General features: G+C 38.1%; 3 protein-coding genes across 5 annotated transcripts; 1 reads left to right on the top strand and 2 right to left on the bottom strand.

The window, feature by feature from the left end:
- Positions 1 to 51,112: 51,112 nt before the first annotated feature.
- On the top strand, positions 51,113 to 72,380 carry LOC145777239 (ribosomal protein S6 kinase alpha-3-like). Its single transcript, XM_082588568.1, has 17 exons — positions 51,113 to 51,249; positions 53,781 to 53,819; positions 54,293 to 54,431; positions 54,726 to 54,863; positions 56,985 to 57,171; positions 61,459 to 61,639; positions 62,429 to 62,499; positions 62,905 to 62,988; positions 63,601 to 63,773; positions 65,294 to 65,451; positions 66,081 to 66,203; positions 66,386 to 66,472; positions 66,909 to 67,070; positions 67,627 to 67,788; positions 68,113 to 68,307; positions 68,677 to 68,840; positions 69,366 to 72,380. Exons 1-17 carry the CDS (start codon positions 51,181 to 51,183, stop codon positions 69,463 to 69,465), a joined length of 2,232 nt encoding a protein of 743 aa, XP_082444694.1. The 5' UTR covers positions 51,113 to 51,180; the 3' UTR covers positions 69,466 to 72,380.
- Positions 72,381 to 72,481: 101 nt separating this feature from the next.
- On the bottom strand, positions 72,482 to 112,406 carry LOC145777489 (uncharacterized). 3 transcript variants are annotated; one of them, XM_082588869.1, is made up of 20 exons: positions 112,311 to 112,406; positions 107,972 to 108,020; positions 107,414 to 107,523; positions 106,924 to 107,097; positions 100,684 to 100,962; positions 99,583 to 99,702; positions 99,135 to 99,248; positions 98,386 to 98,475; positions 98,126 to 98,176; positions 92,569 to 92,677; positions 92,206 to 92,231; positions 89,542 to 89,697; positions 88,741 to 88,894; positions 87,646 to 87,707; positions 86,835 to 86,952; positions 82,191 to 82,444; positions 81,919 to 82,053; positions 80,057 to 80,137; positions 78,289 to 78,414; positions 72,482 to 72,882 (listed from the first exon to the last, which is right to left on the bottom strand). In XM_082588869.1, exons 1-20 carry the CDS (start codon positions 112,363 to 112,365, stop codon positions 72,866 to 72,868), a joined length of 2,280 nt encoding a protein of 759 aa, XP_082444995.1. In that variant the 5' UTR covers positions 112,366 to 112,406; the 3' UTR covers positions 72,482 to 72,865. The 3 variants fall into 3 exon arrangements, with proteins under 3 accessions (XP_082444995.1, XP_082444996.1, XP_082444997.1); XM_082588870.1 differs by having other exon boundaries at positions 81,919 to 82,046; positions 82,241 to 82,444; XM_082588871.1 differs by lacking the exons at positions 92,206 to 92,231; positions 92,569 to 92,677.
- Positions 112,407 to 129,219: 16,813 nt separating this feature from the next.
- On the bottom strand, positions 129,220 to 136,655 carry LOC145777482 (uncharacterized). The gene is made up of 3 exons (XM_082588862.1): positions 136,650 to 136,655; positions 129,557 to 129,743; positions 129,220 to 129,332 (listed from the first exon to the last, which is right to left on the bottom strand). The coding sequence occupies exons 1-3, from the start codon at positions 136,653 to 136,655 to the stop codon at positions 129,220 to 129,222; spliced, it is 306 nt and encodes a 101-aa protein (XP_082444988.1).
- Positions 136,656 to 144,179: the final 7,524 nt, after the last annotated feature.

Below are 144,179 nucleotides of genomic sequence, written 5' to 3'. Positions count from 1 at the left end.
TTCATTCACTGACTTGAATTTCTTCACCCACACGTCTGAGACCTTTATGCCAGAAAATTCTAACTCGAAATCTCTGACAGCGACACTAGGGATGTGACGTAAGTTGTTTTTATCCACAACACACTCGTGGATGAGTAATCAAGTGCACTAACGCAACTTGCTAAAGCGTACTTTGAATGATTGCAGAAGATCAGATGGGAAGCTGACTAGCATAACTGTCGGAGATTAAAATATTGATTGGGATTACTTAATTGCTGTGTAGGCATCTTTAAATTCTTTCAACCTTTCAAGATGTAGCAGACGACCAATTTCAACATCTCCAACCTTTTTCAAATGCAAACACTGCTTGTTGTCGTCGTCGTATGAGCCTCTGGGGCCGAGGGTCTATCCTTTTACCACCCCGGATTCACGACAACCCCTGACTACACTGGAAGGCTACTAGAGAGCAGCCGGTCTTTAGCATAGCCGTAGGAGAGTAAAATATTTTTGGGGGAGGCGAACAGAATTTGCTTAAATTTTTGTAAATTTTCCCAAAATTTGGCTTTGCATATATATTTTCAAAAACGCAAAATTACTCAATTAGGCCTAGTATAAACTTTGGTAAAAAAAGATTAGCCGAAATTGTTACGAGGAAAATTTGAGCACAGTTAGTCAGAATAGTGTGAAACACATATTTGTTGCAACCTGGTTTTGTGTAACCTCGAAACTCTTTTTGTGGTTTTGTGTAACCATCGGAGATTGTCCGATGGTGTAGGACGCAGGCATCCTGTCACGACACACACGGCGTCATTTATGGCAGTTTCAATTTGATGACAGTGAACACTGGGACTCCAGACAGACTCCAGACAGGTGAACAGTATTCTGCTAGAGCGTGAACTGGTAGCGATGGTAGCGATGCGCAGGGTATCAATTCCGGCCCCCCTCTCAGCCTGAGCCGACCAGACGCCTTAGCAAAGCTGTGCGTGTTGAGATCTTTTTGCGTAGTGACTCCAAATGTTAACAGTAAGTGAGTGACCTGTCTAGGACTACCCCCAGATATTTAGGGTTTGGGCAGAAAGACAAGATTTTTCCATTGGTGTTGATCTTCAGCTTACGCTTCATTTCCCGCGCCGATTGTTTAAGTGGAAAGCTGTGGTTACTCTTTTGGTTTTGCCGAGCTTCAATCTCCATCTCTGGAGGTATGTCGAAAGTATCGACATGTCCTAGTTTAGAGTCTCTTCTACCCAGCAAACATCACAGTATTGAGCCAATACTGTATTTGTGTCGGCGTGTATCGGGTGTATCGGTAACGTTTGCACTGTATCGGGCCAATACCGGCAACGTACAATAATGTATCGGTAAAATGGTACAGTTTGTCTGATACAAAGCCTGTATCGGGCCGATACAATGTTGTAAGGGAAAAACTGTACCGTTTGTGTAAGGGCAATGCGGTATTGGCACAGTACAGTTTGGTAATGGCAAAACTGTACAGTTTATGTAAGGGCAATCAGGTATTGGCACAGTACAGTTTGGTAATGGCAAAACTGTACAGTTTGTGTAAGGGCAATCCGGTATTGGCACAGTACAGTTTGGTAATGGCAAAACTGTACAGTTTGTGTAAGGGCAATCCAGTATTGGCACAGTACAGTTTGGTAATGGCAAAACTGTACAGTTTATGTAAGGGCAATCCGGTATTGGCACAGTAGAATTTGGTAATGGCAAAACTGTACAGTTTGTGTAAAGGCAATCCGGTATTGGCACAGTACAGTTTGGTAATGGCAAAACTGTACAGTTTGTGTAAGGGCAATCCAGTATTGGCACAGTACAGTTTGGTAATGGCAAAACTGTACAGTTTGTGTAAGGGCAATCCGGTATTGGCACAGTACAGTTTGGTAATGGCAAAACTGTACAGTTTGTGTAAGGGCAATCCGGTATTTGCACAGTACAGTTTGGTAATGTCAAAACTGTACAGTTTGTGTAGGCTAAGGGCAATACGTATTGGCACAGTACAGTTTGTGTAATGGCAAAACTGTACAGTTTGTGTAAGGGCAATCCGGTAGCCTACTGGCACAGTACAGTTTGTGTAACGGCAAAAGTGTACAGTTTGTGTAAGGGTAGTCCGGTGTTGGCACAGTACTGTGTGGTAAAGGCAAACCTGTAGGCCTACAGTTTATAATGGCAATCCGGTGTTGCAATGGTACAGTACAGTTTGGTAAGGTGTTGGCACAGTACAGCCGATATTTGCACAGTACAGTTTGTTAAAGGCAACACTGTACACTGTAGCTACAGTTTGGTTGCAAATTATTGGGCTTGTTTTTGTGTTGATTTGGCTGTTTTGGGCTTGTTTTTTAGATTCACTTGCTTGTTTTCAAAAACCAACCTGGCATCACTGGTTTTCAGTTTACTACTAGGAAGCCACTTTAACAAGTCGAAATTCTGCCACTGAAATTGATTAGAATGCAACCGCCAACCAATCAGAACATGTTATAAGAGGCTACCGTCCAATTGTGATCCTTCTCGCACTCATCCAGAGAGTTAATGCTTGTTTTGAACTTTATTTGGTAATTACAGAAGAAAAAGAGCAATAGCAGTAGTGGGAATCGAACCCGCGTCAATGAAATGACTACTTTCTAGCCCTAACCTTAACCCCTAAGCCAACCAGCTGACAAAAAATCCATCACTTAATTTCCTTTTTATCATCTTCTTTTCGCCATTTTTTACGTCACTTAAACCGTAGCTTGTGATTGGTTGGCGGTTTCATTCTAATCAATTTCAGTGGCAGAATTTCGACTTGTTAAAATGGCTACCTTACTACTAACGGGAACACACTTCGCGTGCGAGTTAAGCCAGGTGGCTACTTTCGTGTGTGGTAGAGAGAGAGAGAAAGCAAACTTTTGAGAAAGCTTGCAATCGAGTTTAGCTGTTTGTCGTGTAATTTGCGTTGTATGCTACAGTAGAAACTCCTGCCGCGTTCCACGCATAATGCCTTTGGCCAACGCAACTGTTCAGTTGGCGCTCCCACTCTGTTTACTTGCTTGTTATGTTGAGGTGCGGTTCAGGTTGATAATTAATCTTATTGTCTGAAGTACTAAGCTTAATTCATTTGTTTATATTTATTTAGATGTTCCATTTAGTTTGTTAAAGCTAATATAAGCTTGCGTAATAGAGTATGTATTAGTTCACGACAATTTAACAAACTAATTGAAGATGGATAGCAAGTTTATAAAGCCCAGTTTGTTCAGCGCTGATCCCACCTCTAGTCAAGCTAGTAAAGAGTGGAAACATTGGCATCGAACATTCGCGAATTTTCTTGCAGCATTTCCAGCTGAACCAGAGATCAGTGATGACGATAAACTGCGATGTTTGATCGCCCACGTTGATAAGGATGTTTACGATTACATCAGTGAATGTAATACTTATGACCTTGCAATAAGAACTTTAGAAAGATTATAACTTACGTGAAACCAAATAATCTCATATTTGCCAGACATTTGCTAATGACGTGCAAACAACAGGCAGAACAGTCATTAGATGATTACGTATTAAACTTGAAGCGGCTATCTCGAGATTGCAATTAATGCGCCTTTCTACGACAAGTTTCATGTCGCACTTCTCACGCCATCACGACTGGACTGAATAGTAAAGGTTTTGATGCATGATTCTGTAAACATTACTTATTCTGAGACAATAAAATATCTGCTTTTACAGGTGCTGTTATGCGAACACCGAACTTGGATGGTGCCACTGAAAGTGCCATAGAAAAATGTATCAGAACTTGGATGCGAAATTTTAATGACCGCGAAGGGGGACGGAAAAAACGAACCATCGGTTGCTCATATGTTCAATAAATTTTCACATAAGAATTTTCTTGTTTCTGTTTGAACGTACTGGTTAGGGTTACTGATGCAGGCTTGGTGATGGCATTGTATATGCCTGTACATTTGTAGGTATTGGCATGGTGTAGGCGCAGGCATGGTATCTTTTACAGGTACAGGCAGATAAATGGCATTGCCCTGGCCTAGTATTGGCATCGTATAGTGATATTCGCTGAGTAATGGCATTGTACAGGCCAGAACGAGGGTGTAAGGTACAAATACCGGTTGGGTAATGGCATCGTGCCGGCAACTGTAGTAATACTGTATCGGCCCAGTATAGAACTTGTTTGCACTTTCTTACCGGGCCTGTATAGATTACTGTATCGTGCCAATAAAGGGACCCAATATAACACCGCATTGGCTCTATACCGGCCCAATTAGGGTATGTTAAAGGTACAAATACCGGTTGGGTAATGGCATCGTGCCGGCAACTGTAGTAATACTCCATCGGCCCAGTATAGAACTTGTTTGCACTTTCTTACCGGGCCTGTATAGATTACTGTATCGTGCCAATAAAGGGACCCGATATAACACCGCATTGGCCCTATACCGGCCCGATTAGGGTATGTTAGCTGGGTAATGCTTTCCAATCGTTCGACAGGTGGAGAATAGCCAAATCATTGGCATATGCGTACTTTGCGGATACCGTGTTTGACAGGTCGTGGATGCAGATGTTGAACAGAAGGAAAGCCATGACAGATCCCAGACGAAAGCCATTCTAAGGGGTCTTAACCCGGTTAGTTTACCACTTCCGGTAGTGAGGGTAAAGCTTCTGTTGAAAACGAGCTCCACGATCATGCAGACCATGCGCCTGTCCGGGAGCAGGCGGAACAGTTTGCAGATGAGGACTTGGCGCCATACCGTGTCGTAGGTGGCTGTGAGGTTAAGAAACACAGCACCAGCCTTCCTATTTGCCTCAAAGCAGTCTTCGAATATGTCTTGAGTCATGAGAGTGACTTGGTCTACAGTAGATAGAACTGCTGTGCGTCAGTAGATAGAAGAGTGTGCTGAACTGCCTGTAAGGTTGTTGACAGTACTTCATGCTATCCGGCTAAAGTGTGTGAAGTCGATAGTATTAAAAGTGTCTTTCCATCGCTCTAACCTTCGTGAATCCAGACGATCAAGCAGTCTTGTTGTAGCTAAGTTAGAGGCAGCTGGTGAGGCACGAAGATAAGAGCAGTATAACGTTTTTCTCTCTGAACCCCAGCACGGCGTGTAGTTCTTTCGGCGGCCGGAGGGTAGCTTGTTTTACTGCGGATTTAATGGTACGGCAGGTCTTTATAGGCCTCATCCAGGTTGGCGGTAGAAGGTGATGGTAGCTTTGCCGCGGTTTGGTTGATTATGAGGCTGTAGCAGTTACAATGGGCCTCTCGGAAGTTCCATCGCTTCAATGGGGCACTTGAGATGAGAGAGACAAGTTTAGGGGCAGTGATAAGCGAAGGTCAGTGTTGAGAACATGGGAACTTTTCCAGCACACGTCTGTCAAGAAAAGAGCTGCCTGTGTCAATGCTTGCAAAGGCTAGATCGGGATTTGTACCCGTTCCCCGGCGTTTGGACCAGAAACTGCCTGGAGTTTTCGGGTTGTAAAGAAGAGCGAGGTTGTTGCAGCCTAAGCAGCCAGGCTTTATCCGTCGCTGCTGGTGTAATTGTAATCCCAGTCGGTGTACTGGCAGTTGAAGTCGCCAGCGTAGATACTGGGTGAGGGTAATGCGAATATAGATGATGGGTTCAGGCGTGAAGATGGTGGCTTGTAGCCTATACATTGATGATGTTGTAATGTTCATTGTTCAATGATTACATAAACTTATTCTATTTCCTTATTGGCGGAGGAGTTTGCAAGCGTCCAGTTTAAGCTCTCATGGACAAACGTGGCAAAGCCATGGTTTAGGTAGACCCAGCTAGTGGGTAATGTGAAATTACTAGCTTGTCTGCAGAAGTGTAGTGGGTATCCTGAAGGAGGATGACGAGAGCTAGGTTCTTATGAGCGAGCTGATCGATCACATCGATCTTGCTGAATGTAATGCCTTTGGGTTTTCATGATAAACTGAGATATGAAATCAGTGCATTTTATCTCTTTTTAGTCTGGATTGTTGCTTGACCAATTGTAGCCTAAGAGCAAAAAATGGTGACATGTTTTGAGGTGGAGCCTATTTTATTGTAATTTTTTTTTTGGTCAGCATTTCTTTTGCACCCCCCAAAAATAACCTTGTCCTACACCTATGGCTCGAACATTAAACTATAGAAAACTATATATACAATATTGATTTGATTTAAATAAAAAGTACTAATCTATTCATGTTTACCAGCGAGTGCTTAGGCTGCTTTTTGCAAAACTAATCTATGCTAAATGAAAACCTGATGTAACTTAATGCTGTAGTTTTAATACATTTACGATTTAGACCAGATCAGTGGCCGAATGGTTTCGCTTTCAGCACTAGTGCTGGTATATCTGAGGTCGATTTCAGGTCGAGTCAAACTGAAGACTTTAAAAACGGTACAAATTGTGTTCTTGCTTGCATAGCGCATTAAGAATAAGTGGGGTAATAATGTGATAACATTGTCAACCTGATATAAAATTAAAAATGATCCCTATTGCTAAATGACCTTAGCTGTTGTAGAGCAACAATAGGCTAAATAAAACTATGACATTATTATTGTTATTTGAATCAGATCAGTGACCGAGTGTTTACTGCTTTCGGCTATAATACTGGTAGATTTGACATCGATTCCAGGTCGGGTCATAGTAAACACAGCGGTACCGATTGTGTTCTTTCTTTCTTGACGCTTTCTTGCAAAGACCGGAGACCTTCAGCTGGTAGACCTGAAATTGATTCCATATCAGGTCGGAGCAAACACTTTAAAAACGATTGGGTTTTTTCTGGCATAACGCAGTGAAGATGAGTCGGGTAATAAAGTGATGACATTTTAAATTTGATACCAAATTAAAAATGAGCCATGTCGCTACATGACTCTAGCGGCCTAGCAGTTGTTGGTAGACGACGATAAATAAAAACATGAGGTCATTGTGGTTTCGGTAAAACTTTTTAGTACTCAAGATTAACGATAGAAGAACTGCTACAAATTCTCGTTTTTGTAGTTCACGTAGACTATCATCATCGTAATGGAGCTTTGTGTTGTTATTCGCCTTTTGGTATAAGTTCCTAATTTGACTTAACAAAACTAGCAAACGCACGATATTTGATTAGATACAGGCTGTAGAAAGAGAAATTGATGCGATCCAGACTTAAAGTTGTTGTGGAACGGTAGTACAGTCAGTGAGTGACAAGCAGGGCCGGATTTACCAGTAGGCAGAGTAGGCAGTTGCCTAGGGCGCAAATTATTGGGGGAGGCAAAATGTACGAATATTATGGAATATATTACATTGATAATACTGTACGACGTACGTGAATATAATAATTCACAACAGATATATTCAGATATATAGCAATTAATAAATATGTTATCACATCACACACATTTATAAACAGTGCGGCAAGTCATGTATGGCAAGTCATCGCCCCTAGAGTACTTCACGCTTGATTGGTTTTCAACAATATGTGCTGCTTTGCGCTTCTTTTAGTTATCTGTCTCGCTTAGTATGGAGGACTAGGCTTTGTCTGTGCAATTTTTATTAATCTTTGTTCGGTTTGTTTCACTGTTAGTAAATTTGAACGGGCCTAGAAAAAATGTTTTTAGTCAATATTAGGTTGATGGAAAAGTTGCAGGCTATTTTGTGTAGCCTACTTGCCTTGATGGTTAAAGTATGTAAACAAGCCAAAAAGTAAGACTAGTAGCTTATACGAAAGAACTTTAGTTTCATGAAGTTTTATAAAAATGGCGGCATTGAGGACAAATGAGAACAAGTGCCTGTGTTGTATCGAAAAATTGAAAATTACCATCGAAAAATTTTTGTGGGGGCGGCACTTTTCTCATCTGCCTAGGGCAGCACTTAGGCTAAATCCGGCCCTGGTGACAAGAAGTGCAAATGATTTTGCAAAGCTGTTGAACATAGACGGCATCAGTACATTTGCAAAATGAGGCCGAGAAGAGCTTAGCTGTAGATCAAAGTCAGTAGCCTAAAATTGTTAATTGAAACTCAAGAGTTAGTTTTATTCTGCAGTTCTGCTAGATTGCACTATTCAAACTTTAAAAGATCGGTTTGATTTTTTGTCGCATCCAGGCTTACGCCCGGTGGTTGAGAATTTAGATTAAGTGGGCCAGAAAATGAGGAAGCCAATCTTCGTGTCCACCTTTAGCATAGGCTACTGTACATTTAAGTGTCCTGCCAAAGTAAGCCGTACGCTCTAGCATATTGAGAAAAAGACTAAACAATTTCATCACACTGGTCCCTGATCTTGTCTGTGTAGTGAATCCACTCTTACAAGATTAGAGGCCCACCAAATTAAAAAAACTCAAGGTATAAAGGTTATACGGATTAATCGCATGTGCATTGTGCAGTTTGTAAACCAAAGTCTACTGGCTCAGCTTTACGCAATTTTGAGACTTCAATACAAAGCAAACAACAGAAGCTGGTTTGTGTTTTAGCTTTTTATCCATCTTATCAGCATTGCCCTAAAACCTTTGTTTGAGGTTTGCTTGTGAAGAAGTGGAACTCGTGAGTGTGCAGGGAGTTAGTAATGGTTAAGAACCACTGGCTATGTAAAGGTGAAAAGTTCAAAGCAAAAATGTTAGGCCTACCTTTGCTGTAGTTGTGTCACGTATTTCGACGTCATTCATCCTTAACCAGGTCCTTTCACCTTGTTGGGGTTGGCTAGTCATTGCAAGAGCTGGGTTGATATATAACTAAGGTTTCAGGAACTCGTCCTTAGGCTATTTACATGACATCAAGTTTTCCTGCTGATATGAGATAACAATTCTTATGAAGTCATTTGGCCTATCGGTTTTGAAACTATTTTTTCTTGAGCCATATGGCATTGTTTATGATAGGACTCACAACAATATGACATCGTGTCCTTGCTGCTTGTCATCTTTTTTCCAATATCAGGCTTTCGATAAAAAGAAAATTATTAAGCCTTTGGATTAGCCCACATATTTATCAATATAGGCTAAAATTCATCATTTCTGAGATCAAAGCTAAAGAAAACAACTACAAACGAAGTACAGACTTATTCAAGGATAAAAACAGAAAGCAAGTAGGCTAATTTATCTATTGACTTGTCCCGGCTATCAGGCAAAAGAAAATATATCGCCAGCAAACAGTTTTCAAGAATATTATGCTGTACTTGGCCTAGACACCCACTTGTACAGACCTTCATCAAATATAGTCAGGTCTGATAAAGATCTGCGCCAAATTAATTTATGTTGAAAGACTTATTTCTATTTCTAATCCAACTAAATTGTTTGGATTAGAAATAGTTTTGACCGACAATACTAACCAGCATAGCCTTATCTATTTCTTATGAAAGCCGTCTTCGAGACATTTTCGCTATATATGAGTATGACTAGTATGGGCCTATCACTTGTTTGATTGCTAGGCTTACTGAAAATAATTGCAAATTTATGCAATCAATTTTAAAGAAATTTTAAAAAGCGTGCTTGTTTTTGAGTGGGTTATTTATGTTAGGTTAAGCCTAATCATTGTTTTAAATGTGTTGTCGTAATTTCTTGTCAGTATCTCAAGGATGGAGGAACCATTTTAAAAGTAAGTGGGCTCAAAGGCGTAGCAGTCAAAGTTAATCAAACTTCTGGGGGGCGAAGCCCCCCAGACCCCCCATAACATCGTTGCATTCTTAATACTTCAAATCGTTTATACATTGTGTTTTCATGATTGCCTTTTGTGCCAACCAGCGAAAAATTTCCGTTTTTAGGCCCGATTTGACCAAACAAATTACAAAATTGTTAAATTGCTCTATAGCACTCTACAAAATATGGCAATGTAGCCTACACACAAATAAAAAGGCAAAATACACACACAGTTATAGGCTAATACCAACCAGGGAGAAACAATCTGCAGCATTATACAGTAGGTCTTATACGTGCATGCACTGCATAATATGAAATGTTATCATTGTTTTAACCTTAGAGAACAATTAGATTGATTTACAGATTACTCCACCAATCACACGCAGCCAGCACACCCACAGTCCCACATGTGCTGCCCATCAACAGTTGGGCTCAACAGAAAAGTTTGAAGATTAGATCGTATCATTCACAGGCCAACAAACATTTTTTTTAAAAGGCAGCATGTGAGAGTCATTTTAGGGCATTTCGAGGCCCCTGATTCCGAAAATGCACTTGCTTTTTTCGAATTGGCTCTAGTTTTTGAGATAGCCTACAGCAAAAACATTTTTTTTTGCAATTTTGAGCCCCTATAGATTTAACGTCGTGTCGTTTATGACATAGACAAAACTGAAAGTAATCCCAGGCACATTTCGGAGTTTTATAAACGCTATTTGGAACCAATCGCATTGATTACAACCCAAACAAACGGCTATTTAACGTTTACTGGCCTAGTAACAATCAAAATACGACGTGAAGCATGCCTTAGGATACAATATTAAGAAGTAGAATATATAACTTGTGCTTTGCGTTAATATATTTGTTGACTTCAACAGTATCAGACTTACTAACTAAGCTACTAAGTAGGCTACAAACAACAAAATACATACAGTGTTTTGCTTAACAAACTAGACGAATAAGCAAAACAAAGCCATCGATGAACAAACGCAATTCTTTATTATGGTAGGCCTAAGTTACTATAGGCTACTGAGCAACACCCATCAAGGTACGAAGGCCATTTATATAACTCCAGAATGCAAAGTTGTGTTCTTCAGTAAAGTAGCTGCTTAAAATTTTATCCTTGTTTCGGAAGAACGTAATCATGGTTCGAAATTCAATTCCTGGTAGTTTCAAAAATTCGAAAAAACTAAGTGCATTTTTGGAATCAGGGGCCCTGAAATACTCTAAAATGACTCTCACCTTTTGTGCCAAAATTTTTTTGTTGGCCTGTGTAATCAAGCTATTGTGTATGAGTGAAGAGCTTTTTTTGGAACTCCTTCTCTAATTTGCCGATTTCGCTACCTTTTCAAAGAAATTTGGCTTTCAAAAGTGGGTGGGCCAGGCCCAACCAGAAAATAAAGTAGGTGGGCCCAGGCCCACGAGGCCCACGTGGTTCCTCCATCCCTAGTATAGATGCCTTCGTTTATTCGTAAGCAAACGTTTGCGCTACGAATGCAATAACAAAACTTTGGGCATCAAACACAAATATTTTTTTCTGTCAAAAACACTTGAATCATTTTTTTATTCTTTCAATCATTATTTTCGAGAAATTTTGACTGTTTTTAAAATATTGTGTTTAAATTGAAAGCTGCGTGTTTAAAAACAGTCTCACAAAGTTTCCCGAACAAAATATAGCCTACACCAGGGGTCACCAATCTTTTTTGTATGCAGGCCACTTTAGCAATAAGGAGAGCTGTGGCCGGCCGCACTAATAAAATTTTAGGTAGGTTGACTCTTATACTAGAAAAAAACGCATTTCGTACCCAGTATCCAGCGTTACATGTTGTTAATATTTATCTTAGATTACCGCAGCAACAAAATTAGTCGAACAACGCTACTGCCAGGTCAAACTCTGACAACACTTTTGACTTCTTTAACAATGCCTAATAAACGAGGCCACTTGTTTTGACAATACAAGTCTTCCTCTTTCTAAACAGTCAGACTCATGCAGTTTAGCAAACAAAAAGACCAGATTTATCTATTTATCAAATGACATCACAATGCCGTGCGTATATACGCGGTCGGCACAGGTAGTGTTTTAACAACATTTTGCAGTACTAAGCTGAATATTTTCGTATTTGAACCAGAAAAAGTCTTTAAATTTATATATAATATTTTGCCAATTTATTATAATTTGAGTTGGCACACCGACCTATTTTGCCAACAAAAACTTGCATAAACGGAACACTGCTCATGAAACACAATAACGGTGAAACGCACAATAGTGTTTATATGACATTTACAAACTTAAAATAAGCAACCCTATTCTCACAGACAATTTCGAAATTCGAAAACAGACGTTTTAATCAACCACTGGGTCAGTGTGGCTGGACATCGCATTGCAATAGCTTTAAGCGACCCCCACCTAGAACTACAATCTGATTGGTCGGTCTGTGGAATCGTATGCAAAGCGAAAATATGCTTCCCGGAAAGTATTTTTTGCCATCATGTTGTTTAACTCCTCAAGAAAAGTATTTTTGGTTATACTTGTACGCTGATACCTTCCCCGAGCCGCACATAACAGCGTGGTGGGCCGCATGCAGCCCGCGGGCCGCCAGTTGGTGATCCCTGGCCTACACGAATGGCTTACAATTGACGAATATTTGTGATCTTAGAAAGAGCATAATAGCCTATGTGGCCCCAGGAATCCAACCAAAGACCGACAAGAATTATGAATAAAAATTTCAGTTTTTTTAATCTACAGTCTTTTAAAGCCATCTTATTGGTACCTCATGTAACTGCAACAGAAAATGTTGGCTTACTTTTATGATCAGAATCAAAAACGAGGTGAGCTAAATCTAACAGAACCAATATTAAATCTAAATCATGCGCAAAAAACTACCAAAACAGAACAAAGACTGTCAAAACTTTGTGATGAGCATGATCCCAGAGAATCAAACCTTTCTTTGTTTGTGCGTTACTTAGTAGGCTATATCTCATACAGGGGCGCCAGAACGATTTTTGACTGGGGGGCAAGTTTACGAAAAAGGGGCACATTTGTTTACTAAAAGGCCAATTTTTTTTCAAGTTTTAAGATAAGATTTAGCGATAATACTAATCTATCAGCTCACTATGTATTGAGTAATGATAGCCTACAAGTGTCCGGTATACAAAGAAAGGCATCATGCTATGTTATAATGATGTAACCTACTGAAGTCTTAAAGCAGCCTGCGGCCATGGTTGCTAAGTAGTGCTTGAATGACCGCCGGTGCTACCTCCTCAATCGGCCAAGTTTGGCAGCCGGTCTCTTCTAGCCAATTATTTAATTTCGCAATAGAATGATCGTGGATTAACTGTCGAAAATATGTAGTATCAAAGGGTGACGCAAAATTAGGTCAGCGGGTCATAATCGCCACTGTTACATTGTGCGAGAATATTTGTTATTGATGAAATATATCCATCTGCGATCACCAGCTATAATTCTTGTTTGTAATTCCTGACGTTTATTTTAACAAAGTGTGAATCTGAAGTGCTAATTTACATCGGCTGGCAATATTGTCGTTTTTATGTCGATTCGATGTTGGAGGACATTGAATCGTTGTTAAAAAGGAGAACTCGGTTAATTGACATCCGAAGGGAAAACATTTTTTGATCATATTTTGCAAAAATTATGCTTCTTTTAGTAATGTCATTCACATCATTGAAATACTTATTTTATTACCTTGCCGTCATCGTCAACACATGTCGAACGTTGTTTTTCGTTGCTAAAAAGAATTCTAGGGGAGTGGCGAACTTCTTTAAAATCAGCCACATTGGAGACACTCGTGCGAGTGTCGTTAGATGGTCCCGCAGTACTGGATTACAATCCCGATAAAGCAGTTACTGCGTGGTGCAACGATTCTATTGTAGGACGTTGCCCAGGCCCAGACTTCAACAACGCTAAGTGATCACTTTAGCATTGTTGCAAGTTTAATTCTATTTACTTGTGCTATCGTAATTATTGTTTTGTATTTTGGCCTTCAAGCATGCAGATTTGGCCGCCGAGAAGGACCTTCCGGTAGGCCACGATGGCAACCGAAAAAAACTAGTTTTAAGGCCTGTAGGCTACTGTGTTGCAAAATTTTGTGTCGTAAATATTATTTTGTGGCAAAAATGAAAGATTATAATTAGGCTAAAAGCGAATAGCAGAAATAGTTATATTGCAAAATGTGCAGTAGCTTACATGACTTTAAAAGGGCACCATTGCCCCCCCTTTGCCTCCCCCTTCTGCAGAAAAATTGAGGGCAGGGGGGCATCCGCCCCTCCTGCCCCCCTGCTTCCGGCGCCCCTGATCTCATATTCTTTTCAGGAAATTTGTTTCAACGAAACTTTGGTGCTTCGTGATATTTTTCCTGTCTGCTGGCCTGCGACCTTGAAACGAATTCCAGTAGGCTAAGTGCATATTATGCTGGAGCTCGAAACTACAAAAAAGCCTATGACTGAAGGGTCACTTCAAACAAGTGCTTAATAGGCTTATATGATAAACTTTACAAGTGTTTTCAAAATCAAAAACATTTTTGAGTCATCAAGATTCTACATAATATCTGATCACTTTCTTTGCTTTCTTAACTGCATGTCCTAAGGTAGCCTATCTTCTGCGTTTTGCATTCACACTACAGGGAATCCATGAGTTGTTTTTCTGCCCAGGCGTCGTTATATTGAATTATCTCGCGGTAAATTAATCCCCAGAGAAGTTTGCTAACCTCAAACACGGGATAAGCAAATTACTTAAGATGGGTCACAAACCGTCAACCAATTTTTGTTGACTATGTAAAAGTGCTTTACTGTATTACTGTAGTGTTGTAATAATGCATATACGCTTGAAATGCAGCCAAGTGAGTATAATCACAAATGCATTTCAAGCGTTTAATGCATTTAGTGTATTGAGAATAAAAGCGAGAATGCAAATAGTTGAGGTAAATGTGGCAATACTTTTTGATTCTTAAAGTAGTTTTTTTTCTTCTTTTTTTTTCAAGAAAAGCAGAAATTTTCTGTTGCTTTTTTATGTCCTATTGCAGTTAATAGCTGGACGACCAGTGAAAGAAGGATTACAAGAGTAGTAACGTAATAAAACAGTCCCAGACGCCTTCGTCTCTCTGCTCAAATGTCGTATATTGTTTTACATGTCCGTGTGATTCGGCATTGACGTACATCGGTATGTCCACCAGACATTTGACCACGAGAGTACGGGAGCATCTGAACTTTAGAGACTTAAAGAAAAGTGCCATCAAGGACCATATCATGGATTGTTCTTTTTGCACAGATCAAAAATTCTCTGCTGACTCATTTAAAATTTTACGCAAAGGCAAATCCCAATTTGACACAAAAATTCAGGAAGCGTTGTTAATCAAACGCTACAATCCAAATCTAAACAAACAATTATTTGCCAGTGGCGCCTCCATTCTCCTCAATATTTATTAGCCTAGTTGTATCACGTACTCCGTGGTGCAAATTCGTTTGTAACTTAATCATGCAGTTGCCTTTTCTTAATGTAATTTTTCGTCTGTCTGTATGTTTTCCACTCCAGTGCTTTTAATCGTGCGTGTTTCTCGATGCTTTTAGTTAGTTACGGTAGTCACTGTCAAGAAGTGAAATTTATTGTAGTTTATAATTATTTACAGATTCCTGATGAGGACTTAAGTTAAGTCGAAAACGTTTGATATGTTGAACTATTTGTAAATATGTAATATACTGTTGTAATGCTCAACCCTGTGTTATTGTTGTGTCTTGCCTGTCTTTGGTATAAAAAAGCAAACTCTCTCCCGAAACTATATAATAAAACAAAGTACCGTAAAGCTTTGCTGGCATCAGACCAGCAGGCTATTTTTAAACTAAGCCATTGAGAACATCACAGTAATGCTTTGGAAATGATCAACATAGAAGAAGATCGCCAGTTCCTTCTTGCCCAGAGAGAAGAGGGGCGCCTAGGTTCCATGGTTGGCGTTGATATGGTTCTATGCAGGAGAGACGAGCGAGTGAGGAATAGAGCATTAAAGGAGAGAGAGCGAGTTGAGGCGGAAGCAGTTCGTGTTGCCGAATCTACTAATTTAACCATACTGGAATCCAGTGATTCAGAAATGGATACTCAGCAAGAAGATAATCTCAACAGGTCTGGAGATGGGCGTCATCCATCAGCTGGTGGATCGACGTGCTCCGAACAGCCTGGGTCCAGTGCTGCAAGCTGTCTGCTGAAATTTCGACAAGGTAAAATTGCTGTAGTAACCCCCGAGATAGCACCAGCATTGGACAGGACCAATACTACCTCGAGGAAGGCCGTTCATATTTTAAATGTACTGGCGGAGTCCAAGCAATTGCTCCATCCAACCGGTGATCTGATGATTAGCCCAAGTTCAATTCACAAAGCTCGCCAGATCTATCGCCAAAAGCTGTCCTACGAAATTTGGGAGGCTTTTGACCCTTGCATCCCACTGACCATACATTGGGATGGGAAGATCATGGGTGATTATGAGCAATACAATCACATCAAAGTAGACCGTTTGCTAATTTTAGTGTCTGGCAAAGACGTTACCAAACTTCTGACTGTACCAAAACTAGAATCGGGAAAATCAATCGTCGAAGCTGAAGCAGTGGTCTCCGAAATATATAGTTGGGGCATTGCGGGTCTTGTACGTGCAACGTGTTTCGACACAATCAGTGTCAACACTGGCTGGCAGAACGGAGTCTGTGTTTTGATCGAAGCTTCTCTCAAGAAACAACTCTTGAATTTAGCCTGTCGACATCACATGTCGGAGATTGTCCTTGAAAAAGTTTTTTCCCTGGTAGATGCTGTTTCTAAGTCCCCAGTCATCGACTTATTCGCTCGGTTCCGCGACTTCTGGCCAAAAAAAGATCAAGCAAACTTCAGCACATCTCTGGACGATCCTGCTGTTTCTGATCAGTTACAACCTGTCCGCGCAGAAATCCTGAAGTTAGCGGCCGACAAGCTGGATCTCAATCATCCTCGGGACGATTACGCCGAATTATTAGAACTCAGTATCATATTTCTCGGAGTGCCGAAAAGAGGTGTCAAATTCCATTACCCTGGTGCACTTCATCGAGCCAGATGGATGGCACGAGCGATATAGTCCCTTAAAATATGGCTGTTCAGGAAGCAATTCCAACTGGACCTTTGTACCACTGGCCGAAGACAGACGCAGCCCAAAATGTCCAGTCAATTGCTACGCATGTGCTTATTTATTGTGTTTACATAGGCCACTGGTACAGCTGTGATTCAGCCATACAGGCACCTCTCAACGACCTGAATTTTATGAAGAACTTAACAACGTATGCTGATGGAGAAGTATCTCAATTAGCCTTCAAGGCTTACTCCAGACACCTGTGGTACTTGTCGGAAGGTCTCATTGCCTTTGCACTGTTTAACAGCAGAGTCACTGATATTGATAAGAGGGAAGTGGTTCGTAGAATTGCAGTATGGCAAACAGTCATGGATCCGAAGATCCGCCAAACCAGGCCGTGGTACCTACCGATAATGCTGAGAGAAAACTGTCTGATTTCTGCACTACTGCAACTGAACGATTATTTACAATACTTGGTCTAGACAAAAGCTTCTTAACCCTTGATCCTAAATACTGGGCTGAAAATGAGGCATACCGAAGTGCCAAGGAAACAGTTTCTGCCCTGAGGATGACAAACGATTTGGCAGAACGAGGAGTGGCGCTTATGACAGAGTTCAATTCGACATTGACCAGAGATGAGTAGCAGAAACAGTACGTTCTGCAGGTGGTGGAGCATCATCGAAGAAAATTTTCCGTAGTTTAATGCGATGTTCTGAAGTGTTTGATATCTTTTGTTGGTTCATTGATTGGAACAGTAACTTACTTCTGCGGAATCGCTCTTGATTTAAAGTATGGGGCCGTTCAAATATCATATGTTGGTATTTGTGGCGATTCTGGACCGCTACACGGCTGACTGACACAATGTATTGCCCCCCCCCAATAAGCTTTCTAAATACGCCACTGCTTCTGATCATCTCGGCTATGGGTGAAACACGGCGTAAAGGTTGTTAGAGGAATAGTTGCTTTGTTGCTATATTTGCTTTGTTATCCTATAAACCAGTGAAGAGCAACGTGGTCCAGGTGGACCACAAGTGGTCCACAGAGAATTTTCGGTGGTCCACGGATAAAATAATTCAAGACACACACACTTTCGGTAAAGTTATTTCCATATTGTTATGGTATTGTACCAATGCTAAGTTATTAGCAATTTAACTCCGTATTCACTGTGCTTGTGACATATCATTGGCCCCCGAACAATATTATAAATATTATGTGTTTACGATTTGTTAATAATTCGGGCAAAATTGCAAAAAATTGGACAGAATTTTTTTTGATATTTTGTTGATTAATTAAAGTTACATTTCTTTTCAGCTTCTTGCTTTAAAAAACTAATCAAAACTGCATTTTATATTTTAAAAAATGCACTAATTGGCAAGAAATTCAACAATGTGAATAAAATATTTGCATTTCGCATAGTCATATCTTTGAATGACGACACAACTCAAGTATGAACTTTAAGCAATAAAAATAGGCCAAAATTGTTGCAAAAAAAATTTGGACTCAATCAGAACAGCTTGGAACACATATTTTGTTGCAGTCTAATTTTGTGTAACTCTCAAAACTCTTATATAGCCTAGTATAGGCCTTTAACTTTTAGGCATAAAAATTAACCAGTTCTTGTTGCAAGGAAAATTAGTCAAAACAGTGTGAGATACATTTTTCTACAACCTAATTTAGTGTGTGGTAACCCTCAAAAGTCATATAGTATACAAACTTTGGGAAAAAATTCTAGCCAAATTGTGAAGAAAATTTGGGCACAGTTAGTCAGAACAGTGTGGAACACATATTTGTTGCAACCTAGTTTTGTGTAGCCATCGAAACTCTTATAGTACGGTATAATAGTTGGGCGAAAAAACTAGCCAGTTATTGCTGCGAAGAAAAAAATTTGGGTATAATTAGTCAGAAGTTCAGAACACTGTGGGATACATTTTGCTGCAATCTAGTTTTGTGTATGGTAGGCCTAACTCTCGAAACTCATATAACGTATAGCCTATACTATTGTAATCAAGTGCTATGAGTAATCAAGTGCACTAACGCAACTTGCTAAAGCGTACTTTGAATGATTGCAGAAGATCAGATGGGAAGCTGACTAGCCTAACTGTCGGAGATTAAAATATTGATTGGGATTACTTAATTGCTGTGTAGGCATCTTTAAATTCTTTCAACCTTTCAAAATGTAGCAGACGACCAATTTCAACATCTCCAACCTTTTTCAAATGCAAACACTGCTTGTTGTCGTCGTCGTATGAGCCTCTGGGGCCGGGGGTCTATCCTTTTACCACCCCGGATTCACGACAACCCCTGACTACACTGGAAGGCTACTAGAGAGCAGCCGGTCTTTAGCATAGCCGTAGGAGAGTAAAACATTTTTGGGGGAGGCGAACAGAATTTGCTTAAATTTTTGTAAATTTTCCCAAAATTTGGCTTTGCATATATATTTTCAAAAACGCAAAATTACTCATAATCTCTGAGGTAGAGCAGTCTAATAACTCTACAGTAATCAACTTGGCCGTGTACGAAAACACAGTCAATAAAACGTAGTCTAAAACAGCAAAACAAGGCTGACTTAACTTTAACCCTATTCGAACCAAGCTATTTTTGGCATCTAATGGCTCGACGTGTGGACTTATTCCATCCACACTTTTATTTTCTAATAACTTTTGATATAAAAACGTTGCTTTTTTCGGAAAGTTAGGAAAAAATTATTGACAAACTGGTTAAAATTTTAAATGGACACACATTACCAGTTTTTTGCTATTGCTTTTTTGCTAAAAGTAGTCTTATTTTTAAATTTGTCTGACATCTCCGCCATAATCTCCTTGAAATCGCTAATCTCTTTGTTAAAGGCACGCACGGTCCAATCATACTTTCTTGGCATGACCATGGCCACCTTGAGATGCGGCCTGATTTGTCACATTTTGCAGATTTTGATTATAGCTACTGCGAGTGCTTGACTGACATTTTTTGAGATGTTTTTACTTTTTGCGGTTTCCTAATGACAAAAAACTTTTTTGTTGCCTTGGGGAAGCAGTAGCAAATGAAAAAAAGTAAGTTGAAAAACGCAAAATCAGACTGTTATTGAAAATTAACAGTCTGACTAAAATCTACAAAATCAAATTTTCTTTGTTTTTCAACATGTGAGGATGTTAAAACTTATTGTGTCATCTGGGAAAAAGAATAAAGAAAGCATAAAAGTCTAATTTTTAGAAAAATTTATTTAAACGTTCGCCCAAAGTTAGAAAAACTTGACAATTTCTGCAAAATGTGACAAATCAGGCCGTATCTTTAGGTGGCCATGGCATGACCTACTTTCCTCCGACAACTGCTTACGCAAAATTCAGTGATGGAATTAATCCCTCTTAATCCCTATTCAGTTTCACGCTGATTAATGTTTTACTAGTTTTGCAGACAATTTTGAGGGTAGGGTGTCAAAAACTGCTGATAACTAAAAAACTATACTACACAAAAATGTAATTTTATTACTAAACCAAAGAGGAATAATTTTTAGGAAAAGTCATAAAACTTCAGTTAATTTGAACCGGTAGCTTTTATGTAAGTTTTAAGTATGGACAGAACCCGTCCACCCGGCAGTCCGAATAGGGTTAATCTACATTCTTAGACCTGTCTGTGTCGCAATTAAATAAATCATTAATGTGAAACATTCTTGTGTGGCACAAAAAATATATATACGGTATTAAGCCTAACTGGGTTTAACTTTTTGTGGTCCAAGTAGATCCCTGGGATGCAAAATAAAATTATGTATGAGAAGGTGGGGCAGGACGGGACACTTAACTTTAATCGATGTTTTGCAGAATTTCTTTTTATCAATATCGATAACTTTGGTATCATGTTATTTCCATTGCACGCCGCTACCAACCAGCAAGATATAGAGACTCAGTCAGTAACGCATGACCTCAAAATTAACAAAAAAAATTGTCCCATCTTGCCCCACACCTAGGGCAGGACGGGACGCATATCCTATCTTGCCCCATTGTCACCAAAATTCATTACAGTATTGTTTATAAAGGGAATCAACTGTAAAACCACAAATCCACTCATAATATCTTGTAATTTCAAAAATGACTTGCATTTACAGCACACATAATGACATCAGGGCAAAATGACAGACTACTTTTTTCCATAAAAATCACGTACAAAATTGCCACGCCAATTATAAGCAGAACAGTTTTCGTGACACCATTTTTTGCACAAAGAATAACTATCTTAGGCTTTCAATACAGACAATTGTTTGATTGCTTGTTCAGTTGTGTTTATTCAAGTCAAAGATAGAATTTTGAGACAAAAAAGGTGGTCCTCCACTTGACCGTAAAGGTGGTCCTTTGGTCTGTAGAGGCTTTGACTTAGTTTAACGAGATAATAATATAATAACAATCAAGAGATAATAACATAATTATGTGACAACCATTTTATGTTCTACGGTCAAGCCACCTATTGCTAAAACGATAGCTGTTTTAACAAATGTTGGCTAGCTACAGCATGCTAAAACTGCTTCAACTTTACAATAAACAAAATCCATTTAACCTCTCCTCTACCATTTATAGTAGGTGTAGCCCCAATGGAGGGTGTGATGCAAAGCTTACTAATAGGTGCCTACCTCTCAAGTTACTAGTTAACTTAGCATTTGCACTAGCTAGTAGGCCTTGCCTACGTGACAAGTTGGGCTAACATATCATTGAAAATTGATATCTTCAGTGAGGCAAAACGGGACAGATGTCCAATCCTGCCCCAAGCAGCTCTGTCCCGTTTTGCTCCAATGACTGGCATTTTGAAATTTTCTATTTGTTTATTATATATGCAACTCACATCTAAAAAGTCAGATACCTTAAAAAGCACTTTTATTACTGTATCTCTAGACCACGTATCATCTTCCAGATTTTTCTGAAATCATACTAAAATGTGAAAAGTTTTGATAAGATTTCTTATAGCAACTAGCCTCTAATTAGTTATCTTGCTGCCACGACCATGTTTTTTCTCTGAACATCTCTTTTTTTGCAAGTCATTGAGAATCATGGTACCCTGTAGCATCTAAATGGGTAGAGGGTGTTAAAGCTAATACTTTTAAAAATATCCACGGTGTCCCGTCCTGCGCCACGTCCCGTCTTGCCCCAACTTCCCCTAATATGGTCCAAAAATAAAATGACATTCTATTTATTTATCAAACCGGTAACATTATTCAATCCATGCTACTTCACATCCTACAATCTGAATGTTTTGCTTGGAGACCCAGGGCCTATGAGAGGGGGGTACTGAGGGTACGGCGTACCTTTGAGGGCCCAGGCCTGTGATTGTTGGGAGGCCCGAAATTGTGATTTTATACTTTACGCGAAAAAATGATGATTAAAACCACTCTATACGACTAAATTCAAGCATAAATGTTGTTATCCTTTAGTCCTGGGGGACCCGTAATGTAGCAAAAGGGCCCGGAAAAGTAATTGAGTGCATTGCGCGCAAATTAGGGGCCCAAAGTGGTGATTTAATGCTTTACGTCCAAAAATGTTCCGTTTTAAAGCACCCAAAATTAAATCGTAAAAGTTGGTTTTTCTCCTGTTCGGGGGGGGGGAGGACATAGGGAAGCAAAAGCAGGGTTGAGAAAAACCCGGGCTTTTTTTAAAAAGCTCGGGTGTTTTTGGGCTTTTTTGTGTTTTTTAAAAATTATTTGAAAAAGGTAGTTTCACGCTTATTTCACTTCAAAATGAATTTCGGAGTTGGAGCAAGAGCCGGAGTCAATACTTTTGGAGCAGGAACGGAACCGAGTCAAAAAAAAGTAACTTCGTTCACCTCTGCTAGGCATGTGGTGAATACAAAAGTTAATGAAGAAAGCTTATTGGTCAGACGATTAATTTGATGATGTTTTGACAAGATGTTATGTTTGAGCCTTGGTAGAGAGCTTGACTTGTTGTACCAGATACATATAACACTCAGTAACGTTAGTGGATTTAACATTTTTTATTAAACACACAAAAAAAACAAGAAAAAACTACGGTACTATATCCAACGTTTTCGACACCAAATCATAGTGTGCTCATCAGGACTAATTATAGGCTAGATCTAAGAGAAATAAATGAATGAATTTGAAAATTTTGCATTAAAGCTGTAAGCTACAAGCGACACCTCTCAACAGCACCGGCATCAACAACTGACATACGAATTCAATGCAGGATAGCCTACGCAGATTGGCGAGGGACAGATCACACGATAGGCTATGTACAACACAAAACACTAAATAATAGTTTTATTGCAGCCTGATGCTGTTATTGCGCACAGATGACCAATTCTGCAGTAAAATGTTGTATGGTGTGCAATACGCCTGAGCAAAATCACGCGCTTTGCTAAAGAAAAAGGGGGCCCGGAGTGAGAGGGGGGCCCGGAATGACTCTTCGTACCCCTACTGAAAATGTCTCTTTTGATAATGGTTTGAATTTGGTCAAGTTTAGGTGGCCACCAGATGGAGCTAGTAGTATTTTGGGACTTGGTATTAACTTAGTTGGTTAGATCTATGCTTGTGCTTTTCAACGATAGCAAATCTGTTGAAATTGAGCAAGAAATGAATAAATGGGAGACAATTAATTATCGTGATACTTGTGGTACTATTTATAGATCCCCTCAATCACTTTGTGCTGTCAACTCTGATTTTCTGCAGACACTCCTTCTAACTATAAAAACAATATCAAAATCAAATGCACAATGTTTTATTATGGGCGATTTTAATTACAATCTATTAGACCATAACAACTGTCACACTAGTAACTAGCCTATGTTGATGCAATGTTTGAATTCAGCTTCCATCCATTGATAACTAAACCAACTAGAATTACTTCATCCAGTTCCACAGCTATTGATCACATATGGACAAATGTCTATAATGCCAAAACAAATGCTGGTATAATAGTTGACTGCATTGCTGACCATCTGCCTGTAATACAATGCTCTCAATTAGGTTTAATTCAAGAATTTTCCCACTTCAAAGAGAAAAGGTGCTTTAGTAACACAAACATCTGTAATTTTGTTAAAAGACTATCAGAGCTTAACACTAAAAATATAATGGAAGAAACTAACACTGATGCAGCTTACAATAGGTTTTTTAACAATTACTCCGAATTATTTAAAAATAGTTTTCCTGTCAAATCAGTAAAACACACGAAAACCCAATGTTGGTATGATGCTGAACTCTGTGAACTTCATAGAAAAAAACAACTTGCATATAAAAAGTACATTAGAAAATCATCTGAAATAAATAAATCCCGGTACAATGCTCTGAGAAACTTTTATGTTAGATCACTGAAACTCAAAAAGCAAGATCATTTCAAAATTGCTCTGTTAAAACACAAAAATGATCTTAAAAGCACCTGGAGTGTTTTAAATCAGCTATTAGGGAGAAGCAAGTGCAACAAATGGTCCCGTCTGGCTGCTGGAGATAAAATCTTAACTCACAACAAAGATAAAGCTGACTACTTTAATGAATATTTTTCTTCAATTGCCTCAAAGCTAGTTGATAAAATCCCAAACAAAACTTCACAATTTTCAGAATACCTTTCCAATCCTATTAGTAAATCAATTTTATTACAGCCCACCACCACTCTTGAAATTAAGCAAATTCTCTCTTCCTTTCAATCCAAACTAAGTTGTGGCATTGATGAAATACCAACAAAAATTATAAAAGCTTCCCCAGACAATATACTTACTGCACTTGCACATATATTTAACCTATCCTTAACCAATGGCAAATTCATATCATCATTCAAAACATCTAAAGTAATACCTGTATTTAAAAAAGGAAAACCAGAAGACTGCAGTAATTATCGACCTATCAGTTTATTACCATCAATTTCAAAAGTACTTGAGAAAATAATGTACAATAGAATATACAATTTTCTAGAAGGCAATGACTTCTTCTATGGTCAGCAGTTTGGTTTCAGACAAAATCACTCAACAAGTCATGCAGCATTACATCTCGTTGATAAAATTTCAAATGCAATTGAAAGAAAAGAAACAACACTAGGTATATTTTTGGACCTGTCCAAAGAATTTGATACTATCGATCACCACATTCTGCTAAACAAACTTTACTATTTTGGTATTAGGGGTATAGCCCATGACTGGTTCAGAAGTTACTTACAAAACAGATTTCAAGTTGTAGAAGTATCTCACTCAATGTCTGCTAAACAAGAAATATGTTATGGAGTACCACAAGGATCGATCCTTGGACCACTACTATTTTTAATCTATGTTAATGATTTTTCGAGATGTTTAGTACACTCTGAATCTATAATGTTTGCTGACGATACCAATTTATTCTTTTGCAGTAAAAATTATGACAAACTTTTCGAAATGGCGAATGAGGAAATGACAGGAGTAACAACTGGTTAGCAGCAAATAAGCTATCACTAAATGTAAAAAAAACCAAATATATGTTATTCAATAATACCAATAAACTTTCAAACCTCTCTTACACACTCTCTATATGCCATCAACCCATTGAACGTGTCAACACTATCAGTTTTCTGGGCATTCTGCTGAGTGAAGACTTGTCATGGAAACCCCATATGCTATCCTTACTGCAAAAACTTCGCAAAAACTTTGGAGTGATCTGCAAGGTTAAGTCCTACTTAAACACCAACAATCTGATTTGCCTTTACCATTCCTTAATCGAAAGCAATCTCCGGTATTGCATAAGTGTATGGCAGTGTTGTACGTTGACGCCGTCAATTTGACGGCGTCATTTGACGGCGTCAACTTTTTGTTGACGCTGAGGCTAGCGCCGTCAATTTATTTTTTAGTTGACGGAAGTGATAGCGCCGTCAACTATTTGGCCGATTTTAAGCGTCAAGCGCTATGCGTCATTTTTTGTTTTCATGGAAAATCTCGTTTCACAATCAGAGTTTCACGATGTATTTTGGCCATCGCGACTCATCCGAATTACCCGTTTTCGCGTTGGTTGGAATGGCTACCTGGAAAATACAAGCGGAAGAAGTTTGCCAAATGGTGATCACTCATATCGTGAGCAGTATCGAGAAGGAGGGATCAAAGAGATAAAGAGGAAAATCAACGAATGTCATCGCAGAGGTTGAAGATACATTATTTCAAGAGCTCTATACCCTTGAAAACAGCGATGTTGGTGCAGTGGACCTCGTTAAAAGATTTATATATGCTAAACCATCACAGCACGCTTGGAACAGTGATCCCTTTCCGAGTAAACGTTTTCAAGACTTGTTCTTGAAATACAACACACCAATACCATTCAGCGCTACTGTGGAACACATGTTTTCACTTGGAAAGGACATCATGCGTCCCAAACGCAGCAGATTGTCAGACAAACGTTTTGAAATGCTTGTGTTTCTACAAGTAAATAACTAATAAGCTAAGCAACTAATTACAATACCGTCTCAAAACATAAAACCTGCTCTTTATTTATAGCCATTGTTCGCCTAAACTTGGTTGCAATACTTCCGTTTTGTGAGACCCTGGCTAAAATAGCGATAGAAATTAGCGCTGACGCTAACGCCGTCAATTTCTTTAAAAGCTTACGCAATACTTTACGCCGTAAAGTTTTTAGGCAATTCGCGCTGACGCTAACGCCGTCAATTTATTTCATTGACGCGTACAACACTGGTGTATGGAAGCATGGTCATGTAACTGTTTTAAATAAACTTCAAAAGATTTGCAACAAATTTATAAAAATGATTGCAAAACATGAATCAAATCACTCTCAATCCCATAATTTTTTCACAATTGACGAACTATACACAATAGAAACTGCAAAATTTATGTTCAAACTCAAACACAATCACTTACCCCAATGCTTTAATTCTCTATTTCAACTTAATAACAATTTGCACTCAATATCAACCAGAAGCAACAATAACTTTTTCCTCCCCTACTTCTCCAAAAGACTGACTCAACATTCCATCCAGTTTAGTGGAGTTAAAGTGTGGAACAATCTCCCGAAAACCGTCACTGAAATTGAAACCTTTTCAATATTTTGCAGTAACCTGAAATAGCACTTGCGTTCTGAAAATCAACCTCTAACAACCTATGCTGTAACTCTTTAATTTTCTGACTGTATTATTGATTGTTACACCAAATCCTGTCATAGCATGCCTTTCCAAATGCACTTTTGTAAATTTATCCTACATATATTACTATATTATTATACATTAACATATCTTAATATACGTAGGCTATATCTTATCATATATTACACCCGAATAGTTAAGGATGATGATTACTATCTTTACTCTTCCATGAATAAGCTACTATACTGTATTGCATAATTTTATATTGCCAGATAAGAATATATCACTAAGTTACTACAAGCTTGCATCTAACTACCCCCTGATTATTATAAGCTATTATGTTTGTTCAGAGGATCGCTTGACTTTTCGTAAGATTATTGTTTAGATTGGTTTGGAAAAGATGCTTGAAACAGCTCAGACACTACATCCTTCATCGGCACTACCTAAGAATCTCCACCTCTCATTAGCGATACCAAAACACTCCATCCTTCACTGACGCTATAAAAGATGATTCAACTCTTATTGGCAATACGAAAAACACGCTGCTATATCATCATACTTCTTATGCTCTTACATGTGCTGGAAATTAATTTAAAAAACAAAGCTTTTTTAACTATTTTATCTTAATAATGAGCTGCCATATTGTGTATTTGTTCTGCATTCTATAAGCTACTTAATTTCGTTGCTGCGAACACTTTATTTCTGTATAAAACCTGTAAATAGTCCTTGTTTTGATAGTCCCTTATGTAATTACAATATGTGTGTGTGTATTAGTTTGTTTTTGTGATGTTGTTGGGTTCAGTCGTGTTCTCATTGCTTTAAGAATTGACGCTCCAGTTGTTTTAGGAACGAGGAGGCGACTGATTCTTAACTTATTCATCTACTTGTTTTAATGTATCAGGTTTGGTGGCCGTGCTTAACTATATTTATCGATGCATATACCGCAATATTAGATCCTTTTATGCACGTCTTAAACCATTATGGTTTTGCCACCTTTTCCTTTTGTTGGTTTTGTTACTGTATTTCTTTTTCACAATATCATTTCTTTTGTATTCTGACAAAAAAAAATAAATTGAATTGAATTGAATTGTGATCACGCAGGGCGTGAACTGGAAAACGATCGATTCGCCATTGAAATGCATTGGGCAAAAGCTTCGTTGGGGGGCTGTCTTCGAACAACGATTGCGCGCATATTCAATAAGATATAAAAATGAAAGTTAGCACTTCAATAAACAGTAACATGTTCTTCTAATTGGTTGTAGTTTAATGTTTTTATCATTGCAAATAAACTTTTGATAATGGTTTGAATTTGGTCAAGTTTAGGTGGCCACCAGATGAAGCTAGTAGTATTTTGGGACTTGGTATTAACTTAGTTAGTTAGATCTATGCTTGTGCTTTTCAACGATAGCAAATCTGTTGAACTTGAGCAAGACATGAATAAATGGGAGACAATTAATTATCGTGATCATGCAGGGCGTGAACTGGAAGACGATCGATTCGCCATTGAAATGCAATGGGCAAAAGCTTCGTTGGGGGGCTGTCTTCGAACAACGATTACGCGCATATTGAATAAGATATAAATATGAAAGTTAAACACTTCAATAAACAGTAACATGTTCTTTTAATTGGTTGTCATTTAATGTGTTTATCATTGCAAATAAACTTTTGATAATGATTTGAATTTGGTCAAGTTTAAGTGGCCACCAGATGGAGGTAGTAGTATTTTGGGACTTGGTATTAACTTAGTTGGTTAGATCTATGCTTGTGCTTTTCAACGATAGCAAATCTGTTGAAATTGAGCAAGAAGTGAATAAATGGGAGACAATTAATTATCGTGAACATGCAGGGCGTGAACTGGAAGACGATCGATTCGCCATTGAAATGCATTGGCCAAAAGCTTCGTTGGGGGGCTGTCTTCGAACAACGATTGCGCGCATATTGAATAAGATATAAAAATTAAAGTTAGCCCTTCAATAAACAGTAACATGTTCTTTTATTTGGTTGTCGTTTAATGTGTTTATCATTGCAAATAAACTTTGATAATGGTTTGAATTTGGTCAAGTTTAGGTGGCCACCAGATAGAGCTAGTAGTATTTTGGGACTTTGTATTAACTTAGTTGGTTAGATCCATGCTTGTGCTTTTCAACGATCGCAACAACAAATCAATAAATGGGAGACAATTTCCTTCTGGTGTGTTTTATTGCAATTTCACCCCGCTTTTCTTCCTTCATAATAGTCCATTCCAATGTGTGTGACGTCATCATTTTGTCTGGTTGACCAACAGGGCGTCTTGTGGAAGAGCACCGTTTTCTGTGGGCTGCTTTAGGGTATCGTAGTCTTTTCTCTAATTTGGGACACTGCACGACAAAGGGAACATTGGAAGAATTTACGAACTGAGCATCTAGTTCATCAAAGAACGCATCGGCTATGATACTGTAGTAGTAGTCTGCATCACTTACCAATACCAGGCTACTTGCTAGTGATCTGTAAGATAGAATAGGTCAGACTAGTTTAGTTTGTGTGTTGTTGGTATGTAGCTCTTGTGTTAACTCATATACGGTACAAATATTTTTTAAATAAATTTTTAAGCACTTGCTATGTAGGCTATTTAGTTAGACTATCGTCACTTCTGGAACGAAGAAGCTTCAAGATCAAGCGGCGCTGGTTCGACTCTCGGGGTGTGCGCTTGAGCAACGCACGTTAAGGACTGCTCTCCATTCAGCGGCACCTAGTGGATGGAATAGTTCCCCGGCAACAAGACTTCAACAATCGGAAACTTCACTCTGTCAATCTCGGTGACCCAGCCTGCGTCAGCGATTCAAAGCCTCTACAAGTATGCAAAACCGCCAGGATTAAGCTCTGCAAGAAGCTTTCCCAGTTTGAGGATAAAGATTCAATCAATCGTATTGCATGATGCAGGTACCCCCCTCACGGAACCCAAATTTAAATTGGCGATAACTTTGTCAATTCTTGACCGATTTGTCTCAGACTTATTTTTTCGGCAGTGGCTATTTGACCGGCTCCGGTCTTTGAATCTGAAACACTATTTGACCGGTCATGACGTATTCTTATTTCTTTTTCTCTTTTAAAGCAAAAGATGAGAGGAGAAGAAAAAAGTGCCTATTTAATTTCTAAATTCAACAATTTTATTCAACTGAGTCCGTGTGGCGTGCGATTTTTCTCGGGCTGGTGTTCGCGAGTGAATGAGTTCGATACTATCCCGAAGCGTTTTTATTTTTTAATTAAATTTTGACCTAAAGTGAACTCAATCGTTAGGCTGCTGCATTTTTCTGGTCAATTTTTAATTCGAGTAGCTTTTTTATGTCTTTTCAAATAGGCGGTGGCTATTTGACCGGTCATGACGTTACTATATAGGCACTTCTTTCTTTTTTTCTTTCAAAGCAAAAGACGAGAAGAGTGCCTATATAAGTTCTAAATTTGACAATTAAGTTCAACTAATTGGGTGGCGCGTAGGATACGTTTTGGGTTGGTGTTCCAGAGGGAATGAGTTCGATACTACACGAAAGCGTTTTTTTTTTTTTTAATTTTTAACTAAATTTTGACCCGAAGTTACTCAATCGTTAGGCTGCTGCATTTTTGTGATCAATTTTTAATTTCAGAAGCCTACAGCCCAATTTTTTATGTCTTTTCAACTATGAGTAATAAAGTCAGAGTTTTTTAATTCTCTTGAATTTGAGAATTTCTCTGGATAATTTTCCGTTCGTCATAAGAGTACGTATGTGACTGTGTTTGCCAAACGACGCAAAAATGTGATGCGTTGTTCGGCAAACATGGTCACATCCTCTTATGACGAACAAAAAATTAAAAAAAAAAAAAAACGCTTTCGCGTAGTATCAAACTCATTCCCTCTGGAACACCAACCCGAGACGTATCCTACGCGCCACCCAATCAGTTGAACATAATTGTCAAATTTAGAACTTATATAGGCACTCTTCTCGTCTTTTGCTTTGAAAGAGAAAAAGAAAGAAGTGTCTATATAGTGACGTCATGACCGGTCAAGTAGTGTTTCAGATTCAAAGACCAGCGCCGGTCAAATAGCCACTGCCTTTCAAATATAAGTGATATTTAATTGAATTGAAGTACCGTAATAAAGTTAGAGTATTTTTAATTTGCTAGAATTTAAGAATTTCTCTGAGTAAGTTTCCGTTCGTCGTAAGAGGATGTGACCGTGTTTGCCGAACGACGCATTACATTTTTGCTCTCAACAAGTTAGTTTGGTTTTGCTCTCAACAAGTAACTTTTTACAGCCACCAAACTAACTATTTGAAAAGACGTAAAAAAGCTACTCGAATTAAAAATTGACCACAAAAATGCAGCAGCCTAACGATTGAGTTCACTTTGGGTCAAAATTTAGTTAAAGAAAAAGCGCTTCGGGATGGTATCGAACTCGTTCACTCACGAACACCAGCCCGAGAAAAATCGCACACGCCACAGACTCAATTGAATAAAATTGTTCAATTTAGAACTTATACAGGCACTTTTTTCTTCTCTCATCTTTTGCTTTGAAAGAGAAAAAGAATAGGCTACGTCATGACTGGTCAAATATTGTTTCAGATTCAAAGACCGTAGCCGGTCGAATAGCCACTGCCTAGTTTTTCAGAATCGTGGTGAAAAGTTCTATAAGAATACCAATTTTTAATAAAATCTGAGAGGGTTTGTTAACTTTTGCCATTTTTCTGGGACGTTTGACATGGAATGACCCTGATGCTAGCCTAGTTCAGATTTTGTAACTTAAGGCAGGGTTCGATCTTAGCACTGGTCCTCTGGCCAATGTCTAGTGCATGTTCCCCGCGGACCAGTACGAATCGTTTCGCACTGGTCCGACTGTCCAGTGCGAAAATATTATCGTATTATGTCGTTTGATCGTTTAGAGTGCGTGGTTCTTGTTTGCGCTTCTCTTCAAACAACAAAACACGTGATCCGTGCGTTTTATTATTTATTTATTTGGTTCAGACCAGAAGATAGAGGTCCATAGAAACACGCCAGGTCGCCAGCACACACATACAAATAAAATAATAGAAAATCAAACAACAAGCATTGTACGGTTATAATGTTGTAAATACATTGAACGAACGAAACACTCAGAGGTCATTAACACTTTGATATATAGGAGTTAGAAGAGCTGCAACACCGATTTACAGTACAAAGCTAGCAATGCTCTTCCGTAGCAGGGCATAAAAAGTGTTCGCGTTGTGGTTTACTTGGATGTGACTAATGCTGCAAATTTTAGGCAATTTAAACAGAATTCTGAACGAGTTGTTATATGCAACTTTCAGACAATTAATAGCTGATATTGAATAATTACACCAAAGGGGAGAAGCATAAAATGCAGAACAGTAGGTGCGAAAAAGCACATTTTTTACAAGAACACTACATTTGTTGAATTTATATCTGAGCATGTTTGCTATGCAGTATGAAGATCTGGTTTGCCTTGCAATGTCATCATTATCACACAAGTTATTGGTAAGAATAACACCAAGGTATTTAACTCTTTCTACAAAAGAAACACTTTCTTTGCCAAGTCTGATTGTAGGCTGGAGTTTTCCCCTGAGTTGTTTAGTCAAAAACATCAATCCAACAGTCTTAGAACAATTAAACACAATATTATGCGTAGTTGCAAATGTATCACATTTGTCATTGAGTTTTTGCAGACCTTTGATACTGGAAGCTAAACAGCAAAGATCGTCAGCGAACATAAGATTATTTATACAATAATTACCAATACTGCAGCCAATTTCTAAGTTATTAAGCAATTTTGACAAATCGTTCATGTATACATTAAACAAGAAGGGACTAAGAACTCCTCCTTGCCTCACACCATTAGTGACTTGGAATATTGCTGAGAAGCAACCATCCCATCTAACAGACATGGTCTGCTGGGTGTACCAGTAGAAGAGTAGACGGACAAATACCATTGGAACATTACGTTGGATTAATTTCTCAAAAAGTATATAATGGCACACCCTATCAAATGCTTTGGATGCATCTAGGAATACCGAGAATACCGGGCTTCCATGTTGTACATACTGAGAAATGGCTTGTTTTAACAAGAATACACAGTTACACGCATATCAGTGCTGTGCTTGGACTTAAATCCAAATTGATTATCAGTGGTTTGCAAAAACGGTTCTATGTGGTACAGAATAAATTTTTCAAACAGTTTGGACATAATAGTTGCCATAGCAATGGGCCTACAGGGTGCGGCAAAAGTCCTTGGACAACTTAAAAATTGAATAATTCTTTTAAAAGTTAATGAAACAAGATAAAATTTTAACATGTATTAGAGAAGACAGTTTGCAACATATTTACAAAATTTCATTCAATATGACCTCCTCTTGCCTGAATAACAAGTTCAAGTCTCTTACGGAAACTCTTAGCAGCGTTACACAGGGTTTCCTTGGGTATTTTGAGCCACGCTTTTTCCAAGGAGTGTTTCAGAGCATCCACAGACCCATGAGACGAAGCACAAGCATTTGCCTCCAAAATTGACCAAACAGAAAAATCCATGGGGTTCAGATCTGGTGATGAGGGGGCCAAAGTTGCTTGCTCCAGAAACTTGGGAAATTGTCCTGACACCATTTCTGGGTTTTGTTTGACGTGTGTGATGGTGCTCCATCTTGCTGGAATGTGAATGGCCTCTCCTTGAAGTGTTTCTTGGCCTCTTGAAGTGCAGGAGTCAAAATCAACTCGATGTAAGAATTTGTGTTCACTGTTTCATCTGTGTCCATACCATCTTTCAGTTTGTTGAAGAGAATCTTCGCTCGAGTCAATCGTTTTTCTTTTTGCAGATCCGTGAGGTACTGGCAGGTTTGCATTTTGAGAGGCGACAACTTCAACTCAGTTTTAACAACTCTTGTCATGGTTTTTTTACTCACATCCATGTCATGAGCCATTCCCCTCATGGATCTCTTTGGGTTGCGCCTAACACGAGCTTTGGAGTGCTTCGTGGTCTTCCATTTCAAGGTCGATCTGCAGCATTTCCAAGTTCCTCAAATCTCTTCACAGTGTGATAAACTGTTGATCTGGGAGCTTTAGTCAGCTTTACAATCTCAGAGTTTGTCTTTCCAGCGCATTGGAGTTCAATAATGGCTTCACGAAAGATAAGGTTTATTACATTCCATATCGAACAATAGCAACGAGGTAAACAGATTAAAACCTACTTTAAATTAATTTACAAAATATGTCCAAGGACTTTTGCCGCACCCTGTATAATTAGAAACATCAGAAATATCACCTTTGTTACTTTTTACAATAGGGACAATAATAGTACTCATGCATGCATTAGGTACAAATCCATGGGAGATACACATGTTAAATAATAAGCTAACATAGAGATGAATTATGGGATGAGCATAAGAGAGGTGTTCTGCACAAATTTCATCAGTCCCTACTGATCGGTTGGGCGGTAATTTATGTAATAGAAGGTTAACAATGTCAACTGTACATTTAAATTTGCCATGGTTTTCGTAAGCCTTCTCATTTGCTATACTACTAGCTACAAAATGTTTTGCAGCTTTAGAGTTATCATTTGAGGAATTTAACAATGCACTGTACTGGTCTCCCCACATGTTAGCTATATTGGCACTGCCAGTTTCTCCGCCTACCGTGAGTGATAGGGATGTATGTTGTTTTGTATGCTTGATACACTTCCAGAAATCATTGGTAGGGCATCCAGCCACCATGTTTTTTGCTAACACATGATCAGCTTTGTGCTTTTCTTTCAGTCTTTTACAATGGCGTAGGACATGCTTAAATTGTCTTCTTGTAGTGGACATATGCGAGCAAATGGGGCCATGTCTGGTCTTGCCGTGATCCAGCCAAGTCAAGTATGCCTCACGAGCTGTGCTGTGTGCACTTCTCACCACTGAGTCATTCCATTATAATTCAACAGATTTTCTTCAAAAAGTCAACCCGCCCCTCTTGGAATTTTTTTGTTTTTAAATATGATGATGTGCATGAAATTCTGAATGCAACAAAAAAAAATTATGAAAATTGATCAACCGGTTCACTAGATATGCCATTTTGAAATTTGTTGATCACTTGGTGGTGCTGATGAGTTCTCAAACATAAAAATGTCATTTGTTGCGCCCCCTGAAGATAGCGAGGTGATCAAACATTCGATTTTACTATTTTTAAGGATGAGGATTCCAAAAATGCAAGTGTTTTCTGTGTATTACTATCACAAAAAAAGTTATAGCAACTTCTATTGTTTTTAGGTGGTCGCAAAAAGACACCCAAAAAGCCTTGTGGGAATCCACGTAGAGTGAAAAAATTTTTTTTGTAAGATAGTCAAAGATGTATTTTATTATATACAAAAAAGAAAAAAATTAGAGGTGTTTTTTTTTTTTTTAATATCATTTTAAAGTAAAGTATGGTTTTCACAGAATTTGTTCATTTCCAAGCCTTACATTGTTGCTCTTGTGTCATGTAATAATAGGCACATCAATGACATCATAATGGTTATTATTTCTTAACAATCAGCCTGTTAGTTGAGGTTCAAAATGGCTGCTCTTTTAAACCTGACTGCTTCTCTATTGTGTTTTCTGTCTGAGAACACCCTGTGTAGGTTAGTTAGTGGGTGTTGTGAGTAGAAGGTATTGAGATGGAGGATTGCACTGTTGGAAAAAAAAGTAGTAGTACTTATCATTTGAAATCAATATTTAATGATTCGATTATTTTTTTAGAAAGTAAGCAAAATGATGATTGCAAATTGTTGACATTGGTAGCTTTTCCTCTTTTTCAAGTTCAATCCCAGATCTCCATAGAACTAACTTTGTTTCAGTTTCAGAAAGGTCAGACAAAGCTCTGTAGCCGTCTTTACTGCTATACGGTACCATTTCAAATGACAAGTATATAATTATTACTACTTTTTTTTCCAACAGTGTAATCCTCCATCTCAATACCTTCTACTCACAACACCCACTAACTAACCTACACAGGGGGCTCTCAGACAGAAAACACAATAGAGAAGCAGTCAGGTTTAAAAGAGCAGCCATTTTGAACCTCAACTAACAGGCTGATTGTTAAAAAATAATAACCATTATGATGTCATTGGTGTGCCTATTATTACATGACAATAGCAACAATGTAAGGCTTGGAAATGGACAAATTCTGTGAAAAACCATACTTTACTTTAAAATGATATTAAATAAAAATAACAAAAAACCCCTCTAATTTTTTTCTTTTTTGCAATAAAAGACATCTTTGACTATCTTACAAAAAAATCTTTTTCCCTCTACGTGGATTCCCACAAGGCTTTTTGGGTGTCTTTTTGCGACCACCTAGAAACAATAGAAGTTGCTATAACTTTTTTTGTGATAGTAATACGCAGAAAACACTTGCATTTTTGGAATACTCATCCTTAAAAATAGTGAAATCGAATGTTTGATCACCTCTCTATCTTCAGGGGACGCAACAAATGACATTTTTATGTATGAGAACTCATTAGCACCACCAAGTGATCAACAAATTTCAAAATGGCATATCTAGTGAACCGGTTGATCAATTTTCATAATTTTTTTTTTTGTTGCATTCAGAATTTCATGCACATCAACATATTTAAAAACAAAAAAAATCCAAGAGGGTCGGGTTGCCTTCACTTGTTGAATTATAATGGAATGACCCCGCTGTGTTCCAACCGCATACAGAGAACCTTCTGTTGCTGCAAATACTGCGTTGGAATGAGTTATGGGAAGCACTGGCCAGGGCATGAACAATACCATTGTAAAAATTGTTAATTTCTTCTAAATGTGATGAATTGCAGCACATTAGGGCTCTTGCAGCAGGTTAAGCGTAAATATCGGTTAAGCGTATACCGCTTAAAAGAATAAGTCGGATAAAAGCATCAGGATTTGCTTCACATTTGCATACTTCATTCATTTAATCGTATAATTGTACCCATAAGCAAAAAGAGAATGTCTCTTTTTGTCTGCAATTTTCAAAGGCGAAATGAAGCAAAGGTGTGACAGACGCAAGCGATCAAAACAAAGACAAGTGTCTGTAATCCCAGGCCATAATCTTATGTGCTAGACATCGCACTGCAAACAACCAATTTTCGCACAGCTGGGTTTCATTAAAACAGAAGAGCAAACAAAAAGAATAATCACACTTCCTAATAAAGAAGTTTAAATGCTTTTGATGTCATCCGTCGGCGACTGGCCTTCCAAGGAATGGACGTCGACGAATTATTTCGGCTTGAGAGGGAAACATGTCCAAAAGTTATAAACCAGAAAACTTTGGAGAATTTTTTTTAAATTGCTGAATAAAAGTAGACTACTGTTGTGAAATGCAGTGCGTAATTTCATTTGTGCAGTTTCGTTCAATTGAAGAACACTGCAAATTAATTATTTTACCAGACAGCGCAAAAAACTTGAAAAAAAAATCTTTGCGATTTCAAAACAAACAATAAGTGTGAGCTGTGTTTTTCTACAATACCCCTATTTTTGTAGGCCACATTCCGTTCTCAAAACTACAAAGCTGGTAGGCTAAAAATAGCACGCTTGAATCAAAAACTTCAACGGCCAAAGTTCGCGTTGTGACGTCACAGAGATCGGTGAGATGAAAACAAGTCCGATTGCCGCAGTTTGCAGAAAAATGCATTGATCGCACAAGCTCTTCCCAGTCAGCAAAGCTGGTCTTTTTTACATTCTGCAGACAATACATACATTCTGCAGACAATTCAACGTCTGCAGACAATAAATCAATGTAAAAAGAACCAGTTTTGCTGGCTGGAACATACCACATAGTGTTATGTAACAGATAACTAGTAAACTCTTTAAAGTTTAACCAGAATTGTAAACAGTTGTAGCAAGTATCAGTTTGTAATGTGCGTTGCAGTCTAGTCAGCATAGACGTCTTCTCAACAATTACGCCATTCACCACGAACCTTTTTTTTAGCAAATTGGTTAAACGAATCAATCGTATAATCGTATCAAAACGTCTGGCAAATAGGTGATACGATTAACCGATTTCGTCTGTAGTTGGTTGAGAAGTTACTTGGGGCATAGGCGCTGTTTTCTTACGTAATTCACCCTTTTTAACAAGGGCTGACAACTCTGAGACCATACTTCTCAATTCTCCAAGTTGGGTGGCCACACCATTACAGGCTTCGAAATTCGTTTTTGCAGACGGCGGACAAACGTGTCCTGTCTGAGCAGCTATCTCGGCGGACAAATTAAGTCTCACGGCGGACACACCAGTTTTAGCGTCGATTGTCACAATTCGTCATGCTTAATCACTTTATCTTGATAATTCTTGACCATTTGAGAACTATAGCTACGGTTTAGAAGGATTTTTAAAATTTCAACGAAGTCACTCTGAAAGGCTTTCATCAGACCAATGACGTGCGCTTGAAGTCAAAGCGCCGTGTAGCTGGTCAATACGTCACATGACTGATTAACTTCCACCGAACTAGGTCGTGTGGCTTATTGCGTCACAATGCTCTGGGCACGAGTCGGAAAACTTCGACACTAACGCTACTATTTTCTGCTGTGCAAAGTTTCACTAGGATTTTTTTCTTTAGGTTTATTTTTGCGTGTCATGTGAGCGAAAGTGAATTTTCCCTGGGGCTTTTCTTTCTTACTGTACAGTAATACCAAAGCTTAACAAATTTTGTAACCAACCTTGCCTTACCAATATTAGTCGGAGATCAAAGCCAGACGTTGCGACGTAAGACTTGGACTAAGTTGCGCGTGATTAATGTTGGTACTCCCATCGATTCTTGGCAAAGAATTCACCTTTGTTACGCTGATTCAATGTCATCAATCGTTGAAGCAACGTTAAAAGTCGAAAGTTTTCTTGCTTGAATGGAAACTAAGGGATACGATACAGTATTCACATTTTCTAGATGCTTGCAAGATTGCGCGAGAAATTATATTCTTGCGACAATTGTTCGTGTTATGCAATGACGATTTGTATCGCTAGTTCCTGTGTTATTTCTCGGCGGACAAATATGACCGATATAGATGGTACTTCCCGCGGACATCACATGCTGTGACGGCGGACATGTCCGCCGTGAATTTCGAGGCCTGCCATTATCAGAGTCTTTTACAGCTCTGTATTGTTCAAAGTCTCTTGTCAAGGAAGATAAATTATGGAACCAGGCAGCAGCGTCAATGTTTTTAAGATCTGTCGGTGGGAAGTTTGTATTTGCTGTAACAAACATCAACTGAGGCCAGGAAGATTGGTCATCTCCACCAGCTTGATACACATGAAGTAACTCTAGGACATCCTTCACGTTCATTTCTGTCTTTCCATCGCCTTTTCTTTCAATATTTCTTTTCTTCGTACACGTGGATAGGTGAACAAATAGGCTGTCTTTAGCCTTCTTTATGTCCTTTTCCAAGTAAAAATCCGTCACAAGCTTTATGAGGACATCTTGTCGCAGAATGTCCATCCGGTTGTAGATGAACCACAGTATAGTGTCAACCACTATTTCCACCATTATGCATTAATAATATATCTTTATTCAAATAAACCTTACATACCTTGATTACAAATAGAATGTTTTAAACTGTTTAAACGTTTTAAACCGTTTAAACGTTTTAAACCGTAAGAAAAAGGCAATCGCAATATCACGCGTTAAATCGTAAGAAAAAAGCAATCGCAACATCACGTGACGATATTAAATCGTAAGAAAAAGGGTAATCGCAACAACACGTGAGCTCTGGTAGCCTAGTACAGTACCCTCAAGAGATTTGATGCATAAAAATGTTAAGATTGTGCTAGAGAGCATGTGAGTAATGAGGCATCAAATTAACTTAATACAAGGCTAGACAAACACACATCGGATTCCGATAATGACCCCGTCATCGGATTCAGAAATTGAAGAAGAGTCCCAAGTAGATTGAAGACTCAACGTAGATTAAATGTCTTGCCTAGATAAACTGTTGTTACTGTTATTGCCATTGTATATTTCCATGTTATTGCCACCATTCATTATTGTCGTTTTAAGGTGGCTTTCCCTGGGTTGGCCTTGTGCTTCCCACGACAATCTTGTTTTTATCAGTAAACGGGACGGACCAGTGCGATCTCGTGCGGACCAGTGCAAATGGTTAGCTACTGGTCCGGTTGGCCAGTGTGAAAAAAAGTTAAGGTCGAACCCTGCTTAAGGTCAGGGTCATTGAGGGGATAATTTCGGCCAATGAGATCCTTGGACACTAAATCAAACACTTCTGAGAAAAACGCATCATCTTCATAAAATATGTAGTAGTTTCTTCGTCCTCGGGCCCTTTAAACAGGTTACGGGTTCCTAAAATCATTTCGGACTTGGTTCAAAAGTACTGTTATCCCTGGACCACCTTGTTAACGCTACTGCTGCTTAAGGTTGTCTAATGTCCATCCTGTAATGTAGCTCAGCTTAGCTTAACTCCTCAGCTGCTTTAGTTTCACATACCATCAAACTGCACATGCCTTGACTTGAAAAAGAGTGACAGTGTGTATGTTTATTGTTTATATATATACTGAAAACATATATACTATGTTACTATGGTCTAGGCCAGAGGTGACGAACCTGCGGGCCGCATGCGGCCCGCAAAACAATTTCACAATCGCTCATGCATTGAAGACAAAAGACATCTCAAAGCTGTTTTATGGCTTCACTGGTACACCTTTCCTTTGCAGTTGAGAGTTTCCACATCGTCCGTTCGACCTAATATTGAACGCCTACTCGCCTAGTCAAGCAAAAAACTTTCCAAAAATCCCACTAAGCAAAAAAATTCAATGCTTCAATGTTATTTTTTAATATTTTATGCTTTAATGCTGCATTAGATAGCTTCAGTAGGGTGGGCCAAAAAAGGGGTTATTTTTAAGAATTTATACTACGAGGTTGTAAGTCACCTAAAAGTTGTGAATGGGTATCAGGAGCAAACCCATGATAAAATTTTTATTTTTTAATGACATCTTACGGTCAGACAGTCCGTTACCATAGCAACCGTTTCCAGCAAGACAACAAATTGGCTAAATTGGTGATTTTTCAGGCTGTGAATGACTGTCACGGCTCATTTTGGTACCAAAATATGCAGAAAAGACAGCTAAAGAGCATGGAACATATACACAATGTTTATAAAACAATTAATTTTACTTTTAAATACAAAAACATATTTTCTTCAAACTTATGGTCAATTATTGAACAAAATGAAAATTAGTTATCCCGAAATATACCAATGGAAATCAATTACTTCCAAGCAACATCAGTACACACTACACACTCATACAATAAACATTCATAATTTAAGCAGATGCCGAGACTTTTTTGTCACAACCTCAGATGACGTTGCCAGTCCATGCAGCTTCTCTCGGACACCCTTCACAACTCTGTATAGTGCCTGGAGCGGAGCTGCTGTTCAGATTTGGAGGTTTTATTTGTGTTCAAATCTGTGGCGAGTCCTAATGCCCACTTTGCTGCGTCATTGACAACACGGAGATTGGCCACAACTTTCTTGCCATGACGGTAGTTGTCGGAAATGGTCCATCGTGCAATAGGGAGCTTGACAAAGCTGGAGTCAGTGTTCAAGAGCTCAAACATGCTCTAAGAGTCATGTCCAATGAAGTCTTTGAGGGCTTTTGTGCCCAATTGATATGAGGCTGGCATCTACTGTTTTCTTTTCTGTGTACTGTCTGTCACGTCATGGTGCCTCAGTAATCAGCATAGCCTTTCTCATCGTCTGTTTGTCAGATGATGTTCGTTCCGAGAAGAGTGCCAAAGAGACCAACCTCGCTGCGAGATACCAGTACCACATATGGTTTTGTAGCTTCTGTCTGGCCAGAACAACAAAGGAGAGTAATTTGGCAGGCCACTTCATTGGGTCCTTGCTGATACTGGCCTCTGCCTTGAGGAGGTTCTTCATTAGTGCCAGGTCATTCGATGGTGCATCGGCAGCACTCGTGCACGTTAACCATGCTTTCGTGTAGAAGATTGCCAAGAATACAGCAAGACTGGTGAGTGGTGATGTTGAAGTGTCTCCTTGGTGCTGTTCTCGATCCATATCTGAAGGAAGGTGATGGTGTTATGTACTGCATAATAGCCTGTCAACTCTCTTTATGAAACAGTCACCTCGACCAATGTGTAGTTGTTGTGGTTCAATTAGCTCCAATTGTTCACCAGTTGCTTGAACAGCTGTTCATTGGATCATGTGGTTGGGCCATACACAATTGAGCAAGATGCCCCCCAATCAACTCGTGGATGTGGTGTCTACATGCCAGTTGCAGAAGACTTCAACCAAACTCTGCCTCCAGTCCAAAATGTTTGCCTCGTGTCTTCCCTTTTTTTGGCTCTGTATCTGTTGACCTATTCCTCTTACTCTTCCTTAATTTGTACTCTTCAATAACTTTAAAGATCATCTGCTCTATCGCTTGCCACAATTTAAGGGTAATACCAGTATTTGCTCACCAGTCCTGCAAATCTTTTGTTACAAGTATGGCAGTATCCAATGCACTAGACTGAATATGGCTGGATTGCTACAGTTGTTTATGATACCCAATACCCATGGTACTGAACAAGAACCTGTTCCCCTGTTTGGTGGACTGGATAAGGGCCAGTGAATCCATGGTTTCCTGGTAGAGCTTGACCGATATATTGTATCGGCTATTTTTCGCCGATAAACATCGGCCAACAAAAGCACACTCAAAACCAGTCATACATACCTTTAGTAGAAACACAAGTTGCTCAAACATGCTTGTAAAGAGTGCATTTAAACTCGCTCGGTTTAATTATGTGCAAGTGGTTGCACACAATCCATTTTGCATGCAGCACGTGGGTATGCTTTCGAATGTCTTGTTTTGTGCACGTGGTAGGATGCTCTTCTCGCTGCCTATTTAATTGGTGCTGCCTGGTTACAGTTCCCGCTCCAATTGCTGTATTTGTGCTTCTGTTTATCGGGCTAGTGGCGGTGACAATGGTCTTGGTGCGAATCCTAGAAGAAACTCCTGTCGTGTTGGACTGATTTACGGTGACAAAAAGTGTTTTCTTCTTGGCATGAATGCTGAGAAACAATGTTTTTTAACTACAATTTGAAACTGTTGAACTTTGATTATTGATTTGAACACAAAACAGTAAATTGCATTTGGTTGTTTCTGTTTTTTTTGTGATTAATGTTAAAAATGGTTTATCTATTGCAGCAACAAATGCATAAACTTTCGCGGACTGGTTTGTTGCTTAATAACTTTGGTAACAAATTTTTCGTAGTTGATGTATAATATTGTATATCATATCGATATCGGCCTGAAAAAGTGATATCGGTCAAGCTCTATTTCCTGGTACACTGAAGATGGGGGGACAGTGGGACACTTGTCAAAGAACCACAGCAAGGTCTTAGTTTTGGTATTCATGCCTTTAGAAGTGAGACCCAGCAATTAGAAAACAAATATGCCTAAAAAATTACAGAAAGTTTGAATTTTATACACAAAATCTGAAACAAAAATGACTTTTTTGCAAATATTTTTTATTAAATTGTATCACACCCACTGTCTAGTTGTCATATCATCTTTGGCTTTCAATTCTGCATCATTTGGTACCAGCAGCATCTCTGAGGGTCATTCAAAGCGTGATAAATCATTATTTTAGGCTTTTTATGTAGTTGTCGGTAATGGTTTCCACGGTAACAGACTGTCTTACCGTAAGACGTTAATTTTTTTTTATCAAATTTGCATTTTTGTGTTTCTGACAGTCACTCACAACTTTTAGGAAACTTACATTAAATTCTGAACAACTTGGTTTTTTTGGCCCAGCCTAAGCTTCAGCTGTATGATTCGCATGGACTTTTGTTTGTTGTTTGAAAAAGAAATTTCATTAACTGATTTGTTGTTTCAGAGCATAATGGTCGAAACATTTGGTCAACTTGAGCAAAAAGGATAGAGCCATAAAAAGAAGAAATCATACTCGTATGAAAGCAAACGCTTCGAAAATTAAACTGTCTTAATTATCAGTGCAAGTACTGTTGCTCTATCCTTTTTGCTCAAGTTGATTGTTTTTTTACTTTTTACTGTTGTATGTTTCGATTCTGCGTAAGATATTTTCAACTGTGTGGGTTTTATTACTTTCATCTGCAGTTTGTTTTCATGAATAATATCTTGAGTCGCTTCTAAAAGATTTCATAGTAGGTTGCGGTACGATTAAATAGTTGTGTGGCCCGATAACTCATGTGTAATTGACAAAGTGGCCCGCGACCGCAAAAAGGTTTGTCACCCCTGGTCTAGGCTCACATAACTTTTCAAATTGATTAAACTAATTCAAGGCTTGTTGATAGAGCTCGACCGATATCACTTGTTCAGGCCGATACCGATATTTATGAAATTTTTAGGCCGATACTGATATATATCGGCCGATATATATCAGCTACGAAAAGTTTGTTACCAATAAAGTTATTAAGCAACAAACCAGTCCAAGAATGTTTATGCATTAGTTGCTGTAATGGAAAAATCATTCTTAACACTAATCACAAAAAAACACCAAACAAAAAAGAAACAACCCAGGCCTCGAAATTCGTTTTTGCTGACGGCGGACAAACGTGTCCGGTCTGAATTCTTCGCCATTTAAGAGCTATGGCTACGGTTTGTAAGGCTTTTTAAAATTTCAGCAAAGGCTTTCATCAGACCAACGAGGTGCGCTTGGAGAGTCAAAGCGCCGTGTAGCTGCAATACGCCGCATAACTGATTAACTTCCACCGAACGAGATCGTGTGGCTTCTTGCGTCACAATGCTCTGGGCACGGGTCGGAAAACTTCTACAATGACGCTACTATTTTCTTCTGTGCAAATTTTCACTAGGATGTTTTCTTTGGGTTTATTTTTGCATGTTATGCGAGCGAAAGTTAATTTTCCCTGGGCCCTTTCTTTCTTACTGTAATACCAAAACTTGACAAATTTTGCTGCATCTTGCTGTGATAGCCTACTCGTATAATCTAATTTTGTAACGAATCTTGCCTTATCAATATCACTCGGAGATCAAAGCCAGACATTGTGACGTAAGACTTGAAATAAGTTGCGCGTGGTTAGTGTAGAAGTACACCGGTACTCCCGTCAATTCTTACTGAAAAATTCACTTTTGTTACACTGATTCAATGTGATCAATCGTTGAAGCAACGTAAAACTCGAAAGTTTTCCTTCTTGAATGGAAGCTAAGGGATACAGTATTAACATTTTGTAGATGCGCGCACTAGAATGGGCGGGAGATCATATTCTCGCATTAATTGTTCGTGCTATGCAAGCACGTTTGAGCAACTTGTGTTTCTTCTAAAGGCATGTATGGCTGGTTTTGAGTTTGCTTTTGCTGGCCGATGTTTATCGGCGAAAAATAGCCGATACAATATATCGGTCGAGCTCTACTTGTTGAAAAACTTGAAAAGTTTTTTGAAACTTTAGGCTATGATAAAGCTTTGGTAGAGAGTTTGCTTTTTTGAACCATAGACAAGCAAAACAAAGTAACCTTAGCGGGTTCAACACAATGTATTACACACAAAACAACATATGGATAATACAACATAGGGTCATTCCAGCCCAACTCAACCAACATTAATAAAAGTTCCATGGGCACCGTCTCAGATTTTGCTCAAAATTGCACCAAACGTACCTCTATGGGAGCAATGAAAAATCCCCAAGTTTCAGATGAAAATTCCAAGCAGCTTAGATTTTATGGCCGTTTAAACTTTACGGGCCTCACCCCTTTTTCGTAACAGTGGACCGCCGCGTTCATTTTCATTGGTTTTTGAAGGCACATATCTTCCTTTCTATGCATGCAATATGCCTGAAAATTGGTATTATGGGTAGTTCTGGGCTGCTCTTTCAGAATCTGCTGTCATAATTGGACTAGGGTGTGTTGATAAAAAGTTACAGGCATCTCTAAACTGGATTTTTGTTGGTCAAAATGTCAAAAATTTACATTTTGACCATCAGCTGTGAGTCCCCATCTTGGCCAACATCACCGAATTTGTGTAATTTAGGCAATAAGCATTGTGTAGAAGCAATAGAAGCAAAATGTCTTGATGCAAACAGGAAATAATGGTTTTAGAGGCTACTGAAAATGGTCCACCACTTAAAAAATACCCCTCGGGCCCCCTTTTCCGGGGAGGTAGATAACCATGTAGATGGTACCCCAGAGTGATGAAACTTTCACCACTTAAAGATACATGTCTTGGCTATGCCTGATATAAATTAGAACATCTCAACTCAACTCCTTCGTATATTACTCAGCTATTGAAAAGAAGCAGTTTTCCTGTACTCGGCCTGTACATTTTTAGGGTTATTCCATATCAAAACAGCCAATATGAAGATATCTTGTATATGGTACCTCTTAGATTTTGCTGAAAAGTTGTCATACTATGCCTAAGGCTACCAAACGAAAGAATCCTAGATCAATATCTCAAACGGTTCTCCTATGGCGGCTATTTGAATTTCGGGTGCTACCCTCATTTTTGACTTGGGGGGAGGGGGGTAGCTAATAGAAATTTCAGCCATTTTCAGAGCCCCATAACTTTTATTGTATTTGTGTTAGAAGACTAAAAATTGCTGTGATAGTTCATCATAAACTATACCACACAATTAAATAGTAAAAAACAACATCTCTTGATGCATAAGTGTTAGGTGGGTCATCAAAATCCTGCTTTTTTGCCCCGTATAAGTGTTTGTTTCAATTTTCAAATGCTTCTACTACCCAAACCAATCAAAACATTTCTCTAAAATCTACTTATTTGTAATATTGGGAAACTTTTCTTCTGCCAACTTGAATTTGAGAGTTGTGGTGCCATTAACAGAGATGTTATGGAGGTTTGAAAACCCTATCAGGCAAAAATGGCCCTTTTTTATCGCTATGTTTAGAGCCCCAAATGACCACGCGGGCATTTTATGGTCATGCTGAAAGTTATACCAGACAAACACATACATTTATTCTTTCATATTATGAAATAAAATCTTTGATTATCAAACTCCTTCACTATAAATTTTATGTCTTTGAAATGTAACATTTTGGTCATTTTTGGAAAATAATCTCAAGTCCGTAATGTAGGTCAGAGAAAATTCAACAATGATTTATCATGAAAACGGTGAAAATAATTAGGTACTATGCTTAGTGATCATAAACATTGGAATCCTGACACTGCTTATATACCATTAATTTATGTTCAAAATGATGCTTTCAACCCTTCTCACCGATGAAAAAGTACCCACCTGCTATCAATAAGCTATAATGTGGAGATAAAATTTAGATAAAAAAGCAGGAACTTTTTTCCTTTTGTTGGTGTCGAGTTTATGATGCTGAGAAATGGCAACTTAACATTAGGCAGAAGTGTGTTTATGGTTCATATGCAAACAATATGCACTTGAGTTTGAGCACATGTTAGAGTGACATACGGGAGCTATAGCTTCAGAGGTGGTGATTACTATTTATGGTAGCTGTAGTATCTCCCTGAAATACAACTTTCATTTGACACGATTTTGTTTTGAAAGGATACCTAGAGACATGGCTAGTTGGCTACTGGCTACCTAGAAGTGCAGCCTGATTTGTCTCGTTTTGCAAATTTTGGCTACTCTTACTGTTTGACTGTAATTTTCTAAGATTTTTTAGTTTATGCTTTCTCGTAATGATATTAATGCTTTTTATTGCCTTGGTAATACAGTAAAAAATGAGAAAAAAAATACGATAAAAAATGTTCAATCAGACTGTTTAGCAAGTGGCTGACAGTCTGACAAATTTTATGATACAAATTGTTTTTGTTTTTCAAAGCCTGGTGATGTTATAACCCAATCTGTCACCTGGGTAGACAATAATAAAAACATTAAAATTCTATTTTTGGAAAATAGGATTCAGACAGTTATCACACTTTGGAAAAGTTTGCAGATTTTAACAAATCAGGCTGTATCTCTAGGTTGCCATGTTAGGAAATTATTCCATTTTGTTCTGCCCAAATAAATTTGGTCTTCTCGCTAGCTTTGCTTTAAGAAATACTATTTGTGTTGTAACAATAATTCTTAATTTGGCAACCATATTTCACTCGAAGATAACAAAAGAAAGTGGTCTGTAGTGTGTTGTTCAATGTTGAAAAATATGCTTGTACTGTTCATTGATGTGTGAAAAGCCTTGCAGCTGAATAGTTCAAGCAGCATGAAAACTTCATTTGTATGATAAAGTAAATTGTTGCTCTGTTCTCTTATACGGTAGCTTTATAGAGCATCTTAAAGTTACTGTATAGGTTATACATTTGTCAGCATAATTTATTCTAAAAATATAACTAAAATCAAGAAACACAAACTCAAATTTCTTTTGGAGCAAGTTGAAAACTTTTTTGTTGAAAAGAATGGGCCCAGTGAGGTGGTTTAATATACTTTTTGTGTTACTTACCACAACAAAGGAGTTGGTTTCTGCTGAATGTTATTACAAGCTTTTTCTTTTCTTATACTTTTTGCATGTTAATCTGTAGCATATTATGATATAAAGATAAATTGGCAAGGTTTAGAAGTCCATTTGCTCCATTGTATTTTGAGTGTAAGTAAATTTAATTTATTATCCTTGCTAATTAACCATATTAAAACTTGTTTATCAATATATCAGAAATGCAAAAGCACAAAACTTTGCCCTCAGCAATCAGCATTTGAGATTTATTCAAATACTGGTATTGCTCACACACAAAAAGTTTTTCCAATATTTTTTGTTTTTTATTTTATTTTTAAAAACATGTTTTTTTTATAGTCGTGTTTAAAAAAAAAGCACTCACACCATTATCATAGTAATACAAGTTTTCTTGTACCACTGTTACAGCCCTGTTAAGAGGTATAATATTGCCTATAACTACACTTCAATGGTCTGAGGCCATGACTTGTGGAGCCCATTGCTGGTACGTCATGTTTAACAGTGTAAAAGGGTTGTCAAGCTCTAAGCACGAAAGTTTTTGTGGGTTTCTTGTTCGAAGGCAAAATGTGGCATACTGTTTTCAACTGTGCAATATTTTTGAGTTTTGAAAGAGATTGTAGGCTACTACAGTACTACGGTATATTCCACTCTCGGCTTCCTAAGAAAACATTGTGTTAAGTTTCAGTAGATTGAATACACTGCGTAGACTGCAAATATTTGTTACTTCAAGTGTGGTATATGAAGGTTGCTTTAAAAACGCTCTAATAATCACTTTCTGATATATCATGACACTGCGCTGTCTAATCAGAGTAAGAAAATGAGTGCATTTAGATTTTTAATGTATAGATATTCAATTTATACATAAACACGCACAGCAAACATCAAAATACGTTGCTTTTGTTATTAAATAATGATGCATGTAATTCTAACTAAATCTTTCACTATTCAATAGGTTTTGAGCTAAGTAACCTGTTAGGTCTAATATGTAGATTGATATTTTTATTCACCTAAGCATGTTATTAGACAGCGCCGATGCTTCTTAAATCACTGACCCTGTAGTTTCTCTAGCTTAGAGGCAAACAAGAAAATGTTAATTATTATCAATTATTTCATCCAGTCGATTATTCTTTGTAAAGCAGTACCGTACTGGTATTACTTACAAGATAATGTTTACACTCAATTGTTATTTATTTCAATGCTATTTATCTTGGAAGTTTTATATCATTCTCATTGTATTTGTTATTTCTGGATTGTACTTACAAGCTACATATTACGTTGTACCTACTTTCGTGATGGTGGAATTAATGTTCACAGAATTACGTTATCATACATTTGTTGTGGGCATTTCTCTTTGCTGAGGTCATCAACCAATGTCCTTTGTTGGTGGAAAACACGCAGTGTTGTACGCGTCAATGAAATAAATTGACGGCGTTAGCGTCAGCGCGAATTGCCTAAAAACTTTAAGGCGTAAAGTACTGCGTCAGCTTTTAAAGAAATTGACGGCGTCAGCGCTAATTTCTATCGCTATTTTAGCCAGGGTCTCACAAAACGGAAGTATTTCAACCAAATGTAGGCTAACAATAGCTATAAATAAAGAGCAGGTGTTATGTTTTGAGACTGTATTGTAATTAGCTGCTTTAGCTTTTATTTCTTTGTAGAAACACAAGCACTTCAAAGCGTTTGTCTGACAATCTGCTGCGTTTGGGACGCATAATGTCCTTTCCAAGCGAAAACATGCGTTCCACAGCAGCTTGTCTTGTCTTATCTTGTCTTGTCAACTAAAAAATAAACTGACGGCGCTAGCCTCAGCGTCAACGTACAACACTGAAAACACGTTGTTAAGTTTTGTCAGTCACATTAGCTTGTAAAGTACTAGTCGCATTGCAAGTTCAAAGTCAATTTATTCTTTTGAATTTAATCCTATAACAAGGAATTGTTTTTATAGTTGCATCCCAGGCAGTAAATCCGTCATTTTGTCAAGTCTGCAGACGTTGAATCAATGTAAAAATGACAGATTTTGCTGTTCATCAATTGATAGTAAAGCAGTGTAAATATCTTATTGTGAAAAATCAATCTTTGTAGATGTTGATTTTAGTTGTCAATCAGTTCACATCAATCCTCTGGTTGACTTCCCATTCTTTAGTTCAATTTTGAACTCTAATAACATCGGTTTCCCCAAGGTAGAAGGATTGCCTGAAAATGATATGAATCATTTCAACAAAGTCTTTCTGTTTCTTGTGATTCCTTCCTTTATTGATTTTGTTTTCAATTAAATTTAACTACCGTTATCATTAAGCAACGGGTAAATAATCAAAAATGTGCTGACTTTACATCCCAATTGAAAGGTATTCACCTTCGTCAGAAACTGCTTGGTCGCCAACATCCCACACAACAAATCAGTCGTTTTTTACATTGATTCAAAGTCTGTAGACATTGAATCAATGTAAAAAACGACTGATTTGTTGTCTGGTATAAGGAGAATGTGCCTCTTGGTATGTTTTTCTTTTTAAAATTGCTTGAGCGGAGTACATTAAACGGAGGCCTCTGTTGTGGCTGCAGGTTGTAAATGTTGTAAGAACGAAAACGTTATCGAGGTTTTTGTAACAGCACGTAAGCAGTCACTAGTAACTATATTTTCTTAGGTGTTGCTACTGTTCAATGTGAGAATTTCAATCAAAAAAGCTTGAGCAAAACATCCAGTGAATATAGTAATAAAAGAATTAGAACTTTGAGTTGTTTATCAATCTGTTAAGATAATTAATTCAAGTGTCACCATCATTTGTGGTTACCAAGTCAGTGCCAACTATCAACTGTAATGTGATTTCTGCTTGAAACAAGAATGTTTAAATTTGTAAGAGTGATGGTGCCAGACGGATTGTGTTGTTGTCGCTGGTCAAGTCCATACCACTGTCTGCTTTGTTTAATCAAACTCCCAGACCTTTGGAGTTAAGTGTAGTTACCTAAAACGTGTATTTACACATCGTTTTGATGTTCTATGTTCCTTACAAGAACATGTAGTTATTCTGTGTTCTCAAAAACTAAATATATACATTTAATTATTTTTCAGAAACAATAGGCGAATCGCACACTGCATTGAATAAAATAATTTTTAACTTGGTTTTAGTTCACAGCTAAACCAAAATGCCATTGGCTCCCTTGGCTAATCAGCCTTTTGTTCACCCTGGGACGATCCAGCCTTTGACAGAAGAGGTAATGGACCATTGCTTTTTGAGCGCACGGTTTTCTATAAATGTTACTTAAGTGATAAGTAAACACTGACAAAAGTGATTAGGTAATGAAGTTATATTTATCAAATATTTCATTTAACGCTGGATGAATTACCGCACAAAAACTAAAATACACCCGTTTTTACAGTCATCTCGGCTGATTTAATAAAATTCAAAGTATCATGCCGAAAGAAATTATATGCTTTGAATTTATTAAATCAGCCGAGATGACTGCAAAAACTATCTATCATAGTTATCGTCAAAGTTATAAGTTCGCTCAAATTGCAGCTGTATTGTGATGTTTTCATTTACAACAAGTTATTTCAAATGTAGTAGGGTAACTTGAATTTTATATTAGGAAGCTTTATCCTATTTTATTTATATTTACCGTTATTATTTACAAGTTAGAATAACCAATGAATTCGACAATGTGTTATGCCTGAATTGTTGCTCCTTTTAGATCTATTTTACTGTTTGTTTGTCTACTTTGGTGGTCTCACACACTGTGTTTTGTAATAATCGATTTTTTGATGCCAAGCTGTGAATGAATTCATAAACAAAGCAGAAGTTGTCTGCTGATGTTTCCACCTCTGTAGAGTCTTCCCAACCAGGAAACGTTTTGTTTGGCTCATCGTGTCATCGCCTAGCAATTTGAAACCGGACCACGACTGGTGACCAAGACATGTAGGCAACTGCATGGTAGACGCCCACACTGTGGGGCCGGACGATGTAGGTGCTGCCCATGGTGACCTATATGTCGCTGTGGTGTTGCCTTGCCATAGGGTCTGCTACTATTCAGCTAGTCCGATTCGGCTAGTTCAATTCGGCTAGTTCAATTCGGCTAGTCCGATTCGGCTAGTTCCCTATTCGGCTACAGTCCAATTCGGCTACAGTCCAATTCGGCTAGTCCTATTCGGCCAGCCCGATTCGGCTAGTTCCCTATTCGGCTACAGTTTTGAATTGTATTTTGTATTTTATTCCACAATATCGTTTCTTTTGCATTCCGACAAAGAAAAATAAATTGAAATGAAATTTAGCGCAAAATGTTTGAACTATCAAATTGAAATGTTTGCTCACATAAAATCGACATGTATCCTACGTCACCGTCTGTATGCAAACTTAGAATATGTTAGAATCCTCAACTATTGCAAAATTCCAAATCCAACAACGCCTTCTGTTTATTTAGAGAATGTTGTATTTTATTCCACAATATCGTTTCTTTTATAGGTGAAATTATCAAAGCTTTAGATGAGTGGGGTTTAGACCTAACCACTGTGATCTTAAAACTAAAAAGTGAATTAAATTTATTTTTGAACTATTAATGTTTGCTCAGATAAAATTTACATGTATCCTGCGTCGCCGTCTGCATGCAAACTTAGAATATATTAGAATCCTCAACTATTACAAAATTCTAAATCCAACGACGCCTTCTGTTTATTTAGAGAATTTTGTATTTTATTCCACAAGATCGTTTCTTTTATAGTTGAAATTATCGAAGCTTTAGATGAGTGGGGTTTAGACCTAACCACAGAGATCTTAAATCATATTTATGACATCGAAAACACCCCTAGTGATATGGTACGTTCCATATTCATAACTTTAGCCTACCAAAGAAAACCGTAGCAACAGAATGCTCACTCCACAGAACAATTAGCCTTGTAAATCATCTAACAAAGATCTTACTCCGAATCATGATGATGAGATTGAGACCAAAACTAAAATTCCAGGTCATGTAACGCCGAAACCCAGGTTTATTCTAAACTGCCACTTAGGTTTTAACTTCATCTTTTATGTCAAACGCTATTTGGCAACTGTCTTTTTTTCGTTGACACGTTTTCGCTGAGACTTTATCTCATTAACCTCTTGTTAATCATGAAATATGTTGTTTTGATGTAAAACACATATTTCGAACGAACCCACACAACAAAATTCGTCATTTTTACAAAATGACGGATTTTGCCGTCTGGGAAGGCACTCAAAGGTAAACACTGGATAAAATGCAAGAAGACAAAAGAAACGATATTGTGGAATAAAATACAAAGTTCTCTATAAACAGAAGAATCGGACAATGGACGTACATCTCTCTGTTATCATTTTTAATGTAAAAATTCAAACTGTGCTGTTGAAATTTTGCAGTTTTGGTTTGCATACAGACGGTGACGTAGGATACATGTCAATTTTATGTGAGCAAACATTTCAATTTAATAGTTCAAACATTTTGCGCTAAATTTCATTTCAATTTATTTTTCTTTGTCGGAATGCAAAAGAAACGATATTGTGGAATAAAATACAAAATACAATTCAAAACTGTAGCCGAATAGGGAACTAGCCGAAACGGGCCATTCCGCTTGCCATAAAGCTATGCTAAAAAAGCAACTTTTGCTGGTTGGGCTGTATCGAAGGTGGACAAACAATATTGCCATTGATTGTGCTAAGCAATCGTGTGAAAACTGCTCATTTAAGTCACAACAGGTAGCTTTTGTATACTTAGCTAATAATTATTTACTTTCACAGCAAGACGATGATATGGCTGTGGACCAACTAGAAATCAAGGTGTTGTTTTGTTATTTATTTTTATAAGTTTTTGCGTTTCTTATTGGTTCTGTGATGCAATCAAAATGATTGGTTGGTGATGGTGATTTTTTATTGCGAACTTTTACCGCAAATGTTGTGGCAGGCATGATGATATGCACAGCGTAACAGCGTTTCAATGTTATGACAGCACAATGGCACAAGTTTGTAGATTCTACTACTTTACTACAATACTACATTGAAGATATTATTCCACCATTAACTGCCGTCGTAAACTACTCATCCTTGACAGAATTGTTTGTTGGTCAATGATCTGTCCTATTTAGAAAATGTACTAGCACAGTTTTATCTTTGAAATGCCAACCTTGAAGAGATGCTAGTTCTATCGTTTCTATTGAACGTATTGAAACTTTATTCACACAGATCCCTTCAAACTTCCAGCTATAAAAGACTGCAATTTGTGACCTACCGTAACTTTAACCATTTCTTCGTAGGATGAACCCATGCATGAAATTGAAATCACCCAGAACACAATAAAAGGTTGCGGCAAGGCGGATCCAAGTCAGTTTGAACTGCTAAAGGTTCTAGGTCAAGGTTCTTTCGGAAAAGTTTTCCTTGTCAGAAAAATTACAGGTAAACAAGTTACTTTTTTTTGTGCTGTCCTTGAAAGCATTTTCGATCTCCTTGCTAATTAAGCTTCCCACTTTCTTGCACCTAAAACAGCCGCGCATGCCTACAATGTGATAAGCATAGCTTTTAATTTGTGCAGGAGGTGGACTGAAGTCAACCGTTATTGCATTCCAATACATTTTATAGCAACATCTCACCATTGATTAAGCAAAAACTATTGCCAACAACTTCTGCGATTTTATCGTAATTGATTTGAAATACAGTGAATGGTGTGCTTTAAAATTATATTTTTTCCAGGTTCCGACAGGAATCAACTTTACGCAATGAAAGTTCTTAAAAAAGCGAAACTGAAAGTTCGGGACAGGGTCCGCACCAAAATGGAAAGAAATATTTTAGTGGATGTGAACCACCCTTTTATAGTGAAAGTATATTACGGTAAGCCTTTTCTCAAGTGCAGCATCTTATCGATAACGTAGCGCGGAGTAGATCACACCTGCCTAATGTCTATTTTCTTTAAGCCTCTGCCTTACTCGCACAGACGCACAAGTCAAGGCTTCATCCTGTTGCAAAATCCTTCGGCGTATACCCTTGTCAATTTTCCCGATTCCTTTTGTTGGAGTAAAAACCCTCATTATTAAAGTTACTTTTTTTTTAAATCATGCGCTAGTCTATGTGAAATGAGGTCTTCGTATTGTGTTGTGATAGAAGTCATATCATCGACACTAATTTTTCTTCCGTGGCTCGAGCTCTACTGTCTTCCATCAGATTCTTTGCATTTGCATAGACGACAGTTGAAAATCGTAACTTGTTTTCAATGTCTGACAAAAAAAAATTGTCAAACAAGAATACTAAAAACAAAATGAGCTTGATCGATACAAGCCATTAATATTTGCACCGTACTTTAATGGTTCTGGGAGGTGCTTAGCATCAGGTTGACAGGGGTCAGTTGATATGATTTTGAAAAGATTTTGATGTTCAGCCACAAATCACTTCTTAACCACACCGCACGTTTGAGACAGTTGCATTAAACGTTGTGCTGGCATGGTATATGACCTACACTCCTACTGTATATTACGTTCGGTTGATCATGTTTTGGGGAAGGTTAGGTCAACTGAAGTGTACATCACAAGTTGTAACAGAAAAAATGTTCATTACATAAGACATCATACTGTCATATTTTTAATATTCTCTTAAATCATGCTAGTATAAAAATATTTCATCAAATCACCCTGTCATGATTGCATATCATATGGACTAGCCATCGTTGCGTGGAAAATATATCATCAAATTAAATAATTATTAAAACACAAGTTAAAGTGATTTATTTGCATTTCTGATTAAAAAATTTTTTTTTTCCAATTGATTCTCTTATCTTGGATGTAATATGACTTGTTGCAAACGTTCACTTGCCTGCACAAACATGAGATAGTCTCTGCTCAGACAACAAATCAACCGTTTTTTACATTGATTCAACGTCTGTAGACGTTAAGTCAACGTAAAAATTATTGATTTGTTGTCTGGGATGTTGTGAAAGACCAGGATGACGCAAGCGTGCTAAATCATGCGTTTCAAACCTAGCTTTTCATTGTCCAAGCGTCACGTTACTACCTCTTGCCCTAATTTTGTACAGTTTAACTCATGTTTCCTGTACGTTGTAAACAGGTACTAGAGCTTATCTTTCATGCTGGTGGCTGCAATATCTTGTTACACACATTAAGATAATGGGTCACCTTTTAATGGGATAGCGTTTGTACAATAGCCTACCTGTATTTTCCTTTATTGACGATTTGTTCTCAAAGAAATAGCAAGAAGTTTACTATAACTACGTCATGACCAACAGCTAAAAAAGAAGTTGTTGTCGCTATTTTTACGCTTTCGGATCAAAGTGGGGACGAGTTGAAACAGAGACTGTTGTGTCACAACTGCTTCAATTTCCTCCAACCTCTTCTAATGTTGATGACGGCGAGACGATGATAGCAATAACCTTAAAATTGCATCGATTCCACACGGCCTTACAATGTGTTGGAACCTGTGTATAGTGGGCCAAGTTGAAACAAAAATTTTATTTTAACTTTTTAAAACCTATGAACGTTGCACATTCATGCATTGGTTGTAGTTCTTAATCACATAAAAAGCCACAAAAATGTGTGTTGGTGTGTGCCTGTGTGGCCCCAGAAAGTTTGCTGCATCAAACCTTTGAAGCATGGGACATTGTTATGAAATCAAACTCATGCTTGTATTGCTTTGCGGACAGTTTAAAGCAAAACTCTGGTGAAGATGCACGTTCATTACTGCACGTTTCAACTCGTACCAGTTATGAAGAAATAAAGTTGTCTATTGTGCACTAGTGCTGATCAGTGATCACTACAAGCAAAGGCTTTTTGTTGGTAAACACAATCACTGACAAAGCAAATTAAACTCTGTTAGGCCGTCTACAAAGATCCTGAACCGTAAATCAGGAAAGAAATCAAATCACAACCAAGGAAGATATAATGCATTAATCATTTGGTCTCAAAATCTTGTTTTTTTTTCATACTTACTCCGCTTTTGTTGCAGCTTTTCAAACAGACGGAAACCTTTACATGGTGCTTGCTTACTTGCGCGGTGGAGACTTATTCACAAGGCTTTCTAAGGAACTCATGTTCACGGAAGATGACGTGAAAATCTACCTTGCTGAGCTCGCTCTTGCCCTGGACCACTTACATTCGCTAGGAATTATTTACCGAGATTTGAAACCAGAAAAGTAAGTTGGTGGATTTGCGTGCTATCAAAAGTTGTGATCACTAACCGACTAAGGTTAATACTGTACTCTGAAGATCCGATGCCAATGTAGTGTATGTGATCTCAGCATCGCAAGTCACAGCATATCTTTATTGTACAATCTCATCTGCTCACGTTGTTCTCCGATGCCTTCATGTGTCCGAGTTAGGTTTGTTACTGATGAGTTTAAGTAAAAACTTACCAAACCCAAAATCAACCCACAGTCCCACACCCATGCACTATGCAGCTCACGTCTGAAAAATTATCTAGAAATAGAATTAAAATCTAATTCTACAGATTACTCCGCTGCTGAGCTCGCATACCAAACCAGCATCAAAATTGCCTCCATTGTTTTCTCTTGAATGATAATGACATACCGACGACTATATGAATTTCCGTAATTGTTTGCCCCTTTTTTGTGTCGATTGGAAATGTGTATTCACATTGTGAATAAAACCATAAGATGGATTAAAAAGCCACTTTCAGCAAATATTTATACTTCGGAAAAGTCGTCTGCCAACTTCCTCTTCATGTATATTTTATTCATGTTTTCATCATAATTCGTACAAAACACACGACTGTTCTAGGAAGCATTGTTTATCTTTTAATTGTTGATGAGACTCCTACTTAACGTGAAACCTTTGCAGTTCTGTTTACAAAGCTGATAGAAAGTGACATATCATTTTCTTGTCACGTGGTGTAACCAGATTTGGCTGATTGAGGTTGACTTTATCTGCAGTTGAGAACGATGGAGAGATACCATCAACCATTTCATGCACGAAGTCACAGTGTGAAGTTTTGAAATGTGAAAAAATTGTTGACGTTTTTTCAACTTGTGCAGTGAGAAATTTATGGCGCTATGATGCGTGTTGGCCAATACATAATCCATTGGTAGACAATAGACATGGATTATAAATTTATAATTCACACTCTACTTTCGGTGTAATTCAGATAAAAATAAAATAAAACAGAGAGAATTTGTACCTAGCGAACTGGTTTGACGTAATAATCAACAGTGAACTTGGAGAGCCCATGAACAATCACGTTTCAGTATCTTTTTATCACTTGTTTATGAACCATAAACACACATTTTCATTGCTTTCTGTTCTAATCTCCCATATTGTGGCAGTTGTTTGTTGAAACGTTTTCTTTTACCAATGCGGATATAGTGTAGGCGATACATGAATAATTGAGTGCAACTTTACTTGTGAATTTCTCTGGAGTCGATCGAGCTTTTTCATTTTGTCAAAAACTCAAATCAATTAGCTGATTTCCTGCCCACAGTGTCGGAACAATAAAAAATCTATACTTTTCGCATTCATTAACAAAGTTAACGTTGTAAGGATGTAAGACTGAAACGGTTTGTCATGTAGATCAGATAGCAATCATTTCTAGCAGTAGTTACAACATTCATCTGATGGATGCAAAAGTAACAGCAGAAAAATACGAGTTATTTTATTGCTTTACTGACGTTTCGTGCACCATGACAATTCTCATCCTAAAGTTTAATCATGTTGGAACAATTTACCATTGCGGTTGGACCGGGGTAATGTGTTTGGTTTTAAAAGTATTATTCTTTAAATGAAAAACATGTACACGTGCAAATACATAATGTATCTTATTACACGGCTTCATTGCGACCCGCCTGAAGTCTACTTGGAATAAAAATTAACATCATGCTGACTTGTAATTCTTTATTAATTACATCCTTTGTGTGAGCTGAACGTGAAGTCATATGTGACTGGCATGTCATTAGTCGGCGTCTTTATTGCCTTACTTGTAAGGGGACGTTTACACTAGCCTTTCAACACAAAGCAGCACTCAAGTGTAATATCGTTTAAGGTCAAACCTTCTTTTAACAAAACAACAGAAAGTTTTCAACTGCTCAATGATTTAAAATTAATTTTCTAAGTGCAAACGCCCCTTTAATTGCCAGTTGCCCATCCACAGGAAACTACCAGGCTGTGACATCATTCGTTTCCTGTTGTTGAATTTCTTATTTTTGTAACTTCACGTAGATTCGACGTAACGGTGTCAGTAGGACTTGCGTTGATTCAATGGTGTGAAATTTCAATAAGTGAGCTGCTGGGAAAGTACAGACTTCAAAACTGGTTTTCACTGAAAAAGCTAGCAGCACCTTTTCGAAGTAATGACATCATGAGACATCTAGTAGCAACGTTAACACGTTTTCAACAAAGCTTAGTTTTTTGTCATTTCTGAAGTATGGTTGTGTTGCCATCGGTTTAGTACATTGTGGAGTTTTTCCAACATGATAACTTCTTTTTGTTGCAAAATTATTTTTGATCGCACACAAAACAGAAGTGTTACTTTTAGAGCAGTTGTGAAAACACCAATTTTCTCATGTTCATATTCTCTCAACATAGTAACCTTATAACTTGAACAAACAAACACATTATCAAAAGCTTGAATAACTTTTAAAGTCTTGATCACTGATCAGCAGCAACTGCTTAGTCACTTCCTTGCAATTTGCTTTGTCACGATTTAAAACAAACGTTGAAAAGTTTGTTTTCCGTGAAGCGGTTTTCGAAACTGTTGTTCCCTGTTTTGCACTCCTTAAAAAAACTTGGTTCTTGCCTAATCTTCTCTGATTTTATCTTCACAAAATGAGAAAGTCAAATATTTCAGCTAACCTGCCTTCAAAACCGCAGTCAGCATTACTTTTGAGGTTCGTCAAAAGAACTGATAAACATCGCTCACTGTCAGTCACAATTGGCCTGGCCCCATACAGCAAATTAGTCGTATTTTACATTGATTGAAAGTCTGTGGACGTTGAATCAAAAAGCGACTGATTTGCTTTTTGGCCTTACGTAATCTTTTTTCAGAACTGTGTTGAACTTTGGTTATTTTTGTTGTGGACAATTTCGTGTATCAAGTGTTATTCTTATGGTTCTTGACACTGAAACAGGCCCTTAAACGTCAGCATGTATACACAGGAAATCATTAAACCTACCTCAATGAAAGTCTATGCAGTCTGTAAAAACCCGTTCTTTTTACATTGATTCAACATCTACAGACGTTGAATCAATCAAACCGGGAAATGTGGCCAGTCGTATAACTGGCAATAAGCTGTTTGGGCCTAAAGCAGCTGCGTGACTTATCATATTCCCACTCAAACGTGTTATCGGAAATTTCTTTGAACTGCGCGTAGTCGGAATTGCATCAGATTCGGGCACAAAGTTTCTGTTCTTCGGAAAGTTTCAATAAACGTTGCACAATCCCTGGGGATGTCCCGTGATATTAGCTCTCACAAAGTAATATATATATCTCAAACGTGTCTTTTGTTGAGAAAAGTCTGTGATCAGTCATTCGTGTGATACACCACATTACCACATTTTTAAATATCCCAGTTGAAATACCTTATGTCGCACGTATTTTACAGTAGATCTTGCGAGGTTAATTTCTTATTTGTTGTAAGCTTTCTGTAACTGACTGTGCTGGCGTGAGATTGTCTTTGGTTTCTAATCATACGACCCAGGTTCGATACCCGGAGAAGTTTGGTGAAAAACATCACTTACCTCTAACCAGGGTGTAAAAAAGTAGATCAATACAATTGCTCAAGAAAATAAGCTGACTGGCATTTTACTGCTTCGTTAATGGTGTAGTCTTCTAAGGTAGTACCAGTTTGCCAATTCTATTACCAAATGCCTTGGTACTTTTCACCTCTGCAAAAACATAAGCAAGTTTCAAAACGGTGCCGCGCTAGCTTAATGTTTCTTTACAATTGCACGTCATTTTAGGATAGTGACTCCATTGAATACCGCGAACCTTTTCCCAACCAGGAAATCAGTGTTTTTATAAGATTGATTCAACGTCTGCAGTCAATTTAAGTGTTTTTAACTTTTGTTCTAAAAACGAATGATTTGCGTGCTGGCCTCTGACACCTAGTTACACCCTGGCCATCTCGGTGGAGCACTAAATCCAACCTCACTATTGTATACTACAATCCAAATACGTTGCACAAATGTACACGTCATGAAACGAATGGAAGAAACTAATTATACAGTACTGCAGTGCAAAGATTGTGTAAAGGTGCGGTTTCCTTTGCAAGGTGTTTCGTTTCGACTAATGTTGAAACGAATGCAAAACACCGCGATTACAGATTTTGTGCATACCCGCAGAGTGTATCGTGTTCTGAATGAATCTTCATTAATTAATCAATGTTGTCATAAATTCTTAGAGAATCTTACGATTAAAGTGAAGTCATTAAACTTTCCTCCAACGTTGTTAAGCCATTATCTTATTGCTTCAGCATTCTTCTTGACATCGACGGCCACATTGCCCTCACCGACTTCGGGCTCAGCAAGGAATCGCTTGATGGGTCGGAAAAAGCTTACTCCTTCTGTGGAACGGTGGAGTACATGGCTCCGGAGGTTGTTAACAGGAGAGGACACGATTACGCCGCGGATTGGTGGTCCTATGGAGTCTTGATGGTGAGACGACCATTCATTAGGTTTTAATGAACTAAAAAATGGTACATCTGCAAAACACAAGCCATAAATATAAACGAACAAAGTAAGTCAGTCTCAAACGATTGGAACTTAAAGCAACAGAAAGTCTTTTTAACTGAAAACTGTAACGAAAGCTCTATGAAAACAGGTTTGCTGAGACTGAGCCGAGAGCCTCGAACATAGAAAACAATCAGCGCTCATCGCGCCGAGCAGAGAAACCATGATGTAAAAACTAGAGACTATGTAGAAACCATCGTGACCGCGACCTCATGTATAGGCCACCATGGTAGAAACATAAGTAGAACAAACGTAAATTTACAACAGATGATTTGTTAGATTAGTTGATCTCTTGTGATGACGTAGCATGATTTGACGCCTTCAAGTGTTCATTGAAATTTCAAAACAAAACTAACCGTGAGTCTGCAACTTTTATTCCAATGATGGCTTATTCAAATTTATGGTGCGATTCTATATGTTTTTTTTGTGTTTTTCTATTTCAACGAAGAAAAACCCTGTGCTTACTTAATAGTGTAGCAGTTTTGAAATTACGTCCTTATTACCTTTAGTGTTGATTTCTGCCTGCTTTGACAGCACTATTGCTGATAAATTAATCAGCAGTATAATAGTCAATGCAATAGTCTGTGTCAAGTTGTTTTTTTTTTTCTATATTTTTTATATCGTTTCGACTCAACCAACGATCCGAGCATCAACGTTTTTTTTCATTGCATTCTTTAGCATGAATGCAGTAACTACACATTGTTATTTTTCCAGTATGAGATGTTGACTGGGCAGCTCCCCTTCCAAGGCAGGGACAGGAAGGACACAATGACTCAGATACTCAAGTAACTGCATTCAATTTTGCCTTTTACTTGTTTTTTTCTAATTTTTTTGCTTACCAATGCTAGTATTCATACTTCACTATTCACTTTATAGAAAGCACTAAGCCCATTGTTCGTTCTGAATATAGTTGGTTGACTATAGGTATTTTGCTGTGTTGAATGTAAACTATTGTAGTTTTATTACTTTGGCTATTATCTATTCTGCTCTTTCCAGCTAACAAAATATACCGCTTTGATGTAGTTTCAACATTGCCATTGGTTGAAACGATTTAAAAACAGAGTATTAGCTAAACATTATCATTCAGCTGAAGTATTGTTGATAAACTTGCATAGCGTATAGCACTTTTTTTCTGAATAGGTAATTTCATTTTGCATATGTGCGTATAAATAAAATTGTTTTTGTTTTAGAGCTAAATTGGGAATGCCACAATTTCTCAGCCAAGAAGCCCAGCAACTATTACGGATGCTTTTCAAACGGAACCCAGTCAACAGGTAATCAGCTGACAAAACCAGTTGTCTTATATTAAATCAGCGTTAGATGACGTTGTATTTATGCAAAAATAGATTGTTTTGTTCTGAGTAACAGTTAGCAAATTTAGCGTTACTTACGTCTACAGAACATCTTCGGTGTTTCTACTCAATTCAAAACTTCAATATAAATAATTTGAATCTGACGTATAACCTATATTCACTGTATTAAACAATAAATACTATTAATACAACAAAAGTTCTCAATGCCAAGCAAAAAGCCAAGCAGAGCGAATTACATCAAATATAGTTATTACTCTCTAAAACCTCTACAGCCTGTTTCACCCTAAAAGGGTCATCAGAAGGTCCTTATTCAAATAGAATTAAAATTACGTAATGTACGTCTGCACGGAAAATGTCTATATCCTCACATGAATCAACTCATCACACGATTACGTAATACTTACCTGGTCGTTGTTTACCTTAGGAGACCACGAAAAGCGACCACTTCCTTCTCTAGAGTGTTTCTTGTTTGTTTCAGCTAATTCGCTTCTGCGTTTCAAGCATTTGCATTAAGTTGATAAATTAATATCAAGAACAGCTTTGTTTTTATTTAAATGCATTTTTTTCATGAAGATTGGGAAGTGGATCTGATGGAGTTCAAGATATCAAACGCCATCCCTTCTTCAGTGGGATCGACTGGAACAAGCTCCTCCGAAAAGACATTGCTCCTCCTTTCAAGCCAGCCACCACACGAGCCGAGGATGCAACATACTTTGACACCGAGTTCACCTCAAGAACTCCACGAGGTTACATTTATTTTACATTACAATTATCAACAATTACCATTTATTCAACATCTGCAGACGTTGAATCATTGTAAAAATGACGGATTATATATGTATACTGTAGCATTGTATACATATCTCCCCGTTCTAATGTTATTTTAAAAATTGAACGTGAGAAAGGACTTGCCCATCACAATTCAATGAGTAGTTCAAAAATGCCAAATGGTAATTTTTTTTCAGTTTTGCAATCGATGTTGAGGGTAAGAAAAACGAATTTTATTGCACAAATGCGTTTAAAATTCCGTGAAATATTTTCATAAATACAAAAGCTTCATTAAATTTCTTATCTTTTAGACCAAAAAAAAATTTATCGATAGTACTGTCGCCTTAACAAGACTTTTAATGACATGTTCGAAAGCGGACACTAAGTTTGGCTTTCTTGTTTTCCCATCAAGTCAATCTAAATCTTCACCAACGTGCATAAGATTGGGTAAGCCAAAAACATTTTGCCGATTAAACATAAACACCTATGTGTGAAAATCTGCATATTGTTGGTTAGTCTATTTTGTCAATGTCGTACGCAAATGCTCTTTTGATGCCTTGGCTGTTTCAATGTTTGTTTGTGTATCAAAACTTCCGTGTTTATTCTGCATGTGACAACCAGAAGCCACGGTTGAAACAAAACACTTAACAACCCAGACTGTAAAATCCGTTATTTTTACATTGATTTAACATTTGCAGACGTTGAATCTATGTAAAAATGACGGATTTGGTTGTCTGGGAAGCGACTATGGTCGTTGTGTATCGCATACCGTGCGCACTAACGTGTGTTGTGCAAATTACGAACCGACTTTCTCCTAAGTTTAATGGAGTTTCAACTGGCAGCATTCATCGTTAGACACTTACAGGTAGGAAAACCAATAAATAATGCATTTTTGCGTTGTTTGTCGCAGAACCCCTGATGAAATGTGCTTAAGGACCATGTCAATTTATTGTGTATTTTCTTTAGCTTTACATTATTTTATTTAAACCCGTTTCTCTTTCAATATATTTGCCATAATGGCGGGGTTTCCGCAAGCTATTGCTGCGTTGTAGCGTCAAGGGTTTCGCTTTGCAAAACCAACCGTGAGGTTTTATTTCGAGTAAAACTACATGGTAAGTTCTCGCTGCTAGCTTTTCAATTGGGAAATAAAAAGAATGCTTTTTGTTTTTGTTATTGTTACTTTAAAAAGATGATATTATAATTATATAACTCAGTCTGTGCGGTAAAGATGGCTTGTGCCGTCATTTGGGACACGTCTACGTAGTTCTACCAATATACGCAATGTCTACAAAGGGTACCGTTTGCGTCGTTTAAATAAATCAGGCTTTTGCAATGAGATAGCAATTAGCAACAAGGTGGATTGGTGGATTTAAGCTCCGGTTTTGATCCAAACATAGCTGGTAGGTTAAAGTAATCTTCAGAAATTCGACGGAGGAGAACGAAATTACAAGAACCCTAATTTGTTTGTTGACTAAACTGGTTTGTCTTTTTCTGACAGATTCTCCAGGAGTGCCGGCCAGTGCTGCAGCCCAGCAGTTATTCCGCGGCTTCTCCTTCGTGGCTCCCATCATCGAAGAGACACAGCAACCAGCCCCGAAGAAGAACGCCGCCATCCCGCAGCGAGACCTATCCGGCACTGCTCTACTCACCAACAGGGTAGGATTTGAAGGGATTGTTTTTTTAACCTCATTTTTACAGCATGTCCAATGGACATTGTCCATCCTTCCTTCATATCTTTCTGTCAATATTAAACGAGCGAGATTGTGCATACCGTACGAGATTGCACACATGAAGATTATTAAAGATTTGTGATGTTCAAAGATACATGGCAAGCTTAAAATCATACAAAAATGATTTGGAAATACAGAAAGTTACTGTACTTTCAAGCTGCCAGTCGCCCTCACTTTTTGAACTTTAGCTCCGTTAGGCCCTTTGCAATGTGCATCCAATATTAGTTGAATGATGCCTTCCTGACTGTACGCAGTGTGAGCACATACCTGCCCAACAAAAACACATGCTCAATGTATGCATTGCAGTCAACGGACTGCTCTGGCAGTTCCTGCTTCTACTTGTCATTAGCCTTGGAAGTTTCCAGTAACCAGAATTCACTGCGTTGAAATAGACAACATCAATCCATACACTTGACCCGGTCGCATGTTCAATTAAAACAACCCTAATTGTGTGCAGCCTTAAGATGACGAGATCACTTGTCATCAGCTCAAAATTATCACATCTTACAAACTGTTCACGTTTCGTAAACTTTCATCTCCATTCATGACGTGCAGCTATCGAAGTCACCAAAGAACTTCTCGGACGAGTACGAAGAGAGAGAGGAAATAGGCATCGGATCCTACTCCGTATGTAAGCGATGCATACACAAGGCCACCAAGAAGGAATACGCTGTCAAGGTTCGAGCGATTTATCACTATTATGTCATTTACAGTCGTCACTTCTACCACAAGTAACTTGTTTCCATGCTCTCAATTTGTTTTATCCTCTTGAATTAGACAGTTGGACACCTTTTGGACATTGTAACTGACAATTTTGAAATTAAATGGTAAATTTTAAGAAATGACTTGTTTTCTTCCAGATCATATTTAAAAACAAACGGGATTGTGAAGAGGAAGTCCAGATACTCCTAAGATACGGTCAACAACCGAATATTATTACCTTGAAGGTAGGAAGGTATTTTGATCGCTTCAACATATGAAACACGCAGAACCGCTAAACTTTCGCTTTAACCGTCGTATTGATACCAAACAAATTGCCACCAAACAAATCACTTTGTTGAATTTTGACTGTAAGCAAATGTCGTTCGAAATTTAGAAATCCATTGCTGATGCTTCCCATGACGCATCATTCCTGCTAACTGAATGTTGTTGGGAATAAATCAAGTAATCGCCTTGTTACTGAGCAATTCAAAGTTTTTCAAATCAAGACTGCCTAGTAGACTTCCCAGACAACAAAATCTGTCGGTTTTACATTAATTCAACGCCTGCAGACGTTGAATCAATGTAAAAATGACGGATTTTGTTTGAGTTTCTACTCTTCATTGCACGCGTCAAGGTTTCCAGTCATTGGCTCATGTTCACCTTTGACCCTTGTTTCGTCAGGACGTTTTCGATGACGGCCAGCACGTGTTTCTGGTCACCGAGCTGATGAAAGGAGGGGAATTACTTGATAAAATCTTGAGGCAAAAGTTCTTCACCGAAAAAGAAGCCAGTTCTGTTCTTAAAACTGTTGCCAAAGTCGTCAAATATCTACACAAGAACGGGGTAAGCTTGGATGATCATTTTTTACTTAGAAATATCTCGGCAAGCTACAGCACCCTGCGATAAAGGTTGCCAGTTATGCATTAACGTTGTATGCAGTATGTCTGTTAAACTCATGTTTCATTGAGCAACTTAATCTTATACTTCCCACAAATCCAACATCCTGGCTCCCAGTTCGCACCACAAAAGTCACGTTGTCGCGTAAACAATATTCGTAGATTTTTAACCGGCAACATTTTCAATATATTGTTATGCAGTAGTCCCCACTTATTAAGCCCACCGTTAATAGGCCCACAAGCCCAATTTGGTCCCGCCCGGAATTACTGAATGTAAAGGAGTGGCAGAGAATCGTCTCCCGCTTAATAGGCCCGGCCGCTTCATAAGCCCAAAATCGTCTGGTCTCGAGATGCACTTGATAAGCGGCAACTACTGTATTAGATTTGAACAGTTTTCCTAATTTTTGCTAAAAAAGATGAATAGGCTTTTTATGCGTTCACATTATATTCTTCATATGCGTTCAAATTTTCATAAACTGACTACTATAACGTCAACGTTTTAGGTGGTTCATCGTGACTTGAAGCCGAGCAACATTCTATACGCGGACGAGACAGGAAACGCCGACTCGATCAGAGTGTGTGACTTTGGTTTTGCCAAGCAGCTTCGTCATGACAACGGCTTGCTGATGACGCCTTGCTACACCGCCAACTTCGTTGCGCCTGAGGTGACAGGGTTTTGTGTGCAGAAGTGATGAAGTAATTGTATTATGTTGCTAGTTTTTTAAGACTCTTGCGTTATCAGTGTTCTAGCAGCGTTTGCAAACTGCTCATCAAAACCAAATTTTTATTCAGATCACGATGAAAGCAATGCGATTTTTTTGATTAAATTTGAATTTCAAATGCAGATTTTTTTTGCCCAAAAATTAACCACATAACCCTTTTTTCCACGGCAAAAATGTTTACCACAAGTCTACTTGAACAGAAAAACAGTGTTTCGGATTCTTCTTACTTTTTGAAAGCATAACCTTCAACCGAAAACTTTACGCCAGGTCTTGAAGAAGAAAGGATACGATGAAGCTTGTGATGTGTGGAGTCTGGGAGTTCTCCTCTACACGATGCTAGCCGGGTACACTCCGTTTGCGAATGGTCCCGACGACACCCCCACTGACATACTGAAGCGGATCGAAACTGGAAAATTCAATATGTCCGGTGGAAATTGGAAAAGCGTGTCTGAAATAGCCAAGGTAACGTGCAGTGCGTGTGTCACTCCGTCCAGACTGCGAAAACTATTGCTAAGGAAGATGCTTACACAGATTTCTTCAGCAGGCAAATGTATTGATCTTAACTTTAATCGACTCGGTTGGCCGTACTACTGTACTATAAATGTGAAATAGTAAAGTGGGGCTACAACATGGGCACAGATGCATGTATTTGTGGCAGCAAACACCAGACCATCTTGTGTGTTCTCACCTTACCATCCAATGCAGTGAGTGGGGCCTTTGTGTGTACAACTCCGTCGCAAAAGAATGTGTCGATCTGTGGTGCAACAATCAGATTTAGAAGACTGGATAGAAGCATTTTACTTTTCAGTAACGATTTGTTTCATTCTCCAGGACCTTGTCCGTCGAATGTTGCATGTTGATCCCAATCGAAGGCTGTCTGTGTCCCAAGTCCTCCTTCATCCCTTTGTAGCAAAACCTGATCAACTGCCAGAGTTTCACTTGAACCAGGGCAAGGACTACAAGTTCATGAAAGGAGCAATGTCCGCCATGTTCAGGTGGGTTCATCTCTAGCCAATAGAAGTTGTCATTCTACGATTGGTGACGTTGAAACGATGTATAAACGACAGCTTTTTCTAGTTGAACCACGTTTATTAATGAAAGGTTTGTATCTATGCTTGATTGTGGAACATTAACGTCTAAGCATCATGTTCCTATAATCTCGCACTTTGTCTTCGGACGTTTCATATCCTTATGTCGTCAGTTTAGTTCATGTCCCAGGCTTGTCATTGCCATTCTAGTGCTATCAACAAACTATCGTGCTAATAGATCAACAGACTCACCATTCTTAAAGTCAGTTGCCTAGCCAAATGGTCGGCCTTGGTACGGCACTCGAAAGGGCGCCGGTTCGATGCCGCGACCATGATGCTGTGTCTTGTGGCAAGACGATTAAAGGCATACCTCAAAGTAGACACGAAGACTGACTTCTTTCCCTTTTATTTTATACTTTCAACTTCCGGGCGTAAGCCTGGGTACGATCATTGTTCAAGCAACTTATTTAAAGGTTGATGTATGTTTTGTAGTGCTGCCCGTTCCCATAAACCACTAAACCTAAACCCAGTCGGTGCCTCAATGTTAGCACAGCGACGAGGAGTAAAGAAAATCACCTCCACTGCTCTTTGAGGCCTTCTAGCGGATGCTTTCTATCAATAAAGTAAGCCTCTAGTGGAAAGGTTGAACTTCGCTTGAAACTCAGCAAGAAGTTTTGATTATGCAGCTTTTCATGTTGAAACAACATTTGAAATCGTCTAGTTAATATCGAAGCTTACCCAGACAGCAAAATCCGTCATTGCAGACGTTAAATGCAGATGTAAAATGGCAGATTTTGCCATTTTGGGTAATGACTGCAATTTTCTTTGCAATGAAAGATGCTACCACGACCTAGTCTACCTTAGTTCAATTTGGCATACCATGCGTTGAAGTAACCTACTGTAGGTAACTTGCCCCGTTCGAAGGCACAACTGGCACATGCTTGAGGCACATCTCCGGATTAAACTTGTGTCAAGTTCCATTTAAATGTAACGTTTACACGACGTTCATTAGCTGTGCATTATTTTTTACAAATAGTTAAACTTACTCGGTGCCATCCAGCAGAGGCAGTGTTGGGAGGATGTTATTCGTCTCGATAACCCAGACAACAAATCGGTCGTTTTTTAAAGATTAAACGTCTGCAGACGTTTAATCAATATAAAAAACGACTGATTTGTTGCCTGAAAGGTGACCTGTGGCTTTCTTAAGGACCCTTTGCACTGATGCGATAAGTCCTCGTTGCTTTGAATTGGTGCAAAGATGCCTCTCGAATGATGCCTCTCGAATGGTTTCTGGCTGCATGTTAGCTCGCTGTAGAAATGCCATGTATTAGTTAAAGCAAGATGTGTTTTTTGTTAGTTCTTATTTTCGTTAGTGAATTTTGTTTTCTCTTACAACTCTGCCTTTTGTGAACCTGTCACGTCGTCTCAAAATCATTAAGTTAACCCTATTATGCCTACAGACTGCAACCCTGCCATCAAAAATTGGCCCTTTTACATTGATTCAACTACTGCAAACGTTGAATCAATTAAAAAAAAACAATTTTGCAAGATGGTGATGCGAAAGAACCTAAACTGCTTTTATACCGCTCCATATGTTTGCTTTCGGAAATCTTTAGATCAGGATGATTAAGGTTTTTCCAATTTTTTATTGTGCGAACCCAAAATATTTTTATGCGACTTCTTGGTGAACAGTTCAAAGTGCTACCTAATGCAGGCCCACTTTTGATTTGTTTGGCAACCCTAAAATTGCGATTTACGTAACCTTATGGGGACGCAGCCCATAATTTTAGCCCTAAACCCCGGTAACCTCTTAATGTTTAGTTACACACATCACCAAATGCAAACAAGTATTATAGTAATGTGATAAAACGTACATTGTTCTGTTACGAGGGCAAATACGTTGCCATTCGCCTTTAGCCCACCTTGCGCTCACTCATGTTGCAAGCCGTGCACAGCAATGACCTTCAATCAACCCTTGATTTTGATATATAGATTGCTGCCATTATCTTGAAAATAATTAAATTTCATCTCGTTTCTGTTTTTGCGTTTAGTTCATAGGCAATGCACTTTTCTATTGTGCGATCTATTTCAATCTAATGACACAATGTACTTTGAAACTTTATTTTAAAAAACGAAATATTGTTGTTTTGGCTGGCATAGAACGCCACGTATGTAATATTGCAAACTGACACTCCGTTTTGCACTGACGTTTCATCATTCAATTACGACTGACTTCTTCAAGAAGGTAACAGCTACTGGGCAGCTACTTGCAAACTGACGAGTACCACCACATTTAGAACAGTGTTCTAAGTTGATCTGTATTTCGTTTGCAGCACAGCTTACATTTTGTTTGACCATCAATGTTACTTTTTGATTATTATTAACTCACTTATTGACAATCTTATCGCAGTGGAATCTTTGCAGAATTGTGTTTTCTCCGTTGTTTGACAATGTCTATTTTTTGCAAAACACTGATTTTCCAATCAGCAAAGTTATACTTTTTTACATTGATTCAACGTCTACACACGTTGATTGAAAAGGCAGATCTGTTGACAAGGTTGGCCTTGATTGTAAATGCATTTCGTTGCCTCATTGTAAGCCTTCCTTGTTCTAAGACTAAGACTATCATGTTCAGACTACACTGCAGTGGACACAGCTCATAAAGCGCTAACATCGTTTACAGCTTGAACTCATATAGAAGAGCACTTGCTCCTGTTATGATTGATCAACGTAAAGGCAAAATTTCCTATACGATCGACTCTGTCCAACGATGAATGCGCCTTGCGACTGAAAGCTTTTGGGTTTTCTTTATCGTTTATTAAATCCATGCTAAGTATTGTCACTTCTCACAAATGGTATCCTGTGGTCAGGCACGGGACTGAGTACAATAGCAGTGCTATCGATTACGATGACTCACCTATTTTTATATTACGATTGCAAGTGCTTGATATCTTTGAGTAATCGGATAGGATTACTTGTTTATTCTGTTGTGTTTACGATTATAAGCAAGTAATTGTAGTCATCGGTTGTCATTGCAATCAACCTAAGTTTGACTGTAAGTCACGAGTCGCGAACTTGTTTGGTTTGGTTCGTATATCTATCCACACATCAGAGTTGAACCAACTGTTTTCTATTGACCAAACACCTACGTATTTTGTATATACAATTTTTGCAATGAACCTTTTTGTACGGAACATTTTGCACCGCCGTCCACATACAACATATGAAAGAACAATATCCTAGACTGCAAAATCCGTTATTTTTACATTGATTCAATGTTTGCATCCAGCGTTTTCGTGTAACAGTTTTGGATGTTTAATGAACGGAAAAAGATCGCAATTTTTCGTCCAAAAACAGCAATAAATGTCTTTTCGTTTGTGGTTCCATGGTGAAGTGGCTTGTATTGAGTCTTATGTTCTGTGGATATTTTATGTTCTCCGAGATTACTCATTAAGTGTAATTAACTAATTATTGTATGCGTTGAAATAAAAATTTGTTTTTTTTCGACGAGCAGTTATCAACTTTTGTAAAATTAAAAACCTTAGCTGATTTTTCCAACCCCTAAGTCTCCAGCAGTAGCACCTCACATATGAAGCAAAAGTTTTGGTTGTGTGGTTTAATTTAAAAACTCAAAGCGCGAAACACGATTTGAACAGCAGCACACCGTTCCCATTGTCAGCTTTGACAAAACACATCCTCGAAGCGGAGAACAATGGAGGTTTTCTTATAACGTCAGCGGACGTTGATTCAAAGCAATAACGAATGATTTGCTGACTGGGATAGAGCTTCGCAATTTTTGGCTCGCATGAATAGCTTGATGTCAAGTTCTGCTGAAACGGTTGTGGAGATGCGATACAAATACTTCCCAAGTAGCAAAATCAGTCCTTCTGCAGACGTTGAATGAATGTCAAAACGACGAATTTTGCTAACTGGGTCTAGTACGACAGCTTGAAAGAAACCTCGTTGGCTTGGCCCATCCTCTTGGCTCTGGCTTATTCATCGTCGTCATCTGAAAGGAAATAAGATGTGTAAAGTCCGCCCCTATAGCTCAGTTGGTAATCGCGTAACTTCAGTGCGTAAACGAAGAAGTTTCAAGATCTAGCGACGCTAGTTCGACTCGCGGGGTCTGCGCTTGAGCAACGCATTCTAAGGACTGTTTTCCATTCAGCGACACCTAATGAATGACGTTGGCTCAAGTTGTCAACCTTCTAATGGTGAGCCCCTGGTAATTGATTCTTGCAATCAAGCGAATGACAACAAATTGAGACAGCAATTGTAGCTCACAGAGCTCCATGCAACTCCATCTTGTACAGAGTGATGCCGACCCAGAGCATGCGCCCTTCATGTAAAATAGCTGTTCAGGGCGGGCAACTTCAGTTGTTGTATGGGAAGGCATCACCTTGCTGCAGTTGAATGTGGAAGGCCTGACCAAGTCTAAAATCGACATCTTAGAACAAATAGTGAAGGCCAACCAAATAACGGCTATTCTTCTACAGGAGACACACGCCACCAACAGTGCAGTTCTGAAAATTCACGGATACACATTGGCTGCACAAACTTGGTGTTTCGACCTACAAAACATGTGGATCTCATAGACCCTGATATGAAGACATTACTCTGGTTACAACAATTGTAGTCCAGTCGTTGAAGCGAAAAAAAGGGCCGAACCTTGACTTAATTGGTGTAAAGCTGAAACTTTGCACATTGTTTCAGTTGATTATGCACATTGACCAAAAAAAAATCCCCGTGAAAATCCTTTGGTGAAAAAAAGTTATCCGCCTTTTTTGAAAATCCGCCATTTTTTTTCTCAAATTGGCGGAAAAACAAAATTTGAATATTTTTTCGAAGTATCGTCATACTATGGCTTCTTTAAAATATGATATTATCATTGTCACAATTAATAAGCAAGTAGGTACTCAATAACAGCTATATTTGACTTTAAACGAAGTGACATTAACAAAATATTATATAATAGCCTGCCGGTACGATAATGTATAATAGTTTCAAAAACGATAATTTTGTTCACTTACAGTCAGGTAAATATATGGTTTGACCCTAAAAAATTGCTACAAAAGGTTTTCTAAAGTTTTGTTTCTAGTATATTTCATCAAGAATAATATATTAAAAATATAGGAGCATCAGAGCACTGGAAAGTTGTCATTTTCAAGATGGCCGCCAAAACAGTATAATGACAATAATTCACTTAATATTCATGCTAGACCTCTAATTCTGGCGTCTATCCCTAGGTTTAAGGTGGTAAGGAATTCAATAAGACAATTCAAAATGAAATTAACTAATTAGTTTAATGGAAAGACTTATATGAAAAAAAAACAATAGTGAAACACTGGCAATACAAGAATCGCACACCACTTATTAAGTTATTTACATTCAGTTGCTTAATAAGTCCTGGTCATCATTTTCATCCACTATAATGACTGATTGTACGTATTGTCACAGGCATCAAGTAGCACTGTCCACATGCTGAGGTACAGAGTAGATTATTCTGCCAACAGCTACACCTGGCAGTGCTACAGGCAGTTGTGCAGTTGCAGTGGATAATCTATAAGAGGGAATCTGGGGCCGCATTCATGTCCGACTCTGTTGTCACAAACTGACTGCATTTCAGTTTCCAACCCCACCCGTAAGTTTCCATATCACTCTTCTGTCCTAGCCAGACCATTATTTGGTAGTAAACCCTTAGACGGTGAAATTTTGTCGATGACTCAGTAGGTGGTAGGCGTTCTGGTGTCACAAATGATTGGGAAGAGACTACTTGTTTTCTTAGTACTCTGTAGTGCAATGACGAGAGGGAATCCGTCCGCGTGCCCCCAAAAATCACAGCCATCGCTTGACAATCTTTGTTCACAATGGATGCTGCTGTCTGCTTTGGAAGAAGGAGGTAATTGGCACAGTCTTTCAGAATAGCATCACCCTTTACCAGCTTGTGAAAGACAGATTTCTTACCCACACCAAGGTCTTGATGTTGTGTCATATCCGGTGTAGGCATGTAGAAAAAGTAACTGGGAACATAATTCTTCACCCATCACCGTTTTCAGTTCGTTTATATGATACACTTTGTCAGCATTTTCCTTGTCGGAACGGAAATATAGATCTCTGTTTACTTGTTGCGCATAATGAAGAAGCAGGACCAACAGAGCTGTGTCTTCTCTAATCAACGTTGTCGAGTGTGACACTGCATTAAGAACAGTAGCCTTCACAATCGGAACATCAGCATCCCCTGGGGCATTGATCACTTCGCAGCCTTTAGACTACCCCGAAATGTTTTACTAATCAAGTCGATCATTTTTTCGTTTGTTTATGTTCATGTACATTAACGTTATCCTCGGCCACACCATTCACAATATTGCTCAGGGTTTGATCTTGAGAAAAAGGTAGGCTACATAACCAGACGGTGATGTCTTCTGCGCTTCATTGGCAAAGCGGAGTTTCATGATTTCAATCCTAGTCTTCTTTGTGATGTTGAGTTGTGATATGTTGTGCCTTGGAATTACACGGTTTGCTTTCTGACCCAGTGTCAAGGCAGCAATCATTCCCATCCCGTGGAAAGTCCCCTTCCTATCCAGGGTGATAATATTATGATCAAAATAATCAGCTGCAAATAACATTGTACTTTCGAGTAGGTCTATGTTCTCTAGAACAATGGATTCTGACGCTACACAATCAGCTGCATTCTTTTCAAACCTCAGGACTTCTGCGTAAGAAGAACGATATCCCATACTGTGTAAACTGTAAAGTATTAACAAGAAATCTCGACCTGTACAAATGATGTCCTTGAACAGCAAGACCAATTTGCAATGGTGCAATCACCGCTCGTGGTCTGACAACTTGGCCAATAGGCCTACTTGCAACCTTTTGCTTGGTGTCTTTTCCTACTAATAAGGAACTCAACAAAGTTTCAGGCAAGTGGGCTACATTAGAGCAGGACCGAGATTGAGTCTCGGTTGCGTAGCCGAGTGGTGAAAACGTCTGCACGACGTTCGAAAGGACGTGGGTTCGACACCGCTCCAAAGCACGCGGCTGTGTCTCGGCAAAGACACTTAATGGCAAGCCAAAATAAGGGGAGCAGCTGACTCGAAGACTATGTGTCACTTCGCTGCTTCCTGTCGTCTGTTGTATCGTATCTGTGATCGCAGTGTTACTGTATGTTATGTATCGCAATGGGGGCAAATAAAACACGATTATTATTATTGAGTGCGTCTGTGCTTGGATACTTGGATAGTGATCATTAACAGATGGAACACCATTTTTGATGAGCTTTGCCGCAGTTTTAATTATTTCTCTCCTTTGTGACTCTTCATCATCCTCATGCCTTGTTTTTAGGAAATGAGATCGCAGGATTTCGGATGTCTTCTCTCTCATAGTGACAATGCAATGAAGGCCCTGACCTTCATTTACATAAATAGACTCACCGCACTATTTCTATAATTGGGTCTTCAGATATTTTGATCCATAAGGAAGGCAATCATCATTTGCTAAAAACTCCTTCATTTTAGATCTGAGGTCTGATATCGTTAACTGTTCTTCATCATTCTGTTCAACATGGGAACACATTTTTAGAGATGCCTGGTCCTGTTCCTCATCCTTCGGTCGCCCAAATTTTCGACGTTTTGCCTCAGGTACTCCGCTGCATTGCAAGGGTACGATCCATTTATAAAAGTAACACTACAAGAATGATGGTATAAACAGTCTGCAGAATGCTAATCGCTACCGTAGTATTCAATACGACCTTTCACGGCGCATGACCAATCGTCAGAACGTCTCTCACAACACTCTAATATAGCCCTTGCAAAAACATCTGTTTTAACAAAACTAAAGCCAGGTCTAGTATCCGTGAGAACTCGAGTCCCACAAAACAAACAATGAGTCTTACTGTGGAAATTGCCATCAAGAATTCGAACACTTCGTTTCCTCGTGACACAGGACCCACTTTCCTCTCTGTTCTTCTTAAGCTGTACATCGATTGGCTTAGTAGGCCTATAACGTTTACGACAGTCTATGTGTACTTTTCGACCAGCTGTCACAACAGTGTTGTCCCCTCTATTAGTATTGGCAGCATTAATTCCATCAGCACCCTTTTGACGCAGTATACTGTAGGCTTCGGAAGCTTGAATTTCCTTGTCACAGATCGTAATTTCTTTGCAGGCATTTTCCCTGAACTCTTTTTCCGTGTATCCGTAAACTTCCTCCGGCAATCACGGCGGACCAATGCTTTACCAATGTGAAATACTTGCAGTATGAAATTTACTTTTAAATGAGCACCAACACTAACAATAATTTCACAAAAATTGAATAATTCAGTATTTGTACATCCGCCATTTTGAAAAAAATGGCGGAATTTCGAAAAAAGCGGATAACTTTTTTTCACCAAAAAATTTTCACGGGGATTTTTTTTTGGTCATTGTACACAATGAAAAGAACCAATGTACAAAATTTCAGCTTTACACCAATTAAGTCAAGGTAAAACCCTTCAACGACTGGACTATTGGGAGATGTTGCCTGAATTGCTGCCTCATAAGCAAGAAGAATGGAATAATTTCCCGGTTACAATCGGAAAACTTCACTTTATCAATCTCGGTAACCGGCCTTGCGTCAAAAGCCTCTGCAAGCATGCGAAACTACCAAGATTGAGCAAAAGATTGAGTTTCGCTTTTAGCAGCATGGTCATTGCTTACTTTACAATGTAGATATTAACGATCTGTTTTAGCCTGATGCTGCGAGTTCGCTGTGTAATAGTGAATTGCACTAGCTTAGTTCCCTAGTCATGTGCTATGACGAATGGTGCCTCGCCGACTTCGAATTTACAATCATTGCCAGAGAAAACGACGTGACGTGGTACAATTGCTTTTCAAAGAGGCCATTTTCACGAGTAGTTGGAGTCAAAAGATCAACAACTGTGTCGAAAAGGAGGAACTACGTCACCTAATCTATTAATCAACTGATTCGACAAAGTTTCACAGCAATAACGCTTAACAACACAGAAACTCAACAGACAGCACCCTCAATCCAAAAAACAGAGCCGCATTAAACAACGACTCACTGACTTCAACACCAACACCATGACTGGGGAATTGTGTTTCGAAAGTCAGTGCAATTCGCTATTACCACAGCGAACTCGCAGCATCAGGCTTATCTACAGATCGGTAATATCTACAATGTGAAGTACCAAGATGAACCTATCAAGGCTATGTCAGTCCGAGAATGAAGATTCATAAGTTAAGTTTCTCATTGGACTTCTTGAATGCTGTTCGTTTTTGGTTATTATTGCAGTAACAGACAATTTGCCTCTCATTTCATTTGTGACGAATATCCAGCACAATAACATCAACTTTATTTATCTAGAGTCTAGACACAACACAGGAAGAAAACTAACTTTTGGTAACCAAGGCTGCCTTACCTTCTGGTGTGCAAACTCCGCAAGTCTTCCTACAGCTTCTACGAGCAGCGCTACCTTCCCTACATGAAAAACCATTTCGGTTGTATCGTGAGCAGATGCTGAAGCGGTCGACACATTCAGTTGGCTCTGCAAATAAGTGCAAGTATTAAATCTGTAAGTGGCAAATGTAGGCCTAAAGAGTCTCTAAAATCGCAAAATAAACAAAGCACAATTACTTTTTAAGTTATTTATTTATCTAAAGTTTGTCGGCTGCAACTACTTAGACCAGGGGTGTCCAAAGTCCGGCCCGCGATACGTTTTCATGTGGCCAGCGCCTGTTGTTGCACAATGTGTTGGCCACATTGAAGAAGAGCTATAGAAGCCAATACGTCAGTGTCATCTTTCACATTTACACAGCTGTGCTTTACAAAGTTTCTGGATGTGCTAATGTTTGGTGAAAAAACAGACAACTTATAACTTACAACCTAACTTCTCACATTCTGTGATATGTTGCTAACATAACAAAATACTTAAACCTGCATGTAGTGCTTTATTGTATGATGATGACATTAAATAACACTAGGCCTATATCACTATAGGCTATAGGCCTATGCACATTTTTTTACACAAAACAAGATCGTCAAAGGCTGTGGCTCGCGGGCACTTCCGCATTATCAAATCTGGCTAGCTTGGAGAAAAATTTGGACACCCACTGACTTAAAAGAGGCACATTGTGTGGAATGCTTGGCAAACTAGGACAAACTCTTCTGAAACAATTATTCGTAAAACATTATAATAGGAATAGCCTACTTGGACTAAATATTCAACTGAGGCCGTTGATGCCTGGTTCAGGCAAGTCAATTAAAGAACATAAGACTATATTAGTCTACAACAGAAAGATGGGCCAAATAAGCTAAAAAGTTGGAAATTGCTTAAAAACCTCTAAATCCTTCTCTCCTCCTTCCATAAGGAGAAGTAAGCTACAAATGGAACCAAATGAGAACCATAGGCCTGTAAAGTTTGTTAGTAGCCTATCTACTGTGCATTATGAAGCATACTAATGAAGTTTAAGCAAAACAGTTCTTTCTGTATTGTGCTTTTCAGTGAAGGTTGTAACAACAAGTCGCTATAACGCTAGCTTATCTTTGTACCTTACTTGTGATGACTTGTGCTAATCTATTTCTAAGGTTTATTAGAACAGTGAAAAGACTAAATGGGGTTGAAACATTGATGCAGCTTCAGAAATAAAGTCTTTACACAAATTAATAAAATCTATCTTGCGATGAAGCCATAGCCATCTTCATAAAGAAGGTCATGGATGAAGCCCAACCAGTATGAAGGCTACAAGATGGTGAAAAGAACGCAGTTTTACATTGTAGGCTACATACAAGTACTAATTAGGCCTACTGTATCTTTGCAGTTGTTAATTGTCAAGTAGCTTACGTAATAATAATTTTTGCTTGAGTAAGTTACAAAATTATAATTGTGGGAAGTCTGTATAAAATGTAGGCCTATTGTGTAGATTTCTCAATTTTTTAACAGCAAAACATGACATACCAACGTTGTAATTATGACAAACTTCCATTGGTAGTTTTTCTACAGATAAGCCTATGTAGCCTACTGCTGTAGAGTGTAGGCTCAACTAGACTAAGAAAAGTTCATTAAAGATGACTTCCTGCAGCTAAGTACGTCAAATGAATAGCAAGAATAAAAAGTCTGTAAAATTAAATGCTTACAGTGCGGTATATTTAATTAAAAATCTAAAGAATTATGAGTTTGACAAATTTACCTGGCGTGGTCGTTAGAGGTCTGGTAACTGTGGGCCTTGGGGAGTTACTGTTTCTTCTTGGAGGAGGAGGACCAACTATCCCTGAAAAATGTTGCGATAAGCGTAAAAGATGACTTAATGATGTCATCATAACTGTAGGCTAAGTCATACTGGACCGTCCCGTCGATAAACAGGTGAATCGGGTGGGAAAATTAAGGCGTGTGGAAAAATGTGAAGTCTCAAACTGCTTCTCGATAGCCTACTTATCGATTGGTTGAATCTATCCTCGGACTGGGAAAGCTTCTGTGAGAGATTAATCCTAGAATTTTAGCATACCTGTGGATTATGGAGGCTTCGAACCATTGACGCCGTCCAGTTACAGATATTGGCAGAGTGAAGTTTCCGCATATTGAAGTATTTTTGTCATGAACTATTCGATCTATTTTTACGTGTCGATGAATAAAGATAGTCCCTAAATGCATTGCTCAACGTGGCCGTGCATACCTTTCTTTATGCACAAAGTCGAGCGCTAAACCAACCGAACTATCTGGGTGCACCAGTGTTGTTGCACACGAAGGTAATGCAGTTTTTCTTGTGAAAAACTTTTTACTCATAATAATAAAGCTTTTGTTTTTTTTATGTTTTTAAGTCAACGATAAGTTTCACTTTTCTTACAGCCACGAAAGATTAGAAAGCAATGGTAGATTATAGCCTACTTCCTACTTTCGGCAATTTCATGAATGTGGGCTACAGTATTTTGTCGGGTGCAGGCTGAATGGTTACTCAGGTCAGGGTCTATTTTAAGGTGCGTGTAGAGGTATAGGCACAGCATGGTAGCGTGTAGGCAGGCGCGGATTTATGGGGGGGGCCCAGGGGGCCCGGGCCCCCCCCGAAATTTTGTGAAAAATTGTATGTTTCCGCATCAAATGGTTTGATATGCTTCTAAACAGCTGATATTAGTCCCTCGGCATCACAATTGATGAAAATGGTTGTTTTAATGTCTATTTTCTAGCATATCGTATATGTCGTAGTATCATTGTTCATATCTGTCTAGCTTTTTCTTTCTTTTTAATTGATTTTCAAATTTTCTGGGCCCCCCCCGAAAAAAACTCTTAGATTCGCGCCTGCGTGTAGGCTACACCGCTACACGCTTCGCATCAGAATGCCACATAAGACTGATAACAAAATGCATTTCTAGTGCAATTTCTAGCAATAAACGTTGTTTCAATTGACATTTTATAAAAATCCATTCGGTTATTGTATCCCTCTGTAGCGCCCGAGAGCTTCCTTTGATATCACGCGCTTCGCTGGCGTCGGGTCGAAACCCTGGAATTCGCTTGATCTGTACAAATACCGTGGGCTTTTAGCGCCATCCCTCGTCTCGCTTAGAAATCTAGGGAATTGAATTTAGAAGATTGTAAGCACTGATATTTCGTAAGAATGACTAATCGCATTCTGGCTAGTGCTTCATACACACGTAAATTTGCCGTTATGTTACATTGTGTGGTTGTGTACAGCGATTGCAATGCTTACAATCGCGTTTCTCAAATCAAGACTAGGGTCTTTTTTAAGTAGCAACAACCATAATTTCTAACTCAGTTTCTCAAGTCTTTTTCTTCTGTCGTTCAGCATCAAGCTTACTATGTTGGAATGAATCAATAGCGAATTTACGACAAATTAGACAGCCAAACCCTACGCTGGGGACTAAGTTAAGCAGAACCCTACAGACTGTCCTAATCACTTCTCGCCATAACCATGCCCAGAAGTGTTGTCGTCCCATCGACGACTGTAGGTCTATATAAGCGGTATGCTACCAAGCAACGTGCTGCTACACACTACAACACTTGAAAACTCGACCTACTGCTGTGGCCTACCCTACTTACTGTATGCGTTTTTTCCGTCTACGCATGAATTGCAGGTAGCAGGACAACTTCCTTTCAATGTGTCCAATAAGTTACAAAGACGATCCCCTTTCCATTTCGCACATAAAGCAAGCAGGTCATCACATTCACCAGGTTCTGAACGATAGATGAGGATTATAAAATGGCTATCACAAATGTTAGAGAGATAAAAAGGACACTCGGCACATAGGGACAAACAGGCACAACTTTGTAAAACTTGTTAAGAAAAAGAATTAAAATTTAGGTTGGCCTACTTGTCTCATTGGTCACTGCAGTTGCAGCGGTGGTAACCATCATCAGAGCTTCCATATCTTCAGCAGAAGTTGTCTCCAATAACTCTGCAATAGTTGTCATCTCTTCTTCCGTAACAGTCGTCTCCGTGACAGCGGTGGGTTGTGCTGATAAGGTGGGACTGGGAATTGTTGTCACTTCAGCTCGGGTCTGTTGGGGAGTTATTGCTGTAGTGACAGCCTGTTGTCGTGGTGGATTGACATTAAATAGCCCGCGCCTGAAACAAAGGCATAGCGACGTGTGACTTTTAACCAGCGGCAAATATGCATAAACATTCCTTTCTTGGCATAGCATCTTTTCACATATAAACTAGGTGGGCAATTGCCCACCTAGTCCTTTTGCTTGCCCTCCTAGCCCTTTCTTTGCCCCCCTAGTTTGAAACTAGGTGGGCAATTTTTAAGACTTATGTTTTGTTTAAGTTGGATCCAAGTTAAAGAATGAACAGCTAAATGGAAAGCTGGAACAAACATTTAGAACTTATGAGCCTACCTTTGACCTTACTCATAATATCCTTAATGTTCTATTCAAGCAGATTAATTATCAATTTGTGATGTGAGTAAGGTACCTCAAATTTTGTATGAGATTCTAAACTAAATGTCTGAATTAATGAAGTTTGATGATTCAACTCATTATGATATAATATCTTAGCAGTCGTGTTTCATATAGGCTATTATCATAGTTGTTTCTTTTTACTTTAGTACAGAGACCTCTGCAACTAAATGTGCTAGATTAAATTTTATTACATTATTATTTATAAAATATTGTGGGCGGGGATGAACCATCATCATCATCAACCAGTTTTGATTGTACAGGCCATGAATTAATCCTCATGTCGAGGGCGTGGCCTGTCTGTCTGTCGAGAACGAAGACTTCCCCTCTACACCTCGCGATTTATTGGGTTGGCAGAGTCCATGTTCAGGGCTACAAGGTCACGTTTTATAAGTTCTTCCCAAGAAAGTTTTAGTCTACCTTGACCCGGTGTGCTGTGATGTTGACACATCTGACCTGTGAGATCCAGCTTGAGCTGCGCTCAACGTGACCAAGCCATCTCAGTCTGCCTAATTGGAGGACTTCACTGATGTCTTTTAATTTGAGCTTTGATAGCAGCGTCTCAAAATGGATGTTGTCTTCAGGTTTGACTAGGCAGGTCCATCTTACCATCGCTCTTTCATTACGTTGTAGGAGCTTGACGGTGCTTGCTAAAGTAGCCCACGTTTCAGAGCCATAGAGCATGACACTCCTCACACAACTGGAGTAAAATTGTCCTCTGGTTGCAGCATGAAGTTGCTTGCTTGTGAGGATAGGGAGGAGTTCTCTAAACTTTTTCCAGGCTGACTTGCACCGCGTTATAGCCGCATGCTCACACCCCCCTCCAGAAGACATGATATCACCAAGGTAGCAAAAGTCAGCTACCACGTCAAGTGTGCCACCTTCAACCTCAACCTCGCTTACCGGCCTGCCATCTATTGGTCTTGCTGTGCCCTGACAGCGTGGGCATGAGTAGTGTGGGCCCGGTCTGAGTGACCCTTTAATTCCACTACACTTTTTGTGGACCCAGTGTGAGCAATTAGTGCAGAAGATAGAGTTGCTACCGGTTCCATTTAGGCATACCGAACAAGGGTGCTTTCCTGATCTTCTTAGGGAGTTCTGGTTGATGCCAGAGATCATTATTTTTCTCTTACCCATGTTCACTCTTAGGCCCTTTGCTTCCATTCCCTTCTTCCAGGCGGCGATTCTGTCAACTAGTGACTCCAATGAGGTGTCGATAATGGCAAGGTCATCAGCGTACAACATCTCCCAAGGGCAGCCTGTGCGCAGTTCGAGTGACAGGGCCTCCAAGACAATGATGAAGAGCAGTGGGCTCAATACAGAACCCTGATGCACACCTACGCCTACTTTGAAAATGTTACTGTGCCCATCCCCAACACGCACATAGCTCCTAGCATTCAGGTACATTGATTGTACTATCCGTACTAGCCATTCCTCAACACTCAGCTTTCGCATGGCCCATCAGATCACCTTCCTTGGCACTCGATCAAAGGCTTTTTCTAGGTCTACAAAGGTACCCGGTCAATTGGTCGAAAGACAATTGGTCGACAGTCATTTGGTCGACAGACATTTGGTCGACAGGACGTTTGGTCGACAGACATTTGGTCGACAAGACATTTGGTCGACAGGACATTTGGTCGACAGGACGTTTGGTCGACAGACATTTGGTCGACAGACATTTGATCGACAGGACGTTTGGTCGACAGACAATTGGTCGACAGACATTTGGTCGACAAGATATTTCGTCGACAGGACATTTGGTCGACAGAACGATTCATTTTAGGGTTAGGGTTAACTAACCCTAACCTAACCCTAACCCTAACCCTAACCCTAACCCTAACCCTAGCCCTAACTCTAACCTAACCCTAACCCTAACCCTACCCTAACCCTAACTGTAACCCAAATGTCCTGTCGACCAAATGTCTTGTCGACCAAATGTCTGTCGACCAAATGTCTGTCGCCCAAATGTCTTGTCGACCAAATGTCTTGTCGACCAAATGTCTTGTCGACCAAATGTCCTGTCGACCAAATGTCTGTCGACCAATTGTCTGTCGACCAAACGTCCTGTCGACCAAATGTCTGTCGACCAAATGACTGTCGACCAAATGTCTTTCGACCAATCGACCGGCCACCTCTACAAAGGCCATATAGAGAGTCTTGTTTACGGCAAGGTGTTTTTCTTGAAGTTGACGGATGATGAAGATGGCGTCAGTTGTACCTCGACCTGGCATGAAGCCGAATTGCATTTCATCAATCTGCACTTGTTGCCTAATCAATTGTTCTGTCACTCTCTCAAGTATTTTCATGGTCTGGTCAAGCAGCTTCAAGCCTCTGTAATTACCCCTATCAAGGGCACCCTTTTTACCTTTATAGATGTTGACGATGTAACTTTCTTCTCAGTCTGCTGGTATACGACCCTCGCTAACAATAGCTTCAACAAGATCTCGTATAAGAGCAACTCCAGCTTCGCCTGTTAGCTTCAGCATCTCTGCTATTATTCCTGAAGGACCAGGAGCTTTGGCCATGCGCATCTTACTGATGGCTCTTTCGATCATCTTGGTGGTGATTGGTAGCCTACACTAGGGCCCTCGACTGATGGTTCATCTGAGAGATTATCCTGGTTCCAGGGAAACTCTATATTGAGAAGTCGTTCATAGTATTGTTTCCAAGCGATCTTCCTTCCTTCCTCGTCGAGGGAGAGTTCACCAGCATCATTTTTGATGGGTTTATCACCACTAACGTCTTGATTGTCACGTCGCATTTGCTTAGCCAGCTTGTAGACGGTCTCTGACTTTGAGTTGACATTGTGAAATAGGAATATAGGAATCAATTAGTCTATGGGTCTCAAAAGTTTAGTCTAGCTATAATATGCCTTTTTACCCACAATTTGCCTGAGAAATCTACATTTTTAAGCTTAGCCTAAATGTTTTACGCTCGGGAAAAAATGCCCCTTTTCCCATCATTTATGCGTGAAAAGTACTCTTTTTAACATAACTCTCGCGGTAAAAGTGCCCTTTTTTAAAAATGTGCCCACCTAGTCCCAATTTGTGAAAAGACGCTATGTTTCTTGGTAAACATGCACTTGCTCGTTCATTTCTTCAGCGAACACTAAATACTTGCCTGGATCACCCTACAACTCTTGCAGGAGGTGGAAGAAAAGAAGACAGAAGAAAATGATTGGCTTACACAGTTGGAATTATTCACTGATTGATAGTGAGGACGAAAGAGAGGAAAACTTAAAAAAGATGAATAGAATGCAGAAAAGAAGATGGGGAAGCTATGGGGTTGAAAGAAGAAGACAGACTTGTGTTAATATTGAAAACCCCCACCAGCGTTCCACTACAAAGTGGTCGTCGTATCGTCGGCTGCATAGCCGAGAGGCGACAGCCTTGGAACGGCACTCGAAAAGACGATAATTCGACACCGCTCATGAGCATGTGGCTGTGTCTTTCTTTGACAGGACACTTGAAGACATGCCCAAAGGCGGACACGAAGATTGGCTTCCTTGCCTTCCACTACAGAGTGAGATTAAAGAACAGACGTTCGATATGAAGTTTGTTTCAATGTATTTTTTGTTTTATGTGAATGTCAAAAATAAACCTAAATATGTTCAATCTGATTAGCCTACGTTACTAGGCTTTGTAAGCGTATGATAACCTATAACAAGACAAGCTCTTCACCGAAGCTCTATTGTCATTCGTCAGTAAACGTTGGCTAGTAACCTTCGCTCAAGCTTTTAGATTTATTTCCGTCGTCACGTCTCAGATTGCACTGACGGTACTCACCATGAACAACCATGTGAAGCTGGTCAATCACTGGCAGATCAATGATTATTATTTTAGTATAAATCTGATAGAAGATGACTTCAGTAGCCTATAGGCTACAAATGTAGGCTATTCAAAAGCTAAATAAAAAGGTAAAAACATTTTTGCCCTTATAATTACGTAATCAGTTGATGGACTAACGTGGGCTAATTGTGTTTTAGTCGCAAGTTTCTACATTCCATTTGCCTGATTGGGCACAAAGTTTAAAGTTAATTTAGTAAATGAACAACATACATAGCTACACCACACAGGTTGCATGTCTTCCGGCAAGATTGCATCAACACAAGTCGGTACTCGGTTGCATCGCAAAACTCTGTGAAATCATCGCAATTCTTGGCTCTATCAGTGCAACCTGCAAGTGATGTAAAGTGACTGTTACATTAAATGATTCATTCTTGTCTAACTATCGCTTGGAAGCAGTAGAGTTGACAAGGGGGTTCAGGGGGTGCTTTTGCGCCAGGGCTCGGTATGATTTGAGACGCCCGAAATCTTTCCAAGGGGTCCAGGAATTTAAAGAAACCACCTCTTATCCGTTGGAGATAGGGCGTTTTTCTTAGAAGTGTTTTAATTTGGAGCTCAGAGATCTCATTGGTACCAGGCCTAAATCACCCTCTCGACAGCCCTGCTTGGAAGTAGGCTATACGCAGTCCACGTAGGCTACAGCTACCATCTACAAGTTCATACACAAGCCACACATTTATTGAAAGATCTTTTAATTTAGCCTATGTTTGAAATTTTGAAATGGTATTCTTCCGTAATTTTTTTTCTACGAACAGTTCACAGTGCTGCAACAGGCAGACTGCAAAATGCCCTGACTTCCGATGTATGACTCTACCAAACGTTGTTAAATAAACAAAAATCTTTGTTTTAAAATCTAAATATCACTATAACTTACAAAAAGTAACTACAAAAGAAAATTATAAGATTACAAAAAGTAATTTTAAAAACTAATTTAGTAGGAAAACAAATCTGTTAAAAAAGTTGTCTGCAAGACGCCAAACACTCTACAACCTGTGAAATAAAGCTTGCTTAATGAACAACATACCTTCTGCAGTTGTTTCTTCTACGATGTTTTCTGGAGCTGTGGTACTTTCAACAGTAGTAACTCTGCATAAATGGAAAAACAAAAGCTATGACTTGTATATGTTGACTGTTGTGAACACAGTGGCGTAGCTAGAAAGAAAATTTTAGAGGGGGAAGGAAAAAGCAGCAACTGTTGGGGAACAAACATTTTAACATTTTAGATAAAGAGTTTGTTTAAAAATATAGCTACTGAATGCAGCCAAAAGTTTATGAAACGTCATTCAACATGTGTTACAATGTCATTAAAACGTTGTAATAGCATTAAAAACCCTTTTTTGGAAGGTTTGATAAAATTTAGGTCCTCCCCTAAGCCCTCCCAGTGGCTACATCTCTGTGAGAACGTAATCACTGAAGCAAAACAAAAAACATTTGTCAACGTAAGAACAAATTTTTGAAGAAATAAACTCATGGGCAAATTCATTTCACATATTCTTTAGCACCTTAGCCAAGCCAACAATTTCTCAAATACCTGCAATAAATTATTCAAACTCTTGATTGTACATTGATTATTGCAACGTCGGTTTTTGTTATATAGCATGATATGTGATTGTACAAGCGTCGGCTATTTACAAAACCTCTTAAGAAAAACAATCAGTTGAAAAATAAGATACTATTTGTTTGTTTCAGGTATGCATTCATATTACAGTTCACATCAGTAGGCCATAACCCTAAGAAAGGCCGTAGGCATTTCTCTTTAGAGCAGCGTACTGTTCATAATCATGAGAGAATCAAGAGCTATAGTCGAAGGGGCGGTACTTCGCAATCGCATATTACACATCCATGTAAAGTGGTTGCGTTAAATTAAAACACTTGGTTAGGACCTTTTATGCACAAGAAAGAGTCTATCCAGTGTTCAAACAAAGAGCCACAAGATGGCATACAATGACAGGTTTATTAGCCTACTTAGGAATACTTGAGAAACTCAATCACCAAGATCGCTTGATTCTATGCCAAACTGTAGGTCTGCTTCAATAATTAAGTCTTTTATGTAATGGCTGTGATTTTAACTGGAATATCGTAAAACTTTTTCTGGGGAAGTCGTCCATCAAATACTTACTCTTCAGTTTCGGACTGATCGGGTTGTGTTGTGGTTCCAGGTGGATTGCAAGCATTGCATGTCTTCTTGCAACCAGACGTCAAAGAAGTATATAGAAGGTTTCCACAAAGTCGAACGATATCTTTGCAGTAAGAAAGCTCATCCACACATTGATCTAAATGACAAAGAAGGCGTAAGGTATGAAAAAACTTTTACTGAAATTTTTAGCTCAATTCTATCGAGAATTTTTCACATTAATAGTGTATTTTTTATTAAATTAATTTGATCGTTTTATAAATCGGTCTAAAACTGTCTAAAACTGTCTACATCTGTCTAAAACTGGTAAAATTTTTGAAAAGCGGGCTCCTGGCAAACAAAGACGAACTCATCTGAAACAATTTAACGACAAGGCAGAAACAATCATTAAAAGACAGAAACATACATGAATGCATAGCCTACATAGAATAAATTATGTACCGGTATGTACGCCTGTACAAATCCAAACAATAGTTAGAAAAAAAGTAAAATTGAGGAGAAAGAGAGCTTTTCCACTGATTAATATACAAAGAGATGAGCATGTTGGCCACGTGGCCAACTTATCTTCCATGGTGGGCCAAATTACCTGCACAGGTGGGCAAGACGGCCCATTTTATTTTTTTTCAAAAAACTTGAAAAATTACATATCTAAGAATGTCGGTTTGGTGCAAGAATATGTTCACTTCTAGAGTGATAAATTCTCTACTCTTCAATAGCATCCGCTTTAACGTATGCTTTGGTATTAGCTTAGAAAATTAAATTTTACATTTTGCCGGGCCAACTTACCTGAGTCTCCCCTACTGGGTAATAACTCCACAGTTGTAGTAGTGACTGGTTCAGGAGTAGTAGTTGTTGTTGTGGTCGTAGTAGTAGTGGTAGTGGTTGTTGCTTGCGTAGACGTTGTTGTGGGCTCTGGAGTGGTTGTAGTTGGCGTTGTTGTTACTAAAATGCAAGAAGATTGACGAGTGAATATCTGGAATTCATGAGATTGAGTTTACGAAATTCTATAATATCACGATTATTGAACGAAGTTTCTACGTGGACCACGTCAAAGGTAAACCCATGACGAAAAGGTCTAATGTAGGCCTACTCTCAAAAGAACTTAGTCTTATTATGTTTGTAGCTGTAAGTTGCAACAGTTGGTAAATGAAAGGCTGTTTGGAATTATTAACCATGCACCTTCTTCCAACTTTGCAGATGCAAGTGAAAGTTTTTTGTGACACATATCAACTTTCTCCAGAGATAGACCTAACTTTAACATATCTGTAAGTAAAGATGAAAAAAATTGGGTGATGTTAACATTATGGACTTATGCTTCTTAAAAAGCAAGTTTAAAAAAAACATTCAGTTTATATTTGCAGTTTGTGGAAGAAATTATAAGATGAAAAAACTCCATTATTGTTGCGGTGCGTTCTGCCATGCTCAGGGTCTGATTTCTTTGATCGGTTTTGATACAAACCATGTAGTACATATAATTTAGACAGTCATGGTAGTAATCTGACAAATATTCTCATTCAATTATAGTTTGTGAATTGACTGCAATTTGGTTTAATCATGACATACCATAGCAAACGGTTAGTATGGATAAGGTAACTCAATTGAATATGATAGAACTTTGTTTGAAAGTTAATTTCATTGTACCAAAAACATTATTATTGTTCTAAGAAACACTTTTGTTTCAACGTTACCATTTCAAAATTTTATGATTTTGCTTATAAAATTCAAATTAAAGGGCTGATGGTTTCGACGACGTTGAATGTTTTCTTATTAGAGTAGCCTGCTCGGTTGTTTCTGGCCAAGTAAATAAGCACAAATAAACAAGATAAAGTCAATGACCCGTACCAATGCTTACTGGTTGTTTGAAAGTCGGGTCACCGACCGAGTTGCCTCTGTCAGATCAGGACAATCGTAAAAATATCGAAACCAGCATCACAAAGAAGCGAACATGAAGCAAGTGAGGTTATGAAGTTAAAGCAGATCAGGATTATGGAACAAAAATGTTAGTCAAAGTGTTAAAACCAAGCATTAAGCTATTGGTCATTTACAAAATGAAACCCTGCAAACAACATATTTCCAACGTAAGCCAGTTGAAATAAAGCTTCCTGAAGAGTTTTTAGTCATTTTTATGCTCTGTTTTTTTGGTTTGCGACATCATCATCAACATCATGACATTTCTGAAACTCATATTTCTGTTTATTCTTGTAAAACCAGTTCAACCAAACCAATGTATTCACTCCATGAGTCCATGTGGGAGCATCGATAACCCAACTGTTGGGCCAGTTTACGTCTCTCATTACAAGCCGATTTTTTGTCATATCTTATTTAAAGTAGGTTTAAACCTTAGCATTTGTGTGCTAATTTTTAAGACGACATACCTTTCAAAAAGGTCAAAAGTCAAAGGGATAATAAACTTGTCACATTTTTAAATATCTACATTAAACTAAAAAAAAACTCCAACGACATTACAGTAAGATAATTAAAATTTGATTACCTAAAAAAAGCATCTGACAAACTTTAGAACTCCACGCTTCAAGTTATCACAAATTTATGAATTTTTTATGCACTTCAATGGGTTGTTTTTCTGTTCAATAAAGTAAACGGAAAACTTCAAATAGTTTAACACTTTTGCATCTGTGTTTGTTTGATAGCAGCGCTGCCGTTCCTCCACATCGTCCTACAAGTTAAGCTCTTTCACCTGTAAGATGAAGTGAGCTGAGGATCAAGAGATGGCTGAAGTTTGCTTCGTTGGAGTTTGCTTTCTCAACAAGGTTGCTATTAACTTGATGTCAGCAAAAAGAAATAGTTCGACTCTTATTAAAATTAAGTGGACTTTCTAATAGTTTAGCACCCGATAGGAAATCTCTTTTGAAGATATACAAAGGAACTATGTAGAATTAGGCTAACTGTTGTAACTATCCATGGAGCATTTATTTTATATATCATTTGTACTGTATACTGCTGGTTTTATTTGATTTGGTTCAGGAACAAATCACAATTTAAAATGGCAAAGTTGTAGTTTTAATCTGACTTATTTTGTTCTCAAAGTCTAAAACCGAAGGGCTCCGGTGTATTGTGCTAGCGCCGTGATATGTGCGTTGTGCATCGCGTAATGCGCATATTAAGCAATATGCATATTGCATAGTGCTGATATTAATAAGTCAGTCAAACAGCAAAATCTGAGTCGATACTTGAACGACAAAATCATTAGATTTACGTTGCTTTAACGTAGCATAACGTTGAAGCAACAAACTTGTTGCAATTGTTATAAGCTGGACAAAGCAATACAAAGATTACTTCATGCAATACGTTGTTAAAACTGCATGTCACTATCCAATTTTCATGTGGAAATAATTTAATCTTTCGATGAAAGACCTGCAAATTAGAGATAGAGCTATTGTTAAACGCATGCATTGCATTGCAATTAAACATGGCTTAAAAGCAAAACATTACCTTCTGTAGCTGAAGTAGGTGCAGACCTACAAGCATATAGTTTTAGTCACTTCCTTAAAATAGGATAAGACCAAGACATTTGATAGGCATTGCTGACATTCAGTAGGCTATGGCAAATTAAAACATGATGATTTTGTATTTACACAGCCTAATTAGTAAGCATTTTTACAAAATCAGGGAAAACGTAGAAAGTAAAACAGTTTTCTTCTTTGCGTTCCTGTAAATATCTTTGTAGGCTACATAAAAAGATTAAATAAAAAGGATATTTCGACTATTTTTTCAATAAAATGCCAGAAAAGTCCTAATGTTGTGGTCTCATTAGCGTAAGGATCAAAACTTGTAACGTCACAAGCTGAATGTTACCTTGTAGTTCCACAAACCCCGCAGCTGACTGGGCACTGCACTTTCAATTCAGAAGACCTTGCGCAATAACCTGCAACCTGGCCACAGTAGGGCAACCGGTCGCGGCAATCTGTCAACGGCAAAATGAACTTCACAAAAAGATAATTGTGCCGTCAATCTTTTTTTACACAGGACCAGATTTAAAGCTTGCAGATGCTTTAAGCATCTAACAATTCAGTGCCATGCTCAGTTTTCTTGGGGGTACACTATGGGGCATAGTGGGGACACCTTGAATAACGTATCGTGTACTTTTAACATGCATAAAAGTAATATGTTGTGTTTTTTGCTATTGTGCATTGAAATGAATGTGGAACTATACTGAAAATAAAGTTGCTTGATTAATTGTTAAAACGTCGTCTCTTTTCAAATACCTCTAAGACGCAACACTCTTAGTGTTGGTATTTTCCTTTTAAAGAAGTGTTTTAGCTGCTCATACGGTGGTGAGTAGCTAGGAGAGCTCACCTCGGGTTTTCGTCTTGGTGACCTTAATCCGAGCATTAGGGTGCATCATCTGCCCTTTTTCGTTTAAATTTTGTTCTGCGGTTGTCAGAAGTGTTCCTTTTGTCAAAGTAAACACACCTGTGAAGTTTTATGCGAAATGATTTGGATCTAGGGGTACCACATCGCGAATGAATTTTTGACATATAGACGTCGAGCGAAAAATGTGAAAAGCTTTGTTTCAGATGGCATGTCTGTGGTGTACATATGTACCGTTAGTCCAAAAAGCGTTAAATCATTCATTTTAGGGTTTTTCTCTTTTAACTACACACCTTTTGATCATTATATTGCAAAAAAATATTCGCTGAACTTTATCTAAACTTTAACATTCACTGTTTTGGTCACAAAACACCAATAAATGCACATTGTTTTGCCGAATTTGCAAAATTCTGTATTTTTCGAATTGAAATTGTTGTTCATTTCCTTCTTCCGTAAATTCGGACGCTGCCGATAGCTGCCTTCAACAGTCTGCAGAACAGTTGAAAATCTCTGTTCAGACTTTGCCGATGAAACATAGTCGCATCCAAGCTTGACGCCCCGTTCAGCTGCATCATTCACTACTCTCAGCTGCCTTACAACTGTGCAGCAAGCTGCATATGAAGGACAGCTGTCTCACTGAAGAACATCTTCGTCCATGAAACTTGTACAATGGCCGAGCTTTAGTGCTGCAAAAAGGAACCAGGAATCTTCATTGATTAGATCAGCCAACTTGGTGGCTGACAACATTGGAATCAACCTTAGTTTTCCAAAACCTTCTACAAATCTTTTTAATGGCTGTCTGAAACTTTTCATTTTCTTCAGTATTGCTCTTGCCATTGCTGCTTTCTCAGCTGGCAGTGTCTTGGTGCTGAAAAGGGCAAAGGGAGAAAGTTCTCCAGACAAGTACCATGTGTGTAGCATGAAATATTTGAGCGCTACCTCTGCTACCAGCTTGTCTTCTTCTTTGTATTGGTGTAAGACTTCAATAAAGCGCAAATCGTTTGTTGGTGCGTTGACTTGGCACGGTGCTAAAAAACAGTACCAGCCATAGCACGACAAGATAAATTTGACAAGACGTTTAAACTTTGCAATTTGTATGTATTACACCTTTTACACGTCATGAACCAGTATGTCTGATAGAATGCAAAGGGATAAGTGTTCAACCATGTCGGAGTCGGTGTTTTTGTGATAGCAAAATACTGGATGCACAGTTGCTTGGGCATGTGTCCAGTGAAAGCCCTGGATTTCATTTTGCACATGAAAGGAATAATTCTCTGAAAAGTCCATTGCAATCAAAACATCACCTTCTTGTAAATTTTCTTTTCTGGACTTGTAATAATTTGATTGTGCTTTGGACACATAACTATGTGGAAGAAGTTAGACCAGCTTCTCAATCAAGGTTTCTATGAAATCTGAAACACTCGTGATCATCGTAACAATTTCTGCTCTATCAGCTGTTGTCCACTGTTTAAAAGTGATGTCTTCATCATGATCCTCAAACAGCGAGTTAAGGTGGCTTCTCAAAACTTCTGAAGATGGACATTGGTCGCACTTGCAAAACATGCATTCTCTTCTGTAAGATTCTGCCAAATTTCCCGCCTCTATCAGTAACTTGGAATTATCATGAATTAGACACACACAAACTGAATGGGTTCCGGAATCTCCTGCCAAAACGCACCACTTTGGCCTTAATGTGCAAAATTTTGACAAACCAAACTTCATATCTGATTGTCTCTTTTAAATTCCTGATACAATAATTCATTTAGTGTCACCAAACCCAATCTGTTTTGTTGATAGCATTTTTTGCCCACAGACACTTTATCCTTTTGACTTGGAAGTAGCCTAACCTACTAAATTCATCATCTTCATAGAACTTCAACACAGAATCAAAAATCTCTTGAGGGAAAGCCCTTTGTCGACGTGGTTGAGGTTTTGGAAGATTGGTTTTGGTGACACTAAATGGGTTGTATCAGGAATTTAAAAAGAGACAACCAGATATGAAAATTGGTTTGTCAAAATTTTGCACATTAAGGCCAAAATGGTGCGTTTTGGTAGGAGCTTCCGGAACCCATTCAGTTTGTGTTTGTCTAATTCATGAGAATCCCAATTTAACATTGTAACTGTTGTATAAGACGTTGTAACCGGCCACGGAATTGGTTTTAACGTCTCCCCTCAGTCAGTTGTTTAAACTGTGCTACCCATCCTTTCTTCACTTTAAAAAATGCATGGTACGTTTACTACAGCAAACTACCTCATTTCTACTCAATTATCCCACTTCATATTTGGAAGCTAGAAAGCCAAGGATATTATCTTTCATTTAAGCCAAGTTGCAGAAAAATCAAAGTAGAGTGTTTTTTGCTATAAGCGATCAAAGTTTTGTCATGCATGAATGATCACAAATGGCCATGTGTGAAACTAGCCACTTGGTGGCCTGTAGTGATATAACAACAAACAAAAAATATATTTTTTCAGAACCTCCTTACTTTGGATAACTCATATGCATTGGAATTTTCAAGTTACCATTTGAAACACCTTCATATTAGCCTAATAGGTCAAACAAAATTTGCAGTTAATTTTTACGCATGAGCGATCACAAAAAGGGCCAATTTTCAATCGCCGATATCTCAAAAAGTACTGGGCCGATTTTGGTAAAATTGGTATCACTTTTCTCAGAATTGCACAGAGATTCTACATATGAAATTTTATAAAATCTACCACATACGGTTCCACAACTGTACCAGTAGCCATAAAATGACCCCAAAATAACAAAAAATGACATAATTTTAAAAAAATGACATAATTTAATCCAATTGTGGTACCCCTAGATGTTAATGAATTCTTCTGAAAAGTTGCACATCTTCAACAATCATAAAAAGGAACATTTTAATCCACTGCAGAAAATCAAAGAAAAAAATGAGGGGCAGATGATGCACCCTACCGAGCATATCTGGCTTGGAGTTGGATTATTCACCAATTAAATATATCGGCCTATTAAGCAACTTAGTTTGTAAACTAATTTCTTTTTTATGCACTAGTCATATCGTAATCGGTTGATTTGAATCGGCGTTTGTCATTATGATTGCATCTGCAGTAATTTTAAATTGTAAATATGTATTTATCCGCATATTTGTTTTGAATAATTTTTATAGTAGCCTACATATCTTATTATTCCAATAAATGTGATAAATAATTCAATTGTTCAAAGGCGTGTCGTGAATACAGCAATCTTAAAACATTGAAAGAAAGGCGATTTAATAATACCACAAACAGATATTAAACTACAATTTAATGGGAATTGTTTATTTAAGCAATAAAAAATGAACTAAGAACTGACGTTTTCGTCAAAATTCTATGTCTCGTACGAAAAATAATCAAGTTTATCAAAAGAAAACAAAATATCTTGATGATATTAATACAATTATGGGATATATCGCATTAATGCACTAATTAGCTCAGTACCTCAAGAATGGGTACGAAAGCAGCCAAGACAATTTTGTTGCAACATATTTTTCTAGAAGGTAGTCCTAAGACATACGTATGTAGTGATGCAAGAGATGATTGAGTGGTAATGATATCAAGAATCTGACGTAAATGACGTTACCAAGCAAGAAACAAACGTATTTTAATGTAAATTGAGCAGAAATGATGCTCTCTGAGTACGATTGTTTGTTGATCCTTAAGTAGCACCTTTTATTTGTAAGTATTTTTTGGATGGAGAGAAAATGATCTTTAGCCTGCAACTGCATAAATATTCTATAGCAGATCTAGGCCGATGTTGGTGGTGCCTGTATGCAACTGGCCTAGCAATTTGTTTAAAATATCTTATATTTTGTTTGTGAAATACAAGTAGAGTTGAGTTGACAGCAAAACGTTTTACAAGAGAAGTAAAACAGTGAATAAAATAAGTAGGCTATATTATAATAACATGTCACGCCACTTTGCAGTATGCGCGGGTTCTTCATTATACGGTACAGTAGCCTGCGGTACAGTTATTTATGTCGATCTTCATAAGAGGTAGAAAGATTAAAGTGCGTGAAACCATAGAAGGGATATTTGAAATTTGTTGTATAGTCTCAACTTTGATTTAGCCAAAGTTTCTTTGAAAAACAGTTTAATATAAATCTGTAAACTGAAACATTATTACAAAGAAAATAGTCATTGAAATCATATAAGTTTACACATATCTGTAAAGAAATTTTTGCATTTTAATACAGGCGTGATTTTATCAGCAGTAATATTTTGCCCTTTCACAAGTATAATACCGGAAATTTTTATCTCGTGGAGCTGGAGAATAATTGAAGGATCAAATTTGAACTATCAAAGTATTCGATTACAAATTTCCCTATGAATAGAACTTTGAAGCAATTGTGTACAGTAGATATGATAAAAAATGATGCAATTGATTAAACATACACAAGACCAGTGTTTTTTTTAAGGTGTTTTGGGGGACCGAAACAGTCCCCAAATTTCTCCAGCGGTTTTCCAAAATTTGGACTTGCAACTACAGTAGAAAAGTAATGGTTGTTTCTCGCTATATGTCTTAAGCAAATATGGCTATTTTTTGGTATTTAAATGAAACACTTGCGGTCTCTTAAACCTACTTAGCGGTCACCCAAACCAAACCCTAAAAAAAACCCTGCACAAGACAACTGCAAATATTTACCTTTTTACTTTGAATCATTGTCTACTAATGTATTAATATTAATATATATAAATAGTATAATAATCAATAAATTCTATTAATACTACAAAAAGTGCTCAATACCAAGCAAAAAAACAAGCAGAGCGAATTACTTCAAATATATAGTTATTACTTTTTCAAACCTCTACAGCCTGTTTCATCCTAAAAGGGGGATTATCAGAAGGTCCTTATTCAAATAAAATAATAATATTTCTATTAAATTATTTATTATAATAATTACCGGCGGTTAAGAAACCATCAATTTCAAATGAATAAAAATGAATTTTTATCTACTTCTGATTTTATTCAAAAAATGTAATGTTAAAATAAATCTGAATCTCTTCAAAAGCTATCACCAACCTGAGATTGGAGAAGAAGCAGACGTCGTAGTCAGCGCAGCTTCAACCACAGCTGAAAGTCAAAAACTGATTAAAATTTTGTGTAAACAATCCAGATATTTGCATACTGGATAAAATATCCGACTCCAAAACTCTCAGTACTGTAAGTTTTTACAAATTTTTAGAGTAAACGTTTTAGGGTATTTTGGTCCAATATAACTTTTTGCAGATTTTTATTTTTCAACTAAAACGCTTGTCAACAAGTGATTGAGATGTACTTACCACTAGCAAGTTCTGTAGAAGTGGTGGTGAGAATTGTGGTGACAACATTTTCAGAAAGCACTTGGGATGGAGTAGGCGCTGTGGCGATATCTGAAACAAAAGCAACATCAAGTTAAAAAAAAATTAATATGGATGAAGTTTGACAGGTGTCAAATGCTGAGCAATTTTGAACTGTTGTACTGTATATTATGCTATTGATTGGAACCGATTTAAAGTTTAGTGAAAATCAAGTTAACATTTAATGCTTTGCTTGGAAATAAAAGCCTACTTTTTGCTGATTTCATTGATTTTGTCCATACAGTACTTTCTTGGGGATCATCAATCAAAAAACTATCAAAGCATCTGAAAAGTTAGTTACCTACAGACATAAAAATTAAATCCACACTGTTTGAAAAATAAATTTTTAACATACGCACTCACACACACACACACACACACACACACACACACACACACACACACACACACGCACACACACACACACACACACACACACACACACACACACACACACACACACACAACCATGCAACTTATAGAACGACAAACATTTCACTACATTCTGTGAGTATTAGAATTTCCTACTTGACGGCATCGCTTTTATGGAATTAATTTCAATAGGAACGGTTAAGCAAGGAATGGATAAAACTAAAGTAGGGATTTTCTTATAGAAATTTGTAGTAAGTTGCACAGAGCTTGTATGAAGTGAAGAATTTGAACTACAAGAAGGTTGATGCTTAAAGTCATACCAACAGTTGTTGGACAAGCGTTGCATGTTCGAGGACAAGATTTCCTGTAATTATCTCGGCTGCAAAATGATACAAATTGGGAGCAAGACGGACGAGAGTCGTTGCAAGGAGGCTCTGGAAAAAATAAGTAAAATAAAGATGCATAAATTTAACTACGTAATTTAGAAAATAGCGTAAGCAACAACAAGAAAATCTCCTCTTATCATAGAAAACAAAACATCTATGCCACCACTTTACTGAGGTTTACATTTTAGTTAAAAATATAGACTTAGTCTAATTAACTATATTGCATCGCTTACCAGGCCTAAATGGTGGCAGTGAGTTTCTTATAGCTAACTTTCCTCTCAGAGTCTTAACTACGCATTTCATTTTGGTTTATGCAAAGCCCTTTAAAAATACATCAAAGTAATCAGCCAATAACGTAGCGTTGGCCTATCGCTAAACTAACCTGCTTTGTCGCATAGGTTGCAGGTGAACCTGCAGAATTTTGTAAGGTCTTCTTTATATTTGTCTTCAGTGCAAAACTCAAGAACTCGGTCACAAGTGTCGTACTCATCGATGCATTGGGCTAAACATAACACAGAAACAGTTAACTCTAAAACCCACGACCACTCAACATGAATTAATTGCTTAGCAAAATATTAAAATGCTTTACCCTCGGCGTTAATCGCAAACTGACAAACTAAAGCACGGAAGTGTTTAAAAGTCAAACTAGCCTGCTGACGTGTAACCTACACACAACCTGACAGAAGCAATGTTACGCAACACTGGTTCACGTAGGTTAATAGTAGGTTATACCATGACCACCTAAAGATACGGCCTGATTTGTCACATTTTTCAGAAATTTCCAGGTTTTTCTAACTTTGGGCGAACGTTTAAATAAATTTTTCTAAAAATTAGATTTTTACGCTTTCTTTATTCTTTTCCTCAGATGACACAATAGGTTTTAACATCCTCACATGTTGAAAAACAAAGAAAATTTGATTTCGAAGGTTTTAGTCACACTGTTAATTTTTCAATAACAGTCTGATTTTGCGTTTTTCAACTTACTTTTTCTCATTTGCTACTGCTTCCCCAAGGCAACAAAAAAGTTTTATGTCATTAGGAAACCGCAAAAAGTAAAAACATCTCAAAAAATGTCAGTCAAGCACTAGCAGTAGCTGTGATCAAAATCTGCAAAATGTGACAAATCAGGCCGCAACTCCAGGTGGCCATGGTTATACCATGGCCACCTAGAGATATTAAGGTAGCTCTAGGAGACATCTTAGTAGCCATGGTTATACACCTAAAAATTATATCAAAAATATCACACTGTTTAGTGTCGATTGTATGCAACATACAGAACTCTACCAATAACAGGATACACTTTTCGACAGCTCCCAACATTTTAAAGATGTTTTAAGCTCCACTTTGTTCGACACAATTTGATATGCGTAGGTTACTCCATTAAAAGCAATTCTTTCACTGAGTGGTGCCTCTTGGATTAAAAAAACTCTATTAATGTGAGAACGGTTGTAGAAATATTATTGTGTGATCTTTAATAACTTACATAGAGGATACTTAGTTGGTGGGGGAGTCGTCGTTGAAACCGTGGTAGTTGGTTCGGGGGTGGTTTTTGTGCTCGCCGAGACAATTGCTGCTTGAGTGGGGGCAGTTGAGGCTGGCTGTCCATTATCGGAGCAACTACCACAAGTCTTCAAGCAGAATCGAGCAATAGACCGGCCAAGACTTGTGTTACTGGTACAAAAGCGAGCAAAATTGTCACAGGTTCCAAGAAAATTGGAGCATGATTGCGCCGTGGTTGTTGCAGCCGCCGATGTTGTAGAAACTGCAAAACATTTCAATGATCAGTAAAAAATATCAAAAGAGTATCATCGCATAAGCCTAAACAAACGTGGAATTTAAAGAGTTTGTATGGGAAAAAGGAAAGGCTTTCGTTCAGCAGTGGGCTGCCACGGGCTTAAAATGATTGTTCACGAAATTATGGCCAAGTTATCTGTCTCCGTATTGTGACAGATTGTCGCGCAATTGTGACGTCATCATTGCGATGCACTGTCACGCTTGAGCGACAATCTCTCGTCATTCTTTCTCTATTTTTCTAACTTGTGTTTTACAAACGTGTTTCGTCTTCCTTTTACGATGTGTGAATCTAACGGACGGACGTAATAAGAGTGTGAAGTGACTATTCCACATCACAATTGAACCCGTCTCTTGTTAACAATATACCATCAATCTTCACTCAACACATGTGGAACTTGAGTCGAAAGTTAGGAAGAAGACAGGTTGGATAGCAGCTCATACATGCGGTTATCAAAAAGAAAGAACATCTTCAATTGTGTGGCTCTGGTCACTTCAATCGTGAGTCTGTAGAACATCTTCAATTGTGTTAAACGGGATGTCACTTCAATCGTGAGTCTGTAGTTACCGTACCCATCTTCAATTGTGTGGCTCTGGTCACTTCAATCGTGAAGCTACAAGAATTGTTTTTTGCTGGTGTTGTAAAACGCATATTGCTGGCCAACCGAAGCGGCCAAAGAACAGCAATCGAAAAAGCGAAACCAGATCTCCAGCTAGAGAAGTCACTAATTCTACTGTGGGGCAGTATAAGCACGGTTACTTTATACTGCCTGAAGCGGCTGGGGAACGGTCACCAGACCAACAATCCGTCGACGATCGAACTGCCCGAGGAGAGCAAGAAACTGTGTTATTCCACCGACCACAAGACGAAGCGCGCGACGCCATTTTGAAACTGGATCACGTGGACAAAGAGTGCGACGCTTCTCGTAAGGGCAGTGGTGCGAGGACTATTTCCTGCCTCTGGTCAGTGTGTTACTTATTTGATTGTGTATGTTATCGAGCCTTTATAGCAAATTTGTGTAGCCTACTGCAATTTAGTAGTAAAAGATAATTTGTTGATTACCGTACATATTCCATTTAATAAGTTACTGAAATAACTATGAGTGCCGCTTCCCTTGAGGACTGTCTGTGGGTCTCGGGCGGGCTGGGGAGTGTACAGGAGCCGGTCCGCCGCTCTTTGGTGGGGCGAGGTGGATCTATCGTGGAGAGTGGGGCCACCGTAGCGCGGCTTCCGGTGAGTGGACCAGTAGTACAATCACAACTGCCCTCAGAGGTCGGTAGAGAGGAGGTTCAACAGGAAGTGTTAGGGCTACAGAATGACGGGGAAGCCCGTCAACGAAGGCGTCAGTTACTTAGTGACATCAGTGCGGCCACGAGACAGCTGGGGGAACTAAGAACCAGAGACCAAGTCATAGAGTTTGAATCACAGCACGTCAAGGCTCTAGATTGGAGGGTTAGAGACTTTTGTGCCATTACGCAGAAGGAGGACGCCGAACCTCGAGTCGCCCCCGAGTTTGAGATGTTGGTGAGGAGATGTAAGGAACGATGGGAGGAGCTAACAGACTCGCTCCCAGTCAATTCAGCTTCCCTGCCAAACATAACAATTGGGGTCCCTCCCTCATCTGCAGGGAAAAGCAGAAGGTCTGCGCATATTCTAGCTCAGATTGATCTGGAAACCCAGTTAGAACAGATTCAAATTGAGAACCGCTTAGATGAGGCGCGAGAGACAAGGAAATTGAAGGAGGCCCGAGAACAGGAAGCCCGAGAAGAGCGTAAGCTGGCCAGAGAGCTTAAGGAGGCCCGGGAAGAGCGTAAGCTGGCCAGAGAGCTTAGGGAGTTACAAGTACGTGCAAGCTTGCAGAAGCAGATGGCCATGTCGGAATGCTATACAGAGAAGACACATAGCTTGAGGAGTTATCGCACGCGGGATTCCAAGACGAGCGCCCTGGTGAAAGATGGTCTCCATCTCAAGGAAAGCGAGAAATCAAAAAAAGCCCCTCACTCAGTGTTGTCTAAATTCTGTGCCCATATGGAGGCTGCTAACGAAGCAGACGAGTTAATGGCCCCTAGCTTAAATGTACCTGTCTATGAGAGACCTATTAGACCTCCGCCAGGATTTACTGATACTACTAGGTATATCCCTAAGGGTAGTGCAGTCCATGATGGGTATCATGGCTTACCCCTGCATGAAAGTGACGTGATGGCAAGGAGAGAACAGAAACCGCCCCTAGCCTACGACGGAGCGTGCGAAAAGGCGTCAGGGAAGGACTATCTTGACATGGCCTCGCTTATAAAATATGACGGGTTTTCTATGCCCTTTATTGTTTTTAGAAACGAGATAAATGCTTTGTTAGAAAAATGCCCGTATGAGGATATGAGACTGAGCTTGATTAGAGCAGCGTGTATCAAAACTGCTGCACAAGACATAAGCTTGGTGATAAGTAGCACCCCAGGTTACAACGAAGCAATGCGTGCTAATATGGCATTGGAGCGTTTGTCTTTAAGATTTTCTGTTCGCGGCGGTTTTAATTCTGAGTCTTGTGTTAAGAGTATTCGATTTGGACCGCGTGTGTCGGGGGCTGACATTACTGGTTGGCGCAAGTTTCGGGCAGAATTACTAGATTGCCAAATATATGCGGCAGCATACAAGCGGTTGGACTACCTTGAAGGGAAATTTGTCTGTGATCTAGCTAAACGTTTGCCCGTTTATGCGCGTCAACGCTTCATTGATTTCTTAGGTGATCAATTTGGTTGTACGGCGGACCCTTCCTTTGATAGTTTGTTGCAGTTTGTTATTGCGGAAGAAAATGCGAAATCAACCGACTTTGGCGTTTGGTTAATGAGTGAGGACCATAAGTCGAGCAATGACCATTCTTTTGGTAAGTCGGAGAGTAAAAGGGACGCGGGTGCATTTCAAGTGAAACATACGGCGGCCAAGGTCGACGGCAATAGTAATATAAATTCCGCAACGTCAAAAACGAGTGTCTCGTTGTGTGAGTGTTGCCTTTCGTTTGGTGTGAATGTGGAACATGGTTTGGAGGTATGTCATCGTTTGCAGGGTATGACTGTGGCAAAGCGTGAAGAGTTTTTCTACAAACATTGGCTCTGTTATAATTGTGGAGGAAAGCATCGGGCTAGAGATTGTCGCTGTGCCATGAACTGTGATCAGTGTCAGGATGCTAACTATAAAACGCCGAAGCATTTCGCTATGTTGCATGAATGGGTCGTTAATGATAGGCCAGCAAACAAACCAGTTCCAAAGAAGGTACGCGAGTCCGCCGTGGACAAAGTTGACAAGTCTGCGGTTAATAAAACTGGAGTTCAAGGTACAGAAAAATCAGTCTCTTTGAGAAATGTGAAAGTGACACCTTGTAAAGTTTTAAACCGAACAGTTGCTGTGAAGGTCATAAACCCGGCAACTGGCTTAGAAAAGTTGGTGTACTGTCAGCTTGATTATAGATCCCAGATAACGCTGGTATCAAAATCATTGTGTGCAGAGTTGGGGTTACAGCCCTATGAAAACATTTCCTTTACCATGAAAACCTTGAACGGTGATGCGAAAGTTGATACTGGTTTGGTCAAATTTATGGTAAAATCGTTGTCGACTGGTGAGAGTTTTAACATAGATAATGTTGTTTGTTCGACGCCATGGAGCGATGACATTGAAACCTTGCCCCATAAGCAAGAATTGAGTGGTTACAGACATTTTGATGACATTAGTGTGTTTGAATTAGAAAATCGTCAGACTGTGGACATTTTGATAGGCGATGACTGTCCATTCTTGTTAACTGTGCTTGAAGAGCGAGTTGGTAAAACGTTGTATGAGCCGCACGCGATCAACACACCGTTGGGATGGCTAGCCGGTGGGGGGCGGTCTCCTCTCTGTTCGGACAGTCGTGTCACAGTCAGGAAAGTAGTTTGTGATGTTTGCGATGACCTTGAGAACGTGAACTGGTTGAAACGTGAAAATTTGACGCGCGACTGCATGGTGGATGAATTAAGGCAGGAGTTAAAAGAGGCCATGCTGGCAGATTCGCGGCAAAGCATGTCACTCGCTGATAAGTTTTGGGGTCACTGGACAGATTTCTGCCTACCTAAGTTGCGGGGTCGAAGAAAATGGAGAGACATCTGTCGCAATTTAGAACCCGGAGACTTGGTCCTGGTATGGGATATGAATGATCGGCCTAAACGAGGGGACTACCGAGTCGGCAGAGTGGTTGAAATTTGACCGCAGCATCGAAAGGGTAAAGAGTTTGTGAGAAGGGTGAGGGTGGCTGTGGTAGCATGGGACACTAACACAAAGAAGTCGCACGTTGAAACCGTGCTTCGTGATATTTCTTGCGTTGCTCCGGTAGAGGGCGCGCGGACACGCACTGCTGTGCTCGCTCCAGTTGGTTCGGGCCCCCCAGATGGACGTTAAGGGACGTCACTCATAGAAAATGTGTTCACTTTATTATTAATGTTAAATTGTTTATGACTTGTATGATGTATGCTGCTTATGCTCACTGTTTACAAATTAAATAGATACAGTCTGGCTGGAACCGTATGTATTTGTCAAGTACATATTGTCACTTTGAGTTACGCCAATATCGCTTACAGCAAATTTGCTTGTGATACCTGTGACTAAGCTGAGCATCTTATTCATTCTTTCACATTTAATTTAGTATCTTCATATGACAACTTTGTTTTGTATAACTTTAGGTGTATGGTGTGTTAGTACTGTAATGTCGTGTGAGCAGGGTCCGTTTTAAATACCTTCAGACAGCAGTGCGGGACTACAGGTTCATCTACATGACTATGTCGTATGTATGTTATTTATACGACAATTTTATGCGACATTGCAATTATGTTTAATGTGTGTTAGGTATGGCCATTGGCCAATGTTGAGTAATTTCGCTTAGGTAAAAATAATCTTCTGGAAGATGGATATTGTAATATTCATCTTGGAGGCTGCTATGTTCACAAAATTATGGCCAAGTTATCTGTCTCCGTATTGTGATAGATTGTCGCGCAATCGTGACGTCATCATTGCGATGCACTGTCACGCTTGAGCGACAATCTCTCGTCATTCTTTCTCTATTTTTCTAACTTGTGTTTTACAAACGTGTTTCGTCTTCCTTTTACGATGTGTGAATCTAACGGACGGACGTAATAAGAGTGTGAAGTGACTATTCCACATCACAATTGAACCCGTCTCTTGTTAACAATATACCATCAATCTTCACTCAACACATGTGGAACTTGAGTCGAAAGTTAGGAAGAAGACAGGTTGGATAGCAGCTCATACATAGCGGTTATCAAAAAGAAAGAACAATGATGATGATGATTGAATGTATGGGAAAAAGTACGAAAGAAAGAAATTTTTGTGTAAACCCTCAAAATTTGGTCTTTATTGAAGAGATTGACCTCCTGCGCTAGTTATCAAACCAACAGTTTATAGAAGACATCAGAAGGTTAATGTTAATTCAAGGTCGTATTAAATAATGTGAAACTGCGAGAGATAACTTATCAGAGGCTAAGTTGCCCTGAGATAAAGATCCAAACCAACCAAGTATTTGAATAGTCCTGCTATCGGCACGCATAAAGCTACAAATAGTGGCCGTTAATTATGAATGAAATTAATTAAGAAGATTAATCTGTGGCTGAATATTGACACGAAAGTTCAACACCAAACAGTGCATGCCATCCTTCACAGCTAACAAAACTGCGATGTTAACATCCCACGAACACATAACCAAGAACTTTTGAAAACTTAGATTACGCAGTATAAATAAACACATAGGCCTACAAGGGATACCTTATTTAAAAAAAGGATACGAACTAAAGTTCACTTTGTTAAAAAGAGTATAGTCAGCTAGTCACATCACCGTACAAGCTATAATTTTCTAATTTTAGATAAGTTAATATAAATACACGAGATAATATTTTATACCAACGCATGTTTCTCTGTTGCATTCCTCAATTTCTCGTGATCGTCCGGTGCAGGTTTCGACTGGAGCCGGTCGTCCATCTGGATAAGCGCATCTTCTTTCTCTTGATCGGATCCCAGAGGTTCCACAAGTCTCAGAGCACTCACCCCAATCGTCCCAGTCGCTGAACTTAGGAGCTGTCAAAATACATAAGAAAAAATTGAACTAAACTAATGCAAACAAAGACTAGATTGAACTGGAGTACTAGAGAATGTAATAAACTAATTCTTTTTATAACGACGTTGAGTACAAGAGGAAATGTTTAAAATGTCACAGAAATTCTGCGGCATAAATTAGAGGTGCGATACTGATAGACGAAACACGTGTCTATCGCTATCAAATCTCGCTACAATCAGCTGCCAAAAAACAAAAAAAAAATCTTTTATTTTCATTCAGGTTCAAACGTGACAAACTTTTAATGCAGTTCAAGTTGAAATTATTTATACTGCTTACCAATTTCACCAGAAAAATAGCAATGTGGTGTGCTGCCTGGAGGAACATCGGGATCATAACAACAACCACGATTTGCGCACTGTTGCTCCGTACCTCCTCCGCAGGATGTTCTGAAATGTTTGAAAGTCTAATGTGGTGTAATTGCATCCAAACTCGTAATTGTTATGTCTTGTGTGAAAATAGCCTAATATTGCAACATAAACAAGGAGACTGAAAAGCACAAGTTTGCATGATACTAGTAGTCCCAGCTTATTAAGCCCACCCGCTTGTTACTGCTACTTATGCTACTTAGACTTAACTGTTTCAAATCAAAACAAAATCGTTTACAAACATTTAAGTTGCATAGCTGTTGTAAAAATCAAAACTCAAAGACAAACAAAAAATGTCTACTAATAAAGTATGTAGTCTATGTTGACACTTGACAGAAGTAAATTTTTCAACACTCAAATATCATAACTTATGAATATTACGGTAACCGGTCAAAATGAAGTCAAATTTAGAATTATTTGTTTAAAAGCTAAATGAGCGCCAATGCTTCGAATTTTAAAACAGTCTTACCTCTGACTAATAATAACTCCACATTTTAACTCCTGGGCTGTCACATATACTGAAAATAAAATGAATTTATGAATGATATAAATACACTGAACGAAAAACAATATCAATGTTATGAATTCACATAACCTAACGACGGTTCAAATTTTACAAACGTGATCATAATGTAAAAAAACTAGATTTTATAATTTCTGGAATCTGGAAATAAAAATGGATTTTTACATGTATCCGTTTAGTTCAAGTTTTTGACGCTTGAAAAACGATCAGATATAACAATTGGTTGATGAGAGAGATTTTCAACTGATTCAAATAGAACTTTGCTTGCCACAGCTGATGAAGCTGAGACTGATAAAAATGCAACAAAAAATTAAAGCAAGTGAATCCATTGTTTGACAATTGGCTCTCTCCTGTGACCTTCAAGCTGAAGAGTTCAGCTGGTTTCTATCAGCATTACACACGTCTGCAGACGTTGAATCAATGTAAAAATGACGGATTTTCTGTCAGGGTGCTAGCACAACACAAATTAATGGACGCAGATAAAGTTTAATTTTTACCATGTGCAAAAGGCAGCTCGTAAATGAAGAAATAAGCAAACTCTTTATCTAAACTGTTTCAGGTGATTCCTCTTATTTATGATTTCGGAAGCATCAAGAATAAACAAAACACAAAATAAAAATGTCCACAGTTTTTTTACTTTAGTTTTAACCTAATCTGTTTGTTTAGACGTAACTTAAGCTAATTTGCTTCTTTATAGCATTTTTTGCATCAAGCTGTTCTTAATTTGTTATTAATGTCATCCCTGTTGTCTGAAGATGGACAGAAAGGTTGGCTTTTTTCATTTTTGTTTATTTTATCAAAATCACCAACCATTGTGCGGAAAACTATCTTCATAATATAAGACACTTGAGCTTGTCTTATCCCAACTGCGTTTCCAAGAAAAATCTCTGTGCTCTGGACGGGTGTCGAACTAACGTCCTTTCGAGCTCCGAAGTGACGTTGTAGTCCACGCAACATACGGCAACGCACCGCCACATTGTGTTGGATTAATGAATAAATGCTGTTGTCTAGCCAGTTTAAATTTTATACTTTCCAAACCCTGGCTAAATAGCAGAGGACCCAAATTATTTTTGAGAGACGAGAAGCAATTTCGAAGGTTGAACGGGCCACAAAATCATGTAGGTCCGTTTTTTTGGGGGGCAGCAGAAAATTGAAAGACATTTGAAATGAATTTGAACAGAGAGTACACAAGCTACGAATGATAACAATATACAGTAGGCATTGAATTTTTCAATAACATGTTAAACGAAAGTAGCTAAATGTCTCGTGTTGCTTGGATGATGTCACCACCACGGTTGTTGCCACAGGCAATCAAATAAAGCTCATGCTGCTCCAAATGACATTTTTCACTACGTGATTGGTAGGCCTACACTTTGCAAGCAAAGCAATCAGTCATTTGTTATGATGAAAAATGTTTTCATGCCAATTTATGTTGTGATCATGCAGCAAGTCATTGTACTTTGCTTGAAACATCATTTACAAACTAATTTCTTGCTCCTTGTCACATGCAACGACACCATTTGCCCGAGGGGGATTAAACCACAACGGTCAATGCTATTATCGGAAAAGGGAAGGGCTTCCCACAATGCGAAGCACAAGCTATCACTAAACCTAATCACAGGTTGTATTTTGGTGTAATGTTGAAAACCGGCCCAATGATAAGAGACCCTGAGGCTCTAACAGGAGCAACATGTTACAGAATCATTATTCATCTGGTCACAATGACATAAGTGCTTTTGCGTCATTAGATTAGATTAGATACACAAAATTACAAAAGCGTACAACAACACCAAAGCGGCCTCCGAACTGTTAAAACATCACGAAAACAAATAAAAATACAGCGAAACAATGGTATAGTTGGGCTGTGGGCCTGTTACATGACTCTCCATCCATACCAGGCGGAGTAGGTTTTAAATTGGTGTGAGCGTGTGAGTTTTGTGTACTATAATGTTAGGCTTATAGCACCCGGCCACATTTGCACGTGAACGACTGGACGCTGTGTTTCAATTTTGCAATATATTTTCTGGCTTTTAAGAGGTTGGTAAATTAGATGTTTACTTTCCTAGTGCTTTATTGACTGATTTAAGAGGTACAACAAATAATCTCAATTTACTTGAATTTCGTTTTTAAACTGTCAGTTGAAACGTTACAAAAACGTTGCCAGAAGATAAGTTTGAAGTATATCTTCCCCGAAGAGTCGCTGCTTTATAACGAAAGACGCGATCGCATCTTGTCAAAATATTGGGCGTTAACTTTCCGGATTACTGGAGTTGAACGTCAGAGGATCCTCTTGCCGATAACGATTAATAAAAGCAAGGACTTTAGGTCAGAGCTTGTTTCACACTTGATTTTGGTGATTGGTAAAAAATATGAAGCGGTTGACAGCCGTTATACAATTGTCTTTTGTCATTTGTTATTTTCCAAACGATCAAGGCAAAGAAATCCTATGAACAAAATTGTTGTGCAAAAATAATAGCAATATGAATGTTGAAAACACGTTTGGAAGGTTGGCAGCTTACGATTAGCAACAGCAGCCATAGTAAAACTTGCAAGAGAAATATTTTGTCAACTGTTAACATCAAAAACAATTCCAGACCTATTGCATATACATGATTCTTAGTTACAATTGCTTTTTTTTGATATTTTTGAATTACATTGTCATTTTTGACCAATTGCTCTGTTTATTTTGTCTACGCAACAAAAAATGCAATATTGAAAAATAGTACTGCGATAGAAATAAAATATAAAGCATCACTGCTAATGCGATATCATTAGAAATCTTGCTGTGTTGCCAATGGCGCTCAAAGCGTGATATTAAAACGTGTTAAGGTTTAAAATTGTTGACATTAAGTAAAGAAAGGCCGCCTGTGGCAACATTGAAAAATAAAAAATAAACCAACTAAACTATTTATCCTTTGGATTGTATGATTACGCGCTGGTCAAACAAAAATGCGTTTTTCTTCGAGATTAAAACCAGTTAAACAAGACTATGCTGACGGTTATATAGAAACCAGAGCTGCTGCAATAAAATACAAAAAATGAAGTCCTTTAATAGAATTGATCATAAAAGTCTTATTTTTACCGTTATTGTAGTTCTTTTTAAAGATGGTTGGGAAAGACATGTAAACCATGGAAGAGTGCAAACTCAGTCAACATCGAAGCATAAACAAATAAAAATACAAATCAATTCATGGCTTAACGTTTGTTTTTGGCAATTATATTAGTGCCATTGCATTGAGTTTGCTGCTATGCATTGAGAGCATTTGTTTGTAGCTGCTGCATCCAATTTTTAAAAAATAAGCGTCACCTGCACATACACCGCCAAACCTATCGCTTTCTTTGCATGGTAGAGTTATTGTGGTTTCTGCTTATACTTTGAAGTTTGTGCATGATGATTACTTCAGCGAAAAAATTTGGATTGTGATTAATTGTTATTATTAGACTTGTCACGGTTATGATATATCATTGATTCATTATAATTATGACAATGCATTCAAAACTTATACCCCTTTCTATTTCCTTGTTAAGCTAATATAACCCCTCTAGTAGCGGATCTAGGAGGGGCACTTGGTCACGTGCTTCCCTATAAAATAAATCGAAGAAAACATAAAATATTTCTCTGTTTTCGCATACTTTCCCCACTCGCTTGGCTTGCTCAATCATTTTATTAACTTAATTGACAGTAGGCTATAGTGCAGTTGTGTTTTCAGGACTATGTAAAAGTTAAAAATTTTGTGTTCCGTAATAAATTATTGAAATCTTTCTGTGATAATGAAAAATATGATTTAAAACTTTACCTTGTTACTCTAACTTCTGCAGAAGTATAATTTTAATTTAAAAAAATCTATTAAATACGCAAATCTGCGTCAAATAAAAAAACATTTTTGAGCCAGAAAATACTCAAAAAACGACCAAAACAAAATTGGTCACGATAGTATATTTCGGAAAAAAACAGAACCCTGCCTTTATCAAACTAGCTACTTCTTTGAATCCCAGTTACATTGTTCGTTATTTCTCTGACATTTTTTTTTGTTAAAACTTTGGTGCCCTCAAAAATTGTTTTAGATAAGAATTAGATTCGCTACTGGTCATCTAAATTTATGTTATACACAGTTTTGAATAATAGTTGCGACTTCTGATAAACTTGCAATTTTACAAAAGAAATTCAAAGAAAAAAGGCAATGCCATTTGAGTTTTTATGATGATATTCTGTACTATTAATATATTACCTTTCAAATTATGCCTGGTTTTAATACAGATCTAATATTTTTCATAAAACACTTACCAGTTGAAAATATGGCAATGTAAAAGATAATTCCCGACAAAGTTGATGTTTTCATTTTTATGTTTGGTCTGCGATATCTTGCTATTTCTTCCAAGACAAGCGACTGACTGCGGCAAAAAAGTTGCTCCCTCTTTTATGCACGATTAGCCTTAGCCCCAGGCTTGAAGCAATGCTCTGTCATTGCAGCTGAGATTCTAGCAATCGCTATTCGTTTTTTTTTACTTTAAATCTCTTACCAGGAAAAGCAATAAGACATGAGATGACATGTTAATTGTGATACAGTTGGTTTTGAATCTTTATCCTCAGACTGACAAAGCCTTTGATATATTATTGCTAAGTTAGGCTAGTAGTTTCGCATACTTGTAGAGGCCTTGAATCACTGACGCTGGGCCGGTTACCGGGACTGACAGAGTGACGTTTTTAAACCTAATGCATGTAGCCTACACTGTGAGTGATATAGGCTAGGCCAGGGCTACTCAACTGGCGGACCGCGGTCCGAATCCTGACCTTCTGGGTGTTGAAGGTGGACCTCGGGCTTCCGGAAGAATAACTTTATTGCCACATTTTAGGGCTTCTTAAAACAGATTTCCATTAGGAAAAAAAGTTTGTGGTTATCCAAGGAGCTGGGGGCTTCGCCCCCAGACCCCCCAACTTTTTGCCGTTTTTTCTGATATGCGATCCACACAGCTAACACTACAAAGAAACACAATACATTTTTTCTTTTTTTATTTCTTTGTTTGTGTCAGACAAAAATCCATTGATTTATTGAAACCAAACCATTAAATGTCATTTATCCGAGAGAGAAAAGGTTGAATCTTAGAAGAAAAAAAACAACAGCAAATCTAAAAAAGGAGATTGCCATAGTTCCAACAAATTTAAAATTGCTAGGGAAAATGGACAAGACTAACTCTGAGATTCGTATTAGGAAATACTTCAACAGGGAGAGTGGAAGGCTTATCCTCACATATTTTGTCAGACTTTGCCTTGTTTTAAGCACTTTTGCGTATTGTTGCCGCCCGTTGGCTCAGTGGTGACGCACTCGACTCAAGATCACACAGCGCTGGTTCGGCTCTTGGAGCGTGCGCTTCAGAAAGGCATTTCAGGACTGCTTTCCATTCAGGGGCACCTAGAGGATAGAATAATTCTGACAAAAACTGAACTTTCACTCTGTCAAGTTCAGTGACCGGTTTTTTCCCTTTTGCTTACAATTATGCAGCTTTTAAATGTACGGCAATAGAGGAGAAGTTAAGCAATCAGCATATGGCAGAAAAAGTTACAGCGTTGCTTTTTACGATCACTAGTTTTGCACTTTAATGCTGAGCTAACACTGTATTCAAGTTGCGTCTATGCACAAGCCATGTTATAACATGAGCTGTCGCAGAGTAAAAACAACGAGTTTGTTTTCAGGAAAAATAACCTTGCAAGAGCAATATTTTGGAGTTTTTTACTTTGTGGATAGCAAATTTACCTCATTTACGATAAAAATGTGTCAATGGTATAAGACACTTTGTCACTTTCCTCCTAAAAAAGCAGAGCTGAACAGTAGCCTACTTTCAGGGTGAAGGCAAACAATTAAGTTGACGGTTAAATAGTGCAGCTGAGAATAAATAGTGTAGGTAAGCAACAAAGCCAGACTAGGAACTTATCACCCATCATGGGCACATGTATGGCCCAAGACACTTTTAGTCCCATTATTCAAATTAGATACAAAAATTTCATTCTAGTCTAACAAGCTAAAAAATTTCAACTAGGTCTATCATACATAAATAGGAACACGACAAAGTAAGTTTATGAGTAAAATGATCTATTGATTAAGTCAAAAGGAAAACGCTTCCACGGTTAAAATTCCTCCCTTAAAATCAAAAATTTTCCCCTTTGAAGTTTTACAGTACCGGTAATAAAATAAATTTATCTTTCATTCAAACATTCAGTAAAAGTATTTTTATTGGTCTTCCATACGGAGCTCCCCAGACAGGAAATCAATCGTTTTTTACATTGATTCAACGTCTGCAGATGTTGGCTAAAGGGCTAAGCTGCATTCAAATTGGGCTAAACCACCCTAATCCTTTATAGCTCTTGCACAAAATGTTTAAGTTCTAAGATTATTATGCCAGATATGAGAGTTAAAAACGTTTTTATTTTTAACTATAATTATGTAAGATATGATGACAAGATACCAAATAAAATATAATCAACAAACCTTACACTAAGCGCTGTTGTTTTACGCGGATTGATAATTTCGATAGCAAAGTAAACTTTAACAATTTTAATGCAAACTATTCAAAAGATTTGAAAAAAATCTACAGATAAACACTAAACTTTGAAATAGGAAACAAATCTTGATAAGAAAATCGTTAAGATACTTTTCATATAATCACCGACCAATAGCATTGTCGTGAAAAGTGTTTTATTCTATTTTGATCTTTGTCAAGTCTTTTCAAACAAACTACTGATGTTTAAATGTTTCTAATAGTAGGCATCGAGAAACGGTTAGCTGCCCTTAGGGAAATGTAATTATGACGCATCGTTCGATTTTAATAAACGCTAAAAGTCTACGAATGCTTTTCAAAACAAAATCATGAGTGGGAGAAAAAACTGAGGCAATTATGAAGTTGGTGACCAGTTATGACCAAACCTTTAGTCATGCCAGAAGTCAAACATGCAACGATCTGTGCACAATCACACGCACCCAAATGCGCGCCACCCACCAAAGGAAAAAAATGATTAAATCCTCATTCAGACTCATTTTCTTAGCAACAGGACACATGTTTGGATATTTTTGCTTGTTATTTTACAACAATTAGGCTTAGGCTACAACGGTATAGTGCATAGGAAGAAACCGAAAGATAGAGTGAAGTCAGCTTTGTACCGATGAAAAATGTTTAATAAATACCTGAAGGTTACTCTTGCCAATTTTGTCCTATTGCATTGTTGCATTCAGTCGTATGTGACGTTACAAAGCCATTAATGTGACGTTACAAAGCCTTTAAATCCACAGTCAAACTCTCGGCGTAAGTGACCTGCTTCCGTGCTTAATTTGCCAAGGCTTTATCATTTTGATTAACATTTGACAAATAAATTATGGCTTACAGTAGGCTGCAAACGAGGCTACACGAATTAATATCCAAACGAAAAATAATCACAAAGAATGACGTTCGGGGCTTATTACATAGTTTGAACCATGGCGCCCTCTAGTAGAGGCCACGTCATCGCGCGTACTTCAAACTGACTGACGGCCTATTCGAATCGAAACTTAATCAGTTGGGAGGAAGATGTTTCGGTGCTCTTGCACAAGACGCCCTGTTGGTCAACCGGAAAAAATGATGACGTCACACATATTGGAATAGACTATTATGAAAGAGGAAGAGCGGGGTGGAAATGCACTGAAACACACCGGAAAGAAATTGTCTCCCATTTATTGATTTGTTGTTCAATTTCAACAAATTTGCTATCGTAGGAAAGCACAAGCATAGATCTAACCAACTAAGTTAATACCAAGTCCCAAAATACTACTAGCTCCATCTAGTGGTCACCTAAACTTGACCATCAAAACTTCAACCAAAACTTCACCAAAACTTCATTTTAAATGATAAACAATCTAAATCAAATCCAATTAAAAGAACATGTTACTGTGTATTGAAGTACTAACTTTCATTTTTATATCTTATTTAATATGCGAGCAATCGTTGTTCGAAGACAGCCCCCCAACGAAGCTTTTGCCCAATGCATTTCAATGACGAATCGATCGTCTTTCAGTTCACGCCCTATGTGATCACGATAATTAATTGTCTCCCATTTATTCATTTCTTGCTCAATTTCAACAGATTTGCTATCGTTGAAAAGCACAAGTATAGATCTAACCAACTAAGTTAATATCAAGTCCCAAAATACTACTAGCTTCATCTAGTGGCCACCTAAACTTGACCAAATTCAAACCATTATCAAAAGTTTATTTGCAATGATAAAAACATTTTAACGACAACCAATTAAAAGAACATATTACTGTTTATTGAAGGGCTAACTTTCATTTTTATATCTTATTCAATATGCGAGCAATCGTTGTTCGAAGACAGCCCCCCAACGAAGCTTTTGCCCAATGCATTTCAATGGCGAATCGATCGTCTTTCAGTTCACGCCCTGCGTGTTCACGATAATTAATTGTCTCCCATTTATTCATTTCTTGCTCAATTGCAACAGATTTGCTATCGTTGAAAAGCACAGGCATAGATCTAACCAACTAAGTTAATATCATAAACAGACATAACTCAGCAACAACACTACATTTAACATTATAAAAACAAAAAACAAAAAGCGAACGTTTTCGGCTAGTCATATAGCCCTTTTCAAGCCTATAAGAAAATACATTATTAAAAGAAATGCTAAAGAATCATATAGTATCACAGCAAAAATATGGTCAAAGCTAAACATTTGAGAAACTGCCTCGCTCACACAAAATGATAACTGAAAATTACACAGCACAACGGGTCAAGTATTTCAGAGGTAAAATTAATTGATTGTTCAGACAAGGACTCAGGCAGATTACGCAAGAAAGACAGAAGCACAAGAGATAGTGGCACAAAACAAAGTAAATGCGAGAAACACAAGACGTGATAATTCAATCAAAAAACTGCTAAAAGGTAAGAAGCTCCGCAAGCAAATAATTGCCTGTTGAGCCCTGGGTTTAAAGATTTGATGATCAATGCCTCGTGAATCTTGGTGTCGAATTCGGACAAACACTTACGAACAATTTTGAAAGACTGCAAAGACGGTTTATTGTTAGAGCACGATTGGCAGTTTCTAATATGGTCTTTAATTGCACTGTTTTTATTAAAATTAGCTAAATTCAAATGCTCTCCCACTCTCGTCACCAAATGTCGTGTGGTCATACCAACGTATGACGATCTCGCATCATGCGAGCAAGTGAACTTATACACGACGTTAGAACATAAGCGGAAAGGAGTTTTAGACTTCAACTGAAAATAATAACCAGCTTTAAATGTTTTATAAACGGGAAAAATCTTAACGTTAAACTTTAATGCAATAAATCTGGACAAACTTGTGGCAAAACGTTTGGATTCCTTGCCAACAAACGGGATTGTTAGAAAGTTTTTGAAATCAGGTTCCTCAACTGGAGACGTAGTGGAAACCGAATTCAAAAATCCCCTAAGAACCTTGTTAAAAAACCAAGTCGGATAATGATTAGCACCAAAGTATGCACCAATCCAATCACCAATCGACATTATCGCTAATTACATATTTGCAGAAGACCAGCCAAATCACCCGCTCATCAAAAAAGACATTTTTATCAAATTGATGCATTTAGCCACAGAGGGCATGTTTCTATACAAAGACAAATTGTACAAGCAAATTGACGGAGTGGCTATGGGTTCGCCTCTGGGTCCCACTCTTGCCAATTTTTTTCTAGCCCACCTTGAAAATGAGATTTTTTCTGAAAATACTTCCCAATTCTTTCCCAAGCTTTACTTACGTTATATTGACGACATTTTTGCCATATTTGATAACGATAATTCTTGTTCACAGTTTCTTGAAGTACTCAATACGCAACATCAAAACATAAATTTTACTGTAGAAAAAGCAACGGATACTATACCTTTTTTGGATGTAGAAATCAAGATAAATGGTAATGGATTTGATACTTGGGTCTGGCGTAAACCTACAAACACTAATCTTTTCCTTAATTTCAGCGCTGTTTGCCCGTCTAATTACAAATCTGCTTTGATCAAGTGCCTTATCTCGCGAGCTCGCGACATTTGCTCGAACAATGACTGTTTCAACAATGAAATTAATAAATTACGCTCATACTTTGGTGCTAATCATTATCCGACTTGGTTTTTTAACAAGGTTCTTAGGGGATTTTTGAATTCGGTTTCCACTACGTCTCCAGTTGAGGAACCTGATTTCAAAAACTTTCTAACAATCCCGTTTGTTGGCAAGGAATCCAAACGTTTTGCCACAAGTTTGTCCAGATTTATTGCATTAAAGTTTAACGTTAAGATTTTTCCCGTTTATAAAACATTTAAAGCTGGTTATTATTTTCAGTTGAAGTCTAAAACTCCTTTCCGCTTATGTTCTAACGTCGTGTATAAGTTCACTTGCTCGCATGATGCGAGATCGTCATACGTTGGTATGACCACACGACATTTGGTGACGAGAGTGGGAGAGCATTTGAATTTAGCTAATTTTAATAAAAACAGTGCAATTAAAGACCATATTAGAAACTGCCAATCGTGCTCTAACAATAAACCGTCTTTGCAGTCTTTCAAAATTGTTCGTAAGTGTTTGTCCGAATTCGACACCAAGATTCACGAGGCATTGATCATCAAATCTTTAAACCCAGGGCTCAACAGGCAATTATTTGCTTGCGGAGCTTCTTACCTTTTAGCAGTTTTTTGATTGAATTATCACGTCTTGTGTTTCTCGCATTTACTTTGTTTTGTGCCACTATCTCTTGTGCTTCTGTCTTTCTTGCGTAATCTGCCTGAGTCCTTGTCTGAACAATCAATTAATTTTACCTCTGAAATACTTGACCCGTTGTGCTGTGTAATTTTCAGTTATCATTTTGTGTGAGCGAGGCAGTTTCTCAAATGTTTAGCTTTGACCATATTTTTGCTGTGATACTATATGATTCTTTAGCATTTCTTTTAATAATGTATTTTCTTATAGGCTTGAAAAGGGCTATATGACTAGCCGAAAACGTTCGCTTTTTGTTTTTTGTTTTTATAATGTTAAATGTAGTGTTGTTGCTGAGTTATGTCTGTTTATGGTTTAAAAGAGTTACCTCTCTACCCAAATTGTAAGTTAATATCAAGTCCCAAAATACTACTAGCTCCATCTAGTGGCCACCTAAACTTGACCAAATGCAAACCATCACCAAAACTTCATTTTAAATGATAAACAATCTAAATCAAATCCAATTAAAAGAACATGTCACTGTTTATTGAAGAGCTAACCTTCATTTTTATATCTTATTTAATATAGGAGCAATCGTTGTTCGAAGACAGCCCCCCAACGAAGCTTTTTCCCAATGCATTTCAATGGCGAATCGATCGTCTTTCAGTTCACGCCCTGCGTGTTCACGATAATTAATTGTCTCCCATTTGTTCATTTCTTGCTCAATTTCAACAGATTTGCTATCGTTGAAAAGCACAAGCATATATCTAACTAACTAAGTTAATATCAAGTCCCAAAATACTACTAGCTCCATCTAGTGGCCACCTAAACTTGACCAAATTTAAACCATTATCAAAAGTTTATTTGCAATGATAAAAACATTTAACGACAACCAATTAAAAGAACATATTACTGTTTATTGAAGTGTTAACTTTCATTTTTATATCTTATTTAATATGCGAGCAATCGTTGTTCGAAGACAGCCCCCCAACGAAGCTTTTGCCCAATGCATTTCAATGGCGAATCGATCGTCTTTCAGTTCACGCCCTGCGTGTTCACGATAATTAATTGTCTCCCATTTATTCATTTCTTGCTCAATTTCAACAGATTTGCTATCGTTGAAAAGCACAAGCATATATCTAACTAACTAAGTTAATATCAAGTCCCAAAATACTACTAGCTCCATCTAGTGGCCACCTAAACTTGACCAAATTCAAACCATTATCAAAAGTTTATTTGCAATGATAAAAACATTTAACGACAACCAATTAAAAGAACATATTACTGTTTATTGAAGTGTTAACTTTCATTTTTATATCTTATTTAATATGCGAGCAATCGTTGTTCGAAGACAGCCCCCAACGAAGCTTTTGCCCAATGCATTTCAATGGCGAATCGATCGTCTTTCAGTTCACGCCCTGCGTGTTCACGATAATTAATTGTTCAACAGATTTGCTATCGTTGAAAAGCACAGGCATAGATCTAACCAACTAAGTTAATATCAAGTCCCAAAATACTACTAGCTCCATCTAGTGGCCACCTAAACTTGACCAAATGCAAACCATCACCAAAACTTCATTTTAAATGATAAACAATCTAAATCAAATCCAATTAAAAGAACATGTCACTGTTTATTGAAGGGCTAACTTTCATTTTTATATCTTATTTAATTCTTATTTAATATGCGAGCAATCGTTGTTCGAAGACAGCCCCCCAACGAAGCGTTTTCCCAATGCATTTCAATGGCGAATCGATCGTCTTTCAGTTCACGCCCTGCGTGTTCACGATAATTAATTGTCTCCCATTTATTCATTTCTTGCTCAATTTCAACAGATTTGCTATCGTTGAAAAGCACAAGCATAGATCTAACCAACTAAGTTAATATCAAGTCCCAAAATACTACTAGCTCCATCTAGTGGCCACCTAAACTTGACCAAATTCAAACCATCACCAAAACTTCATTTTAAATGATAAACAATCTAAATCAAATCCAATTGAAAGAACATGTCACTGTTTATTGAAGGGCTAACCTTCATTTTTATATCTTATTTAATATAGGAGCAATAAAAACATTTAACGACAACCAATTAAAAGAACATATTACTGTTTATTGAAGGGCTAACTTTCATTTTTATATCTTATTTAATATGCGAGCAATCGTTGTTCGAAGACAGCCCCCCAACGAAGCTTTTGCCCAATGCATTTCAATGGCGAATCGATCGTCTTTCAGTTCACGCCCTGCGTGTTCACGATAATTAATTGTCTCCCATTTATTCATTTCTTGCTCAATTTCAACAGATTTGCTATCGTTGAAAAGCACAAGCATATATCTAACCAACTAAGTTAATATCAAGTCCCAAAATACTACTAGCTCCATCTAGTGGCCACCTAAACTTGACCAAATTCAAACCATTATCAAAAGTTTATTTGCAATGATAAAAACATTTAACGACAACCAATTAAAAGAACATATTACTGTTTATTGAAGTGTTAACTTTCATTTTTATATCTTATTGAATATGCGCGCAATCGTTGTTCGAAGACAGCCCCCCAACGAAGCTTTTGCCCAATGCATTTCAATGGCGAATCGATCGTCTTTCAGTTCACGCCCTGCGTGATCACGATAATTAATTGTCTCCCATTTATTCATTTCTTGCTTAATTTCAACAGATTTGCTATCGTTGAAAAGCACAAGCATAGATCTAACCAACTAAGTTAATATCAAGTCCCAAAAAGCTACTAGCTCCATCTAGTGGCCACCTAAACTTGACCAAATTCAAACCATCACCAAAACTTTATTTTAAATGATAAACAATCTAAATCAAATCCAATTAAAAGAACATGTCACTGTTTATTGAAGGGCTAACCTTCGATTTTATATCTTATTGAATATATGAGCAATCGTTGTTCGAAGACAGCCCCCCAACGAAGCTTTTTCCCAATGCATTTCAATGGCGAATCGATCGTCTTTCAGTTCACGCCCTGCTTGTTCACGATAATTAATTGTCTCCCATTTATTCATTTCTTGCTCAATTTCAACAGATTTGCTATCGTTGAAAAGCACAAGCATAGATCTAACCAACTAAGTTAATATCAAGTCCCAAAATACTACTAGCTTCATCTAGTGGCCACCTAAACTTGACTAAATTCAAACCATTATCAAAAGTTTATTTGCAATGATAAAAACATTTAACGACAACCAATTAAAAGAACATATTACTGTTTATTGAAGGGCTAACTTTCATTTTTATATCTTACTTAATATGCGAGCAATCGTTGTTCGAAGACAGCCCCCCAACGAAGCTTTTTCCCAATGCATTTCAATGGCGAATCGATCGTCTTTCAGTTCACGCCCTGCGTGTTCACGATAATTAATTGTCTCCCATTTATTCATTTCTTGCTCAATTTCAACAGATTTGCTATCGTTGAAAAGCACAAGTATAGATCTAACCAACTAAGTTAATATCAAATCCCAAAATATTACTAGCTCCATCTAGTGGCCACCTAAACTTGACCAAATTCAAACCATTATCAAAAATTTATTTGCAATGATAAAAACATTAAACGACAACCATTTAAAAGAATATGTTACTGTTTATTGAAGCGCAAAATTTTATTTTTATACCTCATTGAATATATGAGCAATCGTTGTTCGAAGACAGCCTCCCAACGAAGCTTTTGCACAATGCATTTCAATGACGAATCGATCGTCTTTTTGGATTCGCATTGCGTGTTCACGATAATTAATTGTCTCCCATTTATATTGAAAAAATGCTAAAGTCATAGAAAGGATTAGGATCAGGCACACAAATAGCCTAATTGGTGGTGTAATGGCTTGTCCGAATCAAGTAATGTAACAAACACTGATAAATAGGAAAGCGATGTGTGCTCTAGAGCGGTGTAGAACTTTGATCTTTTGTGAGGTCGTGGAAGAATTCTTGTCACTCGGCCCGCAGTCGACATCAACTGGAAAAGTTCGGTTGAGGAAGCAAGTGATGTCAGCTCCAAGTGCAGGAACCAGAAAATTGTTCCTATTTGGATGGAGAAACTTCTGCAAATATTAAAAAGAAACAACAACCAGCGATACAGTGGGTGCGGATACTTATGTTTTGTTCAATGCTTAGCCAAATAATTTTTTCACAACACATAGGCTAAGCCGAATAAACCTAGGCTTAAATATGGATCAAAGGTAAGTAACGAAACCGTAATGAAATGACTTGGGCTTGCATTCTCGTGTTCTTTCATAACCACATGAAGTCATTTTCCCAAAGGCATCCGTGTGTGTAAACAAAATGATTCATAGGTCCAAACCTTAAACGTTGACACACAAAAATCATGTTACAAACGTAACTTTTATTAAGTTAAAAAAATAATTTTGTTTCATGCGACATTGCACTTTTGTTAGCCTAGTTTGTTTGTAATAGAATAAACATCACAAAGTATGTGGGCAGCAACTCTTTTTTATCATTAGGTAGCCCTGAAAAGGGCTGTTTTTTGGCAAATGGACGATGTGGCGGCTACAGTAATGGGTAGGACTCCCTTATGGCGCGGAGAACTTCCGGAAAATGTCGTCCCCGTGGAAACTGATGTCGCCACATAAATTCATCAAGATACCCAGGTATCATGTGTCTTGTGGTGCCACCCATTCTTTTAAATTTCCGTTTACAATTCAACCACAGGTTTTCAATGTGGTTCGTATGAACCCCTGTGGCCGAAACATAATGATGGTGATGGTTGACCGTTTGGTGGCGATATCCAAGATCTAAAAACCATACGAAAGCAACTTTAAATAAATTTCAGCGTAAAATGCTTGCTGCAATGGTTTCCAAATAGAAATAACAAAAACATGTTAAATTGGTAAATTTATTTTTAATGGATGCATAATTCTTTTGACATGAGCCATCGTGCTTTTTGAAAAGGAGCTGTGCAATTAAGTGGCGAGGTCAGTTGATTGTTTTTTCTGCTCCCAAAGTAACTTTAAATCAGTGTTTCTCAACCTTTTTTGGCCCAAAGCCCCCTTTATGAACTGGCAAAATTTTACCGCCTCCCAACAAAAACGATTAATTATGAAAAGCGAATATAAAACAATAAATATTATTTATTCTACAAAAAGTGCTCAATGCCAAGCAAAAAGACAAGCAGAGCGATATAATTATATCAAATATAGTTACCAGTCTCTAAAACCCTTACAGCCTGTTTTACCCTAAAAAGGGGATCATCAGAAGGTCCTTATTCAAATAGAATTATATTTCTATTAGAATAAGGACCTTTTGATGATCCCCTTTTAGGGTGAAACAGGCTGTAAGGGTTTTAGAGACTAGTAACTATATTTGATGAAAAGCAATATATGTTTGCGAGCATGAAAATAGTATAGGCCTACTGGTAGTCAGTGTGAACCTTGGGCTTGGTGAGAAAGTGTCAGTTTCTTTACATCCGGTGTAAAGCCAGTGAGAAACATTCGAAGATCACCTCTTATGGATATGTCAAGTGGGATTCGCTGTTTGGTATGTAGCAGAACAACATGAATCCCTTTTCCACCAGGTATGAGGTAGGAAATGCTACCACGTAGATACGTGCTCTTTGACAAAATCGTTACGCTGGGCGGTAGATGGGTTAAACCAAAATGCACCCTAGTAATCAAAACGCCCCCTTAATCCGAAGTGATCATACCGCCCCCCTGCAAAATCAAAAACGCCCCCTGGGGGGCGGTACCGCCCACGTTGAGAACCACTGCTTTAAATGGTTAACTGTTGTTAACAGTTTCTACACTATGAATAAGTTGTATCAAGTGGGACTTGGCATGACAGTTTAAGCCATATGGTTGGGTCTGATGCTATCACAACAGAAAAGTACACATTGTACTGTGATATGTCTTCAGACAAGCTAAACACAAACTGGTGGTTGAATGACCAATGGGACTGTGCAAGCAATCAATTTTGGGACATATTCTTAGGTTATTTTAAGGCTGAAAGGAATTTTTTTCACTTAAAAAGTATTTTTCGCTAGGGATGTAGATAAGAGCTACTGCTTTATTTTTGTACAATCTTGAAAAGCCTTATTACAGTAGACTTTGCTATAGATCATGGCAAAAGTATATACCTTTTTAGATTTCAATTCATTGAACCTTTAAAGTGTCTTATTTTATCATGTCTGAAAAGAAAAGCGGGTCTATTTATTGATGAAAACCAAGAAAACAAGTTCTGCTTCTTCTCTTGAGTCTCTTTCATTCCATCATACCCTTGACAATCAATTGATGTATTTAGCAAAGTGTCCCCTGGCACATAGACCCTTGTCCCATTGATCATGTATGTAAGCAACCTATGGGACAGTTGTCTGACACTTTTTAATGATGAAAAAAAAACGATAAAGAATATTAGCCTACAGTCATCACTGTTTTGATTTCATGTTATGAAACAATGACTAAACTTTGCAATAAAATTGCTTTAGTTCATGATTTGCTTTAAAATAACGTTTTATTAGAAATAATGTCATATTCGTCCCATAGGTGCCACATCTCCCCTACATATTTTTACTCTCAGTACACCTAGTCTACACAAATGTTTAATCTACATGCATTTTATGTACTTCAGTTGCTTTGTTTGCTTTGTAATCCAAGCTCAAGCATATTACGACGAAAACTGCTGCATTGGTAACAGTTCAAGTTTAGGTGGCCACTAGATGGAGCTAGTAGTATTTTGGGATTTGGTATTAACTTAGTTGGTTAGATCTATGCTTGTGCTTTTCAACGGTAACAAATCTGTTGAAATTGAGCAAGAAATGAATAAATGGGAGACAATTAATTATCGTGAACAAGCAGGGCGTGAACTGAAAGACGATCGATTCGCCATTGAAATGCATTGGGAAAAAGCTTCGTTGGGGGGCTGTCTTCGAACAACGATTGCTCATATATTCAATAAGATATAAAAATGAAGGTTAGCCCTTCAATAAACAGTAATATGTTCTTTTAATTGGTTGTCGTTAAATGTTTTTATCATTGCAAATAAACTTTTGATAATGGTTTGAATTTGGTCAAGTTTAGGTGGCCACTAGATGAAGCTAGTAGTATTTTGGGACTTGATATTAACTTAGTTGGTTAGATCTATGCTTGTGCTTTTCAACGATAGCAAATCTGTTGAAATTGAGCAAGAAATGAATAAATGGGAGACAATTAATTATCGTGAACACGCAGGGCGTGAACTGAAAGACGATCGATTCGCCATTGAAATGCATTGGGAAAAAGCTTCGTTGGGGGGCTGTCTTCGAACAACGATTGCTCATATATTCAATAAGATATAAAAATGAAGGTTAGCCCTTCAATAAACAGTAATATGTTCTTTTAATTGGTTGTCGTTAAATGTTTTTATCATTGCAAATAAACTTTTGATAATGGTTTGAATTTGGTCAAGTTTAGGTGGCCACTAGATGAAGCTAGTAGTATTTTGGGACTTGATATTAACTTAGTTGGTTAGATCTATACTTGTGCTTTTCAACGATAGCAAATCTGTTGAAATTGAGCAAGAAATGAATAAATGGGAGACAATTAATTATCGTGAACACGCAGGGCGTGAACTGAAAGACGATCGATTCGCCATTGAAATGCATTGGGAAAAAGCTTCGTTGGGGGGCTGTCTTCGAACAACGATTGCTCATATATTAAGTAAGATATAAAAATAAAGGTTAGCCCTTCAATAAACAGTGACATGGTCTTTTAATTGGATTTGATTTAGATTGTTTATCATTTAAAATGAAGTTTTGGTGATGGTTTGCATTTGGTCAAGTTTTGGTGGCCACTAGATGGAGTTAGTAGTTTCTTGGGACTTGATATTAACTTAGTTGGTTAGATCTATGCTTGTGCTTTTCAATGGTAGCAAATCTGTTGAAATTGAGCAAGAAATGAATAAATGGGAGACAATTAATTATCGTGATCACGCAGGGCGTGAACTGAAAGACGATCGATTCGCCATTGAAATGCATTGGGCAAAAGCTTCGTTGGGGGGCTGTCTTCGAACAACGATTGCTCGCATATTAAATAAGATATAAAAATGAAAGTTAACACTTCAATAAACAGTAATATGTTCTTTTAATTGGTTGTCGTTAAATGTTTTTATCATTGCAAATAAACTTTTGATAATGGTTTGAATTTGGTCAAGTTTAGGTAGCCACTAGATGGAGCTAGTAGTATTTTGGGACTTGATATTAACTTAGTTAGTTAGATATATGCTTGTGCTTTTCAACGATAGCAAATCTGTTGAAATTGAGCAAGAAATGAACAAATGGGAGACAATTAATTATCGTGAACACGCAGGGCGTGAACTGAAAGACGATCGATTCGCCATTGAAATGCATTGGGCAAAAGCTTCGTTGGGGGGCTGTCTTCGAACAACGATTGCTCGCATATTAAATAAGATATAAAAATGAAAGTTAACACTTCAATAAACAGTAATATGTTCTTTTAATTGGTTGTCGTTAAATGTTTTTATCATTGCAAATAAACTTTTGATAATGGTTTGAATTTGGTCAAGTTTAGGTGGCCACTAGATGGAGCTAGTAGTATTTTGGGACTTGATATTAACTTAGTTAGTTAGATATATGCTTGTGCTTTTCAACGATAGCAAATCTGTTGAAATTGAGCAAGAAATGAACAAATGGGAGACAATTAATTATCGTGAACACGCAGGGCGTGAACTGAAAGACGATCGATTCGCCATTGAAATGCATTGGGAAAAAGCTTCGTTGGGGGGCTGTCTTCGAACAACGATTGCTCCTATATTAAATAAGATATAAAAATGAAGGTTAGCCCTTCAATAAACAGTGACATGTTCTTTTAATTGGATTTGATTTAGATTGTTTATCATTTAAAATGAAGTTTTGGTGATGGTTTGCATTTGGTCAAGTTTAGGTGGCCACTAGATGGAGCTAGTAGTATTTTGGGACTTGATATTAACTTAGTTGGTTAGATCTATGCCTGTGCTTTTCAACGATAGCAAATCTGTTGCAATTGAGCAAGAAATGAATAAATGGGAGACAATTAATTATCGTGAACACGCAGGGCGTGAACTGAAAGACGATCGATTCGCCATTGAAATGCATTGGGCAAAAGCTTCGTTGGGGGGCTGTCTTCGAACAACGATTGCTCGCATATTGAATAAGATATAAAAATGAAAGTTAGCCCTTCAATAAACAGTAATATGTTCTTTTAATTGCCCAGTAAACATTGATTGTTGGGGCAACATTGGCAAGAAGGTGGCCGCAACATTGGCAAGATGCAGACGCCAACGTTGGCAAGATGTTTTTTGCACCATTTGGATGCATCTGGCCAGCGTTGGCGTCTGCATCTTGCCACCGTTGGCTTCTGCATCTTGCCAACATTGGATTATGCATCTTGCCAACGCTGGCTACTGCATCTTGCCAACGTTGCCTTCTGCATCTTGCCAACATTGGCAAAATGTTTTATGCACCATTTGGATGCATCTGGCCAGCGTTGGCGTCTGCATCTTGCCAACGCTGGCTTCTGCATCTAGCCAACCTTGGCTTCTGCATCTTGCCAACATTGGCTTCTGCATCTTGCCAATGTTGGCAAAATGTTTTATGCACCATTTGGATGCATCTGGCCAGCGTTGGCGTCTGCATCTTGCCACCGTTGGCGTCTGCATCTAGCCAACGTCGACTTCTGCATCTAGCCAACGTTAGCTTCTGTATCTTGCCAACATTGGCAAAATGTTTTATGCACCATTTTGCTTCATCTTGCCAACGTTGGCATCTGTATCTGGCCAACGTTGGCAAGATGGCTTGTGCACCATTTTGCTTCATCTGGCGCCTAAATTCTGGTTGACTTTTATGCACCATGACGCTGCTTCATCTGACCTATTGACTATTGTGATGCCCGCGCTTTGACCAAGGTTGGCCATGCGAAGCAAGCTGGTGCATAAAACATCTGAACAGCATTGGCATTTACATTTGCCAAACGTCTCTGTACCTAAACTTCGCTCATCACCAAAAGTTTATTGTTGAACCTAGCTAATCCTTGGGCGAAAGAACAGCAGCAACACGGATTTATAAGCAACACTCCTCCCTTTGTGACAAAGCAAAGTAACAGACGAGCTTCTTATATTTTCACATTTATTAGAAACAAGCCACATCAAATCGTATTGACAGATGGATATTCATTGCACATCAGCAGCTTTTTCTTGCGTATCTTTATCATTCTGAATTCCTGCGAATGAATAAAAATATTTAATTCAAGAGGGCTGTTTGGCAACAGTGTAGGATTTTGATCAGTTGTCGTCCAGGATAATACGAAGTTAATTGACAATCTGCAATATCAATGTAATATCCCTCTCTCCAACGTGCGTGACAAAAAACTTATTATTCGATTCTGCGCCACGCAGAGCGATAATCAAGTTCCAATACATTCTAATTGCGTGTACAGATAGTTATTCAACAACTAAAGCAACACATTCGCAGTTGTCTTTCAAACATACAACAAGCTCACCAAAAGTTAGTTTTTGCCATTTTCGGCCACCTTGCCTGTCCTTCCAATTTCGAAATCACTCTGAAACTCTTCATCAATTTGCTGCACGGCAGCAGCTTTGTCGTGCGCCATCACCATGTCTAATCATGAAAGTAAAAAAGAAGTGTTAAATCAGTATATAAATGCCGACATAGCCTACTAACCACCGTGTTCGTTGTTCACATTAATGCGAGTACACCACTAAAACATTTTCATACATTACTCAATACTCTTCACAATTACATCATACATTAATCAAAAGAGCAAAATGGCATAGTTATGACATAATCATTTAGTCGTAGTAGAAACATTTATGCGTACTCACCAAGAACAACCTTTTTCAGATTCTTTTTTAAACAATCAAACGAGTGCTTAGACTTCACGATGTTTTTTTTTTCTTTCTTTGTTCTCGACATGACTTGAACTGTGTTGTGTTCGATAATAATAGTTGGAATAAGTCCACTGATACAATCGCTTGCATGTTTGCCAACAACTTGACTTAAATTTGCCACCTGCAAAATGTAAATCGAATGTAATGACAGGGGTTTCATCCATCATATTAAAAAGCTTCAGCACTTGTTACAGAAATTTTCGACTGTTACAAATGACAGCCAACGTTTAAAGTTTTATTTGGGATTCCAGTCGTCTGTTGTGTTGCGTATGTAGGTTGCAGTGTAGGCTACTGTAGGCTATGTTGTCGCAATGGGCGCAAAATAAAACATGTTATTATTATTATTATTCAGTTGACGGCAATGAAAGCTACATTTGCAAATACTTTACAACCATCACAGACCTATCCACACGACATAAAAATACAAACACATTCAAGCAGTCAAGCAAACACTGCCGGAGCAGCAGAATCAAAGATTGAGCAAAACCCTACACATGTTGTGGGACATCACAAGCTCTGCTACTTTGCTGATATCTTCTTAGCACTCATCTAGGAGCACTGGCACTAAATTTGTCACGAGAACATTTCATATGAAAGTTTTCCATTGGTCATTGAGTTTTATAACTTTCTCTAAATTGAGTTTTATAACTTTCTTTAAATTGTGTAAACGTAGCCTAGTGACAAAAACGACTTTACACAATTATTTCAGGTTCAATGAATAAAAGACATTCACTTACCAGGTTTTCATAAACATTATCGTAAGTCATTCCTATAGTTTCATTTTGATCATTTCTAAAACTTCTTTTGGCTCATTTCTAATTGATCATTTCTAAAACTAATATCTCAATTGAATTCGATTTTTTATATTTTCGATGCAAAAAGCGAAAATTCCTCTTAGCGCTGTTCACATAAGCATTGTGCTTTTGGCTCTCCACGTAATTGTGTATTGCGCACAACCGCCATGCTTGAACAGTCGAAGTGAATCGAGTGACGTCATAATCCCTTTAGCAAAGGATTAAGTCATGGCCTTTGTCTTCCTTCATCAAAACAAACCAAGTTCTTCTGCTAAATTGCATCTCCTCACGTTGATATAACACATCGCCGCATTCTAAAGCTTTGTTGCCTATTTCACTTCAACGCGTCATATTGACCAGTCAAAGTTTAAGTAGTGACGTCATAATGGAGTTTTCACAACAATTATTGTGCCTGCAGTGTTGTTCTATGCACCGCCGGAGGAGAAAAACGATTCGCCGGATCGTTGAAAGTAAAAGTAGCGATCGTTTTGTGAAATCTCGCTTCAAGAAATTGAGGAGAGATTTCGACGCAACATGACTGCTCCTGAAGCTGGGAATTGCCCACCAGTGGCGGTGTCAGGGGAGTTCAGGGAGTACTTTTGAACTCGGGCCCTGGATAATGTTAGGAGCCCGTAACTTCTTCAAGGTGTCCGGAAAAACAAACAAACTACCGCGTATATTTAGATGTAGTGCGTTATTCTTAAAATTGTTTAGAGGCCCAAAGATCTCATTGGTACCGGGCCCAAATTATCTTCTCACTGGCCTGGTCTGTAGCAAATGATGGTGTACATTTGCATAAATTGAAAGAAAACTTTAGAATAGTTGTTCAATTGGCACAACGTAGGCAACATTTCTAACCGATGTTTGCTCACACAAACATATTTTTAAACAAAACCGCATAAAAAAGGTTTGTAGGCTATTGATATTTTTTAAAATGGAAATAAGTAATAAAAGCATTGGCTACTCTTCTGACCAACGCTGGTCTTAAATATTCATAGTATACTTGTACGGTATCAGAAAATAATAACAGCATTGATAGCCTATTATTAAAATTTAAAATTGTAGCAAAATGATGGCATAGCTTACATTTGCTTAATTTGAAAGAAAACACCGAAATTGTTATGAATTGGCACAACGTTGGCAATGCTTCTGACCGATGTTAGCCAATCACACAACTGTGTTTTGAAGCAATGCCACATGAAAAGATGTTTGTGTTAGTATTTTTCAGGTTTGAAACAAATAAACCTGAAATAAAATCTTTGAGACCTTTTTGAACGCTTAATAAGAAGTATTGAAATTGTTGGCAATGTTGGACGAAATTGCCGACCTTGTGCCCTCACATCCAGCATATAGCCAACGTTGCAATTGTTTATGTTGTGGAAACGTGTAGGCTAATGGAAACTTTAAACTGTTTCGGTATCAAGCACGTTATCGCGTTCGCGTTTTGTTGCTCCTATCTTTTTCTAGACCTCTGCTCAGTTTGGCATAAACAAACTGAAATGAAACTACTTTGTTGGCAAAGCATTGGCTACTCTTCTGACCAACGCTGGTCTTAAATATTCATAATATACTTGTACGGTATCAGAAAATAATAACAGCATTGATAGCATATTATTAAAATTTAAAATTGTAGCAAAATGATGGCATACATTTGCTTAATTTGAAAGAAAACACCGAAATTGTTATGAATTGGCACAACGTTGGCAATGCTTCTGACCGATGTTAGCCAATCACACAACTGTGTTTTGAAGCAATGCCACATGAAAAGATGTTTGTGTTAGTATTTTTCAAGTTTGAAACAAATAAACCTGAAATAAAATCTTTGAGACCTTTTTGAACGCTTAATAAGAAGTATTGAAATTGTTGGCGTATTGTTGGCAATGTTGGACGAAACTGCCGACCTTGTGCCCTCACATCCAGCATATAGCCAATGTTGCAATTGTTTATGTTGTGGAAACGTGTAGGCTAATGGAAACTTTAAACTATTTCGGTATCAAGCACGTTATCGCGTTCGCGTTTAGTTGCTCCTACCTTTTTCTAGACCTCTGCTCATTTTGGCATAAACAAACTGAAATGAAACTACTTTGTTGGCAAAGCATTGGCTACTCTTCTGACCAACGCTGGTCTTAAATATTCATAATATACTTGTACGGTATCAGAAAATAATAACAGCATTGATAGCCTATTATTAAAATTTTAAACTGTAGCAAAATGATGGCATACATTTGCATAATTTGAAAGAAAACACCGAAATTGTTATGAATTGGCACAACGTTGGCAATGCTTCTGACCGATGTTAGCCAATCACACGACTGTGTTTAGAAGCAATACCACATGAAAAGATGTTTGTGTTAGTATTTTTCAAGTTTAAAACAAATAAACCTGAAATAAAATCTTTGAGACCTTTTTGAACGCTTAATAAGAAGTATTGAAATTGTTGGCGTATTGTTGGCAATGTTGGCAAAATGTTGGACGAAATTGCCGACCTTGTGCCAACATACCCAGCATACAGCCAATGCTGGCCCAGCAATCAATGTTTGCTGGGTGGTTGTCGTTAAAATGTTTTTATCATTGCAAATAAACTTTTGATAATGGTTTGAATTTGGTCAAGTTTAGGTGGCCACTAGATGAAGCTAGAAGTATTTTGGGACTTGATATTAACTTAGTTGGTTAGATCTATGCTTCTGCTTTTCAACGATAGCAAATCTGTTGAAATTGAGCAAGAAATGAATAAATGGGAGACAATTAATTATCGTGATCACATAGGGCGTGAACTGAAAGACGATCGATTCGTCATTGAAATGCATTGGGCAAAAGCTTCGTTGGGGGGCTGTCTTCGAACAACGATTGCTCGCATATTAAATAAGATATAAAAATGAAAGTTAGTACTTCAATACACAGTAACATGTTCTTTTAATTGGATTTGATTTAGATTGTTTATCATTTAAAATGAAGTTTTGGTGAAGTTTTGGTTGAAGTTTTGATGGTCAAGTTTAGGTGACCACTAGATGGAGCTAGTAGTATTTTGGGACTTGGTATTAACTTAGTTGGTTAGATCTATGCTTGTGCTTTCCTACGATAGCAAATTTGTTGAAATTGAACAACAAATCAATAAATGGGAGACAATTTCTTTCCGGTGTGTTTCAGTGCATTTCCACCCCGCTCTTCCTCTTTCATAATAGTCTATTCCAATATGGGTGACGTCATCATTTTTTCCGGTTGACCAACAGGGCGTCTTGTGCAAGAGCACCCACCGATGTTTCATCTATAGTCTGTTCTTTATGCTAAGGTTCTAGTTTTACTGAACTTATTTTTTATATTTTCCTTAACTTGTTCACTAACTATGCATCTTTGCCAGAAAGTAGAAGTTTAGTTACAACTTACAAACTTTATGAAAAGCTGAGGCAGTTACAGTTATGCAGCTTAGTTTAACAAAATTAGGTAGGCTATAAGCTACAATGTTTTCGTTTCAAGGAGCTTTTATCTGTTCATGAAGTCATTGATTACACAGAAAATTCACAACAAACTGCCATTACCAATCTATGTTTCCTTTAAGTTTCTGCCCAGTTTCCTTGAAGCATGTTGTGGGTAAAGTAGGCAGAAAATTGTATTTCTTCCAGGTTTATTAAAGTTAGCAAATAGAGTAGGCCTATTTAATAAATCTCCATGTATATGTTCAGTTGTATGCAATGTTACTCACTACTGGTAAGTTAGTTTAACAGCTTCAGTCAATTTTGAATGTTGATACTACCTGTAGCCTACTTTATATTACAAATCTTCATGTATTTTTTTGCTTGCCAGCAACATGTCTTCTGTCCACTCATCATTTTCTTATAGATAACATAACATATCAATATTCACAAAAAATTACTTCACTGATATGATATGTATATATTTTCTTAAATACCAGTACCAAAGCTAATCTTTGTAGAATGTAATGTTATTAATTTGTGTGGATTACTTACTGTGTAGATAACTAACAAATCTTAACTAACTTAAATACCGTACTAACCTTCAATAGGCTACTGGTAGTACAACAATTTTTAATAGATTGACTGCCCAGTTTCAACAACTGTTTAGTTTTGTAGCATCTTTATTTAATACATGCATGATGGGGGATCTTTATTTGTTATGCTTTGATTTATTTCTCGAGATGTTTTGATTTTTGCAATACATACCATACATCTTGAGAATTCATGATCTGCATGTCAGTACAAAGTAGTTAACATGGGGATACTGCCAACTTCTTGTATCATATATGCCATGGTTTTGTAGATCTAGCAAAGTATTTACTTTCATGTGGAAATGATTTTGTAATCTTTGGCTGGTTTACAACAGACCCATTAGAAAAGTGCTTCAGTAAACTTCGACAAGGGTCTGGAGGTACCTATTTCATTACTGCTCAGTCAGTTTTGGAAAAGGTAAGAATTCAACACGCGAAGCTCTCACTGCAATTAGATTTATATAAAGTTTGATGTTGCCGAAGGTCATGCTTTTGAAATGTGTCGAAAATTTATTTCCTGTAACTTTCTATCCATATCTGAACGACATTGCTTTTTCATGACATTGTCTCATTGTCGCACATTGGCTAATGTATTTTTAAAGAACTATGCCCTGTTGCAGTCTCCCAGATGCTCAAAAGAATGTGCATTGAAAGTGCTAAAACTTTTATAGAATATAGTCTATATTATACATGTTGATAACTAAAAGCATAATGTTTCTTTGAATCTTTATTTAGCTGATGTGATGTTATAAAAATGCCTTGTAGTTTATTTGTATATTTTTCCAGGTAAGCTTTTACTTTCCATGCAACTTTTAATGTTTTTAAACAACATTTCTACTGTATATATCTATTTAGTAAGTATTTTCTACTTCGTTATATGGCTGCATTTATCAGTGGTAATCATTTACCATCTAAAATTAACCACTTCTATAGTTCTATTGTAGTAAATCACAATATAATTGTGACTCATCATTTGACTTTCTCTCCTACTCGTTCATTTTGTAAAATTACAGCTTCATATTCTATTTAACCTTATTGTTTTTGCATTTTAGGCAGTCACTCTAGGGCTAGGCAGACTGGCTTCATTGATTAATTTATTGACTGTTGATATTTGAAGAGTTGAGCTTAAAGTTTTGAAGTATAGCTCTGTCTGTCAGATGAATATGACAACAGAATTTCACCATTTCTAAGTGAGTACTGAGTATATGGCAGAAGAACATCGCACTATCAATGGTATGAACTACAGAGACCAACGCCGATCCTGATCAACCAACACCAGGTGCCTCTCCCTCCATCAACTGATGACTCAGAGATAACCATGTATCAGATTCAGAGGGTGAACACTGACTCATTTTGATGTGACTAGAACTGCTTACATGCTTATTGTTTTATGTATATGTCTAATTGTCTAAACTCAAAACTATGCTTGGATAAAATCACCAGCAGGCATATTTTTGTTTACTAGTTTCTACTGCTCTAATCTCACTGTATTTTCTGATTGTATAGGAGAGTTGGATGTAATATCTGTCTAGAAGGCCAACACATAAGATCTTTTGCAGCGCGATCTAACGAACGGTATAGTTTGAGCCAGGCGCGGATCTATGGGGGGGCTCGGGCCCCCCCCAAAATTTTGTGAGAAATTGTTGAATGGTTTGATATGCTTCTAAACAGCTGATATTAGTCCCACATCCGACTTACAGGCCTCCCTTTGGCACGCGTGTGATGTCACGATATTGAAATTGATGCTTTCAGTCTCTATGTCTCTAAAACAGAGTTTGCCTAATTTTAAGCGAGTTTTGCCAATACCAAACATTTAAACATCTCAGCCAGAAATTAGCAACAAAAAAACATAGAGACTTAGCTTTATTACCGAACAAATGCCAAAGAAAACATGATATTATCCTTTTGCCATGCCACTGGAGAGCACCATTTTACAGGAATATTTATACCCATATTTTTGTTGAAAATGCTCTCAGAATGCACCAAATTCAAAGTAATTTTTCAAAATTTTCTGGGGGAGGCCCCCCGCCGCTGGGTGTCGCCTGTAGCAAACACGCCGTCGGGCTTCGCCTGCCGGCCGGCAAAACCCCCCAAATTCCTGGCTACGCCACTGATTGTTCATATCTGTATTATCTTTTTATTGCTTTTTAATTCATTTTTTAATTTTCTGTCTCCCCCCCCCAAAAACAACTCCTAGATCCGCACCTGGTTTGAGCAACCTCCGGCTCACCTGCATTATACTGTGAAGGCATGATTCAATTGAAAACTATTGATCAGCACGATTTTGTTTAAATTGCTATTAATGTTGCATGGAAATTAGTTGCAGATATGTATGATGCTCAGTACTTTATTTCTACCATGTTTAAATTTTTCTGTGCTTTTATACTGTTAATGGTTTTATATTTTATGCATCCAGTACTTGAATTTTTTGAATTACAGTACGTATAATACTGTTTAAAGTCAATAGGGGAAATGCAGAAAACTGATTCGTAGAAGTTGTTGTCTATCAACATTATGCAGCGATTCCACTGTCATTTGCTTACCTAAACTACTAAAACTGCTGCTATTACTAAATGCTATTTGTAATAAAGTAAAACATATGACGATCAACTTATATCCATGTGATATTGTTTGTATATTAATTACAATAATTAATAAATTTTGACGAAACATCACCTAACTATCAATAACGTTCCAGGAAAGTGACAAAATCGTGTTTTTTTACACAAAGCATATAGGCCGTCAGTCAGATCTCGTGCGTGCACGATGCGCTGGCCTCTATTATAGCTCGCCGTGGTTTGAACAAAACAAACATAGCTGAGCAACATCCAGAGGAGGGCACTAGCGCGCTACTTTTTCGGTACTGCTTAATGTTTTCTCATAGACTTTGCACTTGCTTTAGCATGCAGTTTCGTAATATTCATTTGTTTCATTGAACATAATAAAACGGCAATAACACATTTATTTTCTTCGTGATTTGTTCATAAAAGACTTGTATTCAATATTTAACTTAAATTGTTAAAAAGGGTGCACACTTAAACTTTGCCATGGGATGAGCGCCATTTTGCATAGGTACGCCACTGGCTCCCTGGCATCAATTCTTGTAGCAGAGCCTTAAACGTTGGCTTGTTAACAAATGAAAAAGGAAGGTTTTGGTATAAAATCATTGCTAAAATAAGCTGTGTAGGTATCTCATGTTTCTGAGATGGCGGTTTCCACTTTGACCTTATAAACTCCATGACTGTTGTTTGACTGCTTGTCCGAACGTGAACTGATGACTTCTGTCGTTTTATTCTTTGTTTCTTTTGATCCTCTGTCTTCATCTGTTCGTGCAACTCAACATGTCTAGCGTTTGTGATACTTCCGTCTATATGCCTGTAGCCGACTTCTTTTTTTGCACATTAAAAAACAATCATTGCTTTCGTAAAGCTCATTAAAATGCTGCCAAACTTCAGAAGGTCTTAAGCTTGCCATCTGAAGAAAAATTAAAACAAATATTACTGAGTGTAGTCTATTTTAAAAATTTATTTCTCTAAAATAAACTTTATTCCGACTTGGTTTTGAATCTTTATCCTCGGATTGACAAAGCCTGGATATGTTATTCCTGGTAGTTTCGCATTCTTGTAGAAGCTTGTGACGCAAGGCCGGTTGCAACTTTCCAAAAGGTACCATTAAAAAATCCCCTTTGAGCAACAAAAGAAAAACGCAAATAATAGCTAAATTAAGTCGTCCGTTTTCCATCGGCTGACTTGGCGCAGAGAGTTAAGGCAGTGATGCAGATAGTCATTTCATCGATGTGGGTTTGATTCCCACCAGTGCTATTGCTCTTTTTTCTTCTGCAATTACCAAACAAACTTCGAAGGGGATTTTTTAATGGTACCTTTTGGAAAGTTGCGGCCGGTTACCGAGATTAGCAGAGTGAAGTTTTCCGATTGTTGAAGTGTTCTTGCCGGGGAATTATTCCATTCCCTAGATGCCGCTGAATGGAGAGCAGTCCTGAGTATGCGTTGCTTAAGCGCACACCCCGAGAGTCGAACCAGCGCCTCTTGAGCTTGGCGCGTAACCACTGAGCTAACGTGGCGGCTTCCAAAGGTCTTTTGACTGAAGAGTTTAAGCTAGGGTACTACGAGCTGTTTTCTTTTCGCTTGCTTGATAACGATTTACTAATAAGCACTAATGCAAATAAATACTTAGTTTTCAAACTTGACACGATTGCTTAGCCTTAGACAGACACCTCCTTAACTTAGGCCAACTAGTGGCACACAAAACAGTGCGTAGATGACTACGCAGTTTTATATGTGTTGTTTTTGTGATAAAAATATTAATTAAACAACATTATCTACCAACAGGGATGGAGGAACCTCGTGGCCTGGGCCCACCTACTTTATTTTTCTGGGTGGGCCTGGCCCACCCACTTTTGAAAGCCAAATTTCTTTGAAAAGGTGGCAAAAACGGCAAATCAGAGAGAGAGTTCCAAAAAAAGGTCTTTACTCATTTGCTACACAGTAGTTTGATTATTATCTTTGATAGCCCAATGATGATATCCAATCTTCAAACTTTTCGGTTGAGTCCATTATTGATGTGCAGCACGTGTGGTTGCGTGTGACTGGTGGAGCAATCTATCAATCAATATAATTATTCTCTATGCTCTCTATGGTTAGAACAATGATATCATTACATAGGCACGTAGGCTACTGTGTAATGCTGCATATTATTACTCCCAGTCCCAGGTGGTATTTTAACTGTGTGTGTATTGTTGCCTTTTTATTGTGTGTACATCGCCACATTTTGAACAGTGCTATGGAGCAATTCAACAATTTTGTAAATTTTTTGACCAAATCCGGCCCAAAAATAGAAAATTTTGTCTGTTGGCACGAAAGGCAATTATGAAAACACAGTGTGTAAACCAGGGGTCGGCAACCTTTTTCTAACAGCGATAGCCAAAGCCAAACTTTACATGGTCTTGGCTGGCCGTAGCCCATTAATACCAGTTTTGATAGATTCAGAGGCATGATTTCAAGGCGATGATGTAGCCTAATGCTTTCAGAATATCGGCTAGTAGGCCTAATATCCTTGACGGGGATCAGCTGAACAAATTCTTAAACATCAAAATCTTTGTTTACTGCACGCACAAATACTGCCAGCTCAGCTGTAGGGTTATCTGTCGTGTCTGTGCTCTCATCTATTGCCATTGCGAAGAACTGTAGATATACAATAACTTTTTGCTAGATGTTACGTTCTCCGACATCTCTTCTTTTCGTCGAGTTGCGGTTCTTGTTAAAGGACTAATTAGGCCTATATCTGAAAAGTGAAAAGTAGTTTTTTTTCTCTGGACATATGTTTTCAATAACATCCATCTTACACCTTTTCCCAAATTTTCCATCACTATACGATTTCTTGTCTTTTTCGTTTGATTGTGCTACCTTGTAGGCTAGCTAGCAAAAGCATTTTCTGATTCATTGGTTTTCCTTTCCTTTGTAACGGAGAAATTTGCTGTTTTAAAGCTATTTTTGAGTAGATTAACTTTGCCGTTCCTTGTTTGACCCATTAACTTGAAAAAAATAATATGTTTTGTATCATATTGGCGCTTTATGTTGAGTTCTTTGTTTATACAAACTGAAACGCTGCAAATCAAAGACGTGGGCCTACTAAAATAATTAATGAAAAGTACTTGTTCTTCCATTCGATTATAAGCTACTGTAATAAACCACTGGCCTGGCCACATAATGTTATAATTTGTAAAGGAGCGGCGGGGCAGGATGATCTTGGCGGGCCGTAGGCTGCCGACTCCTGATGTAAACGATTTCAAATATTAAGAATGCAACAATGTTATGGGGGGTCTGGGGAGCAAAACAAGTTGGATAAATTTTGACTGCTGCGCCTCTGGGCCCACCTACTTTTAAAATGGTTCCTCTATCCCTGTCTACCAATATCCAATGTACCGTGCCAATATTTTAACTTAATTACCTATTTTGGTCTCAAGCACGTTTTAAACTTCGTGTTTTATCACTTCTACCTTTTTCTAGACTCTTGCAATGTTGACGTGTTTTCGCTGTGATGGTCAAAAATAAAAAAAACAACTGAACTCTACCGACCTCTAGGATACGCGGCCCTCACAGCGCTGAATGAACACACAGTCCAATGGCCAGGATTGACAGATCCAAAGTAGTTCTACTGTATAGCCAAACTGTAACTAAGAAATAAGTTTAGTCAAACACATTAAAAAATAGCCAAATTTTAACATAGGCCTACAACACTACAAGATTTTTGAGCTTTTTAATTGATTTATTCAAATACATATTGAATTTCAAATACATGTTGTCCCAAATTTAGCAAAATTTGGAAAACTTATTATTAACCGTTATTATTAACTTGTTATATAACTGTTATTATTAGTATTCAAATACATATTGAATAAATCTTTCCATATTTGGAATTTTTTTTCAATTCAAGACTTTTCTTCCAAATAACTAATAAGTTTTACTTAATAATAATAATAACAGTTATATATAACAAGTTAATAATAACGGTTAATAATAAGTTTTCCAAATTTTGCTAAATTTGGGACAACATTCCTTATTTGGCAACGCTAATGGAAAATGAAACCCGACCTGAGGCGAATATAATCAAGAGAAAAAAGGAGCACCTCATAAGCTTATGTTTCTCACGTTGTGACTTGCGATTATTATGAAACCTGTGAAAACATGATGCGAATTTACTTTGAATAAGTTTTCTGCACTTTATAAATTTCCAAATTCTTGTATATTTCGTTTCGACCGCACAACGAAACGAAACGGCTTGGATTTTTAAATGAAACAAAATTTTCATTCAGAAATTATTTCAAAACGAAATTAAAACAAGAAATTTCGCTTCGAAACAAAATATTTCGAAATATTTTTGTTTCGGACAGCTCTAAATGAAAAGTCAATTGTAGAAGCCTTTTTTCAGACAAAAGCAAGTCTGCTATCCTAGTGACGATTTATCATGTCTCTTTGTTAAATACAACACCCCATTCCTTTCAGTATTGTGTGAAGAGATTTTTCTCCGTTGGTAAATTCGTGCTGAAGCCAATACGGGCAGAACTCAGCGACTCGCATTTTGAAATGCTCGTGTTTTTGAAAGATACGTTACGATAAATTTCACCTGGAACGTGTTTTTATAACGACGTAAGAATGACATCATTCGTTTTCAAGGTCATTTTGACGTCACAATGTGACGATCCTGTTTAAGACAAAAGTAGCGGATGCCCATCTCTGGCAACACAACATTTACGATCATAATAAACAAAAATAAAGTAGAAGACGTTTCCGACTATGCATATAGTCCTTTTCAAGCCTTTAATAGCAAGAGCCCAGTAAAAGGTACAAGCGACAAAAGGCGAAAGACTTGCTCCATACTGAAATGATTGGTAGGCCACGGCCGTAACACCTGAGTTCAAACAAAACGATAGAAATTTTGCACGAAATCAGCTTCAAAGAATAAACAAAATGAGATAGACAAGTGCTATTGTGTTTTTGACCGCAGTACAGTATCAAAAGTGTTGACAGTCGGTGTAGGGAGCACAACTTGATACTGTTAGCCCTTGAAGAAGAGCAAGGTAGGCAAAGAAAAACTCACAAAAAAGCCATGCGAGATGTTCGAAATATTGCAACGTAAGACATATCATGTGAAACAAGGATCGCAGCATAATTATATAACAAGCATATAAACAATTCTGTACAATTCATACAACATCTTTTTCATGTGTTCACTAGATGATTCAAATATATTTTTCAATGCAACAAAAATGTTTGACTTGTTAATTCAATTGCAAATTAGTACGTTTTTTTACTACAACTATGAGATAGTGTGGTGCGCTTCTTCGGCGTTTATCTTTAGGACGATAGCTTTTATTTTTTCCTATCTGAATAATATCGGTTTTCCGATAGGCATTTCATAGAAACATTATAACAACGTTTGTATGCGGCCCGTCGTGAAACATGGTTTTGTTGTCGCGCCCTTGTACCATTTTGAATTGAATTAGGGAGTATGTTTTTACCTCTTGAAACAGTTCGCTTTAATCAGTGCACGTCAGATAATAGTACAAGCATAACCGTTCATAAAGGAAAAACACAAATTTTACATTTCAGACAAATTGGAAAGGACACATTAAACAATAACACAAGTACAGAAAAAAAACATCATAAAACTAATGCTAAAGTGGCCTAGCAAAGTCAGTGGTGCAAAAAATGCCAATCAACTGCGATAAATAACAATTTAATTAATTGTAAATAGTGAAAACAAATTGCATGATGTGACAATAAATTACAATCGCATAATGCAATTACAGTTGCTGCATGCAGGGCCGTTGAGAGGATATCTTGGCCCTGGTACCAATAAGGTCCTTGGGACACAAATCAAGATATTCATAAGAAAAACGTACTATATCCAAAGAATATAAGATGTTTTTTTTCATGTTTTCGTGCCCTTTGAAAAGGTTTTGGGTCCCTAAAATTATCCGGGGCCCGAGTCCAAAGTACCACTTGGACCTCCCCGTCAGCGCTACTGGCAATATGTCAGACTAGATTACTAGAAGCAGGATCAAGATACCTTAGCGTGGTTCGATAGGTTTTGAACCGATGTCCTTTCGAACGCCATTGCAAACAGTCTGCCCGTTAGATCAGTGGTTAAGCGCCCGGCTCAAGATCAAGCGGCGCTGGTTCGACTCTCGGGGTTTGCGCTTGAGCAACGCATTTCAGGACTGTTTTCTATTCAGTGGCACCTAGTGAATGGAATAATTCCCGGACAATAACACTTCAACAACAATTATTGGAAACTTCACTCTGCCAATCTTGGTAACCGGTCCTGCGTCAAGAGCCTTTACAAGTATGCGAAACTACAAGGAATAACCAATCAAGGCTTTGTCAGTCCGAGGATAAAGATTCAAAACCAAACCAACGCTCTCCCCACTCGCCCAAGAAGATTTTGTACTCGAGTCTTGATAACTAAGCAACGACTTTTAACATACAATTTTGAAGCTTTCTAGATTTGGGGATGCGATAACACCGCACGACACATCGCAGCAGTACGCAAGTAGGCTACAAGTTTAGGATTGAGTTAAGTAGGTTGGAAATGGAAGCTTGAGTAATGAGCAGTGACGATCGGTGAGGGAAAGCAAGGAAAGCAGTGCTTACCTGAGCGAAAACTATGCAAAATATAATGATTGAATTCTAGGTTTAACTTCTTATTATTTTTATCAAGTCTATTTTAACTTGAAAATTACTGTGTTCGTGACTAGAATTACTCGTAACGCTTGTGAATAGTCTAAGTCCTCATCAAACCGCATTTCTTGCCTATAAATGCCAATTAACGCAAACGCTTTTGTCAGAAACCATCACTGAAGCTCCAGGGAAATCAACTTTCAAAGTTGCTTACCCTACATTGAAAAACGCCTTCGTTTTATCCAATCCTCAATCGTTTTGCAAAACGACACCAGCTGCTTAGCCAATCAGATGTGTTATCTGGTGTTGTGGTTAAAGTTGCTTTCCCAGTGACGTCATGCGTATCTCATAGTGGCTGCTTTTGGTTTCAGGCGAAAGGAATACAGCCTCTACGCATGAGTGATTTTCGGGCTTGTAACTATAGGCTACTGAGTACGCTGAAAATAAAGCTGGTTCTAGATAAAGCTGGTTCTCTTACCAAAAAAAACATAGATTCTACAATAAGACATGCAATTCCAAAGGGTACATTAACCAACCAGTACTGAAACAGCACAAGTGTT

This window comes from Aplidium turbinatum, chromosome 9 (assembly GCF_918807975.1).
Source record: "Aplidium turbinatum chromosome 9, kaAplTurb1.1, whole genome shotgun sequence".
NCBI classification, from domain to species: Eukaryota; Metazoa; Chordata; class Ascidiacea; order Aplousobranchia; family Polyclinidae; genus Aplidium; species Aplidium turbinatum.
Note: the sequence above shows the minus strand (reverse complement) of the source record. Positions and strands in the feature narration are given on the sequence as shown.

Bases quoted from the DNA above. Each gene is read 5' to 3' on its own strand.
- LOC145777239 (XM_082588568.1), top strand. From the start codon at position 51,181: ATGCCATTGGCTCCCTTGGCTAATCAGCCTTTTGTTCACCCTGGGACG. The intron at 53,820-54,292 runs GTGTTGTTTTGT...ATTTCTTCGTAG, and splicing joins TGGACCAACTAGAAATCAAG to GATGAACCCATGCATGAAAT. The intron at 62,989-63,600 runs GTAATCAGCTGA...TTTTTCATGAAG, and splicing joins AAACGGAACCCAGTCAACAG to ATTGGGAAGTGGATCTGATG.
- LOC145777489 (XM_082588869.1), bottom strand. From the start codon at position 112,365: ATGAAAACATCAACTTTGTCGGGAATTATCTTTTACATTGCCATATTT. The intron at 107,098-107,413 runs GTAAGCAGTATA...GTATTTTGACAG, and splicing joins CTATTTTTCTGGTGAAATTG to CTCCTAAGTTCAGCGACTGG. The intron at 80,138-81,918 runs GTAAGTAGGGTA...AACATTTTTCAG, and splicing joins AGACGGAAAAAACGCATACA to GGATAGTTGGTCCTCCTCCT.
- LOC145777482 (XM_082588862.1), bottom strand. The intron at 129,333-129,556 runs GTGAGTACGCAT...TTTCATGATTAG, and splicing joins TCTGAAAAAGGTTGTTCTTG to ACATGGTGATGGCGCACGAC.